Source organism: Chelon labrosus, assembly GCF_963514085.1.
Source record: "Chelon labrosus genome assembly, chromosome: 22".
In the NCBI taxonomy this organism is placed as follows: domain Eukaryota; kingdom Metazoa; phylum Chordata; class Actinopteri; order Mugiliformes; family Mugilidae; genus Chelon; species Chelon labrosus.
Window position 1 is genome coordinate 7,706,966 of NC_140355.1, and position 144,179 is coordinate 7,851,144.

The 144,179-nt window shown below is 40.2% G+C and overlaps 6 protein-coding genes across 8 annotated transcripts; 2 read left to right on the plus strand and 4 right to left on the minus strand.

Annotated features, from left to right (window-relative positions):
* Window positions 1-27,957: 27,957 nt before the first annotated feature.
* On the minus strand, window positions 27,958-65,529 carry galt (galactose-1-phosphate uridylyltransferase). Of its 2 annotated transcripts, XM_084571634.1 has the most exons (11): window positions 65,260-65,529; window positions 64,663-64,832; window positions 64,180-64,255; window positions 63,885-63,933; window positions 57,823-57,952; window positions 57,061-57,117; window positions 49,195-49,317; window positions 42,094-42,226; window positions 40,618-40,701; window positions 28,999-29,153; window positions 27,958-28,381 (listed from the first exon to the last, which is right to left on the minus strand). In XM_084571634.1, the coding sequence occupies exons 1-11, from the start codon at window positions 65,294-65,296 to the stop codon at window positions 28,301-28,303; spliced, it is 1,095 nt and encodes a 364-aa protein (XP_084427760.1). In that variant the 5' UTR covers window positions 65,297-65,529; the 3' UTR covers window positions 27,958-28,300. The 2 variants fall into 2 exon arrangements, with proteins under 2 accessions (XP_084427760.1, XP_084427759.1); XM_084571633.1 differs by lacking the exons at window positions 27,958-28,381; window positions 28,999-29,153 and adding an exon at window positions 37,257-37,666.
* Window positions 65,530-65,537: 8 nt separating this feature from the next.
* Window positions 65,538-69,970, plus strand: sigmar1 (sigma non-opioid intracellular receptor 1). Its single transcript, XM_084571635.1, has 5 exons — window positions 65,538-65,998; window positions 66,087-66,138; window positions 66,955-67,103; window positions 67,286-67,378; window positions 67,500-69,970. The coding sequence occupies exons 1-5, from the start codon at window positions 65,854-65,856 to the stop codon at window positions 67,727-67,729; spliced, it is 669 nt and encodes a 222-aa protein (XP_084427761.1). The 5' UTR covers window positions 65,538-65,853; the 3' UTR covers window positions 67,730-69,970.
* A 1,982-nt stretch (window positions 69,971-71,952) lies between these two features.
* Window positions 71,953-78,247, plus strand: katnal2 (katanin p60 subunit A-like 2). Its single transcript, XM_084572344.1, has 16 exons — window positions 71,953-72,150; window positions 73,451-73,521; window positions 74,015-74,181; window positions 74,313-74,358; window positions 74,511-74,613; window positions 74,707-74,805; window positions 75,038-75,103; window positions 75,279-75,356; window positions 75,675-75,773; window positions 76,621-76,684; window positions 76,783-76,901; window positions 76,997-77,088; window positions 77,199-77,309; window positions 77,535-77,697; window positions 77,909-78,011; window positions 78,107-78,247. Exons 1-16 carry the CDS (start codon window positions 72,097-72,099, stop codon window positions 78,244-78,246), a joined length of 1,575 nt encoding a protein of 524 aa, XP_084428470.1. The 5' UTR covers window positions 71,953-72,096; the 3' UTR covers window position 78,247.
* A 6-nt stretch (window positions 78,248-78,253) lies between these two features.
* hdhd2 (haloacid dehalogenase-like hydrolase domain containing 2) lies at window positions 78,254-86,693 on the minus strand. 2 transcript variants are annotated; one of them, XM_084572346.1, is made up of 9 exons: window positions 86,446-86,693; window positions 82,978-83,087; window positions 82,720-82,822; window positions 82,066-82,171; window positions 81,681-81,765; window positions 81,295-81,460; window positions 80,807-80,857; window positions 80,542-80,605; window positions 78,255-78,917 (listed from the first exon to the last, which is right to left on the minus strand). In XM_084572346.1, the coding sequence occupies exons 2-9, from the start codon at window positions 83,076-83,078 to the stop codon at window positions 78,814-78,816; spliced, it is 780 nt and encodes a 259-aa protein (XP_084428472.1). In that variant the 5' UTR covers window positions 83,079-83,087; window positions 86,446-86,693; the 3' UTR covers window positions 78,255-78,813. The 2 variants fall into 2 exon arrangements, with proteins under 2 accessions (XP_084428471.1, XP_084428472.1); XM_084572345.1 differs by lacking the exon at window positions 86,446-86,693 and having other exon boundaries at window positions 78,254-78,917; window positions 82,978-83,226.
* Window positions 86,694-88,158: 1,465 nt separating this feature from the next.
* Window positions 88,159-89,948, minus strand: ier3ip1 (immediate early response 3 interacting protein 1). The gene is made up of 3 exons (XM_084571902.1): window positions 89,793-89,948; window positions 89,307-89,408; window positions 88,159-89,055 (listed from the first exon to the last, which is right to left on the minus strand). The coding sequence occupies exons 1-3, from the start codon at window positions 89,881-89,883 to the stop codon at window positions 89,000-89,002; spliced, it is 249 nt and encodes an 82-aa protein (XP_084428028.1). The 5' UTR covers window positions 89,884-89,948; the 3' UTR covers window positions 88,159-88,999.
* Window positions 89,949-92,421: 2,473 nt separating this feature from the next.
* skor2 (SKI family transcriptional corepressor 2) lies at window positions 92,422-99,617 on the minus strand (the record flags this gene model as incomplete). Its single annotated transcript, XM_084571928.1, has 7 exons — window positions 92,422-92,478; window positions 93,317-93,384; window positions 93,618-93,716; window positions 93,887-93,952; window positions 96,225-96,302; window positions 97,028-97,091; window positions 97,632-99,617. The coding sequence occupies 7 exons, from the start codon at window positions 99,615-99,617 to the stop codon at window positions 92,422-92,424; spliced, it is 2,418 nt and encodes an 805-aa protein (XP_084428054.1).
* Window positions 99,618-144,179: the final 44,562 nt, after the last annotated feature.

Sequence of the window (144,179 nt, forward strand, 5' to 3'; positions counted from 1 at the left end):
TCGTTACAATATGTGTTGTTATTGTTGTTTGAAGTCCTCATCACTCATTGAGGTAATAAATCATTGATGCATATATCTGTTTGACATATGAGTAGAAGTTGAAGATGAAAGAGATGGATTCCATACCACCATGCATCGTATGTGCTAGTAACCTCTCCATGGTGGTGGCCCTCTACTGTGCACTCAGCACATGGGTTGAAGATCATTCCTCCTGTCAACTGTTACTACTATTACATTATTATGATTGCTTTGTCTTGTTTACTGCAATTCCACTTTGAAAGTTTCATATTTACCTTCATACATTTAGTCTGATACTGATTGCCTATAATCGTCACATTGAATTGGTATGTAATCTGCATATATTACTGTTATTGATTCATGTGTTGTACCAAGTGATTACACACCCTTATGACATCATCTGGATGAGACTAGACTTTGGGTTTTCCTCCATGACATTGAGGTTTTTTCCCGTAGGTCTGACTCTATGGTTAGAATAGTTAGCGCAGGGGTCTTTTTACCTCCTCTCGTCAAGAAAGGGGGGGTTTTGGCTTCCTGTAAGTAGGTTCATGTGGCTGTGATTTCCAATATGAGCCTTTCTAACACTTAGGTGTTTCAGGGGTTCTTTATGCCATTGAGGGTTTGCCTCCAGCGGTCCTTGTTGACGGGAAGGTGGGATTCATGGATCACATGTTAGATAAGCTGACATGCTATATAAGAGGGGTGTGAATATTACATCATGATATTATTTGACTCACGTGATTATGTGTTTAATTGTGTTTTATTTTACAACACCATCTTTATCAATGTTGATGCATTTATTTGTTTTATTATTTATTTGTTTTACATTTGATCTCATTGGGTTCTTGTATTGGATGATGGTCTTTGATTCTGATGGCTTGACATTAACTCACCCTTAAGGTGCTAAATTATGATCTTATGATCAATAAGAAGGGATTGTTAGAGAATAATTTCTCTTCCCTACGGATAGTTTGTGTGGTAAATGTGTGATTACTTCTGGCGTCAGTTATCTGCCCTATTTTCTCTCTGAGGAACATACCAAGACCAAGGTCCCTCTTTTGGCGTCTTCAATCTCCCTCTCTGGGGGATACTTTGCATTACAGGCATAGCTGTAGAGTTAGATGATAATGCCCTCCGTCACTGTCTGACAATTTGTATTACCTAGCTGGTGTGAATGCTTATCTTCATGTTTATGTACAATGGCCAATGGGATGCCAACACATCTCCCGTTTGCTGCCTCGGCCTTGCTTGCTAGTATAAGAATCTGAGTTCACTGTTTGTCCCTTAGAATTTGAGGTGGACTCATGCACGTACGTTGTGATGACGAAGCTTCTGTTCTCCTCGATCGAGCCTACTCCTCGATCGAGCCTAAATAAACTCCTTCAGCATAAGACATACAAGACTCTGGTACTTCTTCTTCTTCATCGGCATCACCACAAATTCCTCCCTAACAACATCCACACGAATGCCAGGTCCAAAAGTTTCCCAGCAGAACATTGTATTGTCACAAGATGGTCAATGTTATTCACTTCTCTCGTCAGTGGTTTTAATGTTGTGGCTGATCTTGTGCCTGGCTAAAATCAAGCTACAAGAATCTTTGACAATCTCATCATTTTAATTATAAAAAAAAGCTAATTTAAAACTCAATTGGGTGCTTAAAAATAACTGACAAGTTTTATATGGGCTTCTCATATAGAAGATATTGTTTTCTGTTTTCATTATTTTCCTTCTTTTTTATGCCATTAAATATATTTTGGTGTTTAGAAAGTATATAAGTTCAGTATATACTAATAATTTTGTTCTATTTGATGTGTTTGTTTCCTGTTTCCACTTTGTATTAGTCTGACAGCCTCATTATGCATGAACTGCAAAATGTCAGAAAGCCTACAGAACATTGAGCTACACGCTACCCAGAAATCCACCTTTAGGGAAAGTTAAAATTCACAAAAAAAAAAGCTTTGGGATCCACATTAAGTATAGTATGATGGTGTTCCGTTTTTACAAATGTTCATATTATGTTAATAATGGTGTAACACTCTTTGGAGACATTACACACTTTTAGCAGTGGTTAAAAGCAGTGTTGTTGTTGGGGTGATTGTCTGCCAGGTGTCTTGCTAATTAGCCATTACTCTTTGTTTGACACATAGTTTTTTGCTCCATCACTGTCTCACAAATTTGCTTCCATATTTCAGGACTATGGAAATAAAAGACTTCTTGTCCCCCAATGACGTCCCTTGACTCTGAGCTATTAATCTCTGGCGCGTTGGAGGTTGCGGTCTCATCTCTCTCCGCTTCACTTCAGTGCTGAACCAAAGCCAGAAACAAAAGTTGGCAGGAAAGAGGCATAAGAAGTGTTTGTGTTTGTTTCCTCACTGACAGCATTTCAGGGTGGTTTCCAGCTGATGTACATCATTTTCATTAGTGAATGAAGAGCTAGATAAGAGGAGTAAATTGTCTATATTGAAAAGAAGCATATAAATTAAATGAATGGTTGTCGCAGTTGTTCCAGGGTCAGATGAGCAATCCCATTTGTTGTAGAACCTTAGCAACTAAATACATTTTAAAAAACTAAACAAAAAAAAGAACAATCTTCATATGCATCTTTAGAAGAAAATCATAAATCTGCTTAAGCTTAACAATCTTAAATGAAGAACTGTATTGAAACACTAACCAACAATATCTTAGTAACAGCTAAACCTTTACAAGAACACATTCGTAGTACATGTACTGTAGGTATGATGTTGTCCGGGGCCGGACCAGCCATTTTGTTAGAGTTAAATCCAGTATTGTACTATATGTTGGAGAGTGTTATTTATTTATTCATGTCATTATATTGTGAGTGGATTTTTGCGTTTCCTATTGCAGGTTCCTGTATTCCTCTAGACTTCCTTGGGGAACAAAACAGTTCAACTAGATGACATGACTACACAATAAACTGTCTTCATACTCACCAAACAATTGTGATTTCTTGGGTCGTGTGAGAACATATGTCCATAATTAGGTTTGGCCAAACAACGAATAGAGTCATGACTTGGAGAAGTTGTATATTTTTTGATTGAAATTCACCTCACATTGTATCTTCGCCTCCCACCTCTCCTTCTGTGCTTCTCCCTTTCCAGCACCCGTCTGTGTAGGTACACCTCAAAATATCCTTTACAAGTTAAACTGATATATTCATGCCATACTTTGTTTTTTTTTTTATATTGTTTCTGATTCAACTTAATGGCCGTTTTGACGGTGTAGCAGTAGATTCACTTGTGATTCAGCACCATGGAGAGCTCCATGACCTTTCAGCCAGATATGGAACTGGATTGCCTGTGACATTGATTTTCATCTCACAATGTCTCAAAAAATGACCGTAAAGCAATTTCGGATTGTAGAGTAAAATGTACTCACTCACAAAGAAGATTTTGGATGATTTATTTTTTTTCTTTTGAAATTTAAAATGGACTGTTTCATCTTCACACACCATCACAAACACTATTAAAAGTTAAAAATGTTTCTAGCTTTCGTTTGATCTTCTCTCAGAAGCTCACATTCATTAGTGACAGGGAGACAAGAACACGCCAGGGGACAATCTGTCAAAGCTGGCAGAAAGCTGGCAGAGTATAACCCCCGGACAATCGCTGATACCAGGGAGGACTGTTGCCAAAATGTTAATAGAGAGCCGGCAGTCAAGAAAGTAAAAGTCAAGGCAAGGTTTGTGGGGTGGGCGGTTGTGTGACAGGGAAAGGGATGGAAGGGCGCATTAGGGACAAAGAAAGGGGGTTCATCTAATAGCATCTCATACCACAATTAACAGTGTGCACAAAGTACCCTTCAACAGCACATCACCGCAGCTAAGTAGCAACCTCAGTCACAGGTGATCAGAAAACTGAGCCAATAATGTGTAAAATTAGTAGACTGGTGATACATTATACAACAAAATTGCTCAGTATTTAAGAAATTTTGTTTCGTATAGTATTGTTGCAGCTATGCATGTGTGTGCACCGCTGTATTTTTGTCTTTTTGCAAATGAAAATGATAGTAATGCAGCATTTTGACCAGATTTCCTGTGCTTCTTCCACCAACTGGGCTTGTTGGTTTATGCATTAAGTAAGCTTTGTGGTAAAACTAACCCAAAACCTGCACGTTTCGTGTTTATTCCACAGTGTGTAGCTATTAACTGCGTCTCTTACTGTAATTGTGTGTAACATTTACTTTGGGCTTGTATTTGTTGACCGGCTTTTGTATTATTCAGTTGTTCCTGTTATCATGTACCTCTTCTGGAAGACTATTGCTGCAGAGAAAACAAAAAACTGTCAGCTTGTTTTTTTTTTTTTTTATAGTGTTAAAGATCTTTAATGTTTACTATCACCTGAAACTAGATTTTGCCTATAATTGTCTTTATAGGAGCGAACCTGGTTCAGAACGGCTGGAGCATCAAAACAGATCATAGCCTCTATTCGTCAAGTACAGCCTGACACAAGTGCTGTCGACAGCTTGTGCTTTGATGGAAGCACATTGAGTTTGGCAGCCAGCATTCTGTTTCCTCTGAAAACCTGCTATGAATAATAGAGGAAGTGACAGAAATAAGAGCAGTAGCAGCCCTCTACACACTCAAGCAACACTTCATATTGGAAACAACACCCCGACTGACAAAAAAATAAATAAATAAATGTTGTTGAATGGTGAAATTTCTGCACTTTGGTTTGCTCTTTGCACGGATGAATCTTCTCTGGTTTATTTTCTTGGTGAACCAAAATTCAGTTTGATCCCAGAAAGCATTTGTTCCACACGGCCTGCGCTCCAACACCGGAGGTTTCAGCTGAGTTATTGTCTTGTCTTTAGGAGGTTCAACCTTGATTTGTCTTTGAGTTTAACCACCTGCAGTTAATGCTCCCTGGGGGGGTGGGGAGCGGGAGGGGGCTGCATAGAGCGCGCCAAAACTCACTCAATCAAACATACACACACACACCTACATCAACACACACTCCTACATTTACAGCCAACCTGGGCACACCTGTAGTAAATGAGCCAGGAAATGGAAAGCCGCTACACGCCCTCATGCACATACATTTTAATGCCGTTGTGACAAAGCAAAGACAAACTGCTCATACACAAATGCATGCAGAGATGTGAAATCATTCTATAGCGTGTGCCAGCCAGACAATCACATACACAAGAATGATTTTGAACATACGCAACTTCTCTCTCACACGCACACACACACACACACACACTTAAACTCTTCAAATCCAGCCCAGCATCACATCTGAGACAGCTGGAGTGCCATCAGATTCTGAGAAACTATTTCACGGTCTGTTTATTCTGAAATTAAATTTACTCACCATTGCTGGTTTGTACAGTATACACACACACACACACGCTCACCCACACATGTACCTGTCTTGTCTACACATACATGGAAGTAGCATGACTAGGCTGGTATGGCTAAAATGGCTTACGGTTTCCACAGGGAAAAAAAGGGAAATAGATAAATCAGAGAAGTTATATTCACTAGACATGGTGTAAGGGGAGTTTTAATGATGTATAACCTTGTAATATTCATTCGCAGTGATATTTGGAATCCATTCAGACATTGTAATTTCTATCCCAGTCAGATTTTCAATTATGCAAATGAAAATGAGTTTTATGTTCAGGAGTGATTTGTTTTAGAACCTTGAGGAGTTTTTTTCTTACTAAACCAGCCGAAGAGGATTTAGAAAGTTCCTAAACTTTATTCACCAGCAGACACAATGCATTAGCAGGTGGTACTGTAGATCAGGAGTGTCAGACTCATTTTAGCTTAGGGGTCACACGCAGCCCAATTTGACCTCAAGCGGGCCGGACCAGTAAGATAATAACTTAAACTATCAACGACTCCAGACTTTTTACATTTGTTTTAGTGCAAAGAGAAACAAGTAAATTAGGAGAATGTCTACATTTAATAAAATATACTTTAAAACAATGAAATTTCTTAAGAAAAATAAGTTCATTTTGGACACATTGCTGTCTGCTGTTTAGTCCTGGGTCTCAGTCTTGTGTTCTGTCCACTTCTCTTACGTAAACAGTGGAAAAATTAGGAATAGCAGTTATTTTCATTGAAATATTTCAGTCTTCTATGTAATTTTCACACTTTGCAAAATCATGCTGCAGGCCAGTTTAGACCCTCTGACGGGCCACTGTTGGGCCGCGAGCTGTATGTTTGACACCTGTGCTGTAGATTAAAGCCAACATCTACAGACCCAGATGCCTTATGTTTGACAATCATCAGGACATCCCTGACTTTTTACTCTATACGTAATGAGTCTATAACCATTCACTGCACTGTGATCCAGCCCCAAGCTCAGCAACATAGTTTAGTTCATGAGCCTATTCCAGCTGTCATCGGGCGAGAGGCAGGGTACACCCTGGACAGGTCTCTAGTCTATGACAGGGCTAACACAGAGAGACAGACAACCATTCACACTCACATGCACACCTACAGCCAATTTAAAATCACCAATTAACCTAGGGAGCATGTCTTTGGACGGTGGGAGGAAGGCAGAGTACCCGGAGAAAACCCACCCAGGCACAGGGAGAACATGCAAACTCCCATCAGTGCTAACCGATGCCCAAATGCATTAGGATTAATCTTCTAATGATTATGAATGTCCACCTAATGGAAATCTTTCCAAAAGGGACATACTGCAGATATTTCAGTCTGGACAGGAGGTGTAAAGATAATTGCCTTTGATGTAAACACTCTTGAAGCCCGAACACTTGCGATATGCAGCGTTTCGGCCACTTTTAATTAGAGGGAAAAATCTGTTGCACAACAGTGACATATTACCCTATAAAGTGTTTCAGATAAATGTATTTGTCAGCGGCGCCTTATTGACATACCCAGATACAGAGCCGCATTAGCATTTACTTGGAGAAATGGAAGTTTAATGTCCACTCTCCTTTTAGCAGATGGATGGTTTGTCGTCGCACTCTCCATTAAAGCTTCCAGTCCTGTTTTAAGGGTGGATTTTAACCTCAGTCGGCAATAAAAGGATGCAAGCTCTTAGTTTTTGACTTCAATGTACATAATACAGCAGATGTTCCTGTGATGTGATGTGACGTCGCACGGAAACAAGGTTCTGGGTTCAAACCTGTCGGCCAGCTGGAGCCTCTCTGTGTGGGGTTGTCATGTTCTGTCTGTGCCAGTGTGGGTTTTTTCCAGGTGCTCCGACTTCCTCCTACAGGCCAAAGACATGCTTGTTAGGTTAATTGGTGATTCAAAATTAGGTGTAGGTGTACATGTGAGTCTGAATAAATGGCGACCTGTCCAGGGTGTACCTTACCACTTGTCCAAAGATAGCTGGGAAGGAGATGGCTATTTTGGGAATTATAATTGTGAATTTTGATTGTGCAAAGCCCTTTGGTTAACTGTCAATATAAAAAAATGTCTATTGATAAGTATAACTTAAGTATTTCTTATTATTAGAGCACATACTGTATATCATAGTTTCTTGTAATTTGTAATAACATGTTTCGTACGTATGCACGCACACAACACGGACTGTGGCAGACTTTTGCCCATTTTTGGCCATCCCTCCACTTGCACTTGGCACTGTGTTAACCAGGGGGCTCCTTTAAACCGCAGCCCTTCAAAAGCCCAGCTTTTCTGTGTTCAACGTGCATGCGCGTCGTGTCACGGAGAATAGAAGCGCTGTGTTTCTGGGACTTGAGTGTGATCAAATACAGGACTCACTGGAGCAGTGGACACGGGCCTGGCTTGTAGTGGCACGGAAGTCGGTAACTGGAGCAATGAAGTGTGTAGCCGGGCAGGAGTGGCTGTAGCTGGGGCTGCAGAGGGAGCACGGTGCTATCAATTCATGGAGCATGCAGAGAGTGGCTAGCTGGAGCAGAGACGGTCAGAGTGGTTAAATGCTGTTTGGAGCTATTGCAGGTAACTGGAAGGGAATGTCACCGGCTTGATGAGAGGCACCAGACGCAGATTGTCCGGCCAGAGGACACACGCAGACTGGCTTCGTTCTGAAGATTCCTCAAATGGATTCCCACTTCTAACTTGCACCGGCATTGCCCCCGAGAAAGCTGATATATTTTAGCATATCATTAATTATTTCATTATTCATGTGTTCATCAGCTAACTGGGGATTTAGTATTAACTGTAGGAAGGGATTCATCACTCATGTTACAATTAACGAGAACATTTTTAGATAATAGACTTATTTCTTTCGGATAGGATTTGTAGGAGACACAGGGAAGTGTATATGTGGCTACTGATGAATGTAATTTTCTTGCACGTTTGATATTGAAAAGTAGATGAAGCCTGAAAACTGGCTTTGAAGAAGTAAGCACAAACAAAAGAACCCTCACTTCCCAAAACTCAAATTGGTCCTCGCAAAGCTCACACATTCAAACAAACTCCACAATAAGTTTTCAACCTGTGCTGTTCAGTCACAATAAACCAACTCTGGGAAGAAGGCTGCAAATAACTGGAGCAGAAGTCATTAGAACTTTCTAACACAAACTGACATGCTGAGTGTTTAGAAAGTGTGTGCGTTTTATCTGTGTGCGTCTTGTGTGCACGCGGCGAAACAGGCAGCGGACTGTCTTCATTATCCCCGGTCAGTCTTTACCGAGCTCCGAGACCCCGCGTAACCCAGCAGCTGTCATTTACTGTCATCTGCCAAAACACGCGAAGAACACAAAGAACCAACTCTGCAAGGCCGTCATTAAAAACACACACACACACCGGTTAACTTCCCAAAACACACTAATCCATCTTGTTGTGAATACACATACACACCTTTACTGCTGACTCTTTACACACACAGTCTGTCATAAGCCGCCTGTTAAACACACACACAAACACACTTTAGGAGTAATCCAAGTTGATGGACTCATCAATTTTTTAATCTGTATTGTTCTTATGACAGCAATTACCTTCCTTCCCACTTGTCATATCGCCCAACAAAAATTGGTCACACAGGGTAAATAGCTTGTTATTGCAGTAATTACATACAGTAGTTATAATTCTCTTCTCACCACTCCTGTGCTCTCTGCCAGTTTTTCTCTCTCCTTTGCTTCTCCTTCCTCCGTTCCTATCCGTCATTGTTTTATTTCTTCTCACACTGCATCCCTCCCTGACTTATTGTGTTTCGCTGTGGTCCCTATATTTCCCATGTCTGCTTATTATAGGCAACAATGAGCCTGTTTTCCAGGGAGCAACTGATCGATGGCTGCACTTTTAAGGGGTCGGCTATCTTTGGGGTCTATTGTGTCTAGCTGCACAGGAGCCTGCACACCGAAGCACCACAAATGTAATGTAAACTTTAAGTCTGCGTCTAAGGGACTGTACAAAAACTGTTAGGACGGAGGGAAGGTCAGGTAGGACATTTTCTTTTTGCGAAGGGGAAGGTAGTTTGGCTTCCAGAAGTCCAGAAACTGGACTTTTAAATTTTTTAATAACCCAAATTTATAATTCAACATTTCTTTAAGGGCTTGATCTATAAAGAATTAAATATCAAGAATCTAGCATTCAATGTGGGTGTCCTCTGCCGGAGACGGCAGATGAAACTGCTAAATATCATTTCCTGACACCTTTTCTTATGCAAGTTTAATGTGTCATATAAAGTTGGCCGGCAGTATATTCCTCCCTTGGCCCTTTGCTGTGTTTATTATAAATCTGGAAGCTCCTAATTCATCATTTAAATTCTGCATCATTCCCTGAAAATATTCGAGTTTAAGAGAATGTCTTGAATACTTTATGAAGGGACCCAGGTCACCTTTAATGCAAACTGCTAAGCCAAACTTAACTTGACTAACGTCATAGCTTCCAAATTGAAACTTACACAGCTTTCATAAATGCACTTCTTCGTCACCTAGTATTAAGCGTTGTTTATCGATTCACTCGATTAATTCAGTCTCACAAAATAGCACTGAAAACACTGCATCCTGGTACTTTCTAACTCTTATCAAGTCCGATTTGTTTACATTTTTTTCTGAGTTCACATATTAGCATGCTGCCTGTTGCTAGGAATGTTTAGTGAAGATATGAGTTGGGACAGGTGTCGATGTCAGTAATCTCCCACCATGAGAACAGTAAATTGTCTAAATTCTAGCTCCCGCTGTGTGCCATTCCCCGGCTGTACCTGATGCACCGCTCGGTATAATGGCAGAGATTGCGGCTGCCAGCAGTTGGTGGTTGATCAACTGGACAGCAGGGTGGTAGCATTTGGGCTCTAGCAGCTGCTGTGGGGGAGTATGTGTGATTTAGGCCTGGCAGCTTAATGTCTGGAATCTATAGCACAAATGGGGTGGTGGTAAACTCAAACTGGGCTCTAAAAAAGGCAAGGATCTTTCAAGTGGAAGGTATTTCATCCAAGAGTGTCTTAAGCCTCATGTCTTGCGTAACGGATGTATTGCAAGGAAAACTTACGGTTTGGGTCTTGTGGCTTTGAGGGGGGCATAGATTAAATGGTTAGAATACATTTTTGATCCACAGCAATTCATTGCCTGGCCTCCAGGCAGGGACTTAAGGCAGCTTCTCCATACAAGGTGTTTGCTGACCACCATTTACTGTAGGAAACAGGCTGGTGTTGACCTGGCCTCCAAATTCACTAGATCCCAAACTGATCGAGTGTCTGTGGGATGATCCACAGAGGCCCCTCTCCTCAAACCATAGGACCCAAACGCCCCCACTAACAACATTGTGTTGCACCACAGGACACCCTCAAAAGGCCCATGTCCATTCTCTGATGAGTCACAACTGTTTTGGAGACACAAGGGAGACCTACACAATATTAGGAAGGTAGTCATGATGTTATGCCTGATCAGTGTAAGTACCTCATTCAACATTACTTAAAAGAAACTATTAATTCAATGGAGTGCGAAGGCCAACTCTGTTGGAAATATGAAGCTCTCACCCTTACACAGTATAAGTATGATCGATGATGTCTTTCATTTTAAATTATGCACTGATCATCTAGAAGTTATTCGCTTCAAAACACTGCCCCGCCATTTATATGTGGTGTGACTATATCTTCCAACGGTCCAAAGACTAACAGTATATGTGAGGAGCATCCTGTCATATCTTTGCTTACTACACCTTTCTACGACTTGAAGAATCTGCCTTCAGCAAGTCAACAGATCAGAATTCCTAGTACACTCAGTTGGCTGGTTCCTGTACACATCACACAAACGGTAAATGTCTGAAGAAACAAAACAAAACAGCCGCATCTTCTGAGCAGTGGAAGCACAGCACATTCACAACTCTGCATCCCTCTTTACTAACTTGATTTTTGAGCACACTAAGCAGAATTAATCAATTAATCAGGACCAACTTGCACTGAGGTGGTTTTCAAAGTGTTGCAAAAGTGGTTTGGCTTGGTATGTGCTGTTTCAGCAGCTGGTAGCTGGAGAGTATGTTTCACTCGTGCTTTTCTTGTCTTAGTAGTACTAGAAAGCCACTGTATGCAGTTTAAATCCATGCTTTCTCAGTAGAACAGTTTATTATTAGTGGGAAGGTCTCTACACCTTTTACATTTTTTTTGTACTGGAAGCTGGAATGATGTTCTGCCAAAATAAAAAACAAAATCCAGTTTTTAAGCTACGCTCAGTAGCAGCAGTAGTGTTCTTGATGGTAACCAGCTAGCCTAGTTAACGTCCCTTGCTTGTTCTGGTGAGATGCTCCATCCAAATACCTTATCTAGAATCAGCAAAGGGCTGGTTTGTGATAAAATCCAGGCCCTTGGATACAGTGCACGAAGAGAGATTTAGGGACGAGCACTGCATTGCTGTGACAGGCGGCGATGCTAAGTCTTATTCTGATCTGTGTTAGTGTTACCAACAACGAGCGCCGTGTGCCATTGTTTGAAAAGAAAAGAAACGTATATACGTTGACAACATTGTTGTTCAGCATGTCTGAAACAATCACAGAATGGCGACTGGCTGTGTTTTATACATTTCACAGTGATGCAATGGGAATTTGGATCCGTCTGAGATGCTTCTCAAAAGCCTAAGGTCATGTTTTGTTACGTTGTTTAGCAGTTCACACTGAAAAATACCAGAATTTTGTAAGAGGAGCAGAGTGGTTAACAGAAGAGCTACTTGAGTCCAGAAGTTACAGAAAATTTCCTTTATCACAGCAGTTTAGCACAAACAAGGTCGTCTGACAGAGTTAGCTCTTTAAAATATGCCTCAGTAAAAGATGTGAAGAGAAAAACCACTGTATTATCACACTGTGATCATGATGGGGCCACATACGTCAAATCCAACAGAAGCATCAAAAATATACATAAAAGATGTAAATATAAATCATAGAACTCACTAGAACTGAATTAAAATGAAAACACTTTAGGGTTCTCCTCGGAGCCTGACAGTCAAGGGTCAAAGTTGCTCACCAGAAAGTGGTGGACACACCCTTCCCCCGGGTAAGGCTAGCTAGCTCCGGGATTAGGTGGCCTTAGGTGGGCTTTCCTCATACTAACCAGCTTTTTTTTGAAAGTCTGCCGTGAAAATGGTTTTCTAAGAAGATCAGCAACCAAACCGATAGCCTCTCCTCCTTCTGCCATCGTGGGTTCATAAAATAGCTATCAAAACGTTAACGGGGACGATTTGCTTGTGCAGCTAGCAACAGATGAACATGAACCGCTAGCTTGGCTTAAATGGAGCGGCTCTCTGGCCCTCCAATCAGAGGACGTGAAAACACAGACACTACCGTAGGTCACAGAGAAGGCTAAGAACTTGAAGTGTGATTGGTTAAAGGAACAGCGTCATTTCAATGTATTTCAAGCTTCAGCCATCTGCACTTTTAATTGTGAAGGCCCAGGCATATTTCTTTGACTCCAGCAACACGTGATGGCTGAAATATTATTGGATAAAAGCTCCAATGCCAGCCCTGCGATAGACTGGCGACCTGTCCAGGGTGTACCCCGCCTCTCGCCCGATGACAGCTGGGATAGGCTCCAGCAGACCCAGCGACCCTTCACAGGAATAAGCGGTTACAGAAGATGAATGAATGAATGAATGAATGAATGAGCTCTAATGCCAAGTTACACTGTCAGAAGCACCACAGCTGAGAGACAGACAAGCCATAACATGAAAAGAATAGCTATTGGGAATAATTAATAAGAAAATATTAAAAAGTAAGTCAGCGATTTTGATAAAGTTTATGCCAGCAGAGAAGGCTTTGCTGGCCCTGACGACCCACCAGTGAAACTAAGTAATAGGTTTATGACCGAATAGCTTCAGAATTACTAAAGAGGAACTGGACCAGCTGAAACTTTGCCAGTTGCCCTATAGATGAAAAGTCTCAAAACATCTACAGTTGTAGGAATCAGTAGTAGGAAAACTCTAGCTCTCCTCACCTGAGACTCACAGAGGTCATCCTTGTGGATATCATAGCTTGGCAGTTTCCTGTTGGCTTCCTGGCTGACAGATTGGTAACTGCCTGATGGTGCCTGGCTGGTTCAGGGGCTGGTCAGCAGCTGCAGCCCAGCCAGATGGCTGCTAACTGGCTGCTGGCTTTGCTGTCTGAATAGCCATCAGTGGCTGGCTGAATGTGCCACCAGTTACCTGCTGTTGCTGGGCTGCTGTGGGATGGAGACTGGCTGCCGGTACACCGATTGGCTTGCTCTTTTCTTGAGGGACTGGGTGAAATAAAATCAGCGCGCGACCCTGAAAAACAAAATACAAAAATGATCCACCGCCGCCTTTGAGATACCTCTTGAGCATGTGTTTATTTCCTCAACAAAAACTTTGATGATGCATGTCACGCTAACATTTATGAAGGGGTATGCTACTGAATGAGTTAACCCAAGTTACACAGTCAGAGAGAGAGAGAGAGAGAGAGAGAGCTTCTGTTCAAAAGTATCAGTTTGGAAGTGATAACGTTAACTCTAACTGAGAGTCTGTCTTTTGTATTCCCACAGAGCAAAAGGACACACACACTTAATTATAATTTGCCAGTGTCCAACCAAGAGTGTTAGGAACCAAGCAGTGAGGGCAACATTGACACAGGTGTTTTGATAAAAATTTACCCAACTCATGCAAAAAAAAACTTATTACGCACTCTTGCTGGCCTGTTGGAAAGGTCAGCTAAATATAACTATACTAATAACTTCACAACAACAAAACTAGCTGTAAAACTAAACAAACTGGCCTAATACAGTGATGCACAAGAGCACTTAAACACCAGCTTGATCAACATAAACTGCAACTACATTGTAGTTCACTAGTAAGGACACCATAACCAGGTGACAAAGAAATAAAGATTAGCACAACAAGCCAAGCGACAAAATAACTTGCCAATAATCTAAGGTTAATGTGTGCATGCCATGTAACACTACGGTGGTTAAAAAATAAACTGTGTACTGTGTTGAATGAGATTGTGTGATTGACTGTAAATAAAACTAATTAGGTAAGAGTGTGGGCAAATGTAACTTTAGCATGTGATGACTGTGTCCATCACAAAAAGTAAAACCACAATTCACAATGCATAGCAACCTACTATACTGTAGCTTAACAGCGTAATGATAGGTGTCTCCAGAAGATATGTCGCACCTTTTGAACAGAAAAGATCTCCAATGAAGACCTGTAAGATATGCGTATGGACAAAGACTGCATTCCCAAAGTAGCCCTGAGATGTACCCCACCTGGAAAGGGTTAGAATTAGGGTAACAAGGGAGGCCAAAAACCACGTGGCGGAGAACTGTGTCCTCAGAACTGAAAACGGCAAATCTATCGTGGGGCGAAGCACAGCATGCTGCACAGGATAGGTCCAAATGTAGGCAGATAGTCGCAGCCTTATGTTCCACCGAGAACGAAGAGGATTAAGTAAGTAAGTTTCAAGGTAAACAAGAGCTGCATGAAACTCTTCACGTCTCAGCAGTGAAAATTTACTTTTTAAATATAGTACAATTACTGCATATTTCATTGTCACAATTCCCAAATTTGTATATGAGACTATAGATTCTTCAAAACCCAAATTCCTCAAATTGCAAAACAACAATTGCAAATTGCTAATAACTGCAAATGTCTAATCATTTCCCCTTCTAAGTGTGTTGCTTATAAAATTAGTCCTTCTATCCTCTCAAAACAAGGACAGACTTTCAGGCAGCCTTTCATACCTAAAATATGTGTTGTTTTTCCCTCGCACAAAGGGCTCAAATGAAGCATTTAATGGTAGTATTGAACATGAAGCTAAAGGTCACATTTCTTGAGGCATTGCGCTGTTCAATGTTTTCTTCATTATTTTACTTCTACTGTTTAGTTAATGCACATTGTTCTGGCAAAATAGCCTCTCAAGGTTTGGTTTGCCGCCTCTTGTATTCAGCAGACGGCGTACACAATTTCTAAAAGAAATCTGGAGCATGCAGCTAAAAGTTAAGTCTCGTCGTGACCACAGATTCATTAATCACAGGAGCAGCCAAAAAATCCAGGACCTCTTGTTAAATATTACCTTGCTATGTGAAGGTTTTTCAGAAAAAAAAAAAAAAAAAAAAAGTAATCTCCATCTTCCTCTGTCAATATCTCACAGTGTGGTTCTGTCGTCTGAAAGGCTTACAATTGATTCCGCTATAGATTGGCCGGGCGTTATTTGTCAACAAACTGAGTAAGCACTAACTGACCTGTACCCCTGTGTATGTAAACCCACCACTATTGGACTTAAAGTAAAACAGATCTCTGCATGCAACCAGTATTGACAAGTAAGACAAGCTACTAAATAGACTTTTCAGGACAATGTGCACCTGCCTTATTGGCTTGTATGTAAATGTGCATGTACATGATTACATGTTGTTTCCATTTAAAATAAAATTTTTTCATACATTATTTAAATTGTCCTTTGCAGTGTGCCTTTTGATGACCCTGATGAAGGCCACGAGCCGAAGTACGTCGGTCTAATAAAGTTGTTCCATTTACTACAAGTGCTGCTGGAGTATTGACCTTTTTACATTTTTTTTTTCTTCCTCCGTGCCCCTTGGAAGCAGGTGAAGTTGTGCCAGAAATACAGTTTTCTACAACTATTCATGAGGTGATAAAAAAAAAACAGTCACCAGTTAAACATGTTTTTTTAATGTAATTTATTTTATATATTTTTTTCGTTTCATTCGTTTTTTCGCCATAGAGGAGACTTCACGAAAGAAAAGATCTGAATGAAAACTTGGGCCGGTTTCTAAAGAAGAGAAAAAAAAAAAAAGAACAATAGAAGGAAGAATAATATGGACAACGAGATGAGAAAACAAACACGTTAGATAAATGTGTTGGGGCAGAGAAGATGGGACTGGGGCCAGCGAGACCAGCGCCAGCATCCCCGTCATCTAGAGCATCTGGGCATCTGGCTGGATCGCTGGAAGCTGCAGCTTCAGTCTGTCAGGCAGCTAGCCTCGTCTTCTGCCAAGTGAAATCACCGTGTGACTAAGGATAACCTGTGCAGCCAGAGAGGTCTTATGGTTTTAAGGCGGGCACACAATTATAAAGTATGCGGTGATGTGACGCGCATGGGCTTCCAACAGCAGTTTGCATATGAAATGCATAAACAAAGGCAGGCTATATGGATGAGGCTAAATTTGACTGTAAAAAAAACAAAACAAAAACAAAACAAACAAAACTCTACTTTGGTTTATGACCAGTAAAGTCATCATTGTGTACTTGCTGTGTTTGCAGTTTGCTGCATATTTTTAATGCTTTTATATTAGTTGGTGTCCTTTACTTTCTCCTATACTGTATACACAACATACAAGGATATACACCGATCAGCCTCAACATTAGAACCACTGACTGACTGAAGTAAATAACAATGACCATCTTGTGACAATACAGTGTTCTGCTGGGAAACTTTTGGACCTGGCATTCATGTGGATGTTACTTAGACATGCACCACCCACCTACACCAGACCAGGCACCCCCACCCCATAGCAATGACACTCCTTGATGGCAGCAGCCATCCCCAGCAGGATGCAGCCTGACACAGAAGCACTCACAAAAACAGTTTAGGAACAACTCAAAAAACATGAAAAACAGCACAAGGTGTTGACCTGGCCTACAAATTCACTAGATCCCAAACTGATCAAGTGTTGTCCAGGGTGGAGGTTTTGTAACTCTGCAGTGTTTAAGGGCCTGCTGGAATAGATGTAGAATCTCATTCAGTAGCTGTGAGTTATATGCAGACACATGCACACACAGTCCTCTGAGTCTGCCACTCTCTGCCCTGTAGTGTATCACTAATGTCCAGTCACTGTCTCTGTTGTTGCATTTTCCTTTCTTTCCCTCTTCTGGTTTCTGGTTCCCTCTCTTCTCTTTTTTTTTTTTGTTTGTTTGTGTTTTCATCCCTTTGTTCCTCTGTCTGTTCTCCTCTTCTCTAGCATATACAGCAGCTGCCACTCTGTTGTTGTTGCCACGGGCTGGTACAGTCTGTGCCTCCTGCTCTTTTCATTTCTGTAATTTTAAAAGCTCAACATATGAAGTTTGCAAAACAGACAAGATCAGTGTCGGCTTTCAAATCAGCCTCTTACGTACTTACAAGTACATAAATTACTTTGAATATCTTTTTTCTTGTTTGTTTTATTTTCTCCAACAGTTGTTGGCTCATTTTTGTAATTTAAAGCAAGTACAATTAACTTTAGAATTTTATGTAATACAAATATAACTCACTTCCCAGAACATATGCTGTTTCCTCCCTGATGACAGTTTAGTTAAAGTTTTCTTTTACAGCCATTAAACATTGAATTATTTTGTGTATTTATTGTTTTTATTCTTATTTTTTTATTTCTGTGGAATGGCTTCTAGTTGTCTTGTCTGCACATTTTGGGAAAAGACGCAATGACAAATACATGATCTATTGCTACCACAATCTTTATGTTAAAAGATGTCAAGTTTTGGTATAAGGCCTTTCAATTCAGAAAAGTTTTGTACTTTGTCACAAACCCTCCATCTTCCATCTCTCTCTCCTTATTTCTGATATCCTCCCACTGTCAAGTATAAGGCACTGACACCAAAACTTGACATTCATAGCTGCTGTTGTAGGAAGCAGAAATATGTCTCTCTAACCAAATCAATGGCAGCTTTGCTGAAGACATAATGTCACACTTTCTCTATTTACTTGTTATTCACCAGGATATCACCCCTCCAATACACAGCAGTGTTAAAATGTTTTACGGTGACTCTTCCCTGATGGCCTCCTGTGCCCTCTTCACCCTGTGGATTGATATCTTGCATATAATATAGGTGTGATAAACAATAAACGGGCCACATCAGGAGCGGTAGCGAGCTGAAGGTCACCTCCTGCGCAGATGCTTTGGTCTCGGCACCACTTTGCACATCCGCGGCTGTGTGAAGAAGGTAAAACGAGTAAACTGCGCATCTGTTACAGTCTTTTGGACAGGGTGAGAAGGACTATCTTTGATGTGGCAAAGAGAAATGTTTGCTCCGTGTATCCCAGTGGGATTTTCATCTATCGCGCAGGGTGAAGGCCGCATGTGGTGTTGAAACATATGCTTCACCGCGCCTGATGAATTAATCTGCGATAGGCTCACAGCGCACGGACCTCCTTCCCCGACACGATACAAAAAGGTCAAAGCCTTCTGCGAACCTTCCACACCAGATAGTGGGAAATGATTTACATTTGGGAATTAAAAACAGTGCCCAGGGGGTAAAATTGGGTTTCAGTCACTTCCTTTTTGTAATAAAACAAATGGAACAAGACAGTAAATGGCACAGTAAACAACACGGGGTGGCCAGTGAGATAACATCCACATAACGGCAGTGGACAACGCAGGTTAACAAGGGTTTGTTTAGCAGCGCTATGACAGGATAAAATACTATTTGTTTTGTCTTGTAACCCGCAGACCTGGAGGCTGATTCCAGAAGTCACGCGGCGCTCAATCTGTCCTATCTTGATTTGACCAGAGTTGAGGTTATGTTATTCGGTGTGTGTGTTTCACTGTCTACTGAAGTAAGATTTTTGTATTTTTACTTAAATATCTGATGTTGGAAGGAGACATATCTTGCCTTCTCTTTGGCTCAAACCATTTCTCTTCCTCTCTAATGTAAGCATGGAGATTTTGGGATGCAGTCACTCGCTTATCCTCTTTATTTTGTTTATCATGCACGGCAATAAATATTCTAAATCAACAGCCCTCTCCACGGTATTATGGATTGGGGTTAAGGGAGTCTGCGTCTGTGCTGAGCCACGGTGGCTAATATTCAGTTTCCGAAATCCATCTGCTCGGTAATTCTCATGGTAGCTGTGAAACTCCTACGAAGCCATGTGAGGCCATCGATTGTATCTGTTTCTCTTGTCTGCGTGAAAAAAAAAAAAAAAGACAAAAAAAAAACACGATAGCACCAACAGCTGCTTAGTCAGCTCTTATGGAGATGAATTATCCCTGGGCTGGAGGAGGCAAGGACAAAAGAAGAGGCGGTTGGGGAAGGTAGAAGAACAGGAAAGAAGAGGCTAGAGGGAGGAAGGTGTTCAATAAGAGAAGATGAAAGAAGAGTAAGTCAGAAAGAATAGGGGACAACTGGGGATGAAGAGGGAGACATGAGACACAATGAAGATAGCTGGAGAATCAGCAATAGAAGAAGATGTCAAACTTTTGATTTGTTTGCTATCACTGCTAACCTATGTTAAATTTGTGGATTTGTAAGAAACAAGAAAATAAAAGAACATTAAATGCAAGCAGTGGCTGAAGTATCCCGACTCCATAATTATTGAATTATTATAACTTATTTAATTAAATAATGATTTTATTAGAGAGCCACAACACTCTCTGAATTTGGAACACCAGTTTTGTGGTAAAAATGCAATTCTCACATTTTATCCAAGACAACTGTCAGCAGACTTAACCCTGATGACAGTACGGGTTGTATTCTCTTCCAACTCGCTCTGCAGCCGCACACATTATCACACCAGGTCTTTCAGATTGTGCAAAACACATCATTATCATTGGCCTGTGTCCTTGACAAAACCCGTTGCCTTACAAAAATGTAATCAGTGCGGGGTTTGGTTAGGTTAAGCACCATACCACCTAGGTTGACTTTAAAATAAGTGCTTTTGTTAAGACTGGGGACTTTCATTATAATAATGGTAAAAGTAGTACAACAAACACGATTGTGTTGGGGGAAAAACAGCACAAAAAAAACACTGACTTTTGGTTTGAAACAAAAAAGGAACAGCCGTCTTTCATATTTAATTTGATGCTTTGTGGACCCATCCAGCCACCTTGACCTCCTCCTTATGGAGACTTTAAGTAAATCACTGTATCATTTGCAGATTACAGACTCTAGAGTACAGTATGTTATTTGAGGGTATTTGCTGAAACAACCTATGTGACTTGGGAGTAAATTAACACAGTAAACACAGGTTTGGTGTTAAAAATCCAGATTTATGGTGAGCTAACCAATCATTGGGTGTGTTCCACCTTTTGTCTTCATATATATGAATATTGCCTGCAATCTGTCTAGATAGATAGATAGATAGATAGATAGATGCATCACATACTATCCTGTGTTGTCCATTTACATTTCATTTACATAGTATTCAGACATAAATGTATAGAAAGAAATCTGAAGCTCATGTCATGTCACTTTTTTTTTTTTTTTGTCTTGGCACAATGCCTCTGGAGTGTCTCTTCTTTTCGAAGTGTTTTTTTTTGTTTTCTTTGTCACACTGGAGAGTCTCCACATGCCATGAAAACCATCGTTCTTTGTTCATTTTCATTACACCAGCTCAGCACGACTCCAGGACCCAACTGTGAAAGTTTTCAGCTTAGTTTGAAGTCTGCTGTTGGTCTGATTTAAAACGGAGCTCCGAGGCAGAGTGAAGTGATGGTTGGCCTGGAAAACTTCGACAGACGAGAAAGGTCCGAGGAACAACAAAGTTTGATTTTACAAAGTTAATTTAGAGCGATAGATTGCTAATTCGCCCGCAGCGTTCTGTCTTACATGTCTGTCTAAGTCTTGTAGACATTTGTAGTGATGTTGTGATCTTTTGGGGTTGGTTTATGGCATTTTAATCTCAAGTTCCGCTTGCTGTAGAGATTCCCCATGTCAAGGAGTAAAAAAGCAGAACTATATTTGTTGAAATTACACAAGCACTGCAAGGTTACATGAGCCGGATGTGAAGGTTTTCAGCTTTGTTAGAAATGTCGTGATCTGAATCGAAATGGAGCTCCAAGGCAGAGATTATTCATGTTGGCCTGAGAAATAAAAGAGAATCAAAAGTGATGCACACAAGGGGAAGCTTAATTTCAGGTGTACAGCCGACTTTTCAGTTTGACAAATGGATGCTTTGTACCTTCTCATGGGAGGAAAAACACATTTCCACGTTTCCCTCAGAAGTGAATTAAAGGTGATCTGTTTTCAATAATGCTTGTTTCCTGAAGAGCTAACCTTTGTTTAGCCTTGCTTTTCTTAAAGGGGAACTTCTGTTTTTTTACAACCTCGCAGCAGATGCGTTATTTAGAGGCTGCCTTTCGGTGCCCCAGTCACTCCCACTATATGGATATACACAGATGTAAATATCTCCCGAAGGACTTCAAATTACATAAAAGTTATATGTGTGAATTAAAGATCGTATTTTATGCCAGAAATAAGGTCCAGGTTGTAAAAAACAGTAGTTCCCCTTTAAAGACTCAGTTCTGCAGAGAAAACGTTTCAGCAGTGTGGAAGCTGACTGCATAGCTGCCCCACAGAGTGTCATTTTTTTTGCCATATTTCTACATATTCTTAATATTGCATTTTGAAATCCCTTATTTGTTTTTGCCTTTGAGGTTTATTTCTCTCTGTGTTGCTTTGGCGTCTGCTTACATATTTCTAGAGCACAAGGTTGTGCACATGGCATCTCAAGAGAAATGTCAACATTTTCATAAGTTCCTGTGCAACATTCTCTTTGCTTTGAACAAACTTAATTTGTATCATCATCCAGAAAGGTCACAAGCTGCCACCCAGAGCAATCAGACTGAATGGCAGTCCATAAGCAGCACTCCACATTGCAAATGATAATGCATTCAATGGTTTCTACGAGAGATACATCAAATGACAGTGTGTGGAGTCTGAAATCCAGTTCTGTGGCTACACAGTGTTTAGGCTAGTTCAGTTAATCATTTCGGTTTCATGACTTTCAGATGTCATTAACCTAGTTTCCTCTTTAAAGCGACGGCCTGTTTTCAGAGAAAAAGCTATGAAAAAAAAAAACACTATACAACTGGCAGACATGTTGAACAAGCTGGACAAAAAAGTCCAATATCTAGCAATCTAAAGGTGCATGCTTCCTAGAAGCTGGTGTAGAGAAAACTAAAATGAAAGCAAATATTAGACCAACAGAAACATGTCTCCAGACGAATGCTAATGTTTGCAGTTACCTCACCCCAACCCCATATTCTAGCAGGCAATTCCCAGCATCTAGCAAACGGAACATGGCTTGATCCAGCGAGGCACAGATGGAGTGAGAGGGTCTTATGTCAGAGCCTCGTAAAAAAAAAAAAAAAAGCCATCAAGCTATAAAGTGGAACAAATTGCGGGGACATTGTACAATATAATACAATCTAGCACTGAGATAAACGGCCGTATGTAACAATAAATTGTTATTGAGATTGTGCCCCGATATGCTGCGATACAAATATGGTGATTTTGAGGCTGCAACTGGTGGGAGTGGATGTTTAAAATCATTGTATTTCAAATTCAAATGTGGAATCCTCACATCGTTCAGCTGCAGCCTCTTCCTTCTTGCGTGTGTTTGTTCATCTCCAGCTCTACTGCCGTCCTCTCTATCCCTCTGTATCCAGCACCTTGTGAGGTGCCAGATCAGCAGGTGAGAGGCTCGCTAAGGCCTTCCTCTAATTGGAGTCTTCTGAGCTGTTAACTCTGCCTGCATCCCTCTCTCTCTCTCTCTCTCTCTCTCTCTCTCTCTCTCTCTCTCTCTCTCTCTCTCTCTCTCGGTGATTCAAAATCCTTCAGAGAACCCTTTTAAAATAATCACGGGCGGGGGGGGGTCACTGTTCGACATAAGTATGGATGCTGATATTCGGTTCGACACCTTGAAACATACTTTACATGGATGAGAGGAGTTGATAAATGTTGAGTGATGTGTATGTTAAGTGTGCTTCATCTGTAGAGGCATTAGGTGTACCTACGTTGTTAGCACGCTATTAGCATATGCATAATTAAAATGCCACACTATAATCTTGTGTCCTGATGAAGAAGACAACTGAATAACTTGAATATTTATTGCTGAGAATTTCTTTTCTAATTAAGTTAAGACTGACAAATATGGAGGGTGGCAGCTGGGATAGGCTCCAGCAGACCCCGCAACCCTTAATAGGAATAAGCGGGTACAGAAGATGAATGAATGAATGAATGAATTTTATGTTTACCTCTAATTAAGAAATGCGTAATGCTAACATGGTAATGTAAGGTATTGAATGAGCACTGCTGTGCTAGCATGGCTAATTGTCTTTGTTTAGCAGCAAATACCACAGAAATATTACAACATGAACCCTGTTTTTGGGTGATTTAAGAGTTACAATATGTATGGTGCAATGATTTACAAACATTGCAAACTTGAGGAAAATCTCCCTAATCTATATGTGTAATTAACGAGGCAAGCGAAAAGGAAGGAACCTCAAACAGAGCAACAGAGGATGGATTCGTCTTCCAGGATGGACAGACATGCAAGAGGGAAGAGCAATAAATAGAAGGCCTCTGCCTTTTCACAGTTGACAGACAGGCCTCTGATTTAATTATTTGGGAATCTGCTTTAGCAGATATCCAGCTGAGCATCATCAGTGCAGCATTAGTGGCAATGTCTACAATTTGGCCAATTTAATCTATATATAGAAACAAACAGAGAGCCAAGAACAGCACCCTGAGCAGAGGAACACCTACTTTCAGTATAATTACATGAAATGCATTATGTTCGTTCCAATATAGTTAAATAGTTAATATTGTTAGGGTTTCTCAGTTGGACAGGGCCTCTAAATGTGTTTTACCTGGGATCTTGGCACAAGGGATTGTAACATCTAATCCCGTGTATTAACGAATGAAACAATAACCGTGGTGAAATTCATTTTCCAGCTGGTCTGGAAGTATACACTCATTTACTGTTAATTATATGGGCTGAAAAGAATGCCAGAGACTCATAATTATTCAGAGACCCTGGATCAAGGTATGGCTTTATATGAAACGGCACCTTAGACGGGTTGGTTTGGAAGCCAATGTGCAATGTTTCAAGTAAATGAAAATTATGAAAACAGACACTATCACAGATTCAGCATATTGTAACAGAAATCAGAAACAGGTAATTATGATAAAAAAATAAAAATAAAAAAGACCTGTTAAGGACTAGTAGAGAAGAGACAAGTGCTTTGGAGCAAGTTTTTCTACAACGCCAAACAGAAATCTAGGACTGTGTTTGTCGATTAACAGATCAATTTGTTAGGAAACATACTGGTTTTAATGGCAGACAAACCACATTAGCATTTAATTGTGCCATGAGAGATAGGAAGCTCCCAGTTTTGATATATTACACTGTCTATGCAGTATGGAACAACCACCATGGTTATTTTGTTTCAAAGATTTCGAAAAAAATCTTCTTTTTTTTAAACCATAACCAGATTTTATCCCGTATTAACCTCTGTTTAAACACCATGCACCTGTTGTTCTTTGGGTTTGGGGGAGAAAACACCATGAACACTTGAATAAAATATCACAATTCAAGGTTAACATCGCCACAACTACATTCATTAAGTTAAGAATAATACAATGTCAATGTACGTATGATTTTTCTTTGTCTTGTATAACTTTTCATTAACTGGTGATTCTAAATTGGCCGTAGGTGTGCATGTGAGTGTGAATGGTTGTCTGTCTCTCTGTGTTAGCCCTGCGATAGACTGGCGACCTGTCCAGGGTGTACCCCCGCCTCTCGCCTGATGACAGCTGGGATAGGCTCCAGCAGACCCCCGCGACCCTTAACAGGAATGAGCGGGTACAGAAGATGAATGAATGAATGTATAACTTTTCATAAACTGCACAACATGTTGCCACAATGAGGGAATGCAAATCATACTAATAAGATTTCATGAGGAACATTTGGCATCATTAGCTGCACTGGGAGAACAATTCTCTACCAGAACGGGCTGCAAAAGACGAGCAAGAAGAGTTTGGCGAAGAAGGCAAACTATCCTCCTCCCTCTGCCAGTGCGGAGATACAAAGGGGCTACACACAAACACAGACGCACATGCTGCACTGTCTGTGTGGGGATAGAAATATACTGTGTATGCCTCCAATACACACACATGCACACCCAGAGAGTCTCAAAGGAGTGATGAAATAGATGAGAAGAGGATCCACGGTGAGCCTGGAGGACTGGATAAATATTGACCTGAATGAATGAGGTCTGTCACAGTACATAAAAAGGCCCATGCACTCCATACACACACAGTCTCACCAACATCCATATCCTTGAAGAACCTCTCCGTGTGTAAAGCATACCTACATCTTCTCAGTTCAACTACTTGTATTTTAACAAAACCATGATTCTGTATTAATATTTATGGAGAAACTGAGATGGAGCTTTGGTGGATGAAGTGGTATAAATAATGAAAATGGTGAGTGTGTGTGTGTTGCTGATATGTGCCATTGCCCATGTGACATTGCAAGTGTACTTATATCCACCTTTTTTGTGCTTACCTGAAACTCACCCCGTACTGAAATACAGCAAAAAGAAGAGGATGGTGCAGGGAATAACTCAAACACTCTATATATGATTTGCACTTTCATACACCGATCAGGCATAACATTTTGACCACCTTCCTAATATTGTGTAGGTCTCTCTTGTGCTTCCAAAACAGTTGGGACTCATCAGAGAATAGATATGGGCCTTTGGGTCCTATGGGTTGAGGGGAGGAGCCTCTGTGGATCACCCCACGGATGCTTCATCAGTTTGGCATCTAGTAAATTTGGAGGCCAGGTCAACACCTTGTGCTGTTTTTCATGTTTTTTTTAGTTGTTCCTAACCCGTTTTTGTGTGTGTGCCTGTGTCAGCCTGCATCCTGCTGGGAATGGCTCCTGCCATCAAGGAGTGTCATTGCTATGGGGTGGGGGTGCTTGGTCTGGTGTAGGTGGGTGGTACATGTCTAAGTAACATCCACACGAATGCCAGGTCCAAAAGTTTCCCAGCAGAACATTGTACTGTCACAAGATGCTCAAGGTTGTTGACTTCTCCTGTCAGTGGTCATAATGCTATGGCTGATCGGTGTATTTATGAAAAAAATGCATCATCCCATCTCTAGCCCCTAACCATATCAGAACTGTCAGCTAATCACAACCCTAAACTCAGTGAATTCCAACCATGGATCCAAACCCTATGATAAATGGTTAATATTGCCAGTGTATTTCTGGGATTCGCTCAAATATTTCTATGAATTTACTGATTTACTGCATAGATCATTGCCTTGTCATGGCCATACTGAGGGAGAAGAAGTCTGCGTATTTATAGAACCCTTTGGTTTAAATGACAAAATCAGAAGGACACATTTGATGGCACCAGTGCGCAGTCAGACGCTCAGGTCCTCCTCCATACTTTTTAAGCAACACTACCACCTACTGTTGCCACAGTGAGCTCACACCTCATTTGACACGTCAGATGTATAATTTGTGTTCTTATTTGTATGCAATTACCCGATAAAAACAAGCACATGTTCACCTTGCTTTAGTTAATTCAGTTGTAGAGAATCCAGGAGTCATCAAGCAGCTCACAGCATCTCTGTCCTGACCCTTCTCCAGTGAGTACATTATACCAGTGCAGTGTCTCTCAGTATTCCCACTGGGTTTAGTTACAGTAGAGTATTCCTTTAATCTCCTTGCCTAAATCCTTCTACCAACAGCAAAAGGATTATAATAAAATAATTAGAATGCACATACGCCCGTGTGTAATAAATGTAAATTCTACATGCTCTGTTTATTTTTATTAGTCACACTAAAGTACTCACACGTGTTAGACAGATCCCACGCTGGCATTGAGACAGTTTACCTGGACTGACTTCCATAATTATTCTTGAGCTGCTGCTGTAAAGTAGCTCCTCCAAACTGTCAAGACTTGTGAACTGAAAGAGTCACATCCTCTGATAGTTCCCCGCAACTGGACTCCTGTTCATACAGACCACTTGGGCGCTCCTCTTACAGCGACTGCAAGTGTAAGTGACAGGACAAAAAAACAGCTAAAGCTACTTTATCTCTACGTCTGGAAGGGAAAATATTTATATGAACCAATAAATCTTCAAATGAACAGATCGCATTGCGTCATACTGACATGGCAGTTCTATTGTTTTGTCCATTGCAGCTATCTTATATCAAGCTACTGAAATATTTTACTATTTTGTTTTCTTCTTTATATTAAATTACAATTATAAGGATGTACATTAACTTAAAAAACTGACGTAATTCTAGAAATGTTCCAAGTTTATTAGCAATATGCTAACGCTGTTTATGTCCGCAGTGGTGATCCTCGGTTCTCTGGGCCCCAAGCAACGATGTACGTACACGTCTCCAAAATAAACTTACCTACCCATGGCAGTTTGGACTTGTAGGAAGTCCAAACTAGCAAAATCTGTCATAGCGTTGATAGAAGGCGGCGCTGAGGAGGTGTCGAAGCATTTACTGTATAGGGACTTCGCAAGTTTAAGGGGCTTTATGATTGTAATTGCAAAATATGCATAAAGATAGTCATCTGTGGAACCCGTTTCTCATTTTTTTCACATGGCACCCCCAAAAGAAAAGTTTGCTTGCATGCACCCCTGCACGTCTGAATTAGTGTTGCAGTAAACTGAGTGTTAATTCAGGACAGTATGGTCTGTGTTGATTTAAACAATGGATAGGACATCAGTTAAAATGAACCACTGCATAGTTTGTAACCCATTCACCTCACTCACACTTTTAATGTAAAAACTTACACGGGGAACAAAATCTTTCATTTGAATCACAATTGAGTCTTTGTGCAAAGAAACCATTTTTGTTGAATTTATTCAAACAAAGTTGGGATAAATTTTAACAGATGGGACATCAGGGAACAAAAGAATAATGTCCTCTCATTGTCTCCTTTAAGACACAGATGAGGGGTTTAGTCACAGTTTGTTTTAAGTCCATAATTACAAGTAGCCCAGTACCAGCTTTGTGCACACACAAATGTTTTAGAAATATCTCGTGCATGCTGTCGATAGGAAGCTCTCAGAAACCCTGTGTCAGCGAAGGCACTTTAACGTGTTTTTTTTTTACGCTACTTTTTAAACACAAAGAAATGCACTTTCACTTTTATTTTCCTCCTCCTCTGGTTTCCTGGTTCGCTCTGCTTTTATAGTGCTCCTCTGGGAGGTTTCTCAGCTTCTCGGCAGCCTAAGACAAGAACACAGATTTAAACAGAGGGTGAATCCATTACAATCCTGCTGACGCATTATTTTAAGTGTTCTGTAAAGCTAACGGTTTTACTCGGTAACGACACAAGCTGCTTATCTAAACTGATCTTTTTTACTGCAGTAATAAAGACACATCACCCTCCTAAAGGTCACAATATTATCCAATTTAAGTTTAGATTGAACTGTGGAAACCAGGAAGCGATGTGGAGAGAAAAAACATTGTGAGACTGTCCTCTGATTGAAAGACATTAAATCAGTGCTGGCTAGACTTGAGTTTCACATACAGTAAGGGAGAGAAATATTAATACTAAGTTGAAATAATTTATTCTCAATTGTCTAGAAAGCTTTACAGGTACCAGTGGATGTATGGTAAATGTATGGGCTGTGTAAGAAAAGATGTGCATTATTTCTTTTGACAAGCTCTCATGAAAATACATCCTTTTTTAGCATTTTTTTTCTCTCCATGTCCTTCCTAGGACAGCTGTGATTTCAGGACAGACGAGACGAGAGTTCTCCAAACATTTTCTACAAATCCATAACATTAGTATCCATATGACACCAGTCTCTGTATTGTGTATATATGTATTAATGTATGACCTGTTCAGGCGTGAGGTCCCTTTGCTCCTGGGCAAGCATCTCGTACCCCACCATAAACTTCTTAACCGTAGCTGAACGCAGCAGAGGAGGGTAGTAGTGAGCATGCAGCTGCCAGTGAGAGTTGTCTTCTTTTAAATAGCAGCCAGTTGGGGCCCCTGATGAAAGACAGAGAGGAGACATTTGACAAAGACGGAGACAGAACCAGTCTCCAGTCAATCAGAGGCATTGTTCACATTGGTTGGTGGCTGCAAAAAATTTACCCAGGTGTGTCGAGGTAGTTAAAGTCTTAATCACGCTTTTTTTTTTTTTTTAACTCCACGGTGTTTCTGAAAGTCATTATATATCTCACGTGAAATGCTTTTAGACTGACATATTCACAGGTCCTGAACAACCTTGTGTGACTGGAACCATGGAATAAACACGGTCATAAATAATGAATATTATATTTGATTCAGCCCTGCAAATGATCAAATGTAATTACAATGCGATGCAATTAAAATAGGAACAAGACACAGACGGGTGACTAGCAGACATTGAATCTGACTTGAATATTTAACCAAAATAAATATTTAATCATGTATAGGTGATGTGTTTCTGTATTATACTTTATAATCAGGCTCGAGGAAACTGATGCACATTTAACCCCAAAGTCCCAGGCTACCTTTTCACCTGAGAAAATATTTCCAAATTTAATCAGAAACAACTTCATAATTGTTAGGGCGAAATAAATAACCTTGGGTTCTGTGAGTAAGAGACACCTGGGAGAATGCTGAAATTTCATAAAGTGTGTTGTCCCATCAGAAAAACTTCACAAACTAACATTTTTACTTCTACCTAATCCAAACGGTAAACCAGAGATTAAACGACAACCTTATAACAATACGTCAGTAAATACTCTCGTTTTAATCTTGTTCTGAAACACAGACTGTATAAATATGGACAACGTCTCGCCGCTTCCTTGCATTGGCCAAACTGACGCTATTTTCCCAGGGACACTGGCGGCGCCATCTTGAAACTTTGGAGCCAGAGTCTGCGCAGTACGGCCCAAGAGTGGAGCCACTCAGAGCTGTGATAATGATGATCCACCCACACTTCAGTCAGACACTCACTCAAGTTTTCATTTAATTCATACTAAGCTCTGCTCTACCTCCACCAGTTACAAGGAAATGTTGAAATATATACTTCACTTTCTCTTCTCTTTCTCTCTGTACTCTCCCACGTCCCACGCTCCTTTACAGACCGGTTGGTAGTTGCCATTATGTCACATCCTGTTTCTATAGCGTATAACTAACTAAAATTGCCACTTGAACGTGCCTCCGCATTATATTAACTACCTAAAATGAAAGAAACCATCCTTGAAAAAATAAATATTTGACATGTATTTCAGTGTTTTAGTTTGCCCCAAGTCCTATCCACTAACATGGAGGAGGTGGAGCTTATGACCTATACTGCAGCCAGTCACCAGGGGGAGCTCTACTTGCTTTGGCTTCACGTTTGAGGAGCAGTTATCTTTATAAAGTCTATGTTCTGAAACTTTGAAACAACAATGAAGCATTCATTCTAATCATAACTCTGCAGCCTTCAAAAAGATAGAGAAATTGTAGCGAGAGACCCTGGTTTTTTAAGTACTGTTGTTGTTGGGGGGCATATGGGTCACTATTTGCTACTTATTCTCAAAAAACATGAATATTTTAGGTCCCGTCGAAGAAGTTTTTCTGTGCTTATTGGACACCCAACCACCAGAACAAGTCTCGCTGCCCTTGCTCAAAATTACAGCTCAGAAATCTCAAGGAACAAGTGGATGCTAATTTGCAAAACACCAATAGTAAATCACCAAGGATGCTGAAACTACATAGCGGTTTCAAGTGCTACTCCCAGCTACACTGCATCCCCTTGTAAATTCACAACGTGCTGACATGGGCGATAAATCCAGCTAAAGTCTTGGTAGGATTGTCTCCTTTGAGGTGAAGGCAAAACATCGTTTGTATTATGTCTTTATATTTGGTCGAAAGCTTTGAAAACTAAATTGTCTAGAAGATTTATTTCAGCAGTTTGGTGCGACTTTTTGTTTCCCGCATCACTGCAGACCCACTGCATTCAACATGCAACACGCTGATGAGCCCCCTCCAACCTCAGTCGCTCAATAACTAAAAGACAGATACCCTCTAAGACACCATCAGAAAGTTAGCTTTCAAGGTGACTGTCCTCCTTGAAGATGGACAGAGGGGGGAGGTGAGGAAGAGGAAGAGGATGGGCTCAAACTAAAAGATGAGCTTCTTAAAAAGGTCACAGAAAAACGCAGGGCTTGCATTAAAGCAAATGTAGTGACCCTGGACCTCCTCACTAAAACAGAAAAAGAGCTGAGGAGGAGGGAGGAACAGTACAAGGAACATTGTGAGGCTTTGGAGGGGAGCCTCAAAGAGATGTCTCGCAGGGATCAAGACTGGAGGAGGACGGTGCTGCATGTAGAGAAGGAGTAGAGAAGGAGATGTAACTGCTCAGCAAGAGGCCGCTTAAAATGAGGAAGAGTGGTTAAAGGAGGAGAAAGAGGCCTTCCAGCTGATCTTTCGACATCAAAGTAAGGGCTTATTGGATGCTAAAATAAATAGGTTTCAGACTATTTACTGCAGTATAACATTTTTCCTCATTCCAGCAGCTCACATTTAACTCAAAGCAGCAGGAAAGAAAGGAAAGGAAAGGTGACGGAGTGAGAGGAGAAGAAGACAAAGAGAAAGTGATGGTCAGAACAGATGAGAAAAAGGGGAGAGAAATGTGGAAAGTGAAAATGTGGTGAAAAAGAAGATGCAGAACAGTGAAGAGAATGATATGACAGAGAGCAAGGGAAGGAAAAATGGGAAGGCAGCAAAGAAGAAGAGATAGAATGAAATTCATAGAAAATCTCTTCAGTAGTTTGGGATGTGTAGTCTTTTGTCACCAATCTCAGCAAATTAATGAAGCTACAGTGTTTAGTCCACAGGCTGCTCCTGGCAGATAAAACACATGCATGTTGCAGAATATTTATTTTCTTAATATCTCCGTGAAACTGGGGAACAGCTAAATACCAATGACAGCACAATCAAACACTAAAATGGTAATTAGGAAAATGCAGGACGCTACAAGCACATTTATCTCTCCGCCATCCACACGACATGACAAGGCCCTGCACTCATTAAGTCCTTTATGCTGCACATCAGACATCCTCTTCACAGTTAGCTGACAAGGTAAATTAAAAGAGCAGCCTTTGATTATATTGTAGGTAATATGGCCTTAATTTTCCAAGTCTTATGAAAAGGACAACATGGTTTTCTGACGAGACAAAAAAAAACAAACAAAAAAACAGCAAGTGTAAAGGTTGCTTTTGGAGCTGTTATTGTGAAAGATATCATTCACAACATTTCCATGGTCCTCACAGATCTGTATTCATCTACTCCTGTGTCTCCTGTGTATAATGACAAGTGTGGCAGCATACAGTGTATTGGGAGTGCACGGATTCTATATTTACAATGGTCAAAAAGTTGGCTGTGAAATGACACTAAATGATTTTTTTTTCAAAAACAATTTCCTGCATCTTCTCGTTAGAAATCTCTCTGTGGTCTCCCGAGACCCCGTTTTGCATTACAAATATTGTGAGACCACGCAATGAGATTAGATGTGTGGGGGAGATGCTACAACTCTGAGAGCACCGTCAGGCCTGAAAGCCCAATGATGTTAAAAATGATGACAACAAAGAAGAGCTGAGAAATACCACACATCTCTGGAACCAAAGACAACATTAGGTTTAGGTTGAAGTAAAATTGTTTTGAAACTGATACATCTGTAAATGAATCGACATCGAATCAAATCAGGAAATCAGTAATGATGCCCATCCCCAAAGCCGAATACACAGGAGGTGTTGCAGTCGGAACAGCGAACACAAAAGTGTTGAGTTTCTGGGATGGACAGAAACATGGCGGTAGCAAAACAATGAAAGGTGAAGAAAGCTGGAATCGGTGTGGGGTGCACCACTGCAAACATGGGTCTGTCTCAGTGTTGTCAATAAAGCTAGGAAAAACTGCTTCTACTTCTTTTGTCATATTGATGCTCTGCAGTGGGCAGAGGCACTTTTTAATCATTCACAACATGTCCATCAACTGAACTAATCTGGTCTTCTGTCTACAATGAAAAGTATGAGGAGCACTGCGAGCACCCAGATTCAGTATTCACCATTAACCAATTTTCAAACTTGTGAAAATGACAGCCGAGGATGCCGCAGGTCCTGCAGTTGGAACAGTGACCACAAAAGTCTGCACAATGTTTCCGATAGTACAACTATACTCATCATCAGTATGTGTACTGGGTACATTTAACAGTCTGTAGCTAGCTTTAGCTTGGTAGCTCACATGGTCAAATGTCATTCCCTGTATAACACGTAGTGTTTGATTTTAAACAGCACTACACACACCGTACAGTACACTACATTGAAATATTTCAAATGAGACATGCTGTAAATGTTATTAAGAAACCAAACATACAGTTTTGCTGATTATTGATACAGCTTCTGTTGTCATAATGGAAGTCAATGAAGTGATTAGGGAAGGAGAAACAGCAGTGGCATATACATATATATAAATGTGTATATATATATATATATATATATATATATGTATATTAAAAAACACACACACAATAAGTTAAAAAAATCCGTGGAGGTGTTGCATTCTCAAAGAAAGCTTTTTCTTTCGAGTCAGTTTCCTGACAATGGAGCCGATCAGACACTAATAGAAATGACAGGAGGGCGACATAAAGGAAACTAATGAATGGGGGGAAAGAAAGGGACTAACAAAGAAAAGCCTGGAGCATCCAGATAAAGACTGAATAGAGACGGATGCTGCTATTAGTGGACAATTACCCAGCTTTAAATTGTCTTTGGGCGCATTTGTTCTGCTGCACGTGTGTGAGCGTATGTGCATTATTTCAGAATATACATGACGTTGTATATTTTAGAGGGGTAGAAGTCATATCATGCATAACATACATAACATGTGTAACGGATTGATTTTATACTAATATCATATTTCCAGGATGTTCATTCATTGTGGGGACCTACCGTCACTGTACCCTCTACATATCTATCATCCTGTCTCTGTGTCCTATGGTCCTTCACCCAGCCTTAATATTGTCTGTGATGTGTTGTGTATATTCTCCCTGAAGGAATGAACAGGTAGTGCATGCAATCCATGATTTCCCAGGTGACTCCACTGCCTCTAAGTATAAGTTTCTGTGTCTCTATGTACGTGTTTGTATGTGAGTGTGGATAAGAGTGTGCGTTCCAAAATCAGGTGGTGCGTGTGTGCAGTATGTCTACGCTATATGTGACAAAGTGTGTTAACACACTACAGCAAATCGGGTTTATCTCTTTTCCCAAACCAACTTCAAAGAAGTGGTGGCAACAAAAGCGGACTGTCGCCTCGCACTGGCTGCGTGCGGACCAAAAGGTTGCCCTTGTACACACTACAATAACTACGGTCAACAGCCAGCTGGGACATATATTCTTGCCTGCGGGAAAGGAAATGACTGGAAGTAACAAGATGCTAGGAACCTAAGAAGAGCTACAAACGGTCGCACAAAGCTGGCCTAACCTGAATCAGTCAATCATTCTTAATGATAAGGCAACCGTGAAAATGTTTGCATATTTGAATGTTCGCATTAGATAAAGATGTAAAATGAGAAAAGCCTTCCGTGTACCCTTTGAACTTCTTAGTTTTGTGCACTTTCATCACTTCTTTTTTCTTCTTGTGCGGTGCTTTCTCAAAGCTTAACTTCCAATTAGAGAGATCTCTGACTCAACACGCTGAATCGGCTGAAAAGGTGCAAGGCACACTGGAAAAGACAGAGCCACACTCACCAATAATCCGAGGTGTGTTTATCACCCTAATTCCATTTGATGAGATTAATACAACACCATTATTTTGAAAGCCTGTGTACCATTTAAAGAGGCTGTTTATATAGAAGCTTCAAGACGCACAATATAAAACACTAGCGGTCAAGTCATTTGGATGATTTGGTGGATTAGGTATCCATTTGGGGGTTATCTCAGGATAATGACTACTTTTGGCAGTTAATATTAATAATTTACAGATCCAAATATTCTATTTTTCCTTACGGGTAAAATGTCTGCTTGCTCAGATATGTTGGAAAATATCAGCAGTGACTAAATTTAAACGGAATCTTGTATTCTGTTAATAATTAAAGTAATAGCCCAGTCATAGCATGTAACCACCGGAGTCGGAAAAGACTGGTCCGCCTGGAAGAAGTTTTGAATTGTACTTAAATGGCTGGTGTAAACTTTTAAAAATCTGTAAACGTTTGATCCGATCGATTCGCCGTGGGGGAAATAAATACGCCCTCCCTGCCCACGTTTGAGTCAACTGGGGTAAACACTGGATGATGTAATGAGTTTCCAGGAAGGACAGGAACACGGAGGTACCAAAACGAGGTGTTCACGTGTCCGAAAGAGAGAACAAAGCCAGAATCGATGCAGGCGGCAACACTGGAAATTTTAGATTCAACAGATCCACTTTGCACAAGTCAGAAAAATTACATCCTGATTAATGTTTTGTGGCGAGTTAAGGCGTACTGTATATCGTATCAGACCGTTTTATTTAGCCGTTGAGTTGCAATCTCAGAACATCAGGAAGATTGTCATTGGGTCAAAGAAATACTATGTTAACACAGTTGTTTACTGTGAGATCAGATTTTTTAACAGGTAAACTAATAATAATTTTATAGACTGATTAAGTTGAAACTAATACATTTGTTATCAACTTTTGTTGCTCTCTTGTTCTGTCTCTCTTCTTATGACATTGAGTTCTTAACACTTTCCTCTCAGTCTTTGTTCTGTTTTGAACCCAACTGTAACATCTCACAAATTATCAGATGTGTCTGTGTTCTCTGACATCTCCAAATAGAGACATAGTGTGAACGAGGCATGAGTGATCTGTAATACTGTTTTTGCAGTAGTATATAACTGTGTGCAAGCTCATTGGCAATATATTAACGCATTATTAATTGTGAGTTTAAGTGAAATCTAACTCGAAATTCCTTAAAATGTCTTCGGCAGATGTGCTCACTTATTCATTTTGGCACATTCTGTTGGCCTCAAATGAGGCAAAACGACGTTTATAGCCTTCAGCACCTTGCTGGAACATGAATTTATACGTTTCTAAGAAATAAAACAGACTAGAAGATTAAGGCCAAAACATTAGATGTGCATAAGCTTTCAACACAGGGAACTGTAGACTGAGATTTGCTTCAAAGATTTGACATCTGATAAAATGAGAAGAAGAAAGTGGGGCGATGGCCGTGTCCTCCCATGCCCTCTGTCCTTTCTGCCGCTCTGCAGTTAGGGTGGCAGTGTATCATCTCTCTTTTTATAAACCATCTTTCATGTGGACTGCCTTGTTCTGAGTGCCCCTTCTTTTGGAGGGAAAACAGATTGACAGCAGCATGACACCGACCCAGGTGGCCGGTCTGAAAAATATAGAGCTCATTTTGAAAATTGGCTCTCTGAAGCTATTAAATTTATATGAGTTACATCTTGACTATGAAGCTGTGGAATAAATTAGACGAGATACGTTTCAACCTTGCGGTTTGGTTGTTATTGGTCAGACAACAGTACGCACCTCGTTGGCATTGGGCTCCTAATGGAAAATGGAACAAACAACTTGGAGACATGGAGAATATAAATGGACAAGCCTGTAGGAAAAACACTCTTCTGTCTCTGTAAGGCTGCAACATGTTCACAATAACGACCCAAACAAATAAATCAGGAAAAATTACTCATATAACAAGCCTGAGTCAGGACATTGGAGGGAATTTTCAAACGGATGAGAGGGATTTTAGTTCTTAGTTAAGGGTTTAAAGTGAGGAACAAAGCTACAATTGATGTGGGCAGTGCCAATTAAGAAGTGGGACTCTTTCGGTCCATCTTGGTCATCTTTTTTTCTAAAAATGTATTCAGCTCAGTGCTGTCAACAACAAAAGCCTCTTCTTCTCCTTCTGTTATATTTCCAGCCAATTCAACGCTCCACAGGGTGCTGAACTACTCGGCACCAGTCAAAAATGAAATATTCCGATTGATGTTTTGGGGCAGATCATTTTATTTAAGCTTGAATCTCTAATTAAAATGATTTCAATCAGCTCAAAGAAATATTGCACATGCACAGACATAAAGTGTGGTATGTATAGAATTTAGTGTTTTATATTTGGTGAACCCTAAGAACAGCAGAGCATAATGGAAAGATTTCGACCCTATAACACTGTTAAATTGTCACTAAACCTATTGCACTTCATTGTGAAAAGAATGTGCCTGTAAAAAAGTAAATAAAATTGTGTCGATAATAGTCAGTGAGCAGTGAGATTTCCTTAAACTGAAACAACTCACAGGACACAGCCGGTGCAGAGATTGAACCTGCACCCTTTAGCTTAAACAAGAATCCCTCTGACCACTCAGCCATGGTGACACTGCTCTCCTTTCTGTCATTCGTCACCTCATCGCATCGCTGCACTCGGCTAACCTCTGTTCCAGTTTGAACCCGATGCAAGGTGCTTCTCTGACTTCTCTCAGCGAACAGTTCCTTCACCGTCTCGGGACAGGTAAACATCAGCCAGCATCTGCACTTGAGCCTTACTTGAAGAAAAAGAGATGTCTTGAAAGCAAACACCCTTCTGTCTAAAACTTGGGGGTTTGTGCAAATTGCATCTCCACGGCAGCGGCAGCGGCATTCTGCAAGTTTTGTCAAAATGAAATGTAATTTGGCCCTTGTTACAAAGGTGACATTTCCCTGCATATGCTTATTCACTCTCTGTCTCTATCGTTACTGGCTCTTTCATTCCTCTTATGCATAATGGGACATACTTGAAGATGGGTGCAGCACCAAGACGCATAATTTAAAAACGTATTAAACATATTCAAGATATAAAACTGCAGAAAACACTGAATAGAGGTTTTTAGAATGACGTAAATGTATCTGCATCACAAGTACTGTAAAAAGAAGTTTCTTCACCAATGCTGCGATGTTTGATTGTATTATAATCACTTAATAATGCAGGTATTAACACTAAAAATCTATTTTTCTACAAGAAACAACAGCAGTGATTGAATTTTTAGAAAATAACTAATGTTTACTCAGCTGTGAATCCTCCAGTGGTAATGTGAATAAGCGAGTGATAAATCTCCTGGTTTGAGTGGGACTGATCACCATGGTAGCCCATAAGATAAGTCTGACGCAGTTCGAACAAGTTTGCCTTGTAACATTTAGAAAGGGTCCTTTTTAACCCAAACCACAACCTTATACAAAGGGAACCAAGGCCATCCTCCCTCATCAGCAAATGTGTGCTCATACACGTTGTTTCTGCAAGAAGTCATCAACCTCTTCTGTTGCTGATGTGTGTGTTGGATTTGGGGGGAATTTTCTCCTCCAAAAACATATATGCAAGAAAACAGACACACACGCAAATAACATCATTCAAATAGGGTAAAAATCAGAGAAGACTGAAAAGGCGTTGTACACTTCACCATGGTGAAGTTCATATGCATATATGACCTTTACCAAATGGAATAGAGATATGGAGTTAAAAAGACTCATTATCGCAGGTTGGTGGAAGCCAAAAACAGAGCTAAAAGATAAGTTAATATTGGATAACATTCATCTTCATTCATCAAAAAACATGGATGCTAGGCGCCGGGTCGGGTTGGCCCACAGTGGTGGCGCGCTCTGTCGCAGTGGCTCCATCCAACCATGCAATTTCATTGTATAATGACAAATAAAGCACTTTACCTTTACCTTACCTTTATCTGATGAAAAATACAACACTCCAAATGTTGCTACATATCTTATCCTATTTAGTGCAGGGTTGGCCAATACGTAGATCGCGAAGGGTCGATCACGTGCCATTGAAAAAATGTTTTAGATGTTAGTCTATCATTTGTCTGTTGCACCTCCAAGACGAACAGCAAGACAAATTTCCAAGTGCAATGTCAACAACAACTCAAGACTTAAAGGGACAGCACTATTTTTACAAAGGTCTTAGAATAATAAAAACAAAGATGGATAGGGATTTTACCACTGTAGCAATAATTAATATGACTTAGGGTAGGTATATGTAGGTAGATAACGTTGACTTGGCCATGTAGAAGTAGACCGCAAGCCAAAAAAGTGTGGGCAAACCTGGTTTAGAGCTTATTATACTGCCCCCAAGTGGCCAAGAAAATAAGAAATTGAGGTTTATGTAACTAAATGCAACCATATCTGGTTTAATAGAACCTAATTTCAATGTTAAAATGTTACATAAGATTAAATTAAAGACATCAGTTCAGTCAGAGCAGCTCTCTATAAACTCTTGACCACTTTATCATTTAAATATGCAAAAGAACAGCTCCGGTTTCTCTGAGCTACTTTATCTGCTGTAAAAGCCTGGAATTACAGCACGAGTGAGTGCTCTTTACCTGTGAGCACTACTGCTTTACGTAAGAGAGAACATTCTTAAGGCCTTAAATATTCCAGTGTGTCTGAGATTGTGGACTGAAGTGGTAATGCTGTAAGTAAGTGGGTGACATCAAAGCCGAGACTTTCACGTGTAATTTCTTAGAGAAGAAATGACTGAAATGCAACAAGTTATCTAACATGAACAAAATGCACCTTACCTCACATACATCTTTGCCAGGACACTGGAAAGGCTAATAAATATTCATATGTGATATTTGTGTTGCCGCACGACATGTGTGCTTGGGAAATTATATTTCAGAGAGGAGACTGATGAAACAAGGAAATTGGTGGAAGGTTTGGAAGAGGAGCCTTCTGCATGCAAAAACGCATGTCACAGGGTGCACGCCGACTTCAAGGAGAAAGGGAAGGAAGAAGAAAGTGACAGAGAGATGAGCATATAGGGGAAGAAATGGTAAAGTATAATAAGATGGAGGAAATGAATAGGAGATAGAAAGAGAGAGAGGCATGAATGAGAAGGGCATAAAGAGAAAGGTGAGAAGTGGCATCTTTTCTGATGCTTGTGTCGTAAAAGTAATAGATGCGGGATATGAGGCATATGGAGAAGTGGAAATAGAAGAGATTAAGGGATTCAGTGTATTAAAAACCTGCAGGGTGTGGGACTGTCACAAAAAACTTAATGTGAGACGGAATATTAATGGACCTATCTCCTCCATGTCAGTTCTCATTTCGTGTTTAATTTGGTCTAGCATTAGCAGACTTTTAAAATCATCCCAGAGATCGTGACTAAGATGTGCAGATAACCGTCACAAATGAACAGGCCTCCCTCAAACTACTGTGAGAGGAGCTCTTTTTTTTGTTTTTACATTTCACATCAGCTATAGCGCATGAGCTCAACGCTGGACCGATATGTGAACAGAATCCAGTTTGTAGCAGTACACTTGAGTGCCAGTCCACTAATCCACCCACAAATTTTCCTGCGTTTAGACTAAAATTATCTTTAATCTTTCATACCATCTGTCCCTCACTCTCTTCCACCGCTCTACAGGAGGAGGAAAAAAAAAAAAGACTTCAAACACATTCAAAACAAAACCTTTTTCTTTTTAACCACCCCCGCTCTCCTTTTTTTTCTTACCGTGCCAGCCCATGGAGTAGGGAAAAGAGACTTCAAACAGATTGTCATATTTGGTCAGCAGTCGCTTCATAATGACAGCCAGACCTGATAAACAGCAAGACAGACAGAGATAAAAAGGAGACAACAGGAGGGAGAAAGAAGAAATTTGTTAGGGAGTATTGTTAATACTGAATGACACGAGGAAGGGGAGACAAACAGATGGGATGTAAAAATTAAACAAAAAAAAAATAAAAATGAGAGAAAAATGTAAAAGGAGAAATTCATTTTTTTGGGGGAAATTAAAAATAAAATAATAATACATTTGATTTATGGGCGTCTTTAAAGGATTCAAGGACAACTGAATTATGTCAAAACATAAATCAAACAAAGACAATATATAGAATGAGAAGTTGGTGATTTGCGAAAAAATCAATTCAGGTTTGTGGGTAGAGAAAGAAGAAGAAGAATGCAAATGTCATGTGGGAGTTCCAGATGCAGAAGAATGATTGAAGACTCTTGACCCCACGGTGATCAGTGGGCACACGGTGTACCGGAGATGGATGGTTGAAGAGGATCTGAGAGTGCAGGAGGGCGTTTTGATATGAAGGAGTTCAAATGTGCGAGGTGAGGGAGGGCATTAAAGATGCAAAGCAGAGTCGTGAAAGTAATACATTTAACGGGGAGCCAAAGACGCTGCTGGAGAACATCCTGTTCTCCCTGCTATGGAAGGAGTTCTGGCTATCATAAAAGTCTAACAGACCAGAGAGACAAACGGTGGAAAATACATCCACACCATAAATTTCACTTTACATCCTTTAACTCGAATGATATCATTGATTATAGCTGCTTAATAATTACAACTGGCCCAAATATGATAACAATACGAAGGCCATGCTGATACCTGCCACTGGCATGTGTCTTGGATCCAAGAAGAATTGAAGATGCCTTGTGACGTAGTTTTACTAGCAACTATAGGTTTGTCCAGGACTTCTGAGCCCGTAGAGATATCGTAAGAGTGCATCAAACATCTGCATAAGACGCAGGTTGCATCGTTTTTATTTCTTCAACTTCCAGTGCACTAAGCACAGGATGTGCATTGTTGCTTCCCATTACAGATTTAGTCTTTGCTAATGAAAACAAATATGTCAGTGGTTCTTTGGACGTGTAGCAGGAAAGTGAGATCCGATCACAAGTGGTCACTCCGGACATGTTATGGAGATGCATTATGTTATTGTGCGCTGAGATTTAGATTAAGTAATTGTGTAAAGTTTTTTACAATTATATACTGTACATAAACACTAAATTCACCTTTAAATTTCAAGTGTGCAAAAGTGCCTGAAGTGCTTCTTCTTCTGGGTAAATGAACATGTGACATACCTGGAATCAAACCAGTTCTTCACTGAGTTGCAGAGTCCCCTCAGACTGCTCCAAATTGCCTTATCGCGCTCTCAGTCACTCACTCTGTCAGTATCTTTACCCACACACACAAACACTCACCCTCCCTCTCCTCTGGTGTCAGGTCATTGATTCTGAGGACATGTCGTCGTGGTAACAGCAATGTCTGGTAGGGCCACGTGGCCCAGTATGGAACCACTGCCAGCCAGTCAGGACTCTCCACCACCACACGCACCTAAGAGGAGAGACAAATTAAAATGCTTGAGAGTGCACATAAAGGCAATACTGTGTTTTAGAGGTTTTACGGTTGAAAAAAAACCTCAAAAAACACTGGTACAAAGCTTAAGTGAAACACCAGACTCAATGATCTGTGCCAGGAGTAGGAAAGAGTAATTCAAATTCACATTTGTGCTAATACTTTAAATCCAACCATGCAAATTAACCATAATTGGCAGAATGTTGTGCTTTTCATTCCATTTGTCCCACCTGTTTTTACTGTATTTCAGTTTTTCAGCAGCCTTTAATAAGCACCAGTCCCCACAAGGCCATATCCCAAAGACCAATATATTGAAACTACAGTTAAAAATTGGAATAAGTATAAATGAGCGTTCCATACCATGGATAAGGGAGGAACCTTTACAAGGACGTGTTATGGAGCCGTTACGGAAGCAAGCGCTACAAAACCTCATCTCTCTTGTCTATGTGACATTAAAAAACGGGTGTAGTCTGGCATAAATGTTCAAAAGTAAATGAGTCTGAAACCTTACAGCCCTGTGTCGTATTTCCAAGGGGTTGAAAACAGGTGAAAACCAAAATGCCTCTGGATAAAGGACAGACTAGGAAAAGTAATGTATTACTACTTATTTTTCTTTTACACATATTGTAAACAGTATTGAAGCTGAATGTTGATTTGAAAATGCTGGGGAGATGACATTTATCCACATTACATTAGAAGGAAACAACACAAATGATTAAATAGACATAGGAACTTGATTAGATAGATGAGGGAGGCGTTGTAGAGTCGTGTGGCCTGAGGGGCAGGACAGAGACAGCAGCCTGTCATTGAACAAGCTTCTTTGCCTGACTACGGTGTCGTATAGAGGGTGGTGGACATTGTTCACGATGGACCGGATTTTATTCAAGGTCCTTGCATCTGCCACTGACGTCAGGGACTCCAGCTCTGCCCCTACCACAGAGCCTGCCTTCTGTATTACTTTGTCCAGATGCAATGTGCCCTTCTTCTTAGTGCTGCCTCCCCAGCACACCACAGCGTAGAAAAGGGCACTGGCAGAGATAGTCTGTTAGAACATGTCCAGCAGCTTCTGGCAGATATTAAACGACCTTAGCCTCCTGAGGAAATAGAGACGGCTCTGACCTTTTTTGTATACTGAGTCTATATTAGCCCACCCGTCCAGTATGTGATCCAGATGTAGACTCAGATAATTATAGGTCTGAACCACCTCCAAACACTGCCCGTTACGGACTGCAGGTGGTGCCTGGACCTAAAGAAATCCACTACCATCTACTTGGTTTTAGCAGTATTGATCCGAAGGTGGTTCGCTCCGCACCATGAGACGATGTTGTTCACCAGATTCTTGTACTCCTGCTCTTGTCCATCCCTGACACACCCCACAATCGCAGTGTCATCTGAGAACTTCTGCATATGACATGACTCTGTACTGTACTTAAAGTCCAAGGTATACAGGGTGAATAGGACAGGGGAGAGCACAGTACCCTGCGGTGCTCCATTGCTACGTGCAGTTCCCCAACCTTGTGAGTCCACTCCCATCTCTATTAGCTTGTCTCTCAGCACTAGGGGCTGGATGGTGTTGAATGCGCTGGAGAAGTCAAAAAACACGATCCTCACAGCAGCATTCCCCTTGTCCAAGTGTGAGAGAGTCCGATGGAGCAGGTGGAGGATGGAGTCCACCTTTTCCTGGTACGCAAACTGCAATGGGTCTAGACCGGGGTGGACCTGGGGCTTAATGTGATGGAGCAGCAGCTGCTCCATGGTCGTCATGATGCTTGCTTCTGAATCACCATTAAAAAGAGCTATGTAGTAACCAGAACAGCACAGATAAAAAAAAGGGTTAAAAAAAATCTGAACTCATTTTTATATCAAAGTGAGTTCAAAATGGTAATAAGACAGGTCAGCCTGGATTGGCCATTTGCACCCTGATTATCATAAACTGTTTAAATGCGAAATGTGTGTGAAGCTGAGATTAAATGAGCTGATGAGTGGACACAAACACGATCATTATTTCAATCCTTCAGAAACAGATCAATTGGGTATGTGTGTGTGTTGTGTGTGTGCTATATCTGAAACAGCACTTGTTGTTTGTCTTTGCATTTTAATTCTGGTCAGAGCATTTAACACAAATTTCCTGACACAATTCTTTTTTTTTTTATCACATGTTAAAATGCAAATGGTGGTGGTGGCATGTAAAGGCGTCAGCCCTGAGAATAATCTAGGACACTTTAGCAGCTATATGCTTATCTAGGTGCTAAATTAATTATGGGCGTGACAAGACAGAACCACACAATAAATGTAGCGCTGTAGAGTTGTGTGTCTGTTCATTGCTGTGTTTACATAGACACTAGTATTTAACTAATAATAAAAAAGGGACATTTTTTTATACCTATGAGTGTATCTGTATCTGTACAGTACCTATATATTCTTAGTGTCATTTAAAATAGAACATTTTCCAATATTTTCCACTGCTTTTTGGAGCAGCCATGATAAATTCATCAAAAACGTAAACTGTGAGTGCGGCCGAACCATAAAAGCTGTCGAAACAGCACTTTGGGTATGACATAGTATTATAGTTTAATATGTTTTTGACACACGGTGTACTTCAATTTATAGCACGACAGTCCTGCTTGAGCCACACATTTTGAATTTGTTTTGAGTTGAGCGGCAAAATTCCTGGAAAATATTAGTGCCTAATAACCGAGTAAACGCGTTTCTGGGAGGGACAGAAATAAGGACGTATCAAAACAACAACTTGTTCGAACAACGTTGAATGTTGTCAAGAGAACAACAAGAGAAATTTGACTCCCCATAACAAGGGTCCACAATGTTCTTCTTATTGATGCACTGGGGTATGTTAAAACATCCAATATACAGATATATGCATAATTTGCACCTCAGTAACTCCCAAATGTAGCACATCCATTTCAGTTTGTGGAAACTGGATCGATGGAATGAAGTATAATGAAATGTGTTTTACCGTGCCAATAAGAAATGGAGAACGTGTTAAACACATCAGCTAGCTAGCTATTCTGTCTATTCTATCAAGGTACCTATTGCACACAGCTGTGTTTGCTATATGACTCCACTGTGGCCAGTTGTTGAGAAATGGAGCCGAGAACACAACAGCAGTGTGGCCCTCTTGTCTGTAGAGTGTTGAGTTTGGTGGAGGAATAAAGAGCCTATGGGCAGCTTAAGAAGCCATTTTCAGTGAGGTCTGGCTGAGATTAGGCAGATCAGTTTTAGCCCATCCATGGTAAACCTAGACCTGAATTTGAGGACTGTATGTTCTTGATCACTGCCACTCTTCAGCTGCTTCTGGCTTTATGTGCTCCTTAAACGGCATGACAAATAGTGCCTTTAGTATGTATATTGATACATGGTGGCTATATTTGGATGACCATAAATTCAGCGTACCTACGCCCAACTAAACTGCAGCAGAAGCCGCCGAAAGAACAGCCAATATTATTGTATTTTAAATACTGTACATAAAATAATACAAAAAAAAAAAACTATTATCAGTAAGCAGACACCCATGCAGGGTGAGTCCAGGCATGCTTAGTTAAATAAATCTCCCACAGGTTTGAACAAGCTTGTCCAGCAAGGAATTAGTACATACTGTAATTAATGGACCTACAGGGAATACAGTGGTGTTTAATAACTGTGGAGAAAATCACAAGTTAATCTAACAGAATCAGGAAGTGTTCAGTTCTCTTAATGAAGTGCAGCAGCTGTATAGGAGTCTATTGTCTATTTAGTGCCCAGCGCAATACCATGTAGAAGATTGTATCTCCTTCAAGATTTTGAGAGGACGAAAGTGAACAAGCGGTGTACAAGAGGAAATTGTATTAATATTGTGAATCTGTAAGGTATTTAGAGGACAGTATTTTACACTGTCGGGTATTGCTGGTTTGATTAAACATTCAAAACAGATTTATTTGCTAAACATTTGTTTGTATTCTAGTCAAGATTTCAGCTTTGTCCTTCCCTTGAATCCTTCTTCTTAATGCTCCTCACACTTGTTTTCCACACTTCTTGCTTCCAATACTTTTAACAGGATTACAAAGCAGCAGAATGAAGATGGAAAACTGAGAAGAGGGACGGAGAAGTTAGATTGAGGAGGTGGAGGAGGATGATGTGTGAGCTGAAAACAGAGCGAGGAAGTGGAGGATATCCTAAAACAGACACCCCGAAGACAGCAAATCCCACAGAGTTGTATTCAATTAGCTTAGAAAGTTTCTGTACCAAAGTCAAGAGTGTCACCTGGGAGTCGGAGCCCAATTCAGACTCCTCTAAACACTGCAGTGTGCCAATTTACGGTCCTCACCTCAGGTCAGAGAGACAGGAAAAAGCAAGGGAGAGACACACACACTAGTAGCGGACAATGCATTCTTGTGCGCACACTCACGGACACTTCTGCCTCCACTCTGATTTTATAAAGGTTAGTCCCCATGAGCAGCCGTCTAGGAGATTCAAGTGTCTACTCGGCTCTACTTAAAACCTTAATGCTATCTTCTTTATCTCACTCTCTCACACACACACACTCCCGATAGAGGAGGTCAACTCATTCCCTCTCTGATTTCTTTTTTTTCCCTACCTGAACATCTTTCTCTAACTTTGTATCTGTGTTTGTGTCTTTACTCATCTCGCTTTCCCCTTTTGTATCCCTCTTTTGTTCTTTCTCTCTCTTGTCTTACTTTGCGCTTAAACTCCTTTCGGTTCATTTTATACACATTTTCTCTTTTCAGCTATTGTTGAAGAGCGGTGAGATGCTTTTTTTTTAGTCACTCAAAAAAATCAAATCTAATGCAGGGGCTGTACGAGAGTGGAGAAGGCCTCTTCTTGAGACGAACTCCAAGTGGATTTCATCTGAGTGTCTAAGTGGCTAATCTATAAAAATAATGGCAGTGATCTGCTCAAGGAAAAAGAACACTTCACAAAAGTGAAACCTACTGCGGCAAAGAAAAAAAGTTTCAGGTCTGACTATGTCTACCAGGATTTTCTTGGTTGTGTACTTGATACTACATTATTTCTGTTTCTGGCATGTGTTCCCATTGTTTATGAATCAAACTAATAAAATCTCATCTAAGAGTTAAGCTTGGGTTTTTATAACTGCAACTGCAACTTGTCTACACTGTCAGCATACAGACAGACAGACCTGTCATGGGAAATTTGGTTATATCTGTAGTGAGTTGGCATTGCTTTGTAATTACATCGCTAAACACTAGTCAACGGCTAGTCGGCTTTGTTGAGTTTACCAAATAATGGTGACTGGAACTGAGCTACTGAGGGAGTTGGAGCTAATAAATGTCACTGAGATGCAAGAGACGCTTGAGTGGGTGGTGCGTAGGAAGCAGAAGGAGGGAGAATTTTCTGTCCAACCACTGAGATACATGGAGGAGGAAATGCATTTCCGACTAACGCACAACTGTTGCGGCCTACGTTGCCATAATGTGTGTTACATTTCTGGGGATGTGGGCTACAGCGTAGGTTAAGGAGCTACATCGTACCTATGGTGTAGATGTGATGCGCAGTCTGTGCAATAATGCTGCTGTAGATTGTTAGCCTAGCCTAGCATAAAGAATGGAAACAGGGTCAACAACTACCCTGCTTCTGGCCAGGGACATAGGTAACAAATTTGTTATTTAAACCATGCAAAGATCCAAGCTAGCTAAAAACCAGAAAGTTATTAATATTCCCTAAGAAATAGGCATAAGCAATTGTTGGGAGTGCTTTGTGTTTGGTCCTTGTCATTCTAGAGAGCGATACCGTCAGACAGACCCAGGCTCGTCGCTTCCCAAAATTGCCAGCTGATATATGCTAAGCTGAAGTTATTGACTGCTGGCTCCAGTTGCACACAGTTCTTCTCATCTAATATGCAATAACATTTCCAAAAGCACTGGAAAGACGAAAAAATAGTAATTCCAGTGAAATTCTAAAAGGTTTACTGAATCAGCTGCATAAATACAACAAAAGCAACAAAAGCACACAATCAATGAGGTCAGTTTACAGGTGGAAGTCGGGAAACCAAGTTCTAGCTAGGTCATCTATACTTAAATTTCTCACTTCTCGCGGAGTATGTAAAAGGGAAGGAGCAGCTAGTTAATCTCAATGAGATGAGATGAGATAAACACAAGTGAAATCAGTTTCATGAAGGGTTGTAGCTCTGAATATAACCTGAGCTGAAGTATATCAAATAATAAAGTGGCATATGTAAGCCATCTCCCCACAGTTTGAGGTAGGCAGGTAAAAATCCGTGTGTCTGTCAAGTTTAATCCACCAGCAGAAAGTTCCAAGTTTCCACCAAGTGTCTGCTCACTAATAAGACATTTGCCAACATGCTAAATGCGCTCGGTGCTGTCTGCAGCGGCTGCTGCTGCTGCTGACGCTCCACACACATCCCGGGCTATCTCTCAAACACACACACTTGCACAGAGTTTCCCTAATCTTCACGCAGGTTGAAGATGAATGCCGCAGCATTATGCTAATGAGCATCTCTGCTGTCCAATCACACGCTTCACTAACTAAGAGACGGGCAGAGGATGTGGATGGGAAATCAAAAGAGAATGATGTAGGAAGAGAATGAGGGGGAGGCAAGGGAGGAAGTAGATGGATGAAGGGAGTAGCGAAGAGGACTGTCTTGGTCAGAAAAAAGGCACCCCTGTTTTATTGTATACCTCTCAAGGTTGCAAGTGTCATTTCTGAATTCTCTTCTATAACATATTTTCCACAATTCCTGATTGAACAGAGCTTAGCACAGTTCTCAAAAGTCCATATTTAGTTACATCCCATAAACTTCCTTCTCTTAGGGATTGTTGAAACGTATTAAGTGAAATGGAGGAGAACCTGAATTGAAGTTGAATCAGGGGAAATGTAAGTTCGAATGTACATAATTTGGCTTTAAATATACTTTTTAAACATTATTCATGTGTGTTTATGTGTGTGTTGTGTACCTTTTTCTCTGCTTCTTGTCTGGCGTACTGCAGCAGGAGCGGCTCTCCGTGTTTCTGGTAGTAGGCTCTCTGACAGCGGTCCGACAAGGCTGGTTCATTGGGCAGAAAGTTGCTGGCCCACACCTATGATGTCATAAGAAGCAGGAGGAAGATTGAGGAGGACGATGATGACACATGACAAAACGCCAGGAATGACGTTATGTGTTGGTATACATGTACCACTGTAAAGTCTACATGTGGTCAGAGAATTAAATGGATACCACGTAAACCTGCCCGCTTTTTGCCACTGCCATAATTCTAAATGACCATATTGCATTTGTGATTTAATAGGGGTATTCATCAATATCACTCAATCAATACATGCTTTACAGATGCAGAGATTTCTGGGTTTCAAAACACTTTCTTTTCTGTTCTTTTTTTTCCTTTCAGGCTCTTTAGATTGATGAATGGATTTCCCCCCGCAGCCACGCGCTTTCATTTATTTCAGTACCGAGCAAAAATCAGCTCGCGTACTCTGACACTTAATTGAGATAGGTACTTCATCACAGCAAACAGCACTGGCCGGGTTACAAGCATTAAGGGCCCTGAAAGCATCTTTTCTTTGTCTGCCACTTGCTCAGAAACAGCTTTGTTCTGGTTCACAAATCTTAAATTGATCTCTTCTGCGTTCGGAAGTTGATTTTCATGGGTTTCTACTGGGAAAAACAAATAAGTGGGACCTGCAGCACGAATCGCAATGGCTTCATCAGCGTCTGTGTCTTACTTAAAAGAGAAAAACAACGGAAAAGGTCAGAAACTGAAAATTATTTGCAGCGTTTACCACATAATTTATAATATTCATCTGCTCATACCGTCTGCTTGATGACTGGCTCGTGTGACACTATTGCACTGGAGTAAATTAAAATGCTAAAAGCTTGCAGGTAAACAGTACGATCAGCCGTGCGATGTCCTGTCTTCAACCTGCCTCGTCAGACTTGCACTGACTACCTGCCCACCTCTTTACGAAAAGTAAGCCTGTTATTTGCCCTTTATATTAAAAAGCTTTTCACTCAACCAGTCTTGTCAGTGTGTCTGTAATAATGTAACACTGCTATATGTAAAAGCAGGCGTGGCGTTATAACAAACTGAAGGACATTTCATTTAATACCCTGGCATCTTCTGCCTGAATACAAAAACATCTGTGTAGTGAAGTTACGTTAAGGATGTGTAATTTATCATGATATCTTTATTTTATCAGATATATTGTAGAAGTTTTTAAAAAAAAATACACAGAATTACAGGTGCAACGGTCAGACTGAAAATACTGTATGCTCATAAAAGCAGACAAACGACTTGTCTATTGTTCCTCTCAGCCACCAGCAACAATTACCCAGCAGACTATATTTACACTACATGAAATGTTGGCATTAACTGTGACTGACAAAGAGAAGACTTTTGATGATGCTCCAAAGCAAGTCTTTTTTTCATTTTAGAAGACTCATCTGCATTTCTCACCTCCACAAACAGCTATAATAGTTTGCTGTTTCAGTTCGGAGTAGTTTTAAGCCTCATAGTTCATTTTTACTGCATTTCAGAAAGCTGTTATGGGTAACTAAACATCTCGTCAGACATCCACAATATCCATGTTTGCACTTTATGGTATTTTAGTGGCTGTAAAATGAGACGAACAGTGGCAAAAAAATTAAAGACTCAACTACAGACACAGTGCTCACTGCTAAATCCATACCCGAGAAAACACTTACTTTCGTTACATTTACACAACGTTACATTTACATAACATTTAAGATCTTGAACAGGAGGTATTTGCATATGGGTTTGTTAAAATTGCCACCCACACTAATGAACACAAGTATATGCAGGAAGGCAAACAGTGTACTGAAATGCAGCGCGCTGTATATTCACGCTCTGACGAGTGAAACCTTCGCCAGAATACTGATTAGTTGTTGCTCCACTGAGGAACGTGGCTGTTTGTTTCCCTCTGAACTGACTTTCTTTTAGCCTCTACTTTGGTGTTTTTTCAATATTTGTCTAAATTTTAATGAACCCACAGGCCTGTAAAACATATAAGTAACATATGAGTGTCAACAGGAGTTGGTTTTCTAATAACATGACACCATCGCGCCATGAATAGAGTGATAATCAGAGGGATTCTCTGCTGCTTTAAGCTGCATAACTTCAGGCTTCATTGTGGATTGTTCACTGATTAAACACTCCTCCACTTTTTCACCCAGAACTCAGTGCGGAAACAATAACGTAACAGGCTTCTTGATATTCCTTTCCCCCCTTTACTCGAGGGGAAAGTAAGTTCATAGGGGAAATGCAGTTTAAGAGACCTAAAACCAAGGAGGTCTCCCAGATACATACAACTGTATTGTCCTGGGTTTATATTTATGAACAACACTTAGTATGTAATACAGAAAATCCAATAATATAGTTTCAAAAACCTGGATATTATTCATGATTACTGACCCACATGATTAATTTGTAATCACTGCTCCGCATGCCTCCAGGGTCGACTGATAATCATGGCCTAAGGTAGAAGGAGATGAGCTATCCAGCACTTGCTACACATAGATGTATTTAAACTCTTTGAGTGATTATGCAGCAAGTTTGAAGTTAATAAATTCTGTGGTATTTCTGTTTCGGGTAACTGAATATTGCAAATCAGCACTTTCCTCGGACCTGTACAACATCTGCCTCAGTGCAGCTATCTGCTACTTAAGTGGTAAAGGCTTATCACCCAGTGACTGTACATAAACATGGACGAACACTCCATGATGGCATCCATAGGATTCCTGAAAACCAGTTTTGAAGCTCAATGTGGGTGGCACTGGCCATCGCCATCTTGGCAGTGTCTGATCCGCCCATAGACAGTATAAAGATGGAGGGCAGAATTGCTCCTCAAAAGTGAAGCCAAAGCAAGTAGAGCTCCCCCTGGTGGCTGGCTGCAGTATAGGTCATAAGCTCCACCTTCTCCATGACAGTGGATGGGACTTGGGCCAAACTAAAATACTAAAATACATGTCAAATAATATTTTTCTAAGAGTGGTTTCTGTCATTTTAGGTAGTTAATATATTTTTTATGCATGTCCAAGCGTCAAGTTTGGTTTTAGTTAGTTAGTTGACTATAGAAACAGGATGTGGCATAATGGCGACTACCAGTTGCCACGCCAACTGCTCCGCAAAGCGTGGGACCATGAAAATTGTAAAAAAATAAAATAAAAAAACAAGTGCAGTGTATACATTGCATTTAAGATTTCCTTGTAACTGGTGGAGGTAGAGCAGAGCACTGTATTACTTAAACAAAAATGCGATTGAGTCTGGGGTGGCTCCAGTCTTGGAACAAACTTGCCCGTATCCCAGGGAAAATAGCGTCAGTTTAGCCAATGCAAGGAAGTGGCACCACATTGTCTATATTTATAGTCTACGGATCCGCCTAACTCTAATTCAAAAATGAGCATGAGTGAAGATGAAGCGGTGATAAAAAGAGCACAGAAACAGCTAGAAATTTGCGAGGCCCCTACTTGTCGCTCAAAGCTGCCACAGGCTTATTTGCACATAGGTTTAAGCCTTGATATGATTTAAGTGGGTTTGTTCCATAAAAAATAATAACAATAGTTCCATAAACTCTCTCAAATTTGGATCTAGCCTCCAGCTCATGTGACGAATTGCAGGTTTTGGCACTTCCCAGTTGGCATTACATTTTTTTTACAAGCTTTTTTACAAAGACTATGTTGAAAAAAATGTGCTAGGATTTCTAAAATTGAATCCTTCTACCTTTGGCCACAAACTAATCAATCCCATTTCAATAAGTATGGATAAATGATACATGTGCCTGCAAGCATCAGTAGCTGTGTGTGTGTGTATTTGCATGCCTGTGTTTTTGTCTACACTGATCTATTATCTAGCCAACAGTTGATTCTAAGAGATCACAACACTGTCAGTCCTTTAACTTTAGCTTCCAAGTGTCTTCCAAGATTGAAGTACATACTGTACTTTGGAAGTAAACATGAACTCAAAAACCATCTCCTCCCGAGAGGTATCCAAATGCATTCTGAGCACTTCATAGACTTAATACAGTATATACTTTTGGACAACTTACATAAAAAAAAGGATATTACTATTCCAGAGGCGTATATTTCCCTTCCTTCGCTTAAATAAAAATACATACAGCTCCATTCCTGCGAGACCAAAGTTATCAGAAGCAACGCTGCCTCCAGAACATGATTAACATTTTCTGTTCGTTATTCTTCAAAGTTTCACATCTGTGCTTCGTGCGTTTCGGCCTCGAGGGGTTGCCGGCCTGTACATGCAGACACACAAACCACTCTTTTCTTGGACTTTGATGTCCTAAGAATGGAAAAATTGGACTACAGGAAACGAGAAACAAGAAAGGAGACAGTGCTCAAACTTGTAAACAAGTTTAATCAAAGTCAGGGTCCAGTTTTAAATCTATAGAGGTGCGTGACGACAAATTAGAATATCATCTAAAAGTTAATTTACGTTAGTAATTCAGTCCAAAAAGTGAAACTCAAATCTTATATTAATTCATATATTTCTTTTATTTTTGATGATTATGGCTTAAAGGTAGAAACAAAATTCAGTATCTTAGAAAGCTAGAACGTTGTGAAAAAGTTCAATACTGTCGACTCATGGTGTCACACTCTAATCGGCTAATTAACTTGAAATACCTGCAAAGGTTTCCTTAGCCTTTAAATGGTCTCTCAGTCTGGTTCAGTAGGCTACACAATCATGGGGAAGACTGCCAACTTGACAGTTGTCCAGAAGACAGTCACTGACACCTTCCACAAGGAGGGTCCAAGCCACAAAAGGTCATTGCAAAAAAAGCTGGCTGTTCAAAGAGTGCTGTATCCAAGCATATTAATGAAAGCTGAGTGGAAGGAAAAAATGTGGTAGAAAAAAGGGGCAACAGGTGCAACTGGGAGCCTTGAGAGGACTGCGAGGCAAAGCCCATTCAAGAATTTGGGGGTGATTTACAAGGAGCAGACTGCGGCCGGAGTAAGTGCTTCAAGAGCCACCACACAGACCTTGGCTGCAAATGTCACATTGCTTGTGTCAAGCCACTCCTGAACCAGAAACAATGTTAGGAGCGTCTTACCTGGGCTAAGGAGAAAAAGAACTGGACTGCTGCTTAGTGGTCCAAAGTCAAGATCCCAGAGTCTGGAAGAAGGGTCCAGTGTGAAGTTTTCACAGCCAGTGATGATTTGCTAAGCCATGTCAACTGCTAGTGTTGGCCCACTGTGTCTTATGAAGTCCAAAGTCATTGCAGGAAATTTTAGAGCACTTCATGTTTCACCTCGGCTGACAAGCTTTATGGAGATGCTGATTTCCTTTTTCTGACAGGACTTGGCACCTGCCCACACTGCCAAAAGTACCAATACCTTGTTTCATGACCATGCATCACTGTACTTGCGTGGCCAGCAAACTCATCAGACCTAAACTCCAGAGAATATATGTGGGGTGTTGTCAAGAGAAAATTAAGGCAGCTTTCCTGTGACACATTATTTTGACTATGCTGACAAGGCGTTTGCTTTTTAAAATCTCTCCGTTTTACATTGTGTTTGTGCTCTATGAGAGACACCAAAAAAAGACCCAAAAATGCAGACGAGCTGCAGGCCACTATCAAAGGAACCCGGGCTTCCGTAACACCTCAGGAGTGCCACAGGTCTCATGCCACGCTGCACTGATGCAGTAATTCATGCAAAAGGAGCCCCGACCAAGTATTCAGTGCATACTGTATATGCATACAACAGTGCATATGTAATTCACATTTTCTGAGATACTGAATTTTGGTTTTTCATTAGCTGTAAGCCATGATCATCAAAATTAAAAGAAAACGCTTGACATATAAAAACTGACATCAATTTATTCCAGCATTTATTCCAGACAAGCCCAAGCCCAAATGAGAATTTGACTTCACCTGAATACATATAAGGGATTTTATTCATCTGAAAAGACCATCTCTTTGCAGTGGTTGTATCTTCCTTCACTTTCAGCGTCCATGAAACAGCTGAGGTTACTCTGAGGTCACATACTGCCATCTGTTGTTGATTTCTATATTTCAGCCTTAGAGACATTTGTAACAGGATCAAATATGCTTTAGCTTCAGCCCATATTGCGGAGAGCCACATATTTATTTAGAATTTTCATTGATCAGCCAGAGGGGTGGGAAATTAATCGAATGAATTAATACAAATATTATGACTTCAGCTGCATTATGGTTATGCATCTTCTATGAGTTCCTCGCCTCAGAGACTATAAACTGCCTTAATATGAATGGTACAGGTAGGCTGTTCAAATGAAGTCTGAACCTGGATTGATTTTATGTTGGCCATATTATCGAGATGTTCATTCATTCCCATTATTGCTTCTCACATTTATCATCGCCCAAGTATGGCTGTGATGGTTCTCAGTCATTAAGAACATGGTATATCCGAAAAAACAAAGCCATTTGAAGACGCTTTAAAACCTTTCACCACTCATCCAAGTGGCTTCTTCAGTTTGGACTGGTGGGTAGTTTAGATTTTTGTTAGGAGCGTCTGTGGGTGGTGCCCACCTGAAACTCTCAGGACTGGGGTCTGTCACTCAGGTCCAGTTTGCCTGTCAGAGATGCTGGACTTTTACTTCCTATGTGTTTTTAAAGAAGCACTGACTCAACATCAAGAAATGATCAAAATATCTGTTTTATATTCAGATGTTCCTAACAAAAACAAATCCCCGCCAGTCATTTAGAACTGAAGAAGCTACTTTGATGGATGATGGTAAATGGTAAATGGCCTTGCTTTTATATAGCGCTTTTCTACCTATTGGCACTCAAAGCGCTTTACAGTCTCAGACACATCTACCCATTCGCTCACACAAGCATACACACATTCACACACCAGTGCCACGCACTGGGAGCAACTGGGGGTTCAGTGTCTTGCTCAAGGACACTTCGGCATGTGGCACGTTCCGGGGATCGAACCGCTAACCCTTTGGTTCGTGGACAACCCGCTCTACCTACTGAGCCACAGCCGCCAATTGATGAAATGTCAACAATTCCAGTTGCCTTTGTATTAGCTTTGTTTTTTTTTACCCCACTAAACTTTGTTCCTATTTTCAGTGACATTTAAGGCAGCTTTCCTGTGACACGTTATTTTGACTATGCTGACAAGACGTTCGCTTTTTAAAATCTCTCTATTTTACATTGTGTTTGTGCTCTTTCTCGACATCACAATGTGAGGTGACAGTTTGACGGGAAGTGCCTCTCACACTCTGAGTTGTTAGTCCTGCCTGGTTCACCTTACTTAACGGGGGGAAAAAACACGAAGACAAGAAACCACTCGAGCTGTAATATAGGTGTGACCATGCATAAGAAAAATGGAAGAAACAACAGACATGCAGATACCCTTTTACACAAGATGTGACAAAGGCACGCTGTAGTTGATGATTTCGGGATGAAGGCTCAATTAACAGTTTCTGTGTTGAGACTTGTTATGTCTCAAAGCTTGTGAGGGCTTTTTTTAAGAAGGCATTGAATATGAAAGGCCGGCATCGCAGACATACTAATTGGACGTGAGTGACAGACTGTATTGCGTATACATACAGTATGTGATAAAAGCATGTTCGCACTATACCTGAACCTTGAAAGCATATGTAATGAAAGAAGTCGTTGGTGTATGTATGTTAATGTACATTTGGTACGGAATCTGGAACTTATTCCCACGGTGAGGACATTTTATTTATTCATGAATATGCAAGCGCTTGAAGGAAAAACGTAAAATGTTAACCGTCCACTCAGAGGTGCACATACGTGTCGGATATAAATATGCATGCAAGTATATACTGTATGTGTGAATTTCTTACCTGGCAGTGAGGATGTGGATTTGAACAACCCATCATAGCCCCCTTATTCTCAAAGATCTAAAACAAAATAGAAAGGACAGTTAATGTTGGGTTTAGCTGATGTTTTTTTGCTCAAAGAGTTAACATTTGATCGCACTAATGCAGGAAACATATATACTACAGTACCGAGCAACATCAAGCATCCTTCAGGGTAGGGAAGGGGTATTTCTGAGGAACATTTTTCTATACTTCAGTTCAGTTTTGTATCAACTACAGTGCAGTGATTTGTACATCATTGCTCAAAACTCTCGGGTACTGTAGCGTCTTGGGCTCTAAGCTGACACAAAAGCTGTAAATGTCCTAGTTTTAAGTATCACATCATAAAAATGTACATAAACTGCTTCCTAACCTTTAAATGTATGAATAAAAGCCTAAATATTGTCTGCATGTGGCACAGGAAGAATTTCATTGCTTGTTGTATAAAGTTCAACATCTTATATTATCCATACATATCCTTCTCTCTCTCTGCTGCAGCTGCCTGAATGTGTCGGTGTGCCCAGAGGCATCATTAAAGTTTCACCCAAGCCAACATAAAACACATTAAAATGAATAATAGGAGAGAGCAGAAAAAATGAATGATCAGTAATTACAGAGGTTGGGGTGAAAAGTGTATTGGTTATAATTTTACAGGTAGCCCGCCCCTGTGAGAAATTGGATCAATAATTTGTGAATGTAATTAAGAATGAATATGTGTGTGTTGGTGTGCATGTATGTGTTGCATACCTGAACCCACGGGTACGTAGTGCCTAGTTCTTCAACTAGCTCTGACCACTTGTCAATCACCTTGACGACCTCCTGCTTTTTCATGAGAGGTAGGGTGACGTCGGACCAGGGGTGGAAACACATGACCTTACTGAGGAAGACATGAACACAGAGAATTACTAAGGACAAGACTCTTAATTCAATGCACATTTAGGGTTTTGCAGAACAGTTTCCTGCAGACAGTTAGCCGGCAAGGAGTTTGCCAGAGGTTTAGCCTTCTACCGGACTGCAGCAAGGAACAGGTGCTGCGGTCAACATGCATCAGCTTGCTATAAGGCAATATGTGTATAAATGGGCACAAACGAGAGCAAGACAGATTTTCTGTTTTTGTTGCAAAACCCTAAAGAGCAGATCGGACCACATCTGTTGTGTAAGTCTGCACCAGTCTCTCCTTTTGTGCAAGTTCAAATGGAGAAAACAAAGGAATTCTTTCAGGAATATTTGGGCAAAAGTATAAAATTTGAACAAGCAAACCTGTCTTTGTGTCTTAGGAGCACAGTGGTGCTTTGAACCGTTAACAACAGAATGCATCCAGCGCTTTACTACAAAGCTGATGTTTAGCACTTACAATTATCAGGTTTGACATGGCTGTACTGGCGTGCTAGCATTCACTAATTTAGGCTCTTGGGAATGTCAATCATTTTGCAGGTATTTGAGGATAAGCTGATGTTTTAGACATGATGAATTTTGCCTTGATGATTGCACTAGTTGAAAAGTCAGACTAATTTAAAAAGTTTTTACAATTTATACATTGTGTAAACATTTACAACATTTATTCTTGTAGTGTATTTAATAAGCAACCACTAACAGAAACTTGCAGAAAGAAGAAATAAAAATTGCAGCCATCTGCTCATAAAACCTGATTTTCATCCTCGTAAGTTTAACAGACCTTGACCGTCTAAGTTGTCATAAAGCTACATGTCCTTCACTTTTTAGTCTTACTTCTGGGTTTCATTTAAAAAGTTCTGTTCAAAAAAGCTTCTACTCAGCCTCTCATTCAGTCTTTTTTTAGTCAGAGTTTTTCTTGTGTCAGTTAGTTATTAGGATGATGGCGTGGTCGGGTTCACAAGTAATAAATGTGCTGATGTTGTCTTCGCTTTCATAAAAAAGAGATACTTTATCTATTTCCCAGTGGCCCGGTTCATTAAAGTAAAGTGATAACCTGCAAGATTGATGTTAGCATCTCTGGTGTAAAGTGAAATTACTGCTCAGCACTTCTCGGAGACCGCCTGGCAAGTACAGCTCCACTTCTACTCTGACATCTTTTTCTTTGAGTTTTATGTTCTTGTTTCTTGCTGGCTGGGCTCTGTGGAGCAACTGAAAATTTGACTACACAAGATAGCAAGCTAGGATTGTTACCAACCACAAAAATGGAATGCCTGCATGACAGACATGGGTGTGAGGATGGAACAAATTGGGAAAGTTTTCTCAAATGACTATGAGTATGCTGACCACTCGTATATTATCTCCAGAGCGAGAAACTCCACTTGTTGACCTCTGAATGTGTGTGGTAGGGCCATGGCATTCCATCAAAACAAGCCTGGGCGACCTGTTCAGTATTTGGGTTTAGGCATCTGCAGAAATGGAATGCCACCATCTGTCGTCCTACGCCACACAGCAACAGATGTGCGAGGATAAAAACAAGTTGAGCACAGCTTCCCCAAGGGACAGTTATTGCACGCTGATCACTCACATCTCATCTCCAGAGTGGGAAACTCTGGAGATCATCAGCAAGTCGACTTGTTTACCTCTGAACGTGTGGTGTAGGTCTAGGGTATACCGTCTAAGGACGTCTGGTCCACCCAGGGTTGTTTGATAATTCAGTTGGATTATTTACCTCTTGATGACTGTGCTACATTAAAAGTCAGACTCAATTAAAATCTTACGCAATTTATACATTGTGTTGGTCACAACACCTCCAGAGCATTCAATTACTAAGGGAGCCTGGTTGACCTGAGCTTGTTCAATATTAGCTTTGCTGGGTCTATTTATCCATTATATTTGAACTGGTGACGTCCTTATGAAGTCACTGGTGATGCCAATGGCCAACAATACACCAAAAAATACAATCAGACGGTTGGTGTAACCAGAATTAGGGGCTAACTGAGTTGGAATTACATTTTATTTCTATAACAAACGGTGTCAAACTAACAAAAACTGTGTAAGCATTGGACAGAGAAGAGTCACATTAAGTGCTGCTGGATACCCGTAAAAGTGAAGATGCTATCATTAAAACTCCCTCCCTCCCTTACCTGTAAAACTGTGGCTATCTCATTATCTTGTGTTGTCATTTGAGGTCGGTCAGTATGACGAAGTCTAGATTTAAACTACTAACAAGGAAACGGCACATTAATGTTAATGTAGCATTATCATTCAGTGCGACTATATTAACAGGTAAACAACTATTTGACAAATCAATAGTTTTCTTGTTAAGTCAATTCTATTTTAGGATCCTGAAGTGCAGTGGTATGTCAGCTGACATTCTACACATGTACTGGAGAGATGATAACACCAGTTTTAATTATAATCGATCATATCTGAAGATGCTGTGAATTCTGATTAGAAAAGGGTGAGCATAGCCAGCTGAAACATTTGTCTAATACTGTTTTAACCACTCTGTAGATGATGACGAACAGATGTGCGTGTAGTTAGTACACAGCTTTAGTGTCTGCGCAGGTTTAAGAGAATACAATGTCTGCGTGTATTTTTTGCTCTACAATGGTGACAAGGGAAACCTTGTCTCGTCTTGGACCCGAGCAGCTAGTACGTGATCAATAATTGAACACGACTTTGGTGTTTACCCTCTGAGCAAAGCTGAATGGTCGTATTCATGAATTGTTCATGGGCAGGCCAAACACAGGAGCATGTGTGTGAGTGTTTGTGTGTGTTAGACCTCCAGTCAAACCCAACAAGAAACAGACCTGTATGAGACAATGTTACACAAAAACATACAGCGTACAACTACAGGTGATAATGCAATATTCAATTTAACAAGTCTGGACTTTTCAAAACTCTGTAATCTTCCCATGCAGTTTGTAAATTCCATCAGCACGCTCAAGTCATACCAAAGCTGATAACTGCTGGGTACACAGTTCAAATATACTGTATCCTTAAAAATAGAATGCAGCTCTGAGCCAAGAAACAGTATCTACGGGTGCACGCAAAAACAACATGTTGACGCCAGGCAGGTTTTCGATTATAACCACCAGGTCGGCACGCTAACAACTGTAAGCACAAATTTAAATTTTGACCTGATGACGCCATTTGAATACAAGTCGGAGGACGAATAACAATCATCACGAGGAAACCATAAATGAGTGTCCAAACTTTAACGCAATCTGTCTGACAGTTTTGAGATGTTTCAGTGTGGAAGTGGTGAATTAACTCACCGACTCACTGACATTCTGACACTGCCGTTCCCAGAGAAGTATTACTATCATGACTAAAACAATATCCAGCAAAAGAGACTGTTTTCTCGTTGGTGCAGAAACGAGAATTAATTCTTTTTTTCTACAAACATTTGGGCGCATTTTATCTTATTAATGGAGTAATGTCTCAAAAAGCTAATTGCATGATAACAAGGAGGTTTAGGTTGCATGTTCTGAACAGTAGACATACTGAAATATTTTATAAAGGCTACCTTGTATAGGAAATGGTTTCAGTGGCACTTATTGTATAGTATAGTAAGTTTTAATGACTTCAGATTAGACAGAGATTGGTTAAAATCCAGATATATATTGGACTATATGCTTTAAATTCATATTCTACGGAAGCGTATTGCTGCCACACTGTAGGAAAAAAAAGGCTCAATATTATGTAATTACATGAAAGTTTCTTGTTATAACATGATATTTTTCACGTTTTAACATGATAAGTATCACGTTATTACATGAAATTATCATGTTATTTCATGATAATGATATTTTCACGTTATAACGTGAAAATATCATTATCATGAAATAACGTGATAATTTCATGTAATAACGTGATAATATTTTATCTTGAAATAACATGATATTTTCACGTTATAACGTGAAAATATCATTATCATGAAATAACGTGATAATTTCATGTAATAACGTGATATTTTATCTTGAAATAACATGATATTTTCACGTTATAACATGAAAATATCATTATCATGAAATAACGTGATAATTTCATGTAATAACGTGATAATTTCATGAAATAACGTGATACTTATCTTGTTAAAACGTGAAAAATATCATGTTATAACAAGAAACTTTCATGTAATTACATAATATTGAGCCTTTTTTTTTTCTACAGTGTGGCAGCAATACTCTTCCGTACATATTCAGATGTACATTTTTGAATGTTTAGTTCCGCAGACATGCTTTTGGGTATGCTGGTAAAATAATTGTATTACAACTGTATTAAGTGGGGTCATTTTTCCAAAGTACAAAGTCTGCTTCGGGAAACTTTCCTGGACATTACCAGCTCCTTTCTAGGAAGTTATGATGACATTACCAGGCTTGTAAAAACTGTGACAAATCGTTTGTCACAGTCGGCATGCTGAGAGGGAGTATATTACTGCAGAAGGAGCGATGCGATAAACCATTAGGAATTTTCTTATCGCTTCTCTCACCCCATCTCTTGTTTGTCTACCATGACCCAGATCCCCCAAATCCCTTTTTACTTCCCCCTCTAATTGGCTCTCCGTATGTTGCTGTAGGGCAACAAGCTCCGTTTCATTTTCCGAGTGCGTCTCTCTTTTGATACGGCCACAAATCTGGACTGAGCGGACCACAAACAAACTAAATCAGTGGTGTGCAGTGCGTGGGTGAACTCCTATGCATGCAATTACACATTTTAAAAAGAAAAAACAAACACGGCGTCTCACGAGGAGTTCGACTGAAACTGCGAGGAAGAAAGACACCCAGAAATGTTACAATCAACGCGCAGACGCCGCAGCGCGTCCATCACTGCAGTTTCTGTGGTTCATTACTCCGTGAATGTGTGTGGCAAGCGATACCTGACAGCCTCTACATCTGCCAGCGCAGGGGATTTAAACACAGAGTTCGGTTGTCAACCGGCAAATGCAGCGCAGTGTTTTGATTTAATCTATTATTCAGTTGTTACGTAACTCTGCTGTCAGGCAGGCTCATCCAAGTATTCCCAAAATACAGTATTGTTCGGGAACGTTATCTGCAGACTCTCAATCATGTATCTCTGATATGATAAAAGATGTGAGTGGGTTTTGTATGTGGTTGTAGTTGTGAAAATTCATCTACTGACAGGTGGAACAGCAAGAACAATGAGAAGTTGGGGTTAAAGAGAAAGAAAGTGAAATTACTACACTACAATGTATATTATATGTGTCCTCTAACAAAGGATAAGCCCACCCCGTTAAGCTCCTCAGATTACACTTAAGAAATCCAGCAGTCAATATCTATAGATCCAAAACCTGGTTCAGAACTTTTTAAAGTCCACCTTGGATTAATGCAGCATGCTCATCAGAATAAGCAACATTTTGCCTCAGGAAAACTAAATCTATTCCTTTATTTACACGGCGTCTTAGGAACATATCACTCAAGCGTCTAGTGCCAATAAGAGAAAGTAGTGGGGAAACATCCCCATCTGCTGGTGGCACTGGAGAACAGCACATCTTAATTCACTGATGGTGTCAAGTTTGTTTTGTTCAGATTTCAAGATGTCCTGAAAACAGGAAGCATGCAGTGCACTGATTAACAAAATTAGCTTCATCTAATAGCTGATTATGATGATGACAACAGCGAATTAAAGATGTTTCAGTGCGACTGCTCTGATTGCACTCATCAGCTGAGACGCAAGTAGCCATAAATTTGAATGTGTCATAATTTTGAAAGAGAACATTGATTACGATGCAGGATAAATTCTAACGTGCCAATCATATATTCATTTCTAAAAGGCACAATACCAAGCATGTTTTGTTTCATAACAGATGTGGGTCTAAAGATTTTTCACAATCAGACATTTTAAGTATCCCTTTCCTGTATGAATATGACATCAAAGTATGTTCTTACCAGACGCCCCTGGCAACTTTGGACTGGAACAATGGGTGTTGATCTGTACCTGAAGAACACAAGAGTAATATCTTTGTAGGGGAAAAAGACTGAAGAGAATGAAAGCAAGAATAGATTTAGCTTTTTTAACGATCTGTGTACATACTATATTCCACTAAACAGCTAAAGAGCTACATGAATGTAGAAGATGCATTTCTGGTAGCATCTGAGCAAATGCTTATGCAGGCACAAGCTTAAATATTTTCTGTTTAGTAATGGTTACTTTTTGTAGCATTTACGAAGCACTAGGACTCACCAGGATCTGGGGCATCAGGCTGGAGAGCAGGGAAGTCATTTTCAAAGACAAAAGTGCTGTCATATTCTGGATTTAGCTGGAGAAGAACACACAGACGCAGATGAAGAAATCAAGAAAAGGGAGGCAAACCATTTTGATTTCTAGAACCAAACCAGCTCTGTGAGTAAAGAATCCTCCATACTGATTTCTAAACTATAGTAATGTAATAGTTTAATTATGCTTTTTGTGTGTAGTTTTGAATGTCAGCAATTTCAGTCGTGAACTGAGATTAAATGAAACATATTTTTAGATAAAATTTTGTATTTTATAACAGCAAGTTGCAATCCATTAGGCTTGGATGGAGCTGAGGTTAAACATCTTAGCTGACAGGCTAAGAGGCTAATTACAAGGTTACACTTTAATTAAATGGCAGCAAAACTTGCTGAGTGTGGTCAAACCATGACTTGCCTTGTAATTTAGCCCTATCTTTTTAGCTCTTCTCACCTCTCCATTTGCACGGGTGTTTCCAGGACAGAGTGGGTTGCGGGGGTCATATCTGGGTATGTGCTCCTCAGGGGGTTTTTCCACCTGACCGGCCCAGGGTCTATTCATGCGGTGAGCTGACACCAGGACCCAGGTGTCCCGCAGAGGGTTGTAACGCAGGTGCTGGTGGTCTGAGGTGGCCATGCAGTAAGATGAGACAATGTAATAACACACATGCTAACTATGACTTGCTAAGATTAGCCATGTGTACAGAAATCAAGCTGACTAACTAATCACTGAAAATCTTTTTTATCTTATTAAACCTGCCACATCATTATTTTCATAAACACTTATGATCATTAAAAAAAACATTGGTGCTGGATTGCCACGCATAGTCAACACATTCAGGAACAGATGCTGTTGCAGCAACTTGCTGCAGGAAAAGCTGCAGGAACTGAAGTCACGAGACTGCACAGCTGGCTGTGTGTACTGAAAGCAACAAGTACACTGTCACCGCAGTCGACAAGTCACTGGATAGACCCATCTGACATTTAAATACGAATGAATGAAATAACTTTTTACTTTGGTAAATTGAAAACAAACAAACCAGAAACATACCTTTGGGATCAAACGTGACATACTGTTCCCCGCTCATGTCGTCAAATGCTGTTTGAGAATGTCAACTTCCCCCGACTCTGTTATTAACCACTGACCATTTGTTCTCTCTGGACTTTAAGCGACTGCTCCCGACACTGTTTACAACACTCTTTGGCCTACTTCCTGTTTTTCTGACAAGCGAAAAGGTGGGCTGTTTGGTGAAAATCCATGTGTTATGACAAATCATTAAATATACAGCTATAAGAGCAAAACCGGCTAACTAGCGATACCATATCGTTTAAATATTAAAATTAAACACAATAAACTGAACATATATCTTTTTGTCTACTGTTTTTGCATAAATATGCAAATGTTATCCAAATACATAAAGGGGGTTTTATTATGTGCTGGCAACCCGTCAGTTGCCATTGCCGACGCACAATTTACCCGGCGTGTGATTGGCTGAGCTGATCTCCCGCCCTCGTCTGACCAGGAAGAAGTTGCCAGTTGGACACCACCGCGCCTCCTCAACTGGTGGCGTGTTGTCTGCCTCTCTCTACGCATGTAGCCAAACCTGCTGCTGTATTTTCCGTGTGTCTGCGTTTTGTTTCAATCATGTCTGTAGTCAAAACTTGTTCAAAGCTGCTCGTGTTCGCAGCAGTCTCCGTCCTGGCTGTGCTGCTGCTGCGGCACTGGATGGCCACCAAGCAGTACGTTTTTAACAAGGAAGATGTCGCAAAATTGGCAAAACAGTACGCAGGTGAGTTTGGTCTTTATTCTAACTAACATGACCTAAATTTAGATTGCCCAAATGTTCTTATGTGGAGAGTGCTTGTGTCTATTCTCAGGACAAGACCATGAGCAGGCTTTCTCCAAAGTGGTGGTGGAGCTTAGGAAAAGGTAACAATAACACAATGTTGGATTAGAATGTGTTCAGACACATGTAAGAACTCTGTAACTTTCAGTCTCTGATGACTGATTTGAGCAACTACAAACACATATTATTTTAGCCTTAGATATCTTCCATTTGATTGTTAATCCGCATGTTTCAATTGTTCAGACATGATTCTTCCATGTCTTCCTTGTAAATACATGTATTCTGTCTGAATGAACTTGATACAAAGCATGATTTAACAATAGTTTTCCTTGCAAGCTTACACTTCCCTACACATGCCTAAACTGGATATTTCTAATGTGCATTTATGTAACGGGTTTAGAAAGATTAACTTGCATGACTTTCAAAATCTTGATCATTCTTTGAGCCCATAGGCCGATCTAGTTATACAGGATGATAATGGAAAATTAGGTGGCCTTCAGTTTGGTTCTTTTTTAGTAGTTTTGATACTGGGATGTCTGCAAGAGACACATTTCCGTGCCTTTGCTTCGGGCAGTGCAACAGGTTTATCGTGCTGCTGCTTTTAGTTCTTATTTACGTTTGACAAATGTAGCACAGCACACTAATCTGTTTAAAATCCAGTCTTGAGAAACGAATGAATGTCATATCGCAGAGGAAACCTTGTTACTTTTCTTTCTTACTATTATTTATTCCTCCTCAGTGGCTGTCAGCACGGCAAAGCTGAGACATTTGAGAAACAAGATTTTCTATTTAGCCACTTACACATTGTTCAAAAACCAAAACTCAAAGATGTACATTGGAACAGAGTGAAACAGGGTGTCCTTGCAGTTATAATAGCTAATAAAGTGTTACTGATCTAGGTATCCTGGCCACATCCTGCCAGATGAGGACCTGCAGTGGGTGTTTGTGAACGCCGGCGGCTGGATGGGCTCCATGTGTCTCCTCCACGCCTCTCTCACAGAGTACTTGCTGCTGTTCGGTACTGCTGTGGACACAGGAGGACACTCGGGTGAGGAAGGGCGGCTCTAATTCTGTTTGGGGGAAAGATCAGCTCCAAAAGATAGACATATCTGAGATAAAACTCTCATTAAATATAGGAAAATGTGGGTTTTGCAGAGCAGTTGGCAGGTGTGATGTGTCAACCATTCTTCTGAAATGAAACAAGTTTGTGCTCTTGCTGCTTCTTCTCAGGTCGTTACTGGGCTGAGATTTCTGACACCATCATCTCTGGCACCTTTAGACAGTGGAAGGAGGGGACAACCAAAAGTGAAATATACTATCCTGGTAATATTTATACATTTTAATCTGTATGATTCTAATATTATATGAGTAGTTTGTTCTATGTTGATATTGTAAATGTATGTAACTGACAAACCCGATGTATGTCCACACTCTTGTCCCACAGGTGACACCATTGTACATGGTGTAGGAGAGGCCACATCGGTCCAGTGGAGCGCCGGCACGTGGATGGTGGAGTACGGCAGAGGTTTCATCCCCTCCACGCTGGGCTTTGCTCTAGCAGACACATTTTTCAGCACCCAGGACTTCCTCACAATGTTCCACACTGTGCATGTCTACATGAAGGCTCTGCTGCTGGAGGCTGGTACACTACTCACAGAAGTTGGAGCTTTCTGAGGCACAGTAGAAGCTCAGATGCTCGCACGTGGACAGTAACATGGGGGGAAAATCTTCAGTGTATTCACCTGAAATTGTAGACAATCCACATTTGCAACGGTTAATCTCATCTTCATTCATTCATTCAAGTTCTTTGCGATACACAAAAAAATATTTAACTTTACCTCAACTTGTGGTCTTAACATTTACAGTGAGACATCAAGCCGATGTACTTAAAATCGAAATCACAAACATAAACATTGCATTCTGAATCAATCCCTGGCTAATCATTTTCCAGCAATCAGACTGAGGTTTTCACTATTATCACATTATTTTATCTTTACAGAATTAAGGCCTTAAAGCTTCTCTTGCCAAATCTAATATTATAAAGACTTATAAATACATTTTAAAATGCTAACGTTCAAAGTGGTTGTTCATCATTGACATTTAAAAACCAAGGCATGACTTTACATACAAATATGCAATGCTAAATTTGGCTTTGTAAAGCAAAATGAAAATATTTAATCCGCAACAAAGAAACTGTTATCTTAGCACATATCCATTGCTTGATTAAAGGCGAGATGATTCTCTGTAAATGAGAGTCTTGAGCATATTTAGCTTTGTGAACATCTGACTCCAGAAACCAGCGCCATCAAGAGAGGCTTTGCATTTGCTTCTCTTGGTACTGGCCAGCATTTCCTCATCCATAACTGACCTCTTTGCACTATATATTTTTTTGAAAATGTATATAACTTGAAAGGATGAGCTTATCAAAACTGCCTGAATGATTCATATGTAATATGACATCTCTTTGATTGATTCATGCCAGCTGAGAGACAGTGACTTTATGTTCTTTGTCTTGGTGTGTGCTCGTCTACTTTAGAGTTGCAGTGCAGCAGCATGTTTCAATTTTAATGGAGCAATTCTCAGATGTGCTTTTTCTTCATAATCTCCAACTTTTTTTGACTAAATGTTCAGGGTTCAATACATTTTACTACCAAATCTGCAGTAGAGGTTTATCTGATGCAACTAATCATATCTGTAGCCTCATGACTTTATGCTTCCTGACCATACAGCAGAAAGTTGACACCACATATTGTACATACAGTGTGACGAGGCTGTATCCAGAGAAAGTTTGAAGCCCTTTAAATGTCTGTGCAATTCATATTTGGCCGAGAAAGTGGGAAAACACTACTATAGACCTCTGCTATGTTAAACTGCAATATAAAGTGAGTGACCTTAATTTAAAACTAATGGAAATGTTAGAAAGTAGTATGACCGTCTACTTGAATATAACTGGACTTTTATGAAGGTACTTTATTCAGTATGTTTACATGCACACTAATGTCCCACTATTACTCTGAATAGTATGAAAATATTCTGAATACATTTTTACAATCTAAAAATGGGGCATTTTCTGATTAAAAACCTGGGAGACTTTCTGAAGCTCAAGTCAGGTTTTAGAAGCGGTCTTTGGACACTGGTACAGCTCCTTCAGAATCTGCATCTCTCTCAGCCTCTTTCTTCTTCTTAAGGTCAACTCTGTGTGTTCATACACCAAACAGCCAACAGTTTGCTCCCAAAAGAAAAGCCCACATGTCTGGTTGGAAGGAGAAATGCACATTTTAAACATAATCACAGACAGAATTATAAAATACAGCTGAATGTTAACAGCAATATTAATGGAATATTCATTTTCATTATTGTTGAAGACAGCTTGGTAGGAATTCAGAATAAGAGCAAAAACTAGTATTTTGTGCATGCAAACTTACTGATTGTCTTCAGCTTCCTTTCATGATGTGGAATTTTGCACTATCCCACCAGGGGCGAAAACTTAATTTCCACATCTTAACCTAATCCTGAGCAGAAGTGTAATTGTTGTTGTTTTTCATTTGATGTTCTACTGTACAAGCAAATATCTGCTGAATCTACCATGTCTTAAATTTAGACATTTTCAAATGAAACAGCCTTAATTTCAGACTGATGGCAAAACCATTCTAGACCGGTGTGAAATAATTTACACACGGCAGCCTCAGTAGCAGTGTGGTCTCGGATGTTAAACCTGTTAACACATTACTGTACCATATGTGCAATTTACTGGGGTAAAGATTGACACTGACAGTGCCAGAAGAAATAAATGATTTGAAGTAAAATGATGTTAGCTTGTTTTAATTATTACCACACATATTTAATCGGAATTAGCCTTGACATAATCACCTGTGCTGAACCTTTAATGAAGTCACACCATAGCACTACTGAAGCCTATAGAATTAATATAGAATATCACTAATTGCTATTACCTTATTCATCACAGAATTCAGTAATTACAGCTAATATGAGCCTGTGTAAGATTGTTCGGTGATTACAGCATTGGATTTCATTGCATTATAATCACAGTAAGTAAACCATCTCAGATGTATTTGCCTTGCAGATCAAAGAAAACCAAGGATATTAGTTGCTCAGCAGGATCCCTTTGCCCCCTCCAAAACAGTGTTGACCCATCAACATAGACTCCACCTGACCTCTTAAGGTGTGCTGTGGTATCTGGCACTGAGATGTTGGCAGCAAATCCTTTAGGTCCGACAAGTTGCAGGGCGGAGCCTCCATGGACTGGCCTTGGACTCCAGGTAGGACCCAAGCTCTCCCTGCAGAATCCTGTCCAGAGCATCCCACTGCCTCGCCGGCTCGCCTTCCTTAGTGCATCCTGGTTTTATGTGTTCCCCAGGTAAGTTGCACGCACACACTCGAACATCCACGTGATGTCAAAGAAAACGCGATTCACCAGGCCACCTTCTTCCATTGCTCCATGGTTCAGTTCTGATATTCATGTGCCAGTTATAGGTGGACAGGAATAAGTATGGGCTGGCCTGCGGCTACAAATTGATCTGACAACAATCAGAATCAGTATAAACTTTTTCAGCAGTCTGAGCTATAGTCGCTCATCTGTTGGATCAAATCACACTGGCTAGCCTTTCCCTCCCCTTCTGTATCAGTGAGTCTTGGCTACCCATGACCTTGGAGCCGGTCCCCTCCTTTTCCTTCCCTGGATCACGTTTCATGGGTACTAACCACTGCCGACTGGAAATACACCACAAGAGCTGCAGTGTTAGAGATTCTCTGACCCAATCGTCTAGCCATCATAATTTGGCTCTTTGCTAAGTTCGCTCAAATCCTTTCACCGGAAAATAAACACATGAGTCCTCATCGTTCCACTTGCCCATTTTCCTCTTTCTAACACAGCAACTTTGAAGACAAAATGTTTGCTGTCTAATATGTCTGATAGTCCTCCAGAATGATAAGAATAAAGTCATACATTTTACAAACTCTGGGAAGGCGGAGGGATGCGGCATGAACAGATGGTGTTATTAAATAAACCAGGCCAGTAGAAGAGAAGATAAACACATCATTCCTCATCTCTGTCGGTAAATGTCAAGAGGATGCAGACAACCTGATTTGTTTAATGTCCATGAGGGAGCTCTGGGTGTGATGATAGAAGTATGTTGTGTGTGTGTTTGAATAGAAGTGTGTGAATATTCATGGTTGTTCTGCCTGCCTTTTCCCATGTGTTCATGTGTATATATCCACATGCAATGTTCCATATTATTCCACATATAGATTTAATGTCAGTCTAACAGACTGCCCTGACCTCGCTGTCCTCCTTCTCTTGAAGCCCTTTAAAGGGGATGTATTCAGAATCGAAGCATCCTACTATTGCTGAAATACCAGTGTGCTTGAGCAGTAGCCTCACCTAACAGGATGCGACTACAACCACTTTGCGTTAAGATACAGATACAAAACAGGATTCGCAAGCACAAACAGAAAACTCACACGCCCTAATTGTTCAGGTTAGAAAAATTAACATTAGAAAAGGGAAATAGAAAGAAGCCATGTCTCTTCACAAACATGCTGCTTGAAAGCTCTCTCGTGCTCTCTAGTGGAAATATTCTGTAGTACCAGCAGCATCAATTACATGCATAATTTTTTGAGAATGAAAGATGAATGAATATGAGCTCTAAATGAGTAACAATATTTATGGGTCAAAGTTTGGAAAACTGAAAAGGGAAAGTTATCTAAGTTTGTTATTTGATTGTTAATACTCGTGGTTACTGAGACTTTAATTCTGAGCACATTTAGTTATTTATTAATTTATTTATTTCATTCTTTCTTTCCCTTCTCTTCTTTCTTTTTCTATTATTATCATTATTATAGTTATGCTTTTGCAAGCTGATTCGTCAGATCTCTAATGCTGTGATGTGCAATGCACGTGCTGCACTACACCTGCATGTACGGTAGCCCGGAGGGAAACCCCATAAGACCCCACGCAAAAACAAAGCGAACAAACTGCAGCAACAACTGTCGAGCAATACCTTCTCTAACTTTTCCGAAACATGATGGACCTTTCTTACCAGTCCATAAAAGTCGCCCATCAAGCTCGGGAGGCGGTAAGTGAATAAGGAGTTTTATTTCCTGTACTTTTTTGAAGATTTAACTCCCAACTCAACTGAATGTGAGCTAATAGCTTTTAGCTAACTAGCAGTGATACCTGAAAGAGCCGTGCTCTATAGACAAACTATAGGTCCCATAAGACAAGCGTCATACTTTATGTATCCAGGTCCAAGTCGTTGTATTTTACGCATGTATTATGTGGCAACGAGCTGTTAAAAAGTTTAGCAATTGAGCTAATGATGCTAGTTTTCTGTGGCTACAGAGCCGAGCCATAATCAGCGTACATTGGTTGCCTAGATACGCCTACAGCTGGTTGTCTTTTATGGTAACTTGTCTCCCCCTGCTGGCAACGTTTGACCTTAAGACAGGTTTAAAAGCAAGAGAGGAACATATTAGTTTTTCACAAGCAAACATTAAGACTTGAAACATAGGTTTAATTCATTTCGTTAAATAATGATGGCTGCATGCTTGCTTGACTTGACTGGGAAGCCTAAATCATTAAAAATACAGACAACCATTTATTTGCGCTACTCTGGCACAATATATATAAGGGCTTGCTGTCATGGCTTACTGATAAATTTAAAATTTTAGTTTTAATGTTATTTGTAGCCTTATGACATTGAGCAGATTGAACCAATATTAACAGCAGTGACATGGATATCTTTTAAGTGCTGAGCATGTTCCATATTGCTTTTTGCAAAAAAATTATTAAATGTTTAATCTTAATTTGCCTTTCTTGCATCCCTCAACTTCCCTAAAAATATAGGGAAGAGCTAGCCTTTTCCGTCGCTCTGACTACGTCACCTTCTTCGTTGCTCTGATTGGTTGTAGCGCTATCCTATTGCGTGGAGAGGGAGTTTGAAAGACAACCGTTTATCCCACCCCTCTGGTTGAGCCCTGTCTATGGAGAGTGCCCAGACCCTACATTTAATGTGGGTCTGGCTCGTCAGGCTAGGAAAGAGTACTATTAACTCAACTATTTGCTAAGGGGCAAAGTTGAGATTTGTTTGTACTTGTGTGCTCTCAAGTGCATGAAAATAGCAGCAGTCCCAGTAAACAAACAGGATAAAATAGCAAATTTCCATTAATCATGGGTAAATTTTATTTTGTTGTTTCAGTTTTAGGGTTCTGGTATTGTGCATGGTAGCTTCAATCACAGCCAACGGAGACATTTGAATGCAATATTATTAAAGATGGTTCGTCTTTATTAATGTTAATGTTAATGTCGTGCAGCAGTTGTGTTTAAGCTGCTCGTGTGTCTCAGTGCTGAGTATGTTATGTGTCGCTGTCCAACAGGATGAGCTGAGGACCGAGATGAGGAGGAAGAATCTCCTGATCCTCATCTACCAGCACCTCTTGGACCAAGGGTTAGTATAAAGCTGGGTGTAGGCCCATCAACTGTTGATTTCCAGTAGCACGTCAAAGTTGGTGGCATCTGGGTATTGGTCTTAAAACAAGTTATACAAAAAGAAATCATGGATTTGTTTGTTCCACATATATGCATAGACCCACTATGTGTTACAGCAAATATTACATGGCAAGTGAAAGGACACAACTGCAATTAAAGAATAATGAGACGGAAAGTGTATGAAATACTTTTTGCAACAAATTGATCAAATATATGTTACAGGAGGAGCAGGTATGCGAGTAAAGTCAGTTTGAAGGTCAATTTACTGTATATTGGAACCATAGTAACAAGGTCATACTTGTGTGTGTCTGTTCAGAAAGTATAGACACATGCAGTTCATCAAGAAAACACATTATAGAAGATAGCAGGTAAATTGTAGAAGATAGCAGGCATAGCTGACCTTGTTTGTGTTACTTTTAGATGTTTACAATGCGTTTGTGTCTGTCCTCCAGCTATGTGGCAGCAGCAGTGGCCTTGGACCAGGAGACAAATGGAGGTGTGAGGAAGTTCGAGGTGTGCGATAACATCGATCTGGAGGTGGTGTTAATGGAGTACGAGAGCTATCACTACATCAAGTTCCAGAGGTATCCCAAAATTATCAGAAGAACAGCAGAACAAGGTACAGGGCCATTGTAAAACACTGAGCAGCATAAATCATATCTTATGCTCAGTGAGATCAGTCTAATCTGAATTACGGTTTGTACAGTTTTTGTTTTTATCTAAAGATATTGCTTTTTGTGTTTTTATTAGTCTGTCAAGGTGACAGCAGATTTGCTAGAAGTGGTGGAGTCAAGAGGTGAGTCAGTTCATCTCCCACATCATTACATCATTACAGCATTACATTTGATTGACAAGAATTAAAAGTCTGGCATTGTTCATAAATGCGAACAAAACTGAATGAACGAAAACAACATTGTAATGATCTGCATTTTCTCTTTTTTTCCTTAGGAGTCCCGGCTCAGCTGTTAAGGCTCTACCCAAAATCAACCCATCCCAGAACCCACAGTCTGGAAACCGAGTAAAGAAGACTGCCACCAGCGGACAGGCAAATGTGCAGCATTGCATATAAATAAACCAAAACTACCTACATAAGTGAGCTAAAGTGAGAAAGTATTATTCTTGATTGTCGTGATTTATTTACCAGGAGAATGGTACTTCTGCATCTTCAGAGTCATCCAATTTCGGTCTCAACGTTTCCTCCATCAAAAATGGACCAGCTGGGGAGCCAGCCGCGAACAGGAAGGTACTAAGGAAGTCATTAAACCGGACAATACAACTTTAAATATCTGTAGATTTTGCATCAAGGATTTCACACATTATTTGTTATGTTTCTTCATTGAACAGTTTTGTTTTTTGTCTAATTTATTACAATGTAATTCCGTATGTCTTAAAACAAACTGACTGATGACAGTTTTGTTTATTTTAATACAACCACTTAATGTCTAAAACTCTTCTGTTGTCTGTCTTGTGGCCAGGTGACTGATGGTAAAGGAACAATACATGATCCTGTCAGAGGAGCTGGCATCGACTCAGACCACATGGTAATCTATATAGGAGCCGCTGATTGACTGAGGAAAAATATACAGTAAATTCTCAAATGAACTAATCTAGTCTGTAAAACATTTAAAAACATTAACACTACAAAATACTAAATGAATCAAAAAACGCTACTAAAAACACTGCACTGATGGAGGTAATCATGATTTTACGCTGCAGGAACGACTGCTGAAGCCCCTGAGTGGCTTTTCTGGAATGAGCGGCGAGATGAGGGAACTGGCTGCTATCATCAGCAGGGTACTACACACACACTCAAATAATGAACTGCACTCACTGACAACACCTAACACGTATCTGGAGGAGCTGATTTTATGTAAACTTGTGCCACAGAATATAATGGAAAATGTAATTCGTATTATGTCCACCAGGGAGCAATGAAGAGCTGCGTTGTGAATGAATTGATTTGTTGTATTAATGAACGTCCAGGTTCTATTTATTTCCCTTATCTGGTATTTCATTCTAAAGGACACCTATTTACGCAAGGCCGAGATGTCTGTGTGTGTGTTTGTGCCGACATGCATTCCTCACTGTGTGTTTGTGTGTTCACCCCTAAAGGACATCTATTTGCACAGCCCAAACGTGCGCTGGGAGGACATCATCGGTCTGGAGGACGCCAAGCGATTAGTCAAAGAGGCCGTCGTTTATCCCATTAAGGTGCGCCCGCTGCCCGAGCTCGCTGGTATTTCAGCGCCGGTCGCCCGTCTTCGATTCTGAATACATCTCCTTTAAAGGGCTTAAAGAGAAGGAGGCCAGTGGGGTCAGGCCAGTCTATTAGACTGACATTAAATCTATATCTGGGATAATATGGTAACACATATACACAGATGGATAGATAGACAGGGAGGCAGGAGCGCACACATGTGGAAGGCCAGGTAGAATTTATTATAGGCACAATCACACAATTTTGCCTAGATAAAACCTGGCACACACACACACCAACAGAAAACACACGGCTCTATCATCATCACCCAGACCTTTCTCATGGATATGATGACAACAAATCAGGTTGTCTGCATCCTCTTGACATTTACAGACGGAGATGAGGACAGATGTGTCTATCTCCTCGTGTCTCATCTGCCGTTTTATTGAATAACACCACCTTTCCACAATCTCTAACTTTTGTCTCCATTATTATTCATTCTCTGAGGGATAAGGTCACTTTGGTGATTTGAGCCGGCCTCCGTTTGCCACCTAAAATTTGGACTAATTTCTTATTGTGTGGTATTTGGTCCTCTGACTCAGCTATACATCAGATTTATCAGTTTTCTTTCCACACAGCTCAGCTTCTGATTGGTCTGCCGAAAATGTAAAATCTTTTTTTGTTGCTAGATGATGTTCACAGATTACAACATGTTTTACTTATGCTGTTTTATTCATATTTTGATCCCCACAACCTGCCCTGATCGCTCTTTTTCCCTTGTACAAATTTTTCCTTAAATAATTTTATCCTCTTTCCCCATCAACCTGTTCTTCATCTCCATCTCTGACTCCATCTCTCCAGTACCCCCAGCTGTTTACTGGCATCCTGTCTCCATGGAAAGGCTTGCTGCTCTATGGTCCACCAGGTAAATCTACATCATCCACTCCAATCAGCGGCTTCATATAAAAACATATGAAGCTCCTCAAATGTACTCACATTTAACTGTTTAACTCATACCCACAGGTACAGGTAAGACATTACTGGCCAAGGCCGTAGCTACGGAGTGTAAGACAACCTTTTTCAACATCTCAGCCTCCAGCATCGTCAGCAAGTGGAGGGGAGACTCTGAGAAGCTGGTCAGGGTAGGTCAACAAAAACATGCTACACACGTTGCCTACCACATTTTGTGTCTATTAAATTTGGATTGGTGTAAATCAATGAAAGTAAATGTCTGCAGGTTCTGTTTGAGTTGGCCAGGTACCACGCCCCATCCACTATCTTTCTGGATGAGCTGGAGTCTGTGATGAGCCAGAGAGGATCCGGCATGGGGTGAGCTCCGCTATATGCAGTGAATTAGTGGTCCAAAACACGCTGTCCAGACAGTGTTGCTCGCTTGCTTTTAAGGACGGATGCGAAGGAGAATGAACGTTTGTTTTCAGAGGAGAGCACGAGGGGAGTCGCAGGATGAAGACGGAGCTGCTGGTTCAGATGGACGGGCTGGCAAAATCAGAAGACCTGGTGTTTGTACTTGCTGCCTCCAACCTGCCTTGGTAACACTTTAACATGAATACACATATCCATAACAACAATTTGTCTGTGTGTTCATCACATTTCTAAATGTGTATGAAGACTGATGTATGTTGAAGTTTTATTTCTAGTTTTGACACATTAAATTCAATCCCTAAAGTTACATTTTTTTTAAGAAAATAAGAATATTCTGACAAATTCTAGATAATGGTGCTATAGGTTTGTAAGAAATCTTGCTCTTCTCTCAGGGAACTGGACCACGCCATGCTGAGGAGGCTGGAGAAGAGGATTCTGGTGAGTCTTCCTTCCTCACCAGCTCGCCAAGCCATGATCTCTCACTGGCTTCCTCCTGTCAGCTCCACAGGACCGGTGAAGCTACAAACTGCGTTGGACTATCACAACCTGGCAAAGGTGTGTTTTCACTCATTACATGTTTCATATTTCACAGTCTGAAACTATTTTTTAAGAGAATACTGTAATCCTTAAATCTTTCTGTTATGTAGCTGCTGCACATTTAGCAAGCAACCATTCTGACATCTAGTCCCGAGTAAGAGCATAATTCCTAGTGTTTCATATCTGTGCCTGTTTTCAAGTTCTCATCTGTTATTTTTGTGTGTTTCAGGAAATGGAGGGGTACTCTGGCTCTGATATCAGACTGGTGTGTAAGGAGGCTGCCATGAGACCTGTCCGCAAGATCTTTGACGCTCTGGAGTCACATGAAGACAGTAAGACAACACGCAACCAAACACACACCCCACAAAGGCACCCACTCTTACATCAGCCATGTTTACTGTAGCTTCTCTGTGACTTTTCTCCACAGCAGACACCGACATGCCTGCCATCGAGCTGGAGACCATAACAACAGCTGATTTCCTGGAAGTGATCGCACAGACCAAACCCTCGGCCCGAAACCTGATGGACAGATACACAGCCTGGGAGAGAGAGTACAAGTCTGTCTGACACTCGTACACAGGTAGACTAGTTTTAATATGAAAAAACAACACTTTTAGAAAGAGCACCACAACATACCTGAAAAATAACTTTGCTAAACTTTGGATATTTTTCATATTTTACTGTACATATGATGTAGTTTTCAGGTACTTGCTACAAAACCCTATTTTTCAGAAAATGTTAATACTCTGAGCTAACCCTATTTTATATGCCATCTGTGCAATGATCAATACACCACAATAAAATACAAAAAAACAATTTGAATTAGCTTTTTATTTAAACATAATTTTAAATGTCCTGATATAACAGAACCTTTGTTATGGCGCAAGGAGTGATGGATGGAACATCAGAAATACATATCTTAATAAATACGTTTTCTTCTGAACTTAAATATGGAAAACATTTATCACTTGTATGAACTTATCTCGACATGAATTTGAGACAGTCAGTCAAAAGACTACAGCATTACTGTTTTCCTTGAACATGGTGAGTTTCATTGACACATTTAGTGACTCCCTTGTGTGAGAACTGTTCACTTTGTGCAAATGAGCATATGAAACTAGCAGTTTATACAGGTTATAGCAGATTTTGCAGAATGTGTTCAATGGCATCTGGGAAGCTGTCGCATGTCAAGTGAGGCGGGGGGTTGATTTTATTCTCATCTCCTTCTCTGTATTTACCTGAAAATAAAAAAGCAAAAGTATTCAAGAGAGTGTATCCTATAACACAGTGGTTCCTAAACTTTCTCTGCTGGGCTCCCCTTTGGTACATAAGAAAATCTTTTCTTAAATTATACCGGGATATACACCTTATACACCGATCAGGCATAACATTATGACCTCCTTCCTAATATTGTGTAGGTCTCCCTTGTGCCTCCAAAATAGTTGTGACTTAGAGGATGAACATGGGCCTTCTGAGGGTGTCCTGTGGTGTCTGGCAACAGAATTTGTTAGTGGGGGCCTTTGGGTCCTATGGGTTGAGGGGAGGGGCCTCTGAGGATCAGGCTTGTTCCAGTGCATCCCACAGATACTTGATCAGTTTGGGATCTAGTGAATTTAGAGGCCAGCCACCTTGTGCTGTTCTTCATGTTTTTTTGAGATGTTCCCAAACCATTCTTACGTGTGTGTCTGTGTCAGGCTGCATCCTGCTGGAGCAGACTGCTGCCACCAAGGAGTGTCATTGCTATGGGGTTTCCCAGCAGAACATTGCACTGTCACAAGAATAATGTTAATGCAGGGAATAATGTTAACTTCTCCTGTCCTGTATTTTATGTTGTGGCTGATCAGTGTATATAATATGTGTCCTCCATTCATGGATTCTTGCTTGAGAACCTGATTACAGTCATTGCTAGAAGCTGAGAGACTTAGTGTGCAGTTGGTGTTATACAGGTAGTTGATATGTGGCTAATAAACAGGCTAAATAAACATACTCCTTCATACCATTTTTTTCACCATCTACTATTTTTTCACTAGTCCTGTTATCACTGCTCTCAAATACCATCTTTCTCAGGGGCCGTCCACACGGAAACGCAAAAACGCAGAAGTTTTGCATCGTTTTGGCCGATCGTCCACACGTATCCTGTAAACGCATAGCCCTAAAACGCACTTTTCTGAAAACGGGTCCCAGGGTGGAGAAATTCGCAAACGCAGCTCTTGCGTTTCTTCGTGGACGGACACAAACGGAGAAAACGATGACGTCATCGCCACACTCCTGAGCAGCCTTCCACCTCCCACAAGACGTCTCATAACAACATCAACAACAATGGCGGACTACATGCTAGTTTTCCTGCTGGAGAAGATATTGAGCCTATTAGGGTTACTAGGGCAACATATCATGCTCCTGTGCCACCACGCTGAGCAAAAAAGGCGATTTGTAAACAGCGATCAAGATTTATGCGCATGCTCCGCCTCTTCCTCTCCGTTTTTGGTGAATTTATGAAACTGAAACAGCGCCACCTATAGGCCTGGAATATGAAGTAGCGTTTTCGGTCGAGCTGAAACGGATCTGTGTGGACGTGGATATTTCTTGAAACGATGCCCTCGAAAACGGAGAGGAAAAAGATCGTCTTCGTACGTGTGGACGTGGCCTCAGTATCGCTGCCTGTTCCACCAGTAGATACTGATATCTGGTGTTGTGTGCGGTTCACAATAACACATCACCTACATATGGCCTCTACCTATTAGTCTAACAGAAACAGAAGTATTTGCAGTTTTGAGAATCTATGTGATTTCTAAATATCCTTGTATACAGTAGTACCTTGAATTTTAAAGCTTATCAAAGTTCAGCATTCAATGTTCAACTCACCAGTTCTGACCAGAATGCCCAACATTCCTGCGTTCTGGGCCCCGCCTATGTCATCTCTGGCATCCTGTACAAACCATTACAGAGCAACTTTTAATATGATGATTAATACTTACTGTTTAATTTTAATTCAAGTAAAAAGAACTGAAAATAAGTTGTCTAGGAGCTGGTTGATTTTTTTGAAGAGGAGTAAAAGGTGTGGAATATTCTAAAATGTCCATGACACTGGTTTTATAAACAAAAAACTTAGAAATGACTATATACTTACATCTCCTATCATGACAGCTTCATTGGGACTACACCCTAAATCAGACAGAGCCTATATGAAGAAAACAACCACCAGTAAATGAGAAAAAAGGGCTTCATTTAGAGGTTAATTGTTAGTTCCAAAAAACATTCAAGAGCCCACATTGTGCTTTTTTTATTTTTCCATTTCCTTTAGCCTCGAGGCTAGTTTGGCAAACACTAAGTGGTTGACCGGAAACAACAGTGTGGGCGAGCTGACTGGGCTTAAAGAGAGGGGTGCCTTAAAGAGACAGAGAGGTGCTGCATCACTGCGCAGTACAATTACTTGTTTTTTAAATTTAAAGTCAACCTTTACAAATTACAAACCTGTAAAATAACATAATATGGGCTTTTTAAACAAATTCAGACAAACACAAAAATGTATGTATGAAGAATGAATGTAGAAGCATTTCATGAGGCTTAAATACAAAAGATTCCCCTGTCTTACTTGAGATGGAAAAATAGCCAAACCTGAGTAAAAAATGTCTTTTCAGGCTTTCCTACTACTGTAGCCTTACAGTCCGTGGCATACTCCAGTCCTGTCACAAAAGGCCCGGGGCCGAGGGCCAAACCATCTTTCCGTTTGTAGTACCGGGCCTTATGGATAGCAATGAGAGGAGCTCCATCAAGAATCATTCTAGAGAGAAATGCACATCAAAAGTACACAAAAGTTGTTGATTTGAACCCATTTTTTTAAACAAATATGTAACAAGACAATAAGGCAAAACAAAAAACAGCAAAATTCTAAATTAGTTTTGAACGTTACTCATGTGTTCACTTTCAAACAAAAAAAACTTGTCACGTACAAAATGATCTGAGCTTCAATGAAGGATATGTCTTATGATATAGTTTCGTACCTGAAAGCCTTGTTGAGTGTTTGGTAGTTAAAGTGATCAGGAGCGAGTCCGATGACGACAGCGTTTGGCTCTGACGTGTCAATACCTGCAAATAGAAGAACATGATGTACCAAACAGAAAGTGTGGAAAGTCTGTTTTACTTGACCATCATTATTTAATTCATCATGTTAGCTCGACTTAGCACGAATAGCTACAAATTTACTAATGCAAAGATATGCCACTCTGTTTCTTTGTTTTATATCATTTTAAATATCCTGGTTAACTGTCATTTAAAAAGTGGTGAGAAGTTTTTGAGATCAGTAACTGAAAGGAAATAAAATTACATATCCTTTCCCTATCTCTCTGACAGAAACAAACTCACACTTTCAATACACACAACTCATACCAGCAAAGTCTTCCAGTGCACTGTCCTCCACCAGCAGCAGAGGTCTGTGTTGTTTCTGCTCTAACAAACTCCTTGCAGCACTCAGAGAGGTGAAGATCTCTTTTTCCTGCAGAGAGAAGACAGAATCCTAGCCGTTTCTTCTTTTGTTCATAAGTTCAGTCTCTTTACAGACAATTTGCTGTCTATGGCAACATCTCTGCGTAGATGGTGATGCGTTTTACATCAACTAGCAATGATTGTTTGTCAGAGCTGAAGAGGGGAGCGACCGTAGCTCTGCCGAGTAGAAGACAGGAACTAGGACTGCAGTAGAGAAACAGTAGTTACAAATGTAACCTGGGTTCTATGACTTCACTGCATTTGGTGGCCAAAAAACATTGAAGCAGAATCCAGGAAACATTGGAGAAAAGTTTCTGGTGAGTTGTCTTCTCCAGATACAAAGGGAAGACGGCATTCAGAGGAAAGATTTCAGTTTTCCTCGTTGTAGAGGACTGAAAGAAGAGAAGGGACTGACTGTTGAGCGACTGAGTGACTGTAAACTGAACTCATGGGGTAACACACGTCAACAGTGTTGACTCTTGACGCCAGAATGAGGAGACAAAAGTTCCAAACCGTAATATTATAATAAAAGCATTTGCTTGGCTTCAGATATTTCACCTGGAGGTCAAAGTTGAGGCGTTGCAGCCGTTCCAGTAAGTTCCTCTTACTCTCCTTGGTCGTGTTGGTCACAAACTTCACAGCTACAGACGCCTGCCGTAACCTGACGGCACCAACACACAAAATCAAACATCCTGCAATTAAAAGCACGTTTGGAAATGCTGGAAGATTTGTGGCCCTGAATGGATACTGCAAGTTTATTGATACTGACAACATCCAGACTGTTTACATGTCCATGGCTTACATGTAGTTTCCTACCTGTTAAGGGCTTCCTGTGCCCCAGGCACTGCGGTGTCTTCTATATGTAGAGTCCCACTCAGGTCAATGAGCACAGCCTTCAGAGCCCGTCTGCCTGCCATGTTGGAGGCCTGCACAGGAGGATAATGGTTGTAAGTTAGGCTTTTGGTCGAAAGATTCACTTCAGTCATTAAGAAGAATAACTGATGCTGTATTAATTTATTGAACAAGTAGCAGTGAGAGGAGCTTGAAATCTAGAAGCAGTCAGTGTAGCTAGCTACATGTATGTAGTTAGCATGTTGGTAGACAATGAATTCCTTTCTGCCTTTTTGGGGAAAGTTTGCATCATAAAACGTGTTTGTAACTACCTCACAGGATGATGATTATCACGTGATCTCACGAATTGTGAGCCCAAGTTCGGGTACATTTTCTTCTTCCAAGACAGACAGTGCCATATGTACACAATAACAGAGGTGCCTTGTGCTGGATTTACAGTTTTCATCTGACATTCTTAAACATCCAGACCTGCACCAAATTCATTTATTTACAAATACAATATCTCATAATCCTCCTCTCCCTTTGACTTGTCATTTTTATTTCACTTGCTTTGAACAAACCTAACCAATCACATCAACAGAGGATATTCTCAGTATTTTAGATAACATATAAGATCTGCTTGGACTGCTCCATGAGCTTCCAAACAGCTAAATACGACCATGGTCGGTTGTAAATGGAGCTTTGCTCTGTTTAAAAAAGCTTATTCTTCCATAATAATTTATTATTTGAGAGATTATACCTTCATAATCATAATTCACATGTGTAGTGGCAGATTTATCAGATTACTTTGTTGTTCAAAGCTACATTGGAACAAACTGAGAGGATTACAGAGCTGTTTCATTTATGGGCTTCTGCCTAGAATACAGATTTGAGGATTGTACTTTTATTGATATTTGATTCATGACTGTTATTCCCTATTATTTAGACGTGCTTGGATTTCTGTCTTGTAGTTATCAATGTGACGGTACAATTAATGCTCTTATAGCTGGGAATAAGCTTATTTAGTGTGTGTGTGTGGGTGTGTGTGTGTGTGCAGTGTTCTGTCCGAAATACAGAATTTTTATTGTCCTTTGTATGTTTATTGATAAACACTGTTAAACCAGATTTATTAACATAATCCTGAAATTTGTATAGTACCTTTTTCCTTGACCTACAAGGGATTTGGAGGCCCTAGGTTCCATATTACAGCGCTGTAGGTACATAATTGGTCTCTAATGCTCTCAGTAGTTGACACTGACCTCATGTTGTTTAATGGTGTTCAATTAAGCAATGTTCAAATACTTACATTCAACAATTCATTAAAAATATTATTGTTGTTTTTGTGTATGACCAATAGCCACAATATTGTTGCTTCTGTGGTTCTCAGTTGTGTTTCATAGTCAGGTTACTAAAATGTGTACACGTTTATTTACTAGTACTGTATCAATGGAACTGCTGTGCTGCCATACTACATAAGGAACTACGCTGCTGTGTATAAATAGTTGTGTACCTGTCCTGAAATTGGAAGTCTTCTGGGAGATCACACATCTAACTTTACAATGCTTGTGTCCCTCAGACACTGTACTGAACTACGCAGCAGGGATACAGGGTTTTGACGCATCTAACAGAACTATACGATGTTTTCTTGAGGATTTCCTCCTATTGCGGCGGTGCAGGGAGACTTTGTCCGAGTAGATCTCTGTGATGAAAATGGGAATTTGTGCAACAGAAATGGGCAACTAATAACTAAACTAATAAGACGTTTTTTTTGTTCATGTGGATTCAAATATAAATTTCTCCATCATGAAAGTGCTTCCCTCAGTTGAACATCTCTGCAGAATATCCAAAGAAATAATCGGTGCTGCCGAGAATACACTTTTATATAAGTCTGATTTAACACGTTTGGAAAGCATCTTTTTTTTATCTAACAGTTGAACAGTTTAGAACTCGTATTCTTCCTCTGGTCAATAAGACTGAATGGACTCACTGATATTCTCAAGGAAAGCAGATTGTGTGGGCTGTGTTGTAGATTTCACAGAGTTAATTTTTCAGGAAATGGCTAAACCAACTGGAAACTGGAATGGTTTAATGGAAGGATTAATCATTTAGTTGTTAATAAAGATGGTAGAGATGGAGATCTGACTGTGAAAGATGCTTTAGTTATACTTTGACTTTCTAGGTTGTTCTATATTGTATAATGTGGTCCTAGCTGGTCAGTAACTTACGGTGGCCTGGAGGTGCAAATCAACATTACAAAACATAAAACACTTTTACAAATTCTGAAACAAATTTACATTTCAGAAAACAAAACTACAAGTCTTAAAACAAAATTACATTTCAGAAAACAAATTTACATTTTAGAAAACAAAATTACATCTCAGAAAACACATTTACAAGTTGCAAAACAAAATTACAATTCAGAAAACAAATTTACAAGATGCAAAACAAATTTACATTTCAGAAAACAAAATACAAGTTGTAAAACAAAATTACATTTCAGAAAAAAAAATTACAAGTTGTAAAACAAAATTACATTTCAGAAAACAAATTTACAAATTGCAAAACAAATTTACATTTCAGAAAACAAAATGACAAATAACATAACACTTTTACAAAGACCAACCCCGGGGTTGGTACATTCCCTTTCCGGTTGATGTTGGCCTTTTTGAAAATTTGTTTCTGCAGTTTGTCAAAGTGTTTGGTGTCTTGTAAATTTGTTTTCTGAAATGTAAATTTGTTTCAGATATTGTAAAAGTGTTTTGGTCTTTGTAAAAGTGTTATGTTATTTGTCATTTTGTTTTCTGAAATGTAAATTTGTTTTGCAATTTGTAAATTTGTTTTCTGAAATGTAATTTTGTTTTACAACTTGTAATTTTTTTTTCTGAAATGTAATTTTGTTTTACAACTTGTATTTTGTTTTCTGAAATGTAAATTTGTTTTGCATCTTGTAAATTTGTTTTCTGAATTGTAATTTTGTTTTGCAACTTGTAAATGTGTTTTCTGAGATGTAATTTTGTTTTCTAAAATGTAAATTTGTTTTCTGAAATGTAATTTTGTTTTAAGACTTGTAGTTTTGTTTTCTGAAATGTAAATTTGTTTCAGAATTTGTAAAAGTGTTTTATGTTTTGTAATGTTGATTTGCACCTCCAGGCCACCGTAGTAACTACTTAGTTTGTGCACGTTAAGCATGGCGCAGTATTTAAAAACTATCATGTATTCCTATGCTTAAAAGTTTCAGCTATTTTAAAAAAACTTTATCATCACAGTTGCACCTGCTGCCACTTCCAAGCATGAACGCTAACACCTTAAATTCATCTTATGTAGCTTGAAATAAAAATAACAATTTCTGCGATTTAACTGCTTTTACAAAATGTTGTCATTTTAATTATAAAAACGGAACAAAAACTGAATAAAGAGAATATATTTAGAAAGTCAGCAAAGTGTTCAGCTAACCTTAAACAGCTGCAGCTCTCCCTCCTGCTTCCTGTTGACGTTTTCTTCTTCGACGGTTTAAAGCCGGCTTGTCATGTTGGTGGTTGGTGCTGCCCCCTGCTGCTAGAATGAAGCAAACGCTTCTACCCTCTAAATTCTTGGATTATGTTAAAAATATTAACGTGTGGGGGGGAAACATTTATAATATCACTCTATGTGTTGAACATCACTCCATCTTTTTTTCATACATTGTTATTATTTTATTTTTTTTCCATTTTTTTCATAGGCCATAATCAGATAAGAGGGTTATCCTTAACCCATTTAATCACTCATTAGAATAATAATAAAATAAAAAAAACATATGTGTCCCATCACGCTAACAACCAACAGATGCATCGCATTAGAGCCTCTTTCAGGGCATTCGGATAGATTTAATATGGAGGTATTATAAAAACGATAAAGACCTCCTCTCAGCACGATGCCAGACACCACCGATCAAATCCTCTTTTCGTGTTACATACACCTAGTACATAACACTGTTGTTTTTTTAAGTTTTCCCTTTTTGTTTTTGTACAAATATTATGTAGCCCAATATGTTTTTCCCAGCGATTATCTGAAAAACATATTGGGCAAAAAAATCCATTCTCAATAATAAAAAAACAACGACTTTAATGTCATGGTTTGTTTCCAATTTTAATTCTTTTATCTGGAGTTTTTTGTGTTGTTGTTTCCACCGCTCTTTGCTGCTAGTCTATTTTGGTGTACCGTCACGATATGATGAGAAAAAAATAATAAATGACCTTAATCTAACCCCAAATTTAAACTTAACTGTATTTTTAGACTTATTTCATTTACAGATCTTTTATGTTTTGTGAGTATGTATTTCAAAATATATTTTAAAATTTATTTCAAGTTTCATTTAGTTTTATTAATTTATCTCTGTCGTTGGTGGGGACAGATTTTCAGGGTGCAGATTCTGTAATATGTGTAACTTATAATGATATATCTCATAAAATCAGCCATGTAAATCAATTTTCATAATGTTAGATGTCTAGTTTTTGAAATGATGACCAGATTTTAGAATTAAACATACAAGAGGCATGAAAAATGACAAGCTGAAAGTGTAAATTAAAAAAAACAAAATGAAAACACATCATTGGGATATATAAATAAAAACCCAGAGCCCAAATACATTCCTAACCTGTGCAGTGCAGATACGTGTTCACGCAGGCTTGCGATCGCTTACAGGTTTTTCTGCGAACCACCAGCTAACGTCTGACTAATCACATATCAAAGTGGCTTTAATGCTCAAATCCCCCTGATAAACATATGCTTCTAATTCCTGCAGATCCCTTTTTGCCTTCATACGTACTTAGGGTCAAAACCAGCGTTAATAAACGTGGCTGCAGAGCTCAGCTGGAGAGGAAATGATAATAATTCACAACATATGGGGATTATTACTAAAGTGGAGCATGATAGATATTTACACAGTGGTGGAGCAATGCTGCAGACACATGCGTACCCGTTTGATCAGTTAAAAATAAGATATATTCATGTAAAAAGTAAGATGATGTGTTTACACTGTGTACTGTGCAGGTCAAAGATTCAGCATCCTCCTCAGCAGACTGGATGATCAGCATTTCTTTATTATTTCTCAGCTAAACTCGATCTGGAGCTTAATTTAAACTGAAAACCAAATTTCAAGGAAGGCAAAAACGATTTAAAAAAAAAAAAAACTGAATAATAATTTTATTTCAAGACAATCTTTCTCAGTGTTTGTGGCACTGAGATGGTATCGACGTGCAAACAGTACATTGGTCTGAGTTGTGTTTGGCAATATTGCATAAAATGTACATGTACACACATTTAACATAATTCTAACAGATGACTCATTTCTACAACATTTAAATACATTAAATCAGAATTACTTGGTTCTGTTTTATTTTGCCTCCGCTGTCACAGATGTGTTTGTAGTTTATGACTCCAATCCAACAAGATGTGTTAAAAAGCCCTGCAAGCCCATTAGAAATAATAATAAAAAAACACTCTCTTTGACCAAGTGTTAACAAACCTTTTACCATCTTTCTGTAGCAATGTGTTACAAAAGTTAAAATACTGTCCAACTGACTGGAATACGGTTAATAAAGTTCGCCCCAGCGTTATCTAAGACACATTATGTGACATTAACATTATGTGATTCACCGCTGAGCTGATCGTTTCACAAGTCACACGACATGTCCTTGTCCAACAAATCCTTGAAACAGATTCATCTGAATGTGCCCCGAATAACACAATTTGTGAAGCACGAAACTGGCTGAAGAGGTTAAGAAACTTTTTTTTTTTTTTTTTTTTGGTCCTGTTGAGGAAGGCGAGGCAGGTAAGGAAGGCTGAACCTCTGCAGTTCAGAAGTTGATATTTATATGTTTTTTCTTTCCCCGTTCCATCGCTCTGGAGAAATGTTTCCGCTCTGTTGATGACTGACAATGACAACAGTCACTAAACAGCAGAAGTGTGTTGGGTGTGTGTGGTTGTTCCTTGGCACGTGTCTAGTCCTCCGGCTCGGTGAACCGATGGATCAACCGAACAGTAACAACAGGACGATGCAGGCCGCATTCACTATTATCAAGGGCACTGTTGGGAAAAATAAAAAGTAAACATGAATTAGCTTCAGCTGCAAAATCCTCAGACTCAAAATATTAAGACAGACTATCAAATTTCAGTACTTGTAGTGTGCTGACAGCTGATAATGTCTCTGTGGCACAAACTGAAGTGCTCAAAGTCTGGTGAGATATTTTGCTAATCTAATCTCTGATGATTGTTTTTTTTTGTGTGTTTTATTCAAGAAAATCTCTCTCATGGCAAAAGGAAATTAGCTTTCCAACCTCTCATGACGGTCCGAACTGAGCGGATGAGGTTGAGGATCTGGGCTTTGACTCCTGGGTCATCTCCAAAACCTCCAACGCCCTGGTCAACACCCCAACCGACTGGAGACGTGGAGGAAAAAGAGAGACAGTAAGGAGGACAACAGAAAGCAGAGGCAGGATGAACACATAGGGGAGAGATTCAATTAAATGGGAGATGGCAACTGTTAACTGGAGAAAATAAAATATTACTGCATATACTTGTGCATTTTTTTTAATGTGGTTTTAAAGTTTTTTTTTTTTTTAAAAATCCCTATTCCACATAATGCATTTCTCTCTAATAGTCAACCCTCCGTTTTATCCCTGCAAACGCCCTCAGCATGAGAGACTATTCAGTATAACAAGCCAGCTACTAGTGTTAGCTAGCTAGCTGCTTTAGCATAGTAAACACCGTCATTTCAATCAAATGTGTGATGTATGCTGCGTGAAAAGTGGAAGAACACTTACTCTTGCTGAGAAACCTCTCCTCGTGTAGTACAGCGATAGCATTAGTGCACAGAATAGCTGTCTGGATGAGAGAGTACAGTGTAAACGCCATGCTGGCAACTTCTTTTCCTCCTCCCCTCCTCCTTCTTCTTCTTCGCACGCCACTCCCAGAGATGCAGTTGCCGTAAACAGGCAGCGAAGGTCGTGCAACAGAGCTAACGGCCCGTCCTGCCGGTCCTGCCTGTTAAAGTGTTATTGTCTAATAAACTAAACGAAGGAAATTTAGATTCACATTTTTTGAATTATGCTAGAAATACGGGATACTGTTTTAAACGTTTTTACATGAAAATAATAAAGGAGGGGCAAACGCACGAGAGCACGTTTAATTGAGTTTCCTATTTTTCAATCATTAAGTTGAAAAAAAAAAAAAAGGAAAAAAGCATACCCGTAATTTAATTAGTTGTGACCATGTCTAATTAAATATTTTTTTGGCCCCTGTGGTTTCCTGGAGCTCTGCTGTCACTTCTGTTTCACTCCAGTTACAGTTTTCATTCCACACACACTTGAGAAACAACTAACACACGCAGCTTATTTAAGTGTCAGTGGGACTGGTTGTTCACACTAAACATAAATTATTTTAAATACTTAGCAAATCAACATAAAACTTTTTGTCTTTTTTAATAAAAATATGTTATTATTATTATTATTATTATTATATTATTACTACATTTTTACATGAGCACTGCCTTATCAAATTGTATGACTTTAAATTCAGTTTAATTGAATTGAGCTCTAGTTAAAACAATGGCATTGGTGTAAAATGAAACGGTCCACATTCAGTTTTTTGTATAGACTTTTAATTTACACATAAATAGTAGAGAAACTACAAGAACATTTTGAAATACATCTGCATTAACAGTTTATAATGATAACATTTTCTCAGTAAATGACAACCTTCTCCATTCATTCTATAAACAAGGTGGTCATTTTTACTCTTTTTTTGTCGTACACTTGACTGCACCATCATCATCATCATCATCATTGTGTCTGTCTTTTTCATTTAACATTATAATAAATAATATTTTCACAATCAGGGTCTCGGGGTTTGATACTCAAATAAATGAACAAACAAACACATATAGACAGACTGACTGACTGCATTCAGTATTCTCATGTGTGACATTTTATACAGTCAGGTGAAATCATTTACATAGAACTGTACAACAGATCAGCCGTTTGCTGCTCATTGCCCGGACACTGTTTTGGAGAGAAGGCAAGCACTTGGCCTTCAATTGTCTGTTCACCATCAGCATTACTTTTGTACATGGTGACGATTGGAGGCTGTAACACAATAGTTGTGTAGAGTAAAAAGTAGCTTTGTGTGACTTTTAGCAAATGATTTAAACTCCAGCTGCTCTGTCTGATATAGTAAATGTGACACAGGAGAATTTTCCTTGTATAAATAAAAAAATGAAAAGTGTATAATCAGATGTGACACTGTATAATGACAATGCATCTGAAGTGAATATAATACTTTTTTGTACAAATATTAGGCCTATGGGTAAACTGTTCTACCAGTACACAGCCTGCATAATGAGTGAACCATTTTTTACTGCACCATTAGGTTTAAAACCCAAAACAACAATACTTGCTGTTTCCTGATCTCCTCATAACTGGCTTGGATGACGATGTGTGTTTACAGGGGAGGGTCACAGCTGAACGTGACGGGATCCACAATAAATAAAGGTTGGTTGTTTCCCTTTATGATCCCAGCCTGGTGCTAACTGTGCGACAGCAATAACAACAGGGACATTCTAAGTATGAAAGCCATCCTTGTCTGTAGTCTGGTGTCTGTACATTTGGGCCATCGGTAGTCAGAGCTACATAATAACACCCAGTCTTTCTGTATTTGCGACTGTTCATCTCTAAAGAGTCTAGAAATGGGTTTTCTGACAACTGCCGTCGTCCTGTTGGTCTGCAACAGCCCTGGAGAGTTCACAAAGGGCAATGAAGGCAGCGGTTGCTTTGGTCCTGGTTGGATAAAGCTTCAGAACTGTCTGACAGAGCTCCATTTCCCCCGATGTTTGTGTCAGTTACCGTGTGTTAAGTTTGGGAAAGTAACTTGACTCAGGGAAAACAAATCTTTTAGCGGCCTGCTGCCCCACAGCAACGAGTTCTTAACCGACCGAGTGTGTGCAGGGCTATTAACAGAGGTATCACTGAAGAAGCAGTGGAATGATCAACGTCCCAGGAAACGGAAGAAATGTGTATGTATACTCTAGCGTCTGTGACTCTCTTTTACATTTTTCATTCAGTTTTTGTGTCCTTTAAAAAACAAAACTGGGACATTCACATAAAATCTGCGTAGCTCCCTCTTCTTCATTGTGTTGCCTGTGAAGACAGTAAAAACTGGTTTTAAAATGTGAAGAGTGTTAAGCCAGACAAACCCACGGTGAAGTTAAATTTAACACCCTTTAACTCTGGACCAGGATGATTAATTATCAAACAAATGAAACACAGACTGCATTTCACTATTTTGCTATTATTATCCAAGAAAATTACCTTAAGGAAAAACTCATTTGCAGATACCGTGTTTTAAATTTTTAATGAGCGGTGTCATTAAAGGAATTGAAATACTCTCACCTCTTAGCTACTTGTTGAGATGGGAGCTGATCTTTTCTTTTCTGATGATGTTTGCGTAGGGAATCTGAAAGACACAAAAAAAGAACAAACGTTTAGATTAATCCTGAACCGACACAACTTAGACAATATTAAGATCACTTTCAAAAATATGGAAATTAATGTGGAAAGTTTGAAATTTCTATCACACAGAAACATAAATTAAACATTTTGCTGCAGCTCATTTGAATGTCTGTGTGAAATTAATGTGTCATTACTCTCAGACTGATCCATCTGCTGGTTCTAGACATATCTGCGCACATCAGCGTGCACATGCTTGCTTATAAATGATCCTGAATGCCTGTTCAGTCGTATGCCGGTTGTATGAATGCACCGTGCTCTTGTGTGCGTTTCGGTGCATGTGCGCGACTTTGCCGTCATGTGCGTACGAGCGCGTGCGGTTGTTGCATGTGTCAAAGGAAAGCAAAGACAAACAGCGTCTGTCAGCCTGTCTGCCAGCTGCTCCAGTGATTGATGTCGACGGAAACAGACGGCTGCAGAGGAACTTCTCACCCGTGAAAGACAAACTAGATGATTGGGTTTGTCTTTTGATGGACAAATAAGCAACAGCACAAGTGTCCGGTTGAGTCACACTGACGGCTTTATTTATGCATCGTTTAATTAGGATTTCCTAAGTATGTTTCAGGGGCTACCTTAGTTAGTGTTAATTGAATACTTTAGTCACATTTCCTAAGCATTTTTGATTTCCTGAAGTGTTTTATAAGTAGTCTTAATAATATTCTTTTTCAAAATCATGACAAGAAGCATTCTTAAATTCATATATCTATAATTGGATGTTTTATTTGTCATTTAAAAACGTATTTTCTATCAGTGTTCAGCGCTGATTGTGACATTAACGGTCTTACCATCTGTAACTGCTGGACCATCTCCTCTCTGTAGGCGAGCTCTCGTTTCATCTGATCTTGAAAATGATCTGAAATTAGTGCAAAAACCCATGATTAGCCAGAGCAGTATTGTCGTTTGAGTGGGTGATCGTGTGCAGTTTTAAAGAAGCTGATAAAGAAAAAAGGTTTAGACAAATACGGGAAAATGCAGAGGTAGGAGAAAAAACACAAAAGGGTGTGAGAGACCTTAAGGAAGACAGAAAAGGAGAAGTTGACCTTCAGACTATGAAAAAAAAAAGGGGTGAGGGAAAAAAAGACTTACGGAAGACAGGAAATGGAGAGGTGCCCTTCAGAGCGTGAAACTCCTGCTCCAGCCTCCTCCTGAAGTCAATCTGCTCCAGTAGAACCTTCTGAAGCTCCTCTACAATAGGAAGGGAAGGAGTAGAAGAAAAGAGAAAGAAGATTGTTAGAAAAAAATGCAGTAAAATATGTCTTGTCAAGCCATGATTAATGATGTAATTTATAAAAACAAGTTTTTACAGTCAATGCATCTGTCTACCTACAACCTGTGCTCCAATAAACAGTCTTTACCTTTCTCCATGTTCTCAACGTCCTTCTTTAGCTGAACAGGAGAGGCAGCGCCGTGGCTCTGATCACCTGGAAATAAGAGAATTCATTTGAGACTGCTGTCCCACAAATCGAAACAAGTAAAACAACAAGTCAGGTTGATTAAGCAGACCCTTTAAAATGTGCAACGGGCATCTGTGTGACCTTAAGGGTAATTGACCGCATTCATCCGCTATAAATTATCTTGGAACTATTTAGCTAAAAGCAACTGCAGAGAAAAAGGTTAAGCATAGTTTTGTCGCACAAAGACGGCTGGTCCATTTATCAGCATAAAACACAACATAATTTTGTATCCTCCACAGCATATAGTATTATAGTATATCCATATTGTCAAAAGGTTTAAAAAAACAAACAAAAAAAAACTTAAAACAGGTGGTACAGATGAGAAATAACAAGTCAATACCAGTCAGCAATAACTCTAAAAAGCTGGTATTGATAGTGAGGGAGGGATATGGTAGAAATCATTCATAGGCTCAAAGAATAAAACACAATTAAACATGCAAGAGAACACAAAAGTCCTAAATTCAACATAACCAAGCTAACCTGAGTGTACATAGGGTACATACTCTAATGTTATATTCAGTGAAACCCTGCCACGCTTCCTCATCCTCAGGGTTCAGTACAGCGTTGCAGTTCCTTTCTTTGGCCTCTGGGTGTCAGTGTATGTTTGCAGTAACTGTGTTCAATGGAAAACGGATCTCTACTGCATTCACTACTTGGCTTCTTCATTACGGAGATCAGTCAGATCAAATCACAGAAATAGGAGTAAATCAATCCTGACCTTTTAAAACTGGATGCCGTGGCGAAAAAGTAAATGTTTAGATGGACACTGCATCTAAACAGATGCTGACAATTTAAGTATTGTAATATGAAATAGTGTTTTTGGCTGATGATTTGCTTTGACCAGAGTCAACTGTAAGACTGAGGAGTGAAAACTCTGTATACTACTCTATGTTTTGCCTTGTTCCTCTGCTTGTTGCTTCGAACGTCACCACCTCCATCAGATGCTGCTTTCAAATTTAACAGTGTGAAAGCGTCTATATTGTTATGTGTTTGACTTGTGACAATGAGGCATTGAACGGCTTAAATGAAGCAATCCAGCGTCCTCGATATGTATATCCTACCTCCAGTCATTTCATGTCCGGGCTCCTTAAGCCTCCCTGTGCTTTTCTCTCTCATTTAGAGCAGAGAGAGCTCTCCTCTCCCCTCTCTCTCTCTCTCTCTCTCCTCCTCCTCTCCTCTCTCCATTCCTCTCCTCTCTCTGTCTCATTTGACAAGCAAATTTGCAGACAGTGCCCGAGGATAACAACCTCGTTTGACAGTCAATTAACCGTGAATAGTCAAAGCCAAGGCGGTTTGCATTACATAAATGGAAAATTAGATTATTTTTTCTCCCTAGAAACAGAGGGAGAGTTTAAAGACAGTGGAGGGGGGGTGGTGGGACTCAGAGGAATCAGGCCTTCTAATCACGTAGAGCTTCCCACCGCCCAGGGAGACGTTTGGCAATCAGGGGAAAGGTGGTCTCATTTAATTTGTTTCGTGTAATTTTTCGAAATACATTATACATTATGCGCAGGGATCATTACGGTGTGTGTGTGCGCAGGGGTTGAGGGAATGGGGGGTAGATATAAATGTTGGCACAGATGTCATAAAGCACTTTTAATGTCTTCCTGACAGATATAAAAAGGCAATAAGCTGTGATCTTTTTCAAACGGGAAAGGGCTTTTTTGCGCTGAGAAAGGAAAAAAAAAAGGCAATTATGTCGGCGGCGATATGGGTCTAGGATGGAGATTGCCGGCGCGGCTGCTTATGTCTGAGCTGATGTTTTCTTGTTGAACTATAACGGCCCCCCTAAGAGTAACAGCCCTGGTGACGACGGCGCTAAAGAGAGCAGCCGTGGCACAGCGGCGACACAAGCAGCTTTGCACTGCTGTTTCATCTCTGTGTGTATTTATATGAGTCCCTTAACTCTTCTGCATCTGAGAGGAGATGGAGATGGAGGTGGATAAAGCTGAAGACTGAGTGGCTTTCTCGCCATTATTAGTTTTATGTATATCTGCATTAAATATTTAATTATAGTATAATATGAAGTTTAATAATGACCTCAGACTTACTGTGTGACATCAGTTTCAGATTAGAATAAAACCAAATGTTGAAATTTAATTAACAATTGCATCCTAGTAATTCTACTTTCACCGGTGCCTCATCTCCAATTTCACATTTTGCTTAATTCATTTGTTATTTTTTCATCTGAGTGAGGCTGCTCCGCAACCACTTATGGAAAAAAAAAAAGTATTTGTACCTGAGCTCTCTCTCCAGTAGTCCGGCGCTGACGTCTCACTCTCTGGTACGAAGAAACTACTCTGCTCTTTGTTTTCATCTGGGGGAAGAAGAGAGACAGACAGGAAGAGAGATTCAGTAAGGCCCATTGGGTGAGCTGGTTATCCGGACACATGGAGATAACTAAGTGTATGCATGGTGTGTGTCCTCTTTGTGTGTATTCATTTGTGAGTCATGCTGGTGAGCGTATGCATGTTTTTGTCCGCCACAAAACACACAGGAGACATTTTCTTTCGGCATAAGGGTCAGAGTGGGAGATGAGAGGAGCAAATGAAACGTCACAGGAATATGAGCCTCGCAGGGACACAGGGACACTATAAAACCACTCACTCAGACAATAAATGGAACAAAGATGCTATAACACAACTGAATCAGACAGCTGATGGAACGGATAGTGCGTAACAGTTTGCTGAAATAGATTGTGTAATGCTATTTGATAAAACTGTGTAAGAAAACTGTTCAGACAATTGATGAAAGACATTGAAGAATAAGTGTTGCGTGAAAGATGTACTGTCAAGCAACTCAGGCACGCAGAGGAGCAGGTAAAGCAATTATTGGAGATTATATATAAAAGAAAAATGTTGATTTTAATAGTAATAGTATTTTGTATAATAACTTTAAGGCAACAACTATTTTGCATTTTTAAATCAGATACGTTTAATTATATTTGTGATGTGAAGCGTTCCACAATTGTAAACTTTTTAAAATTGTACATTTGAAATGACAAACCGCGAAGCTTTAAAAGATTAAATTGTCGGTGCTTACCAGAAACGCTGGAACTGTCTTTGGTTGCGTATGCAGGGAGTCCTTCGTCTCTGTTTTTGTGCACCTGGAAATCACATACAGTTGATGAGTATATCATTTACATGTTATCCAGTTCATAGTACAATAACAAGAGTTATATTTCAAAATGTGTAATCATATATCGAACTTACTCATTACTTGACACATATAAGGTCAGAGGTTATTTTTTTATCATCCAACAGTAGCATTTGTTAGTAATGGGTTTATTCCTTCTTGCCTGTGTCTCTGAGCTATATTTGTAATGTTACTCTGTGGATAATTTAAACTGTTTAACATGGTCCTCATAACTCTCCCTCCTCCTCTTGGAGGCCTGGTTAATGTGAGAGTCAGCAGGTTAAAGATTAGAGTTGCCCTAACAGGCTGGGGTGACAGAGGGAGAACAAACACATTGTGGCCATTAAACAAACCACGCCTGGGCCTATTAGCTGGGATCAGAGTGGGGTGACTGTTTCAATTTCTACAGGGAAAACCCAGCCTATCAATCTGCTTATGCAGATCACATCACTGCCTGACTGCAGCACCATTTAAATAATAATTAGCTAAAGTGGCCTGTGGGGATATTTACGTTTTTGTAAGCTGTGTCCTCTCTGTGAGGTGGGGTGGAGCTGGATAGAGGCAAGCTGGCACGAGGTGAGGCAGGCAGGCTGGGGGACTCCTGGTGGATGGGATCCGAGGAGGATCGAGGGGAGGTGCTGGGGTACATTGCGCCACTCCCTCTGTCTTTCCCCCTCTCCTCTCCAGCACCGTCGCTCAGTGCAGGGAGGTACAGGCTGGTTTGAGTCTGTGGTGGCCTGTTGGTGAAGCTCCCCTCCTCCTCCTCATCCTCCTGCTTCGATGACTCCACATCCACTTCTCCCTCCTCCTCACTCTCTCCTCCTTCTGCCTCCCCGTCGCCTCCACTTTCACTTCCATAACTGCAGCTGCTAGTGGGTGACAGTCGCTGGTGTCGGTCTGACCCGGTGACCACAACCCCAAAGTCTTCATCTGTTGTCCCAGTGACTCCTCCGCCATTGCCGTGGAGCTTGGCGATGCTCTCTGCATCTTTAATGACGGGACGGAAAGCAGATCCATAGCTAGGTTTCCTTGTTTGGAGGTTTGGGGTGTCCAGCAGTTTGAGCCAGCCCTCAGATGTCACAGGGCGAAGGTCTGGGGTAATTGTAGTGCACTCTGGCTCAAAGAGGCCAGATCTGGGTGCGTTGGAACCGTTGCTGGGTGCCATAGTTGAGCTGACACCATTTCCGTTGCTGCTTACTGCTGCAGATTCACTGGGGTCTGAGAGATCAAGAAAGGCCTGCCTGAGAGAGGGGTTATCTGCCAGGGAGGAAAGGGTGCTGGGCTGAGGTTGGAGGTAGGTGGGGACAGGGATTCCTCCTGCTGCTCTTGGTGGCCAAAACATGCAGAAGGGAGGATAAAAAGTGTCTTTACGGCCAGGCCATAACAGACCTGACAGCCCTGGTCCTTTCTGCCCAGCTGAAACATCACTGTCATCTTTTTTCTGCTGGCAGAGACCAAATGCTGGAAATGGATAAGGGGAGGGGAAGAGTGATGTGGGAGGAAACTTCTGCAGCATGCCGAAGCCTTTGCTTGGGACAGGGATGACTGGGTAGCTACGTGGTGTCTTACGCGGAGACAGGCTGTCTCCATCCAGATCATCCTCGTCTTCAAAGCGGGCTCTTTTCTGAGCACCCAGGTCAGGTCCCATCATGTGAGGCAAACCCGAACCTGGGAGAGTTTTCATACCCATGGAGGAACAATGAGATGAAGAGGGCAGCGCTCTCTTTCGGCTGCCTCCATTGAACATAGCTTTGACATCCTCCCATGCGTAAACTAACTCATCAGCTGGGTGTTTGTCACTGAGTTTGAGGTGTCGTCGCCAGGAGTTAAAGTTGGCAGCATCAGGCTGGGTGTACTTGGCGTCTGGTGTGCGGTGAGAATGGAAAATAAACTTATTTGGGGAGAAGTACATGTTGCAGAAAGAGCACTTGATGCATTTGGCCCTAGAACTGTTGTAGCGTGCTGGAATGAAGTTACCACGACAACCCCAGGCACACTCGTGTGTTACGTCAAAGGCAAAATTGTCGGGCAGTTTTGGCGGCGCGTTCTCTCCCAGAAAGGACTTGCACAGGCGCTCAGCTTCCCGCTTGGTGATCATGCCGCAGCGGCGTGACGAGATGGGCATGGCACCAGCTCTGCGGAGGATCTCCAGCTGAACTGGAGTGCACTGGACACAGGTGATGCCCAGTGCCACGCGACGATTATGGATCTCATTATAACTGTAGTTCTTGAGCAGTGTGTTGGAAATTTGTGCCAAGCAAAGTCTCTCGTTGTGGTCAATGACCAGTGACACAATGGGAACGCCATACAGGGTGACCTGCCCAACTTGGTTAGGTTTGAGGGGCGAGGAGGAAGAGGAAGGAGAGGGTGAGGATAAGGAAGAGGATGAAGAGTGAAGATGGGCGGGCCTGGGTGGAGTCAGGGGCTCCGGTTGGTAAGGGCCTGTTGAGCTTGTCATTATGATGTCATTAGAGCTTGAAAGATGGGTCTTGTCCATACTTAGAAGAAAATGTGTTGTAGAACAACCTGTTTGAAAAGAAAGAAAAAAAGAAACATCCACATGTGTTGATTTTATCAGAAAAGTCCATCTTGGTACAGTTTGCACATACACCTATAATACAAATCTACAGTATACCTGTATAATTGTAGAATAATAGTTTATTTTTAAAAATAGATAAACAAAAGAAGAAGACGGGATCATGAAGAAGAAAGCTCATATAGATTAAATGTATCTCACTTCCCTTTCACAATCAAAAATGATTGATTTTTATTTTCCTTTTTATGAACTGATTAAATTTCAAAATGTCTTTTCTTCCTAAATGCTTTTATTGTCTACTACTTTTACAAAATAATTGAGTACCCAGAAAAATTATAATTGGAATTGGACACTGAATTATTACTGCTCTGTTAGTTACCACACAGTAAAATATCTCATATTTGAAATGAAAATAAATCACATTTCATTTTTATCTTCAAGTAAATGCAGTGAATTAATTTATTTTCCCCAACATTATAGTCTGTGAAGCATTTCATGAATTGTCATTCATAGATTTTGAAGTGTGTTTACCTGTGTGTGGCCAACAATGAAAGTAATTTAGAAAACACACTCTTCTAAACACGGCTATACAAATGTACAACTGGCTATGATCTAAAATTCACCTTAAATGCAAACGCTTAGGTAAAAAATCATTTTATTGGTTTTGTGTTTTGAAATTTATGAAACCTAAAAACATTCAGCACAATGTTAATGACAGAAAAACACACAGCGCATATTTAAGCATATTCATCAGTTTTTTGGCAACAGTTGCCGTTTTGTTTAACTTTAATGTCAGTCTTATTTTCTTCAGCTGGTTGTGGATCTTTGTAGTGAAACATTCAGGTATATTCTTTGTTTTAATATGTAGTTTAAAAACTTTATCATGAAAATGACAAAATAATTATTAAGAGTGTAACAGGTCAAATATTTTGTGTGGTTTTAATGTACAATGCAAAGCACAACATTTGTCTGTTTAGTGAATAAAACTTGAAAGAAAATGGATTTAGTAATTCTGAAATGTATAAGGAATTTTTATTTCCTCAAATATTCTCCAGCTACCGTTAAATGAAACTTACACATAAACATCAACAACCCCGAAAAATAGACAAATTACTTTTAGTTTGTTTCAGCTTTTTCAAGAAACGTTTGGTTTACCCAATACATTATTTGCGCACGTTGCCACAACCACAGGAAATACTACGAATTTTCAGGGACCTCGGACCCCAAAGTGTAAAACGAAAAGCAGTAATCTTTTGGAAAAAAATAAATTAATAAAAAAAAAGAAAGTTATTTGAACACATACGGATAAGATAACTAGGCTGATATGGCATATGAGCTGAACAGCGTACTACAGAGGAACCAATAAAACCAACCAGTAAAACTTTAGCCGGACTTCAAATCACTTACACACTCAAAATGTTGAACTAGGCCTATTTGTAGTCTAATTTATCATTTCTGCTCAGCACATTTTTTATCTCTAACAAAGTAACCATTAAGGCTTCATCATCACGCTTGACAGTGAAAGGCGTCAAGTTTAACTCCAGTGGAACAACATTAATGTCAGACTAAACGGATTATTTATCAGATAATATATAATAACAGAATTATTATTAATAATAACTAATAATAATAATAATACTGTATTGTGCTATAGCTAGTATCGTAAATCTAGACTGCGAGTTAAAGATGTAACGGAATGTGAAATTTTCATCCCGTCAAGCATTTTCGTCTTCTTTAAAATAAATAAATAATAATAATAATAATAAACGGCTTTCTGTCCTCTCTTCTTCGTGAAATGTCATAGTTTAACAACATTTTAACAAGCATAACAGCAGAAATGGTGAATCGAGCAGTCCTTACCTCTGACTTCTGGGAGTACTCCCAAAAAAAAAAAAAACGCGTCAAAAATATCCCCGTCACGAGAGAAATTGATTTATCCTACGCGGCTTTACGAAACTCATTTTTATCGCGTCCGAATTATATCCGGAAAACACGTGCAGTCGGTGCCGGCTTTTTCTTCTCCTCAACTGTGGAGCGAGCCTGCTCGTGAGATGTGAGTAAACTGCGACGCTCGCGCCGGCTTTATTCCCCTTTCAGAGACACCACGAGCCGTCCTAATCTCTCTCTCTCTCTCTCTCTCTCCCCCCTCTCTCTCTCTCGCTCTCTCTCTCGACCGCACACCTGCCTTGAGTTTGATTGGCGTGTAGCGCGAGCTCAGCCCACCATCCAAGCCACGCACACACGTTCACGCGCACACACTTTATTCCTCTTCTCCTTCACGCGCTGCGCTGCCCAGTTCAGCTGAACTGTTAAAAAAAATGACGTCTCGCTAAGTGTCACTCAAACGCTGGAAAAGTCAAACTAAAGCCACGGACGGTCTAGTGGGACGCACGAGCCTTGGACTGCGCCCACGTTTGGCGCGTGCACGATCCTGCCCCCTGGGTCTCGAACAATAAAACTCTGAAGAGCCGCTATAATGACAACACAGCGGACCCGACCCAGAATTTACATTAGCATAATTTTAGCTAATTTACTGACTATATTAGTGACCTAATGAGAATGAATTTTAAATGAATCTGGCATGTTCACGCAGCTCGACAACCAGTCATAACTACAGTACAAGCTGTCGACATCAGATGCGCGTCTGCTGGTCGACTGCACATGCACCCGGAGTTGCAAATTAATTACCAACAAACTGATGCTGAAAGTGACTGCTGGCAGCAGAAGAGACTGGCATTGGAAATGTGGCTTTTAAACACAGACACGGTGTGGAGTAAAACATTAGCCTGACCATAGGGGCCCGAAGAAAGGGAAAATAAAAGCTGAGGCAGCAGACAGACAGGCAGGCAGGCAGGCAGGCAGTCTGGGGATCAGAATAATGTCTGTCAGTGCAGCTGATACCCACATTCAACCCTGAGAAGGCTTTTCGAAACACGACTCTTCCATACATGTGCAGGTTGTTCCCAAGAGATAAAAGGCAGCAGGAAGTGCATAGTAGCCTATATCATCTGTTGTAATTGAGGGTCAGAGAAGCACCTGCTATAAAAGGCACTCGCAATACGCCTCCACAGAAAAATATCTGCTAGGATTATTTTATTTAACAAAGTCTGGGGGTTCGGATCAGTGTTCGCTCAGGGGGCCAAGAAATTCCTTGTCACACCCCTGTGCCGAGCTCTAAAAGTAGGCATGTTGCTACTCCTGAATTACTTACTCCGTTAAAAAAAAAAAGCAGGCAAATTACAGATATGAAGGAGCCTAAATATAAAGTCTATAACCCAGATATTTGCTGCTTCACATTTACCATCAGCAAATGCATGAAGGATCTGAGAGATGATCTCATTTAACTCTCTCACTCATGGGGTTCCAAATACTGACTGTCCTTGTTAATTAAAGCAGTTTTATAACAAAGTTGTTCTCAGCGCAAATTCTTCTATGGCCTATGGTTTCATACCAGGGTCAGGGAACTATAAGGAACTTTATGCAGGAACTCAAAGAGTGGCAGTGGCAATAGGCCCACTTCATGGCAGACATTTTGACTTGTATAAACAAAGGTGTACTGATGATGGCTGCATTCTGCTTCGGTGAGGTCCTGCATTTAAGCATTTTGGTTGCTTACTGGGACACTTAATGCAACATCCATACACCTGCCCTATCCCAATTCTAACAAGGGCTTTTGCAATGCCAAATGCATGGATGTCAAACAAAACAAATGTGTGATTGCTAACAGTCACACCATACCGTTGCCTCTAGTCAAACAGACACTTGTCAAAACTCTCTTCCAGACAAAATAAGCTTTTAACTGAATGCTTTTTGAAGACATATGAAGCTTAAAACTTTGCTTGGTGTATTCAGTTGCCAGTTATTAAAGGTCTGTACCCACTTATAATAAAAGTGAAATAATATAAATCCCATGAGGACAAAAGAAGATTCAGTGTGAAAATAAAAAGTTTCTTCACAAAGCAGTATTGTGGATTATTATTTTGTTTTATCGAAAATCATTTTTACACTTTTACATTGATCTGGAAAGATAACTGAGAAATATAAATTGTGTAGACTTTTCATGTAAGGCATTCATTTTCTAAGGCAAATTGATAAAAACTTAACAACAAACACTTTTTTTTTTACAAACCAGTCTTTGATCCAGCTTCTTTTTAAGTTGTGAATTCGAGCATTTATCTGTCTGAGCAATTGTCAATCTGGTTAAAAGGCTGTTGGATATTGAGACTGGCTGTAATTTATTCCCGCCCAATCTTTTCTCAATAGCATCTTGATAAACATGACAGGATTGCTTTTAGGCTCAGTCTTAAATCTGCGCGTGGCGCTCCCGCGTGTGCGACACAGAGGAGAGCGTGAGCCCCATCTGCTCCTTTTCAAACCAATTTAGGCTGTCACCGCGCGTGCTTTTGTCTCGCGGACGGGACGCCGCGGGTACACTTCGCCGTGGGACAAGAGAGAGGAGGGGGACGCGAGCGCGTGCCACGCACGGGCCGCACGGCTGCTGGAACGGGTGACGTCACAATAGCGAGATAAGAGGATCGTATAGGATGCAAAGAGCAGGAAGAGTACTTTTAAAAGCTAATAATCAATCATGTATATCTTACAAAAAATAATACAAAACAGTTCTGTAATAAAGAAGGAACATCTTTTTAAAGCGTCGCCTAGTTTTTAAAGAAAGAGTGAATGTATCTTTTTATAATTTTTTAACTTTCAGCTGAAAGAAGTTTTAAATCCATAATCTGTTTAGCTAGGCTGTAGGTTTTGTGTTACAGTCTTTGTAAGCTAGAACACAATCTGTATTTTTATTTAAGTTATTTTTTTTCTGATTTTCCCTCACCGAAAGACATGTGTATATTTAAATGATAATAACAAAAAACGAATGAACTAAGTTAATGGCTATGCTGACAGCTCTAACAAATAGAGGGCGAATTTCTAGCGACTTGCAAATGACAATACTATAAAGAGAATAATTATTGCACAACTTTCAGTCTCCCTGAGAAAGATGTCTGACATGTTATCAAAAGCGAAGCATGACTAAACCATGTGAAGCAGGAAAAGGCTTATTGGAATACAATAGCACTATTAGCCCCGTTGGAATACATTTCACTTTTCTTCATAATGCATTAGTCGGTCGCCCTACTGAGAAATTAATCATGCGTTTAAAAAAAGAATTGCTTGTGTGACCTCAGAGGGTCAAACCAGGGAGGAGGACGGAGAGAGCACAAAACATAATAAATTAAGAGCTACAACACTAAGTGAGCTTGAGACATTTAACAGCGAATCTGTCAATAAATGAAACATGCCCCGGGTGAGTGATTACCATATTGAAATGCATCGCCTCCTTTTCTCAAAACGCACTGGCTCAAGTCTGAATTACCACGCAGCATCGATTCCTTTTTTTAATATTAACATTTCCAAAATATTTATTAACTATTTAATCCGACTAAATTAACACGACAAAAAGTCATTTTCACAATCCCCGTAGGCCTCATTCCAATTTCAGATATTTTATTCAGAATTTTAAACGGAAACAGAAATGATAAAATATATGGAATTTAACCCTGCGTCATTAAAGGGTCGAATAACAATTCCCCAACGCTTGTATTAATTTATTGTGGATTTAATATAGATATAGGCCACAATATGGTGCACAATCGCCCTGCATTCCCCAGTTCTAATCCTTACTTAACGTATTTTATTGAATAGCCTCCTGTTAATGATCGAAGATTTACTGCGCATTACAATTAACACACTTAAATAAAACTTAAATAAATTAGAAAACAAATGAGATTATTGAGGCAGATTTTTGATTTTCATGATGGAAATCCTTCCTTGCTCTGGACTGGGGTTTGGAGGAGGAGGGTGTCCACGCGTGCGCGCTCCCCTGTGCCACAATACATGCGGGTCATTACTCTGTCCTGCTTCATGGCTGTATCAATAAATTATTAAAATAAAAGAACGATGAAACATTATTGGTCTATTTACAGTGTTAGTATTGTCATGTCACAGCCTATTAGGTTACATTATCTGGCACTGTATCCTATCCGCCATTTAAAGCAATGGGCCGTCTCCACAAATGTTACCTTATTTTTTGCGACAGAGTTTTGGGGGTGAATTTGGGTTGCCGTTTTTCAATGTTCCCAGGACACACATGCCCATACGTTTAATCCACAGCACCAGTAAGGTGAGCCATCTGCTCTAATTTAGCTTCTATTTGTCTGTTTTTACAGTGTTCCCGTTCAGCGACAGGCGCAGCCCTGTGAGCGATGCTGTCCCTCGGCTTGCCTGAGGCGCTTGTACCAATTAGCAGAAGAGACCAACCACTACAGATCCCCATATTTCACCGAAGATCTGGAACATTAGCCAGTGAATTATTAAGAAATGATCATTTTGCAAAATGCAAGTGATGCAGCTTTAGAGAGGCAGATTTTTTTATATTACTCATAAACGCATCATAAGAGGATGCGTGTGTCCCATACGTACGGATTACTTTCATTTGTTTCTGATTCAAGGACAATGATTTTTCCCTCATGGTAATTAATTTGACCATAATGTAATGAAGGAAAGATATTAAAGAACATACGGTTTTAACACTGGTAGAGAATCAGAAATCCAGAGAGCAGATCTGATTTATGTATTTTTTGACCACAAAGGTGTGTTTCTTTGTGTGTGTTGTTTTTATTAAGTTGTGGGGGCTACACTCTCCTGGAATCTTGTGGGGCCTTGTTGTCCATATGGGGCGATTTTTCTGGGACCCACAACGTTTTGAGGGTTAAAACCAAAATACTTGATTTTAGGGTGAATGTTACAAATAGGTTATGTTTAAGGCAAGGATTAAGCATTTAGTTGATCTGGCTCAGGTAAGAGGGAATACATTATGTCAGTGGAAAGTTCTTTCAAAATTAGACACACAGGTTCATGTGTGTGTGTGTTTCCTGTTGCATAGGGTCGCCACCCAAGGTCACCTTAATAAGGAAAAAGCTGCACTTTTTGAGATTTGAAATTGAGGGAAATCGCAAAAACAATGTGTCTTTAAAATAAAAATGTTCCAGACTGACTGTAGGTTAATATGACAGCTGGTCAACAACACTGTAGGTTTCACCTGCTTCAGATCTGTCCAGAGATGCCTGTCAGAGACCCTCACTAAGTTTGACTACAGTAGCCTGTCTATACCAAATTACCCTTTCACTATTTTTGGATGTGGGAGAAAAAAAAAAAAAAAAAAAAAATACTTTCTTAATTTAATTAATTAGAAAAGACTAAAGTGGGTACTTCTTCCTCTGAGACAGCGGCTGGTGATCTTAAATGGAGCAGTCCAGCAAATTACAGCACAGTGTGTTGAAATACTCTGAAATGAACAATTATTCTTGCCTGTGTTCAATTCTTCATCATAAATATTAAGCATCTAAACAAGAGACAGAGATGCAAATCTCAGTAGGTCGGAGGTCAAGAGAAACCATGACTGTTGTTGCACTTTGTGTTCCTCCTTTAGTGTTATCAGTCAGACTTAAAAGGTGTTTGTGGTAATCAGCAGCGCTTTATCAGTCCTTAATATCGGTGTAGGTTTTCCATGAACTGACAACTGGACCTTTTAAATGTTTCCTACAAGATCTCTTGTTTTCTATTTAGTGATTGATTTTGTAGAGAACTGAATAAGTATACTGTATACCAAGCTGCTGGGCAATGCAGTTTTATTTACTGAATGATCTGAGTCCATAATTAAAGGCTTGCTTGACTTTTAATGACCCCTGAACACAAGCAAACTTGTGGAAGTTATTCTAAGTGGAATGAGTAATGAGACGTTAACAGTGAACACTGAGCTGAAGCCAATTAGCTCTGCAGTGCAGACAGACTGCTGGGCGCTACAGTGTGCTTTAAAGGAAGGCAGAGAGCCTGGAAGGTCAGAGGGGGCAGGGTACAGTGTGCGCATGTGTGTGAATACATACATGATGTGAAACATTTATGCATGTGATGGACAGATTTGTGGAACCTGGATCTTTGTTCTTCTGCAGCACAGTGGTAAAAGCAATTTCCACCATGAAGATGGACGTATCGAAACAGATTAAAAGTTTGCTGATGTGGGAAATACATTTTAGAGAATATTTAGCTGGTTTTATTTTTGTGGTCAAGATTACATTATCATCGCATCATAATGGACTTGAGAGCTTGGACCGATTTTACAACACTCTCTCGTGCTCATGGGGGAAGCTCTGATAACAATCTAAGCCGGGAAATCTATTAAAAACCTTATAGAAAAGGGTCTACAGTAATGTAACATACACAACACAATTTGAGGTTAATGAGCTAAAACATGTAAAACCACTGGTACGGTTCTTTAAGCGTTTTATCCTTTGGATATAGCGAAGATTGATGTTTTGACAAAGTGTGCGGTGCAGGCTGCGTCTGAAGCAGTAACAAGTCAGTAGAACTAATGGTTCATTTACTATATGTTGTTTGCAATTGTGTTGTGTTTATTTAGGAATAATAAAAACAGGATTTAGGAATGTGCTGCCTGAGTTGATCATTTTTACATTTGAGGGATTTATCTGCAGTGCAACTTAAATCTGTAAAATACATTTTAAAAAGGCAAGAAAGAAGAACAGTGACATCTATGTTAATATGAAGATTATCTGCTTTATGAGTGTTTTTGTGGCATATACTTGGTAAAAGTAAATGTTAATAGTCTTATACAACACAAAATGTATAACTTGTTTGGCTCAGGTTTGTAACGGAAAGAAAAGAGACAGAGAGGGAGAGAGAAAGAGAGAGAGAGAGAGAGAGAAATCTTAGGCAAGCGACACACTATAAGACTATTATCTGTCGTCCAAGAGAATCATTCAGCTCTCCGCGGGGTGTCAAAGCGACACATCTCGGCGGGGAGAAGATAACTAACCGAGATGATCTCACAGTATCACGGCTTAATTTTCTTTACTGGGGAATATTCGGCGGTAATGTAACTTAAATAGGCCATTGTGGAGCAAACTGCATCGTTTTATATGGGACATAAAATCATGGAAACTCACCAAAAAGGAAGATTGGCACTTAGGTCTGCACAATGCGTTAAAATGGATTCTGAATGAATTACCACAAATGTCGTCCCATAAGGACCGTACTCAGTATTTCCTTGAAGTGTGCGCATGTGTGTGAGAGAAAAGGCGAAAGCTTCTCGTCTTTAATTCTATTTATTTATTTATCTTTTAACAAAAACCTCCTCGTGGTCGTTAACCTTGCACGAGAACTTAATTCCACAATGATGAGCACACTTGATGGTGTGGGTTTTTGTTCTTTCGTGCCGCAAGATTCATGTTCCACTGGAGATCATGTGCAGCAGTTTACATGTAACAGTTAAGTGCCTTGCTCAAGGGCACAACAACCTGGAGTGAACCTGCAACCTGTTGATTACAGCATTATTGCATACCAAGTACAGCAGCTTGAGCAATCAATTCCATTCTGCTATTTATGGCCAAAAGTATATGGACATCCCAATTACATTGTGCACTTCTGCTCTGAGGTTGTTGATGGCATTTATTATTGCTCTACTTACAATCAAGTAAGATCTTAATGCTACAGCTAACAGTGTATGGTGTGTTTTTTAATGTGTTTCCAAGATTGTAGCAACAGTTTGCGGAAAGCCCTTAGCTGTAGAAAGCCATCAACATAAAATATAGAAAGGCAACTGCAAGCGACATCTACTCACTGATGTTTTTCTTGCTAGGTCTAAAAATCAACAGGAAACTCCAGCGTTTTGAAATAAAAAATCCACCATACGTAGGTGTGATGTTCATGTTTCAACATACTTTGGGGCATGTAGCCTATATAATCATTTCACGATACACGTGATGCATTTATGTGTCTCACCCTTCCGCCTGTGTTCCACATTTCTGACTTGTCCGTCCATCTCCCCGAGTAAACGAGAGCTATGTTAATGTGAACGTTAAGGGCTCTATTAGTGCCACAGACAGGAAGCGGAACAACACAGGCTTTTTCTATTCGTCTATTATTAATGAGAACTGGAGGTTAAACTACCACTTAATCACCAGGCATCACAGGGAGTGATACAGAGATGGAGGGGATAAATTAAAGGAGAGAGAAGAAAGAGGCGGTTTGTTCAACAGAACTATAAATGAGCAAGTAAGAGATAAGCCGGTGAGAGAGGTGGGCATCAATGGCCCTGTCAGCTATGATCTTAATTAGCACGAGTTTGTCAGCAAATGAGAATGTGCAAGAACGTCTGTAATTGTTCCTGTGACGATTAGTTAAAACATGAGATCATCCCATTAGTGTAGTGGGGAGTGACTGTTGTCCTGGCACAGTGTTGTCTCCTGTTAAAAACCTGGAAAGCCACCAGCCTGCAAGACACAATAGGTAAATGGAGACAGACGTAATTTATGCTTTCTATTTACCGCTGTTTAAAGAGATCATCATTCTAAATAAAAGACAGATGACAGACAGCATACAAAATCACGTCACATGTGCATGTGACTCAGCCCAACACAGGTTTGCCAGTCAGTTAGTTAACAATCATGTTAATAGATGCAATATTTTTCTAAGGAAAAAGCAAGTACACCTATGGTTTCAGAAGCTAGCAATGTCACCTTTAACAGAAATAATTTCACAGTGGCGTGGTGGTCAGCACTGATGTCTCACAGCAAGAAGGTTCTAAATTGGCGTAGGTGTGCATGTGAGTGTTAATGGTTGTCTGTCTCTCTGTGTTAACCCTGCGATAGACTGGTGACCTGTCCGGGGTCTCTCGCCCAATGACAGCTGGGATAGGCTCCAGCACCCCGAGAGCCCTTCATAGGACAAGCGGTTACAGAAGATGAATGAATGAATTTCTTGGATGCATTTTGTATAATTATGCACCAGTGTCTGAAATTCCTTCAGGGTTTTTCTAATGCCCGTTTCAAGTCGCACCACAGCTTTGCAATAGGAATTAAATCTGGGCTTTGACTAGGCCATTCCATAACCCCTCGTTGAGAGGTACACTTCAGCTTGAACTTCAGCTTTTAGAGAGAAAACCACATCCTCAAGCACTCTTTGACGTGATTCAGAATTCATAGCAGAATCAATAATTGTAAGCTGTCCAGTCCCTGAGGCGGCAAAGTAACCCCAAACCATAACATTTCCACCTTTGGTCAGCTCCAAACATGTCTACTGTTACTGTGGTCAAACAAGTCTATTTTTGATTTGTTTGCCCCCCAAAAAATTGAAATATTGCCTGTATGTTCAATGGCAGAGCTGAGTTTTGCTCCTGTGTTCTGCTCCTAGAAAAATGCACCAAAAGTTGGTTCAGTTACCGGCAAATTGGGCAAAAAACCTTGGAGTTCCTGAAGACTTCTTTTAAATTCAAATGTTCTGCTCTTGGGTTAAATTTGCTGGACAAACTGTCTGCTGTTTGAAATATATACAATAGATGATTTTACTTTAAATCCCTGCCAGACTCATAGGCACTTATAGCCTTTTTTTTTTTTGTCTGAAGGCCTTAATACTTACTCCTTAGACCATGGCGTGATGACAACAAATACTAGACCCTATATGTCAGAAGTCATATTAAAACAGGTTCCACTTGTCACTCTATGAAGATGTTCAGATGGTTGACACTTACTCGCAAACCCCTGATTGTAATTTAATGAATTTAAGCTCGTAATCAGTTTAGGTGAGTACTTACCTTTGTCATGTGACTAATATGTTCTTTATTTAGTTGAATGATGAAAATACAAAAATGTAAATTGTATGCACCCTTGGCTTAAGTATATAATCTTATTTGTAGGTAATGTTTCAAATGTGTTTAAAAAGTTACCAGGTTCCAAACGATCATACGTATTTTTTCAGGTATATTTCAGCATTGGCATGTTTTTTTTTGTTTTGTTTTTTTCATTGTCAGGAAACATGTCTCAGCACATGTTTTGTGCAAGTGCACCTCCGTTGCTCTTGTCACAGTGTCACGTTAGCATGGCCTTCCTCACTCCAGACAAGCTTTAATTGTGTAATCCTGTGATCCGGCTTGTAATCCCCTCAAACGTACAGTGCAGGGGCGATCATGTACACAGTTACACTCACACACAAACACACATCAGAGAGCTCTGTCAGATTAAACAGCATAGCGCTGCTCGAGCTCTGTTTATTGTTTATGTGTTTCAAATACAGGACTAGAGAACAAACGGGACAAACAACAAGGCACAGACCTCTTCGTGCTTCAGTAATACAATTTGTTATTTTGCCATTGCCTTTTAAGACCGTACATTTAGACTTATATTAGTAGGAAAGGCACAGGTGTTACTAATAACATTAACAATGGCTCTGATCTACTCAAGTGGCCCAGTGAGACATGACAGTGTGACAATGAGACAGCATGCACAATGCCAGAGGTCTGAAACTGAGGAAGTTAAAAAGAATAGAAATGCCTCATGTAATGACCTCAGTTGGAACAGACTGGCCCGATCTGACCTGATCTGAATGATAAATTGGATTGAGAGCGGCGGTGTACATCTTTGATAATCCACTGAATAGAAGAAGATGTAAATAATTCTTCTCCACTTGGAATGAATAATTTCTTTCTGAACATTTTTGCGCCATACGGGGTAAACATCAGATGACATGATGAGTTTCTAGAAGGAGCAGAAACATGGTGGTGCCAACAACAAAGAGTTGGTCAAACACATGTTTGAAAAAGATGAACAAAGCCAGAATGCATATGGGCAGTGCCATTGATAACATGAATCTGTCTCAGTCCATCTTGGTCATCTACTGAATAAATTCCATGTTGTCGATAAAAGTTGGGAACAAAACCTTCTTCTGCTGTTAATTAAAACACTCCACATTGGGCAGGACCATTCAAAAGACTGATATTTTGGGCCATATAATATACAAACATACCATACATTTTATCTAGCATCCACGTAAACAGTTAAGTCGGAAACTCTATATAGCCATTGATTAAAAAAACAGACATCTACTTGTAAAATGCTGGATCAAAATGTCATATTTTTGGCCTCTGTTTGGACAAATAATCCAAACATGTACTCCAACACTTCAATGTTCCTCTAAAACATGAATTTAATGTGGAATAATATGACATGTGATACCAACTAGGACCAAGAACTGTCCTCTGGGAAAAAACCCACTCAAATGTTTCTTTCAATTAATGTTCAAATACGAAAAAATAAATAAATAAGCCGCACTTTTACTTTTCAATTATTTGATTTTTAATTATTTGATATTTGTGTTAAATGTAGTTCTGCTCAAGGGCTCGCCATTATAGATAGAGGCTGGCTTTTAAAGAGGGGCCACCGGGCAAAATGGTAAACAACAGAATTAAATGGTAATAATTATTGTTCCGGAAAATAATTATTGTTCAGCTGCCTATCTGCTCTGGTGTTTAAATAACAACGAATACTAGCTGCCTTTTTTTTTTTTTTCTTCTTTTTCTCCTGTGTGTGTGCATGAGGTGGCTTAAGTTGAATCACATATGCAGGACACAGATAGGCGAGGAGGAGGCGAGCACAATACAGAAAAAAACACACACACAGCGTGCTGTACAGATAAGAAATAACATGTACTGCGTGTTATTTCCTCAAGACTGTAATCATTTTTTATTACCAACGGAATTACTCAAACTTTCTAATTAGTTTGCTCTGAAAGCGATGGTGTACACAGAAAAACAGAGCTCATTCAAAGGATTTTATTTTAGGTATGATAATAAAAACAATGCTTATGAAATTTGTATTTTTTTTTTTTTTTTTTGACTGATGAATTTCATAAATGAATCTTTGACTTTTCACACTAAAACCACAACCGTCTCTTTGACACAACACATACCTCCAAACAGGATCATACCCAGCACATATGGCTGGATTTTACATCTGTATTGTTTTTGATATGCTGATCCCTCACATTAAAACTCGGCATCAAAACAGCTTCTATATTGTTATTATTGTTCTGCCTTATCTCTCAATGAATTACCGCTGATCCACTGACGCGTAAATACCCTTCTGCAACTGTATGAACCGAGGGATTAACAGGGAGAGGCGTGCAGGATGTGTGAGTGATCTGACGGCGCTAATGATGACACAAACGTGAGCCTTTGTTGTTTTTGATCTCGACATCCAAACAAGCCATCCAAATGAGTCACACGTGCCAGCTGATCTAAGTACTCCACACAAACATACAAGATGTTTTTCATGCCTATTTGTGGGGGATTATTTCCCCACTCAACACTAATATAATCTTCGGGAAATTTCACAAACTAATGGCAGATGTTATGAATAAAGGAGATCATAAAAACATCCACAGTGGGCACAAACCGAGGTTCATTCATATGGAGTACACCACCATTATATGCAGTAATTAAAAGACTTATTTACTGAGTTTTGATTACATTTGAGAGTGATAATCAGGATATATTGTTGCATGTGGAGCCAGGACAGGGACTTGGCATTTTGGCATTGAAAATTAATTTGGAAGTGAAAGTGAAAGGTGAAATATTGGCACTGATACTTGCAAAAAATTAAAGATTAAAAAAAAAATCCAAGCTTTCAGTAAATAATGATTTTTACCCATTTTATCTTATTATTTTCATTTATATTTTTCCTTTCCATATATCTTTTAATCGCCATGTGGCAATGGTAAACCAACTTTGACAAGCAAAACAAGGTGAGATTTATAGCTGAGGTATCTTCAGACTATATTTTTATAACAGTTGATAGAAGGATGAGGCCTAACTGTTTGGTTTAGTAGTACTAAGGTTGTCCCTCTGTCAAAGTGTGGCACGCAGCGGCTTCATTTACACAAGAGATTAGACAGTCCACAGCAAGACTACCGTATCAAGACTTCTAGAAGTGATTTGTTGGGCATAATAATGTTTTCTTTTTTCTTTATCTGATAATAATTCCTGAAATTATCTGGATGTTTTCGACAAACTTAATCAGAATCTGAATAAACTTAATGAAATAGCACACAAGTCCCATGACAGATACATGTAAAACCAGGCCACATCCTTCTGCGCTATGTAATGAGACTTGGCTACCATTAATCATTGGTTTTATGTATTTTAACTTATTTGTTAAGCGCTTCACACTAACTAACTACCAGCCTAATGCTAGTTAGGCCCTATTTCACACAAGTTTGAAATATACAATGGCAGAAATAACTCCTCAGGTGCCAGAAATGTGTTTCCATTGACCTATTTGGTGTCACTCTGGAAAAAGTTTATGGAAAAAGTTTTCGCATAACCCGTATGATGGGTGAAGAGTTTCTGCCCATCATTGTCGTGGTGGTCATTGCGACGTGCAGAAGCCTATGTTCACGCTATCGAAGACAGAGCAACGAGCTAACGAGCTTTAAATGGAAGACGCTCATATGGAGCATCAAACTGGTGGTTGATACTTGTCGCTACATGACCAGCGTGAGACGCTAAATGTCAAAGCTGGCTTCAACTATTTCCAGTGCTCCAATGACATGGTGATGTGTCAACAAAAACTGAAATTTAATAAATTCTGCTTCCAGAGTTAACTCACTATTCAGTCAGATTGAAGTGTACATGGCAAAATCTTCTTCTTCGTTTCACTTTCACACCACAGCATAATGTCCACACAATCACACCTCAGTGGATTCTTATTAAGCAATGCTTCTATCCAACACATGTCGCAAAGAGAAACATGTTTGTTTTTGTTCTCTTTGCTTGGAATTGGCCCTGCTGTCCTGGATTTGACTCTTAAAATGCTCTTCCTTTACTGGCTTTCACTCTAAAACACGGATTAAAAACCATCGCTGACAGCATAAATGTGTTTCAGTGTGTGTATTTGGTTTTTATGAAATCCCCACAGCATATTACACTTACAGGGGCTCTGTGCGCTAAGTAAGAATCATGGAGTGTAAAATTGACAGATGGGGCTATTTGGGTTTCTTTAAGTGCTCAGGGACACTCACACAGTTTGGGTGAATCTCTTGTCATCAGTGGTACTTTGGTTAATGATGACAGCTGCACTCAGTCGTGATTTACTTATTTTAAAAAGAGAGAGAGAGAGAGAGAGAGAGAGAGAGAGAGAGAGTTATCGTCCAACTCTCATCCTTGCCAACCTCCCTCTCTTCCGCTTTGAGATGAAATTAAGAGCACCATGTTGACTTCTAAATCTAAACATTAAAAACATATGCGGGCCATTAGCATGGTCTCCAGATGTTGCTGTGGTAATCCCAGGCCTTCTGCCATTCTGATTGGCCCAGAAGTTTAATCATGAGAAGGTTAATGCAGTGCGCCACAGACAAAGAAAGTACTCTGTGCCGGGAAAAGGAGTGATACGCAAATACAGACATTTAAAAATGTAAGTGTCCATTAGACATAACTATGTAAACAAACAAGAGTTCCTTTCTGTTGCTAATGCGATGCATATGCTCGTTCTTGTTTATTCTGGCTGAGGAACACGGCTCTCTGTTTCTTCAGCTGACCTTCAGTCCCATCTAGACTATTCTAACTCATAGGCTACTTCACTTGCTGTAGTAAACACAGCTTCCTCGCAGTTACGCTGATACAAAACCTTTTCCTAAAACCCATCTCCATCACCAGTGTCTGGATGCACCAAAGCTCTTGTAACTGAATGGAAAACAATTACGCAAGTATAGCACAAAGTCTTCTCACAATGGAGGAGGTTGACGTTCCACCAACGATTTTAGAATTAAATGTTTAGTCGTTACACAGAGGCGTAAGGGCCTGGCTGTTTATGTGTGTATGCCACACTTTCAAGCACAAGTACAGGAGGGAAATGTGAGGTTGAGCTTTAAGTTGATCCTGTCAGATTGATGGATCTCTAAATGAACGTTTCAGATTTAAATCTCTCTCCCAGTCTCTCGACATTTTTGCTTTGCTCTTTTTTTTTTAAGCCCAACCTGCTGATAAACCTCTAAGCTGTATTTGAAGAGGCCATGAACGAGACATTTAAGAGAAACCAGATCTTTAAATGCACAGACATTTGGTTGAGCTGTGCCAACGGATTTAAAGCTGCAAATGGAACAGACAGTGAAAGAAACCTTAAATACCTGTCAATGCTCACTTTTGTTCTTAAATTGTTTTTTTTTGTGTGTGTCTGTGTAAGCACTTACAGTAAGTATTTAAGCAGCTCAGCAGTTTGTTTTAAACAAATCGTGTCCATTAATAAAAAACAAAAGATGCTGGTATGATCCTTGACAGTTCAGTTCAACAAAGATTTATATAGAGCTTCAGATGACCCTTTTATGATGACTTTAAGTTGAGTAAGTGTTCCAACAAACCTGAATAAAAGGTGCTAAATCTCAAGATAGACATTTGAGAGGATTCAAGCCAAATCTTTGCTTCTCACTCAAACGTAGAAGGTCATACTTGTGAATCTAAATATTAACATATAAAGTGCACGGATTATGCTTGGTCTCATCCTTATACTTTAGCCACAGAGGAAGAACAATAAACCTCTGAGATGTACTTGAAACAGAAAGGGCATACACTCAGTTTAAGAGCTTATAAAAGCATTAGGGATGTTGGTGAAGTATTTCATTGTAGTACTGTTGTGAGGATGTGGAAAAGATGTGGCCTGGTTAAACATACAGTATGCTGGTGGAAGAGATCAGTTAACAGCCTGCATAAAATAAAATAGGCAACGGACAGCTGCGTGCAATTGGGCATAACAATAAAACCACTTATAGCAGAAGTAAATAACAATGACCACCTTGTGACAATTCTATTTGTTCTGCTGGGAAACTTTTGGACCTGGTATTCATGTTGATGTTACTTAGACATGTACCACCCACCTAGACCAGACCAGGCACCCCTGCCCCATAGCAATGACACTCCTTGATGGCAGCAGCCATCCCCGGCAGGATGCAGCCTGACACAGACACACACACAAAAATGGTTTAGGAACAACTAAAAAAAAACATGAAAAACAGCACAAGGTGTTGACCTGGCCTCCAAATTCACTAGATCCCAAAGGACCCAAAGGCCCCCACTAACAACATTCTGTTACCAGACACCACAGGACACCCTCAGAAGGCCCATATCTATTCTCTGATGAGTGACAACGGTGTTGGATGCACAAGGGAGACCTACATAATATTAAGATGGTCATAATGTTATGCCTGATCAGTTTATTTGGTATTTTTTCAATTAACACATAAGGAAATAAAGACAGAATTTAAAAATAAGAATTTCTTCAAATCCCTCAATAAAATTTGCAAAATAAGTGAATTGAATTAGGACTTGAAGGGCAATTTTTAATGTCTTTTATGTTTACCATAAAATTATACTGTAAATTAAAGACAAGGTCGAGGAATTTCAGAACAGTGCCCTTCGTCTCTGAACAGCAAACTTTTAAAAATGAATAAATAAACATGAGCTTCAGACACAAATATTTAGGAAGGATATCAGAGACATTCAGGCTGTGAATCCGACGTTGCAGAGATGTGGGATTAGTTACATATTGCTGTCGTCGCTCCAGCTGGCACAGGTCACAGTTTTATAAGCCTCTAAATGTACTTGAACATCAAGTTCATCCTCGGCCAAAGGCCAGACACATTCCAGATATAGCCGAAGCGTTATTTTATATTTGCACGCATGTTTGCGCACTGTACATCGTGTACAGTAGCCAAAGAGTAGAAATGGTGAATGACATATAATATAATTATGAATTTTATCACACAACATCTTACCTCTGGTAAATATCTCCCTGGATTGCGATGTTCACTGCAACTAATCAAAACCGTGTTAATTAAATGACAAAGTTTGCATTCCTGATTATTTTGTAGTTGATTAATATATGTGTGAAATACTATCCCATTAATAAATGTGTTTGTGGCCCACAGTGTGTTGCCCTCAATTTATAAACACACACACGCACACATCCAACTCATGACCCAAACTAGCTCTATTAGCAGAGAAAATAGGGGTGTTCATATTGCTTTATATTGTGAGTAATGTGTTATTAGTAACTGACTACAGTTTTCAAGCAATGTTCCCAACACTGTATGCGTGTCAGTGTCTTGGTGCTGGCTGAACACTGTCAGATGAAACGTGGCTACAAACGTAGATGGTGTCCTCTATAACCTAACAGCTGTGTAACAGCTTATTAGTGACACGCTACATGGACACCAAGTTCCAGAGAACCTCTAAACATCACATGTAATTCTGTATTTATATATTAAAGTATAGAAAATGTCATGGTAGGACTTATGAGATAGGAAGTAGATGGAGACATATGGCGTTTTACAGTAATACCGTTCATATAGGTCAAATAGGCATCAAGACACTTAGCTGTCGTACAGAGTGATCTGTGATCGCTTCGTATTTACCAAGGACATCAAATCGTTCTCTTTCCATCTCCGCTCAGACTTTGTGGTATTTACATTTGCTTTAACTTATAGCGTGTCATCTGCATTTTGAAGTAATCTAGAGTTATTAATAGGATCAGAGATTCGGCCTCTGCAGAGGTTAATGGTATTTCTTGATCTTCTGAGATGTAAATAATGGCTAGAAGAGTTTGTTCTTATTTTGTAATTAAAGTATTGGTTAAGGTGTTATTTATTTATTTTTTATTCATTGAACCATTTCTACCAATCTGTTTCTTCTGATCATAAATGAGGAGAAACAGATCGTCTTTTTTGTGCCATGTGAAAATAACATAAGTAAGCATAACTGCTACAACCAGTGCAACTAGTGCATATATACACACAAGGATACACAGAACTATACATTAGTGTGTGTCCATGGCTTAGAAGCTTATCCCCACAAATGAATGGTGAAAGAAAAGGGAATCATTGGCTCAAGATGTTTCCATTATAGTCTTATTGTTTTGTGACACACAGGACTGTAGGTTTTCTGGATTGGGATTAGGTGTACCTTTTCAAACCTTTGTTAAAGGTTACTGGTAACAGGAGATGAATGACTGTATAATCGAAGCACCATTCATTTTCACATTTCAGCACCATGGACAGAATCAGAATGTTTTTAGAGGAAGGTACTACCCAATGCCCCCTCACCACAGCTGACAGTCTAACAGTAAACTGCTTGGTATTTTAGAGAGCTCACTTTTTAGACTTAGATTGCTTTCACTACAAGTGTTAGGTACTGCTAGTGTCCTTTCTGTTCCAGGCCATGCTACTATACATAAGGCCAAGATACCTGAAGTCCGTCACTTTGGACTCATTATATTATTTTGAGCAGCCCTGATGAGTTTTTTGGTAGGTTTAGGAGCAGATCTGTAAAACCTCACACTAGCAGATAATCTGGACCAATCTTTGTTGACACTTTTTCCTTTGATTGTAGGACATCAGGGTACAAATCAGTCCAGAACTTTTGTAGTTTGGGCACAGCATTAGCGACAAACTCTCCTTGCACATGTTGTAGAATATGGTCTAATGACACAAGAAAGAACTACATCAACAGGAACGCCAATGGCACAATGCAAAATTGAACGCATAAATCTAGACACTCCACTATTTAGGGACAATCTTAGAAAGGTCCATTAGCCAACAGCAGAAACAGATGTATTGACGAAATAAACTCTGGGCAAATCCAGAAACACACAAAGCTTAGTCCCTGTTTAGACATTTGATTCTAGAGGCAGTGAAGTCCTTACAGTAGAGGCGAGCTCAGCATCCTAGGTGTGGGTTTATCATTGCTATGGAGGGGTCATTAGACACCAACTGAAACATCAAACAAAGGGTTAATTTACTAGAGTTGTTAACCTAAAGTTGTGCGGGGTGACTCCACAAGACTCTGGTCTTTTACCTGGGTGTCATTTGTCTTTGAAGACTGCCACTAGTATACAGTAGTAATATACAACTAGTTATATCACAGAATGGGAAGGGATGGAGATGATGGCAGAAAGAGGCCCCATGACCCAGATTAAATCTCAGTGCAAAAGGATTATAACCACAATTAAAAAATATGTTTTTGTTTCATTTTTATTGGTCAGAAAACCTGCAAACCCTTCAAGAATTCGTGGTCATAAAACTCCTGGAGTTATAATTCTTTTGTCTAGTATTTCATCAATTTCTGTCACTGGGCAATCCACCCGAACCCTTAGAGAAGACTTGACTGACGTGTGACAACACTTTCTCTCCCCGCCTTCCTCCCACTCTTCCCTTCCCCTCCACCCTCTGTCCTTCCTCTGTCACGTCACACAGTGTCCTGCGGGATCCGGGAAATGATTAAGGAAGACAGTTTCAAATACCTTTCAAGTCTCTCCCTGATGGCACCGCAAAGTAGGTGGGCATGGAGAATGTGGGAGTTGGTAAGAGGAGTATGCCAGGCTGCCTGGTGGAAACAGCGGAGAAGGTGAAGATTTGAGCGTATTGACGAGTGTATTTGTATGTGTGTTAGAGTATCGGACCGGAAGGGTAGAGTAGTTTGTGTGTAGGCGTGTGAGAGGAATGACTGCTGGCATTCTGTTAAAGGAAGTGTATAAGTGTCTTTGGACAGGTGTCGCACACAAAGATAAACAGCGAAGAGATGGTGTAAGAACAAACTAGGCCCTTTGAGCTCCTGTAGCGAAATATATGATCTCCTTTAAATCTGTGATATACTTCAGTGCCTTGTTCACGGTGACACACATACGGGGTCCCTCACTGTGACATGATGCTCACTGTGGCATGACAAGGTGTGTGCACGTGTGAGTACATGTGTGTGTAGGTCTTTGTACAGTGCAGTGCCTTTGGACGTGTGTGCACGGGTCTATGCGAGGGAGAGATAATGAGATCTTGTTCAGCTGAGGCCTGGTCTTGATCCCCAGAAGCCCTGGACTCATTTCAGTGAGAAACCTCTGAACGGAGGGAATACGCGACTGAACACCTCTGGCAGGAACACTTGGTCTCGTGTAGAGGGATCAAAAAACCTACGGAAGTTCAGGATGACGGTCTTTGTTCTTTACGAAGGGAGGATGTTTGTCTGACTTCCACCCTTAATTTCATACTTACCCTTCACATGTACATTTGCTTGTTTACAACAGTGCATGAATTTACAAAAAACTTACACCTAATAGTGTAACCTTTCAGATGTGAACAGGCTGTAATCAATAACAGAAGAGTAAACTTTTTTTCTGACTGATGGGACAGACTCCAATCCACAAAAAAGTTCCCAGACAACACTTAAATAAATAAACTTAGATAAATGCCGGTGGTGACTGCGATCAGATCAACATTAGCACCGAATGAAGAAAAACCCACATTCATTTGAATGACACCACTCCTTCCTCTCGTTCTTCCTCTCTTCTTTCCTTTAACTCGCCCACCCACCCACCCTTCTATCCTTTCCATGCCTGTCAGCTAGCCCTGCCACGTGAGGTAGCCAAAGCTATCACTGTTCCCTTTTCTTTTTGGCATTGTTCAAACTAAATGGAAACAAGGTAATTAGCTTGTTACAATTAAAGCGAGACGAGCGGATGAATTGTAATCACCCGCAATGGAGTTCCTGCTTTCTCCCCTGCAGCCTCCAACAGGCCAGCTGAGCTATCCTCATTTGCATAATTAAAATATACAAATGATAATGGATTTTGTAGTCAATGTCCAGAGGCTGCAGAGGCAGGGATGAGAAGAAAATATGAAATCACAATAACAACCACGCTGGTTTCGCCTAGAGGGGAGGGACGGGGGGAGGAGGAGGAGAAGAAGGAGACGGGAAGAAATGGAGAACGTGGGGCTACTGGAGGAGATGGCAAGAGAGAGAAGGATGTGGAGATAATGGGGGATAAATGAGTGAGAGAAAAGAAGGCCGGAACATCAGAGAGAGCAGAATAAAGGTGAACCAATTACATTTGCAAATAGCACACGCCTGGCCCTGGCCTGCGATGCCCTCCCTCTAGGGAAGTCTTTCGCCTGATTACATGAAATTGGGATAGAATTAAACATCTAAGAGTTGTCCTAAGACAAACCAAAATGAAATTAGAACCCGATTTCTCTTTTACCTTGGAGCGCCAGAGACCCGCACGACAGGGAGGGAAGGAGAGACGGAGGGATTTTGCAATTAGGCGAGGGACAATGTCAGTGAAATTAGGCCTTAGAGCTGAGTTCTTTCTCTGATTTTCCTTTCTTTTTTCTCTCTCTCCTGGTTTTTCTGTGTAGTTGACTCTCTTTTTGCCATCAGAAAGTTCGGAGGCGAAACAGCTGTGATCCCTTGATGCCGATGTGGTAATAGGCTTTACACACACCCTGCTCCGCCAAAATACATTTACACACACATGCTCGTGCCCCGGTGATTTAGCCTGTATGGCAGCTCAGTGCACAAAGAGTGTGACATTAGAGTGTGCCGCGAGCGCCGGGCAAGGCCCCAAAACAACAACTGAACAGCTCTCCAGTCGCCAAACAAACTTCTTTTCTCTCTACAGTAAACGTTGGAGGGAGGGGGTTCTCGTGCAGAGAGAGGCTCTCCTTAAAAACACGAGTGTTTCATGTCAAAGAAAAGAAGAAGTGTTAGCTTAGGGGCTGACTGAGATCATCCCTGCCTCACTACTAGTTGGCTTCGACGTTTTGCCATTTTCTCTTTCGTATCCACCTATGAGATATAACAGACATTGTAAAAGGATGCTGAAGTTTGCAAGCATGTCTTCATGTCTACTTCTCTAACACCAATTAAATGGAAAAGGAATCTATGGATACATTCAAACACTAATCAGAAGCAGTGTCTGAAAAGATTCATGGAAGAAGCTTGCTTTATTCTTTCTTAAATTTTCCTCCATGTATTGGGAATAACTTGTGTTTCATCTTTCATCTTGTTCTCTTCCTCTTCCTTTTTCATTTTTTCCATCCAGCTCTCTTTATGTCTTCCTCCACAACGGCTCAAATTCTTCCCACTCTTCTTTGTTTCCTTTCCCTCTTTTCCTTTCGTTGGCTCTGTCTTCCTACGTTTGATGCTATTCCCCCGAAAACTGTATTAACAGCATGTGTGCAATGAAATGAAATGTTCATGGCAGTGTTTGACGGTTCAATTCATCTATCTATGCAATCATTTTCTTTGTTCTTCCCCCCGTTTGCTTTAATTCTCTTCTTTCATTCCCATTGCTACACACATCTTTTAACTCTTCTTCTTTGTTTTCCTCCTTGGTGCATATTCCCTAGCCTCGGAGCTGGTCTTATTTCTCACTATGTCTGTTCACAAAAAAAGTAATTTAACTCGATATTAGTTTCACTCTGTGCTTTCGTAAAGTGCATCCTCCTCAGTCTTTACACGTATTTGCATCCGATTCTGTATGTGCGGTTCCCTGTTTACGTCGGCCCCTCCTCTCTTTTTCTGTATGTGTGTGCGAAAGCAATAACAGTGGCGGAGCTGTAAGTAAATAATGAGGAGTAATCAAAGTTAATGGAACCCAATGGGAGCCACAGCTTCTGTGTGTGGCAATAATCTCATTTAGAGAGAGAGGCAGATTTAGTGGATAATTGGGGCCTAAGTACTCACTGATTCCCCTGCTAACTAACTAACTAACTAACTGAGCTGCTGATGCTCGTTTTCTTCACATCGACACAGATGGAGCACAAACAAAGAAGAGGCGTCCTATGCGCCCTCTCGCCTCGGCTCGTCTTCTTCTTGTTTCTGTCTTTAATTTCCTTGCCATGTTTCCATGTTATCTCCCCCCCTCACTCCATTTAATCTCTTTCCTATCACCTTAGTTCCTTTCCGCTTTCTTTCTCCCTCGCTTCTCCTTTATTTCTGTTCTCCGTTTTCTCCGTTAGTTGATCTCTTTTCATTCTTCCTATACACCTCTCATTCTTTTCCCACTTTCTGACTCATTTCCTTTCCTCCCCTCCTTACCTTCTTTCCTTTCATCCTATTTTCCATGTCCCATTTCCTCTTGCCCCCGTAACTTCTGGCCCTTTTTTTGCCTCCTGCTCCTCTTTCCTTTCAGCTCTTTTGATATCCCTTGTTTACTCCTTTCTTCTCTGCTTTCTTCTCCACATTTCTTCTGCTTTCTTTACCTTCCTCTTCTCCATTCTGTCTCTCCTCTCTCCTCTGTACTCCTCTTCTATCCCACCCTGCCTCACCCTTCTCCCCTCTTCTCCCCTCTCGCCTCCTCTCTTGCATGTGTGTCTATGACATAAAGAGAGCTAGACATGTACATGTATGCGCGTACTTGTGTGTGATGGAGTTAATGGAGGATGCTGTCAGTTGCACAGCGGGGTAGCACTCGCTCTTGGGAAAGCCCAGCATGCTTTGCTCCAGGTGTGTGTGTGTGTGTTTGGGTCTGTGTGCGTTTCTGTGCAAAGGCCCCTGACTCAGAGATGTCCAGATGTCATTACGGAACAACAGCGCGCCTGTGCTGCTGTCCTCTACGGCCATGCACTTGAGTCTTTAACCCTCAGTTTGATAAGAGAGTCAAATCATTTACTCAGCGTGATGACTGGACCACAGCCAAAACCTCTCCTGTTTCATTCTCACATGCTCTTCTCCTCCACTGCTCTCTAATTAACCACCGTTTTCTTTCTTATCTTTTCTCGTGACTTATCGTACTTATTCCATCTTTCCCATCCTGTTTTTTATTGGCACGAATCTCTGATGAACAGTATTAACCAAGGATCTAAATACAAAAGGAAATTAACTGGAGAAATAATTAACAAACAGATAAAACATAAACCATCTGATTTCCCCGCCGTCTCTTTGCCATTTCTATAATCTTTTATTTGTTTCTTACCATCTTTTCTTCGCTTTCGTTTCTTCCTACCCTCTTTTACTTACACATTGTGAGTGGAATGACCCATTCAGGTTTATTATTATTATTAATCCAACACCATGACCATTACGTCACAGACGCTGATGGATGGATCAAGATTCTCCATTGTCAAGTATGAGTCAAACTCCTGGCCCTGACGGTAATTAAATCTGCAACTCCGTCTGCATCAGTGCCTTGCTTTTGGCCTAATCCACAGAGAGCCATTACCGTAACAGGTTCTTCTTCTCTGTTTGGCAGCGCACTGCTTCTTTGATCATTCAATGTTACACACTCATCAAGCAGAGTAATTTTTCCGGGGTGACGAAAAGACTTGCGGGTCAGGTCACATATTTAAAAGTGCAATTTGGAAAGTCTTCTATAGCTGCATTTAATATTTTTAAGTATGGTTATGCCACTGTGATTATATGTAATCAGTGTGTGATTGGTGCATATGTGTTTGTGCCTGTGTGTTAGTGTCTGTGTGTATGTAAAGGCAGCTTAAAGCAGCACAGCAGGACGAAGCCAGACTGTAAAAGATGTATTTAATCTGAAGATATTAGACACAGGTTATTTTTACTTACCATCCCTCGGTATTAAAAAGCACAGTTACAGTTATTGTGCGGTCAGGAGGTAGTTACGCTTATTGCAAGGGACCTTGGGAAAGCTGGAAGCAGCTCAGATTAAAAAGGTTGTTTAATCAAGGAGAGCGCATACACATAATCATACACTGAGAAGACACATTAGGAAAAGTCACTGACACACTAAGTACATACAAAAAATAAAAATAAAACACAGTTGTCCTTTACACCTATTGTACAAATGTAGCTTTAGAAATAGAAACACATGGAGGCAGGCTTCTGCAAATACACCTCAGGCCTCAAGGAGCTTAGGAACACAGCGTTTCAGTCCCCCATTACATAAATGAGCAGGATAAGATGCTTAGACATTATTTACACACAGGGCAAGAGAGGATTAAGATCGACCCCTGCCCATCTCTATTCCTTTTGTTTGATTATGTGGTGTTCATTTTGCTTTGTTTGCCTTTCTCCTCTTTCCTCTTTCCTCTTTCCTTTCTTATATCCCTTTCTCCAATGTTTTTCTAGCTGTAAAACTTGCCGAGACAATCCACAACTGGACACACCACAATTATTACATATTCGCTTGATTATTATCGCTTATCGAGACTCTTAACATTCGGCTAACTCAAAAATGGGAGCACCTGTCTGTCATTCAACATAAAATTACTTAAATATGCATAATTTGAAATAATTTACATGGGTGTATTAGAAATATATAGTTGTAAATTAGCATACAGACTAAAAACACTTTTTTATGCAATGTTTAAGTTCTGTAAAGGTGGGTATATGAATATTTAGGTCTCAGTTTTGGAGCCAGTCTTGATTCCAAATCATTCTCCAACATTTGAGGTTGGGATGTCCTAATCTTTTATTTTTATTATTATTATTATTATTTTTATTTAATTTCTGCCATAAGCCAAAACCACGTCCCTGTAGCATCACAACTTCTTCTTCTTCTTCTTCTTCAGTGGTAGACAGCCTGAAGTCAGTCAGACTGAAATTTGTAAACTGTGCAATGTGGATGTTTCGCAACTAAAACAAGTCTAAAATAAGTCTCCAAGAGACAGTGAGGGGTACAGAGTTTATGGCGTTGCATGACCAGCTCAGTTCTGGTGCAGAGAACAAAGGTTTTAAGCGTTTGTTTGAGCTTCTGGAGCCAAAGTGAGCTACACTGTCCTCACTACACTGTCCTCACTACATCAGCTTTGACAGCGCTGTTCCAGTGGTATTCTTAGTTGTGATCTAGGAGAATACAAATAAGATAAGAAAAGCCTTTATGAATCTGCAGAAGAGGACATTTAATTTATTTAAGATTGGATCAGGACTCAGATCATAAAAAGATCACTATCAGATCGGTGGCAAAGAACTTGATCAGGACATCCCTAGTTTGAGGTTTGGCTGCTGATATCGCCACCTCGCAGCATTCTCTTGTCCTGCTCTATATAATTGAAACGAGCCTTTAAAGAGATGCTGCAGAAGTGTGACGAAGGCAGAGAAATTCTTAACCACTATACTTTATAACAATAAATTTCATGATAATGTCAGCCTATCCACTTTTTTTTTTCTAATAAAACAATGCTGCCATTTTACAGGTTAATTACCTTGTATTGTTGAAAATAGAGCAGTGTTGATAAAGCCGACAGAGCAAAGAGTCTCGCTGAGTGAGTCAGAGAGTAAATCGACCTCTGCATCTGAGTGCTAACTGGAGCAACTAGTCATCCTGTCAGAAGTCCTGATTGGCTCATTTAAATACCGCTCAGGTGTAATTGGCTGGCAAATTAAACTGTCATTATTGGACAAGCAAAGAGGGAAAAAAATCACAGAGGAGTGACAGGACAAAATGGCTGCCACTCTCCCATGGGAGACCGCTGGGGAAATAAGGGGGGGGGCAGACGTACTGTATACACACACACAGGAACACATCCACACTAAGAGACCTTATTCTAAAGTACATATGATGCATGGATTCACTCAGACATGCATAAATACATACAGAGTTTGAAACATATGATAATAAATCAAGGCCAAAACTTAACTTAACTATATATTCGTTTTATGTGATTGTTGTTTAGCAAGGACAAACGCCCAATGCTTCCAAATCATAAATATTTTATGTGTGGTCCATGTGCGGGAGATGCCAGGTGAGTGAAATCTTTAAATTTAACAGTTAATGGAGACCTGAAAGTAAGTAGGTTTATGAGGTTTTACCTCTACTGCACAACTGCTTCTGTTATTTTTTTTGTGTGTGTTCAAGCGAGTGTCATACATCATACATGCCCTATAGGAAGGCTCAGAGAGAATGTGCATTGTTATTCCATCTTTACAATTAATTATCAGTCATACGATTGTTTCCAGTTCAACTATCATTTTCTTATACCTCTATCTGCTCTCTCTGTTTCGCCACGAGTAATAAAACTGATAGATGGACAGTGACCAGAGCTTCTCCAGGTGAACCCTGACCTCCCAGAGCACTATGCGTGTACATGTGTTTGTGTGAGCATGACTACGGCCCATCTGTGTGGCCCGTTAAGAGCCCCTCTCTATCTTTGCCCTCTAATTCTGACCCACATCCTCAGCGGTCAACACTGAGAGCACTCAGGCCCTGGGGAGTGTGTCTCTGTTTCTGTGTGTGCGTATTTATGAGTGTCGGCGCATGCAGGGGTGAGTCTTAGGAGGGCAAACACTCACCCAAAAAAAAAAAAAAAAAACATACACACGCACTTTTTCATGATCTCATCAATGGATTGTGAATACAGTATTAACGATGGCTGGGCGGCCCCTGGCCACTACTTACTGAATCAGATATGTGACATCTGATATGGCTTCAATTTGAAATCCATTTGTAATGCAATATAGCCGAGTACATCATGTGGAGGTCAGGACCCAAAGTTGGGTCACGGTAAGATCGTAATTATTTTAAAGAAGGGGGATGGCCTCAAAGAGCAAATTGCTCTTTTTTAAAATATGGAAGACCGTCTAATTGATTATTTCAGTTCTAAGATATTGTTTAGGGTAGATTATTCTTTGTTAACAGTAACTACATTTGCATAGACACCAATATTTGTCCAAAAATTATAATAAAAACAAATTAAATAAATCACAAAAAAATTTAACCACCTCAACCAGAATGGACTACTCCAACGGCTTTTTGAAAGGTGGTGTAAACCTTTGACAATCTGTTTAACAGGAAAATATTAGCATCTAATAACCATGTAAAGGCTTTATCAGATTCTTTTCTCTGGTCGTAATAAATACATTCTTTCAGCACAGACAGTATTTGCCCCACGTGAGGTTAAATGTGACACGGCGAGTTTACGGGAGGGAGAGAAAAATGACGACAGCCAAACAAAGAGCCGTTCAAACAAGTGTTTGAAAGGACTGGAAAATGTGGATTCATCTTGGTCACTTATACAATTGAAGGAATTCATCTTTGTCAATAAAGTTGGGGAAAAACATCCTTCTTCTTCTTCTGTTGTATTTCAGGCAGATTCGAGACAACGGGCAGAACCACTTTGTAGATGCCAAAAAAGTTTTATTCTGGTTGATGTTTTGTAAAGTCTCATCAGTTCATTTTATTTAGCATCCATGTAAGTAAACAGTTTAGATGGAATCACCAATAATTATTTCAGTGGACGAGAGCTTGTTTTTTTTCTGGAAGATGTAATTTTTGGTGAAAAATCTCCTCTTCCAACCAATCCATTTATTACAGAAAGCACACAGAGAGTTGGTTTGGCTCTGGTGCATGATTTAAATAATTATTTTTTTATTCTGCTGAGCATAAGTGTTTTCAATCTGCTTTTACAGCTCATCAAGAATACACTTACAAAGACTCCGCTGGAGAAACAGTGGTGCTCATTGCTCAGAGTTGAAGAGTTGAACAGGACACAATTTCCTCTTCAAGTTTCCCTAAAGAGTTTTTTTTTCAGCCACAAATCTTACTGATGGAGCTCTAGGCTCCAGTTTAATGTAGTTATGCAAGTTATAGTTATTACTGTATGCAAACAATTTAGGATAGAAGGTTTAAGCGGAGCATTAGAGATGTTTGTGTCCGACTGTTGCGCAGTGATTACACGACTTTTAGTGTTATGCCTGATCTGACAGGATGAAACATGCAGAGGTTTCAGCAGGGAGCACAGAGTGTTTTGCCTCACGCTATCTTACTATTAATATGTAGTATTGAATATGACATTATAATGGCCAACTGTATTCTGCTAATGACATGGTCCGGTGAACCATCTGTCTGGGGAAAGAACGGACAGCAGACATTAGAACGGCTGTCAGAGGTGATTCACACACATACACGCGCTCCTAGAGATGCTCCATGTGTGCGGACACACACACACACAAAATCAAATACAAGCACAAGGGGTGCCATTAAATGCTGTTTAGGATGAAAAGCCTTTGCTCGGTGTGTGGTTGAGTGTGTGTTTTGGTGCACAAAGCTCAAACAAATGGATTTAGTCCCTCTGCGAAGTACGTGTGTGTGTGTGTGTGTGTGTGTGTGTGTGTGTGTCTCAAAGCCCAATGCCCCTGTTGTGACATCATCTATGAATGTCATAATTGAGGGTCGGTAAATTGCCGCTTTTCCCCGCTCAGCGTCGCCCCATGTGTCAATACCGAGGTTCAAGGTGACGGAGCGGATCAATACACAGAGACAGGAGCCATCCGCTGAATTTACAGCCCAGTAACAAGAGAGCCATGAAACCACGCTGCTGTAGCCTTCAGCAAGCTGCTGGACGAGACTGCAGCGCTGCCGGCGAGCATTTGTCAAACATGCACACCAGTGATTCTCTGAGGAGTTCGGTGTTCTTGTTGTTGTTTTGGGGGATCATTTTGGTTTGGGTTTTGCATCAGTCATAGCTGTGGGCTGCGTTTTGGCTGGGCCTCTTTTCATTTGAATGAATTATAGTGCATTTTATAAAAGGATATGCTTTGCATAGAAGCACAGCACTAGAAGCAAGCATAGAGGGAAGAGCACTGGAGAGAGTAATGACATTAACAACAGATCTGTTCCATCCAGTTGTCCCAGTGAGTCATACCTGGGAGACAGCACGTAGCAGGGCCGAACAATGAAACATTAAATTTATGCAGCTATTATTCGTATTCTTTACTACACCTGTGGTTCAGTGGTGAGATAAACTAAATACATTTACAAATGTACTGTAATTATCTGTTATTATTGTCTTGTTGAGATGCTTTTACTGTACTTTGACTATATTTATTTGACTTTATACTCCTATTTGACCACATATATAGTCCCATGAGTCTTAAAAGATATTTATGGATCCACTGGTGAATGTCTATTTTTGTAAGTAAAATCTCTTTCTCAAGGTCTCAACACTCCTTCCACCAATGTTGAGCATGTAATGTCCCACTGGCCTAGCGTGGTCCGTGTGGTACTGAAAATACAAACTGAACCCCAGTTTTGTATATTTTAGCCCGCTATACTGCTACACTTCATTATCTGTTTTAGTAAATTAAAAGAATGAATGGAATCATAATTTATGTAAATTGTGAGTTTCAGCTGAATAAAAAAGTCCTTTTTATTTATTTGTTCTCGTATACACTCTTTGTGCATGACTTCACATGCAGGCATGCATGCGTGGGCATGTATGCACACGCATGTGTATGCATTTATGAATTTATCACAGCAGCTACAGTGTCCAGCAGGCTTGGATGTCACAATGATAGTAGGTGAGCTGTGAAGGTGACGATGCCTGCCGTGTGCGTGTGCGTGTTCCAGGTGATGGATTAGCTTCATTTCCAGTGTAAGCCGTCTGTTGTGAGTGAGTGAGAGTGTGTATGCTTGAACCTCAGCAGCAGGAGGGAGTGTGTCAGTGATATGGGTGTCTGCTGGACCATGCGCGTGTGTGTGTGTGTGAGTATGTGTTTCCTGCCACATTCAGCCTATTTATATGTGTCTTTACCTGCGTGTGTGTGTCTCTGTAAGTGCGTGTTTCTGTGTGACAGTGGCTGAGTGATGGGTCCAGTACAGCGTATAACATGGCGGACGGACGCAGGGTTTCTATCGCCGCGGGCAACGGCGAGGTGTGTGTACAATCAAACGTGTGTTGACAGGCGCGATGGACATCACACAGTTATGATGACCTCAACGTGCTGCAGGTGACATCCTGCCACACACACACACACACCGAACTAATGATTTCTTTCCTAAACTTATTGTTCTTGCACAGAAAAAAAAACATACACTTATTTCTGAGTAGAAGCCATCTTGCATTTCTTACAATATTGTTTCATTCATTTGATGTACTAAACAAGAAAACTATTTTGATATTGTGGCAGAAAATGCAGTTATTCTGGTAGTGAGAATCAGGTGAAATGAAAGGACCAGTGTGTGGGATTCAGTGGCATCAAGTATTGAGGTTGCAGACTGAAAGCAAGTAGATGTCAGTGTTTATTATGTCTGTTTTGGGCTACTGAAGAAAAACGTGGAAGGGGACTTGTTCCATATGTATGTAGTGGTATGAAGGGCTCATTCTAATGAAAACACACCAATTTGTGGCTACAGGAAATGACAATCATCACTATATTCTATTTCTGCCAATAGAACCTATTTATTCCTTTAACGAACCCATCAAAGTAACGACAAGTTAATTGTTCAGTCAAATGATCTAAACCACCACATTTGAAGGTAGAACTGAACTTTAGTGTACCTAAAATGTTGGCAATAGTCCCTCACTTCACGGCAGACACTTGCTAAATCCTCTGGGTCAATACTGAACCAGTGAGTCCAACTGCTAACTGTGACGGCAGTTTACCAACTCTCCAGGAAAATCTTACAAAAACCTCTAACGACTCTTTTGGATTATTGGGACTGGATTCGGTCAGTCCAGTTAAATAGGAAAAAATCTCCAAGAGCAGCACCAGCCAGAAATACAATCTCTGTTGATGTGCGCAGAGACCAACCTTAACTGGAATGAAATGAATAGCACATCGTCTTGGAATAGAGTAAACATTTCTGTTCTATCTGCAATGTTTTTAACACACAGTTTGGGTAAAACCTGTACTGGAGATTTGGGTTTCTCTTCATAATAAGTACTACTTACACTGGGGTTTGTTTAAAATCGTCATGTTTATCTGACTGCTTGTATTTCTTTTTGGCAATGTCACAGATCTCAGCATTTATAAATGAGTTTTTACAATGGCCTTATCGCCAACTCCAAATAACAGAGCTTATTTCTGAGGAGACACATCTTGGACCCAAACTGATTTAGAGAAGTTAACTTGAAGCAGAGTGTAAGTGCGACTGCATGTCCATCTTGTGTGTGTTGGTCTGTGTGAGTGCTTGCTTTGTGTGTGTCTTTTTTTTTTTTTTAGTCCCCCCTGTGAGTCCAAAACAAGGTAAACGTATAATAATAACATCTTCGGAATGTATCTCCCCATGTTTCTCCCTTGAGCAAAACAACCCACACCTCACACACCTCCTCAACACCTCCCCCCTGCCTCCTCCCCCCCCCGGCGGTGCGAGGAGCGTCCGGGTGTGAAATGTAAAAGGGAGAACGCTGTCGTTCAAACTGTCCCAACCACCAGTGTCTCCCGCTCTCTCCCTCCCTCATGCTTTTGGTTTCTCCTTCTTCCTCCTGTTTGTTTCTTACTCCATTTCTCTGTCACCATATTTCTCATTCCTCTCTCTCTCTCTCTCTCTTTCTTTCTCTCAGGTGGGCTTCCTGCAGGTTGCAAGTGCGCGGGACCCCTCAGCCAATGAAAAATGAGTGCCGTCGCACGCCGTGACTTTGATGAACCTCGCCGTACGTCAGCCTATCACTCTTCTCCATTTGGCTTCCCCCGGAAAAACCGCCCTGCGACACACACACGGTATGCACACACAGAAGTGGCGAACGCTCTGGACCAAATATTTGTCTTGTTGAAGGAAGAGGCTGCGCTCGGGTAAATACGCGGTCAAGAGGGCCTTTTTGTCTGTGTGTGTCTGTGTGCGCGTGTTCACATAACACCCAAAATGTGAAGTGCTTTTGAGATTATATTTAGACACATCTGTTCAAGAGCGACTCGGCTTCGAAGCACCAAACTTTATGGAAGGTAAATAACTTTATCTTTCACAGTGAGGAGACGAGAAAGTTTGTTTGATTTATTCCTAGATTTATTTAATTTTGCAAGATTAATGCTGAATTGTAGTGTGAAATAAGAGAGTGAATCTGGATCGGTTTTATTGATCAATGCGACAGTACAGCGCAGGATGAGTCACGTAAAACAGCTGACTCCGAACACTCACATTTAATTTTCCCTCCCTGCTGAAAATACTTATTTTGTGCAACACTTGTTGAGAGGATTCGTGTTCACATGCGTGCATGTGTGTCACAAATGTGTGTCTGGTAACCGCTATGTGAGCTATAAGAGTCAGGGGGCTAATCCCTCCCAGTTGGTCCCTAATCCTGTTCTAATCCTTTTAAAACTCTCTATCAGCCTCACAGGACCTCAGCGGCGTTAAATCTTGTCAAGTCACACACCAGAACAGCACACACACACACACACAATCACCCCATACTGCGGGTGTGTGTTAACAACTCACAATCATCCTTTGTAAGTGAAATGGGAGTCGACTTGTTAAATGAGATTATGTCAATGTTTTGTCATAGCAGGTTGTAGGTGAATCATTCTGTCTTCCTTTCTATTTACTCCTTCTCCTTCTCACTCACTTGTTTTCTCCACTGGTCTTTCTTTATCAAACGAAATAAGACAAGATGTGTGTAAAACAACTTTCAAATAAGTTGCGGTTTAAACTGATAATAATATTACGGATAATGTTCTTAATATGCACAGACACGAGTCCTCGGATCTTGCTAACGATTCAGTGCTCACCAGTATCACTGGGCTTGTTTCTCCGCAACAAGACATCCCACTGTGGGTTGATGGGAAACAACAACACCTGTAGTGAGGCTCTCATGTAAAGTCTATTATGATCACTAATTTTCATTGCAGTCCTGGCAGAAAACCCCTCTTAGCAGAGACATGACACTGGTAATGGAAGCAATGTTTTCACAGATTTATCAGTATATGAGTCCGGGAACACGCCATTTGGAAAATCGTTATGGGGCGTCCTTAAAACAAAACAGAGAGAAGAAATACCTCTAAACAGTCCTACAATTAATCAGAGCAATTTTCTTGCAAACTAATTCAATTCAGCGGTACTTAGATGACATGTATGACGATGCTGCTGTTACACTTTGGTCCGTCACCACCTAAAGCCAGTAGAAATGATTTGATTGACCCAGCAGATCTTTGCCGGGGCATAATCAGTTTGCAGCGGCAGATTCTATTGTAATATGTACAGTAAAAATAGCAGTTTCGACTTTACCATTAACTTCTTACTTTGCAAGTGTCCCTTACTAACAATAGTAAATAAATACAATAAATATAAAACCTACAAAGGTGGAAGAAAAATCTAAAAAGCTTAAAACTGGAGTTTAGGAAGCGTACCAGACCAACTTTCCACCACATCTCTAATTTCAGTTTATACTGTGCTTAATATTTATTGGTAATTGTGATTTGGTTGTGATTGGTATTGTGAAGCCTTGCACAGCCATGGTACACTATCATTTTATGGCAAAATTTTGTGCACTGCAAAAACAAAGTACCCACTTTCATTATACAAACATAAACAGACACAGACACACACACTCGCTTTAATCCTCTCAGCCCCCCTCCTCCGCTTCCCAAACAGACAAACGCATTATACAAATGAAAAACAAGTGAGAGAGGCAGGGAGGGGGAGGAAGAGGGAGGGTGAGTGAGATTTTATTTAAGTGTTCTTGTAAGCCATCTAAGATATTAATGTTGCAAAGCTACTTATCAATATTTAAGAACATAAAAGGAGTGTGAGGGCGGGGTGTGGAGCTTTGTGTGTAGGGAGGGCAAACCAGGAGGGACCTGCACTCTCGAGGTGTGTGTGTGTGTATGAATGAGTGTGTGTGCGTTTGCCAAGACCACAGAACAACAATCAGAGACAAAATGAGGTCTCTCTGACAGTTAGAGAAGAGGAATTGCTCGGTCCCTGTCCCACTAAAAGCTTTCACACACAACATGTGCATACACACACACGGGGTTCTGTTAAGTGATGGTCAGGATGGTAAATACAACAGCTAATGCCCATAACCACAACATGCTTATTTTATGTTGTGGTTAAAATGTACTGGTTTATGTTTAAGTGTGCATTTATGCATTTATGAATGTACATGTAAACGCATACAGTATGCATGTGGTTACTGGTTCTATGTACAGTTTGTCTGCACTGTTGCTGTGCATGCGTCCTCATGTACAGTCAGTGTGTATACGGGGATTGATGATGTTTCCCTAAAAAAGTGATTGAATGAAAGAAATGTACTCAGTATATGAATGTCTTCATCTTATTATAACCCTAACCCATTCTCCTATTTGAGTTTTAAGTCAATTTTATGATTCCAGCTTAAATCGCAAGTTTGTCACAAATGATTTGTCTGTAGATCAGACAGAATCATCAGCAGATAAAGAAAAAACAACAACAAAACAAACACACGTTTTAATCAAGAGGAATAAAGTCAGGGTCAGGTGTGCCTTTTACCACTCACATTGTGGAAGATAAAGAAACTAACTTCCGCTTCACTGTGTCTTTAAAGCACATAGGCAGTCATGGTCCACTCACGCACTCTCCCCTGTTATGTACCTTAGTTGCAACTGTTAGGGCAGGAGGACTAATACAAACTACCGAAGGGCTAATCAGAGCAAGTTGAAAACTAGTTTTCTGATCATAACTTTGATTTAATATGCAAATGCTTCTCGTATAGGCACCTTTAGCCAATGCTAGGCCAATGCTGGATAATAAAAAATCCCAAGTTTACTCAAAAGGTCCAATAATTGTGATAGTAGTGATAAACAAGGTGAAAACAGACTGGTTGATGTAATGGAGAAGCTGGAAGAAGAGTCTAAATAGCTGTGGGTGAAAGCTGGCAGAATATTCTGCAATAGCTGTAAAAAGGCTATCATCTGCAGTATAAAAAAGTTAAATATATATACATGTCGGTTATAGAAGATGAATGAATGAGCTGTTTTTGAAAATGAAACGAATATAGTAGTCCACATTATCATTAAAAATGAAAATGAATATGTCTGTATATTCTGGTTTGCAAACATATGATATTTACTCAGAATGAAAGTTTTAAACAACGGTAGCATTTCTCTAAAACTCAAATATATTGGTCTATTAAGGGTTAGAAACATTGGGATCATTATTAGAACTTTAAATAAAATGCGAGTATGAACAATATTTGGCTGCAGGATGTGTTTATAATGACTCACCAACTGCAGGTAAGTCAGATTTAAGAAGTTAAATTATTTGTTTTGGAATTTGGATTTTTAACTGCTTAACGCCTGAATTGATTTTTCAATTATATAAAGAAATTTATTATTTGTGTTTTTGCTTACCACTCTGACCGGTCCTACGAGAAACTAGTGCTTGCAAAAGGTTCCTAGGAATTTTTTGAATGTGCACAAACCGACATTGGAGTATTACATGCGTTATTTCGGCTGCAGTCTGAGCGGAAACAGTGCGTCGCGAATTCGCGACACTAGGCGTGAAGGGGAAAATCATTTCAATTTAAGACCTCTTCCTACCTTTGCAGTCTCTCTCTTATCTCTCTACTGCATTCCTCCCATCCTACCATCTTTGTTTCAGTTCCTCTCAAACATCATCATCGAGGGTGGTGGGAGGTCTCTCCAGTACTGGAACCTCTCTGGAGAATGAGAAGGGATCAGGTGGGTGACGGTTACACAACAGGACAAAAACTCTTTTCAATTGTCATGTCATCAAGTGAAAAACTAAACCAACAATTGTCTAAAACAACACCACATCTTGTCAGTGTGTGTGTGACAGTACAAAGACATTAAGACGTGAGCAGTGTGAGCAGGGCTCCGCAGGTGTTTGCTGTCTTTGTAGGTGGACTACATTAGAGTTACACACACACACACACACACACCCACAGTGACCTCTGGACAGTGTTCTGTCTTCCTGTGTCTTTCCGTGTCATCTCCAGTGTTACACATCCAAAACACTTTCTGAACACAAACCACTAAATGATGGCTGCAGGGTGGAAGAGGTGTGTGTTTCTGAGAGTGACACAGAAAACAGAGAAAGACTTTGTGGGTGTGTGAACGAGGGAAACAGTGTGTGTATGATGACCCTAGGCGGGGCTAGATGGATGGGTGTTCTGACCTCCCTACAGGGGTGCAGGTACGCTTATTTACACAAAGCACCCTTAGGTCTGTAGGTGCATGTGTGTGTGTTTGTGTGTGTGTGTGTCTGTATGCTTGACATTACAGAGAGCACAAAAACTAAAAAATAAAACTCTAACAAGTATTATTTTTCACTGGCTGTTTTTAAATGATTTTTTATTGGTATCTTTTATATATATATTTTTTAAATATTTTTATATTTTTCATTATTTTTGAGGGTGAAACAGTTTAAGTGCGTCATAAACTTCGAAATGATCATAAATTCAAATAATCAATGATGTTTAGCCAGTTGTTCCTAATAAACCACCAAGAGAATGTGTGTTTCAATTTAATGTTTGAAGATGGGAAAATTCATGTCTCAACAGTGATGCAAGTTAACACCTAACCTGGTGGTACAGGTGACTTGTTCATCAAGGGAAGTGTATGTGGAGACGCTTCTTTGAGTGTTTGGACTTGTCACAAATGTGCGACTAGTTCAGGTCATGTCTTTTAAAGCTAACTTTATTCTAAAACAGTTTGTGTGTTTCTGGGACAGTATATGGACCCTACTCAAATGTTGGTGGGTCCACACAAATCAGTATTCATAAGGAGATTGTCTTCAATTTGTTGTGCAAGAACATGATTGGTCAACCCAACAACTTTGGACTGAGTTTGAAAACTGACTGCTGACCAGGCTCTGACAATGTGACTGTATTAAAACAGGTCCGTTGAGTTTCAGAGTTCAAAGTTAGTTTTGAAGTGTGATGTAATGTGACCACCTTCGTTGCACACAAAAATAAAGCATACATTGTTGCTAAAATAAAAACATGCCCACTGAGAAATCTTGAACTGACATGTGTCAATCACACGTGGAACCTTTAAGAATACACTACACGCTCCTTAAGCCCACATATAAACCGAATCCCTCGTTGCCCATCACTTTGTAGCAGACAGTTGGTCGCTAATGGACGTTACAGGCTCTGAAGTAGAGAGCATAAAAATATTGATTGTGTATGAACAGAGCTAGCTCCTTATACCACCCACTACTTTTGATCTTAAAAAAAAAAATACAGCCAACTTTACCCATCGCAGCAAGCCCACTGTTAGCATGGTCTCTTTGGCGTTAGGAACCAAATTGCGTTTTGTGAACTATGTATAACTGTATCAGTCGCTCCCATTGGTTGCCACCTCAATTGCAGCACCTCAAAGATGAGATTTGTTTGACTTGGTACCTGCCATTTTCCATCGCCAAAGGATTTTTCACATATGATCACAACAAATGGATGAATTTCATTTTATGTTCTTTTGTTGCCACTTTTGTTTTGTTGTCACTGCAGCATGAACTGTCCCAAAAACTCATCAGCACAGACACAGGCAACAATACTTCTGCTTTTATGACTAAATAACAGTCTCATTGAGTCTCAGACAATGCAACCCGTTTGTTTTCTGTTATTATTACAGATTTACACTTACTTCTAACAAGTACTGAACGCAGCAGTGTAAATAAATCTAGCCCTGATAATATCTCTCGCAATTCAGCAGGAGCTTTTTCTCCTGGTTTAAAGTATGCTTGAATAACAACCCTGTCGGTTTTTATACTGTATGTGAGAGCAGTCTGTTCCACAGCCAGAGAACCGCATTGATTTGCCTCTAAAAGGTGAATAAATTGTGCATGTATTTTATGGAAACAGAAAAATCCATGCTGCCGTTTACAATGCTTGCTGCTTCTGTAAATCAGAAGGTGATCAATGTGCGTATTGACTGATCCATCGCCTGGGTGTGAGTATATACTACTGTATCCGAATGCGAGTGTGTGGGAATGACTGGCAAAGATGCCAGTTTGCATGTTTACGTCTTAATTGGTCGGTACATTTGCTTTTTGGAAGGTTTTGATGTGTGTGTATTTGTTTGGGCCTTCCAGAGTTTATGCTAAACGCGTTCAAACAGGCATGCAGCATTATGTGTAGATTTGTGTGTTTGTATGTGTGTGTGTGTCGTTCCTGCTGGAGGCAGCAGGGTCATTTCTGTATTGACAACCTGCTTGTCCCTGTCATACAGAGAACATGAGTAGAAAGGCCATTCTCATTTAGCCTGATAAAGCGCCCATAGCGTCATAATGACCTCTAGCCATTTATAAATCATACTTTAACATGAGGGAGATGGACCTCTAACCGCTGACTGATTGCGGAATTGATCAAAATTACTCATTCATGAATCAGACGAGCACGATCCAGCAGCATTTCAAAAGGTGAGACGTTCATGTGGGAAATAACACGGTGGTTATGGTACGATAAATATTGTAGTAGTTATATTTTGGCTGATCTTTTGCTTCATGTTCTTATGACTTCATCCAGTGTATAACTTTTGTGTTAGTAGCATTTCTTCCCTTCTTTCTTTTTTAACATAGCTCCTTTTGTCCATTCTTTCCTTCTTTCTCTCTTTCTCCAAGTCCATCTCTTTTTCCTTCAATTTTCCATCAACCGCCTCATATTAATCTGCATAGGAACAATCAGCAGCTCATGTTTACTGATTCGCTCAATCAGGTATCAGTTATCCCTTGAGGTTCAAGGTCCCCATCGACAACCCATGCATCCACGTGTGTGTGTGTGTGTGTGTGTGTGTGTGTGTTGTGGACAAAGGAGGAAAATCCCTGGGAGAGCCAAGCAGAACGTGTTGATCGATCCTCTGCAATTATCAGCCAATCGAAATGTGATTTATTTCCCAAGGAATCATTTCAATATCAGGAGAGCTGGTGAGTAGATGGGAGGGCGCGTGTGAAGGGGGATCCTTGTCAATAAACTACCACTTACACTTCTATTCTTCTTCCTGTATCCCTCCATCCATCTCCCTCTCCACCCATCCATCTCTGCGTTCTCTGCCTGCTACATCTTCCGTTGATTTTTTTTCTTGCTTCCTCTCTTTCCCCCTCACTACATCCCTCATCTCCACCAATACCTCCCTGTCTCCGTCTGTAACTTTTGTCCCACTCTCCCCTACTATCTTCATCCCAGCTTTCCTTTCCTGCAAACTTCCTCTCCAAAAATAACCTTTCTTTCTCCTCTCTGTCTTTCCTGATCTCTATATTCCTCCCCTCTTTTACTCCATTCCCCTTTTCTATGTCCAGCTCCCTCCCTCCCTCCCTCCCTGACTGCTCCCCTGTGAGGCTATCATTCTGAGGCCTTGTCAATACGATCAGTCAACCATACAAAAAGACCAACTGACCAATTGAGGTATTTTGACTCTTAATCCCCCCCTCGCCCCTCCTTACCCTCCTCCCTCAGTCTTTTTCACCACCGCCTCCTCCCCTCCTCTCCTCTCGTCCCTTTTTTTTGCACTTAATTAAGTCGCCAAGTGGCTGTCAGGAATAATTTTTTGCTGCAGCACGAGGCCGAGGGCCGCGGTGGACTTGACATTTGATAATATTGCGTCTCCACGTTGATTGAAATTGATTTTAGGGGGGAGAGAGGCCCCCTGCTCGCCACCGCCGTGATCGTTTGACAACTCTCAGCCAATCAGCCCCAAGGACAGCCCGTGGAACCCCCCCCGCCCCCCCATCTTTGGCGTGGCAACTCATATTCCAACAAATGATGGCTGGGCGCCTGCATGTGTGTGAGTGACTGTGTGTGTGTGGATATCGAGGGTCAGACATGGAGTACCGTCGCAGGGTCATGGAACTGGCAGTCACATTTCCCATAAATCAGCTGGGCAGTGCAGAGGGAAACATGCATAAGTCTGTTCCCTTAATGTTAAGGTGCGTTTGCAAGATCGTTTTGTGTATGCAGCGTCATTTCTCCACAAATTTAGTTGTGTCTGAGCAACCTCTGCCCCCTTCAGCTACGTTCTCTCCCTCACAAGCTAATAGAGGGTATAATGTTAGATGCAAATGACTGTTTTAATTGTTGCCTTATTAGTGGGGAGTGGGGTATTAACTAAAGAACATCATGATGAAATGCCACTCAAAAGCACGCTGCAGTCGGAATCAATCAGGGTAATTAATTACAAACACGAACACCTCCATCAGTGTTTCCATAATGTTTACAATCAGACTCTGCAGTGCTCTCACTTCACTTCTCTCTCAGACTGCAGGCCCAGACCGGAGCAGCAGGACCTCATTTCCTGCACGGGTCCCCAACATGTTTACTGCTATCTTTTTATGAGCTGCTGTCCCAGGGCAAAACTTAATTGTTATGTCTGTTGTTGGAAAAGATTTTTTATTTTTTTTTGGAGCACCCTGCCTAAGGAGCATAGACTACCAAAGCAGGGTTTTAAATGACTTGAAATTCTGATTTAATTAGTTTTGACCAATTTTGTTCACAGTGAACTGGAGATATTCTTTAGTTTTCAATTATAATTATATCTTTTGTTTGTCTTTTTGTACTGTTTATCTCACAGACAATTATTTATTGCTATTTTAACCAACTCTTTCCAAGTTTATTGAAAAATGCAATATAGATAAGTGGAACAACATCATCAAGCATCATCATTATGTTATTAATGTTTTTTTTTAATATATTACACTTCCATTAAAATAGAAGAAAATACAGAAAACGTGTATTTTAAAATGAGTAAATAAGTTTAAAAAGATTTTAATTTCATTTGGTCGTGTACCTTAAAGTTTCCTTTCCTCTTGCTGCAGATTACGCTATAAATTTGTAGAATTCTACCCCTCATGTTTTTTTTTTATTTTTAAAAAAAAAAAAAAAATCAAATCACTATTTATCTATTTTTAAAGAAAAACTGAAATTAACAAGACCTACTTACAACCAAATCTACAAATAAATTAGATTTTTTTGCTTTGGGAATTTTAATATAAGGACAAGACAGTGGCAGGCTGCCAAAAACGTATGTGTGAAAAGCCCCTGAGCAAGGTACTTAACCACCTTGGTTTCCATTGAGGCCTGTGCTACTCCACAAAAAAAAAAAAAAAAAAAAAAAAAGAGATCCAGGAATCCCACATCTTATGATCGCAGATTCCTCACATTGGGGGAACATTTCAATCTAAGTAATGACTTTGGTTTTGAGCACCTAACTAGCTGATTCGTGAGGTCTCCATCCAATTCCCATTCAGTCTTCCTGTTTAAACCAGGTTATGTGTGTCACTTGGTGCGTCTCTGTCTCTGAGAGTCGTTCCATATTCCTGATGAGGCTCTGTCTTTTAACCCCCTTTCTCAGGCGCTCTAATCGGCTCTCATCGCTTCAGGCAACAGACAAACTGTACCAGACGAACACACAGGGAAAATTGCTGTTATTTTGGAGGTGCCTCGTCCAAATTAATTATGATTTTTTATTCACCGGCAGTGTTTGCTCTGGCCTAGATAAAGAGACGCCCAACTCCAGAGTGGGATGAGCAGAACTAACTTTTGAATATGTTCAGACAATATTTATGTGTTCCTTCTCTTCCTTTCTCTTATGTCTCCTTTCTTGTTCATCCTCTATCCATCCCATTTCACACTCTCTGTCTCCTACTCTCCTTTGCTTTCACCTCTTCCCTTCTCCCCATCCCTCTCCTGCGCATCCCCCCTCCTCCCTTCTCTCCCCTGCTCAACCTTCTTGTCCGACAAACCAGCTATTAACCTCCGGCCTCGTGTCTCTCCTCCCATCACAGCTGCAGTAATTAGGAGGTCAATCCAACCTCCTGGTTTCATTTAAACTAACACACACACACAGTGTGACTGGCATCTCTGATAGCACCACAATGTGACAGATTCATTGCATCACAGAGAAGTATGCAAATACGGAGAAACACACTGTGTCAATACAAATTTGAAAAACCAGACACTTATTACAAAGCTGATTAATGGTCACCTTTAATGACGGTAGTCGACTTAGTAGGGCGAGGGATCATTATTCAATATTATAATAGTAACAGCAATGAAGCCTTCCTCCCTACATTCTATCGTATAATCACAAAAGATATAAGATTTTTTTAGTAGAGAAAAATTGCTATTAAATTTCTACCCGTTTGCAGCTAATTCTGGCTTTTCCTATTTTAATAAACTTTTCTGACTTTGCAAAAGGAAAGACGCTAACTGTCCTAAATGTGAAGGTGAAATTTAGAAAGTACTGAA

Coding starts and splice junctions, on each gene's coding strand:
- galt (XM_084571633.1), bottom strand. CDS start 65,296: ATGAGCGGGGAACAGTATGTCACGTTTGATCCCAAAG. Junction 49,318..57,060: donor ATCCACATCCTCACTGCCAG/GTAAGAAATTCA, acceptor ATGACATCATAG/GTGTGGGCCAGCAACTTTCT. Junction 37,667..40,617: donor CTACTCCATGGGCTGGCACG/GTAAGAAAAAAA, acceptor TTTTTCTTCAAG/TAAGGCTCAAGTGCAGATGC.
- sigmar1 (XM_084571635.1), top strand. CDS start 65,854: ATGTCTGTAGTCAAAACTTGTTCAAAGCTGCTCGTGTTCGCAGCAGTC. Junction 65,999..66,086: donor ATTGGCAAAACAGTACGCAG/GTGAGTTTGGTC, acceptor GTCTATTCTCAG/GACAAGACCATGAGCAGGCT. Junction 66,139..66,954: donor GTGGTGGAGCTTAGGAAAAG/GTAACAATAACA, acceptor TTACTGATCTAG/GTATCCTGGCCACATCCTGC.
- katnal2 (XM_084572344.1), top strand. CDS start 72,097: ATGATGGACCTTTCTTACCAGTCCATAAAAGTCGCCCATCAAGCTCGG. Junction 75,104..75,278: donor GCATCGACTCAGACCACATG/GTAATCTATATA, acceptor TTTACGCTGCAG/GAACGACTGCTGAAGCCCCT. Junction 78,012..78,106: donor TCTGGAGTCACATGAAGACA/GTAAGACAACAC, acceptor TTTTCTCCACAG/CAGACACCGACATGCCTGCC.
- hdhd2 (XM_084572345.1), bottom strand. CDS start 83,147: ATGACTGAAGTGAATCTTTCGACCAAAAGCCTAACTTACAACCATTAT. Junction 82,823..82,977: donor GCACAGGAAGCCCTTAACAG/GTAGGAAACTAC, acceptor TGGTGCCGTCAG/GTTACGGCAGGCGTCTGTAG. Junction 78,918..80,541: donor GGGCATTCTGGTCAGAACTG/GTGAGTTGAACA, acceptor TTTTATTTTCAG/GTAAATACAGAGAAGGAGAT.
- ier3ip1 (XM_084571902.1), bottom strand. CDS start 89,883: ATGGCGTTTACACTGTACTCTCTCATCCAGACAGCTATTCTGTGCACT. Junction 89,409..89,792: donor GGAGAGGTTTCTCAGCAAGA/GTAAGTGTTCTT, acceptor CCACGTCTCCAG/TCGGTTGGGGTGTTGACCAG. Junction 89,056..89,306: donor AGTTCGGACCGTCATGAGAG/GTTGGAAAGCTA, acceptor TTTTCCCAACAG/TGCCCTTGATAATAGTGAAT.